General features: G+C 39.0%; 3 protein-coding genes and 1 pseudogene across 8 annotated transcripts; all 4 read right to left on the reverse strand.

Annotated features, from left to right (window-relative positions):
• Positions 1-587: 587 nt before the first annotated feature.
• On the reverse strand, positions 588-56,447 carry TOPBP1 (DNA topoisomerase II binding protein 1). 4 transcript variants are annotated; one of them, XM_074195839.1, is made up of 28 exons: positions 56,429-56,447; positions 55,529-55,618; positions 53,352-53,486; positions 52,875-53,018; positions 52,020-52,201; positions 51,300-51,496; positions 49,290-49,469; positions 48,343-48,512; positions 43,426-43,589; positions 43,021-43,268; positions 36,375-36,691; positions 35,623-35,798; positions 32,001-32,203; positions 30,313-30,593; positions 16,576-16,749; positions 16,351-16,460; positions 14,429-14,552; positions 12,670-12,819; positions 12,459-12,558; positions 10,619-10,811; positions 9,464-9,684; positions 7,847-8,013; positions 7,594-7,705; positions 2,407-2,570; positions 1,893-2,030; positions 1,398-1,487; positions 1,108-1,269; positions 588-787 (listed from the first exon to the last, which is right to left on the reverse strand). In XM_074195839.1, exons 2-28 carry the CDS (start codon positions 55,610-55,612, stop codon positions 644-646), a joined length of 4,530 nt encoding a protein of 1,509 aa, XP_074051940.1. In that variant the 5' UTR covers positions 55,613-55,618; positions 56,429-56,447; the 3' UTR covers positions 588-643. The 4 variants fall into 4 exon arrangements, with proteins under 4 accessions (XP_074051940.1, XP_074051938.1, XP_074051936.1 ...); XM_074195837.1 differs by lacking the exon at positions 56,429-56,447 and adding an exon at positions 55,851-56,026 and having other exon boundaries at positions 48,343-48,497; XM_074195835.1 differs by lacking the exon at positions 56,429-56,447 and adding an exon at positions 55,851-56,025.
• Positions 56,448-63,420: 6,973 nt separating this feature from the next.
• On the reverse strand, positions 63,421-95,796 carry LOC141494532 (DNA topoisomerase 2-binding protein 1-like). The gene is made up of 14 exons (XM_074195840.1): positions 95,139-95,796; positions 92,594-92,681; positions 91,865-91,999; positions 91,403-91,546; positions 89,669-89,850; positions 88,624-88,820; positions 85,547-85,726; positions 84,835-84,959; positions 78,263-78,432; positions 77,862-78,082; positions 73,180-73,490; positions 71,336-71,511; positions 67,518-67,726; positions 63,421-64,371 (listed from the first exon to the last, which is right to left on the reverse strand). Exons 1-14 carry the CDS (start codon positions 95,672-95,674, stop codon positions 64,367-64,369), a joined length of 2,679 nt encoding a protein of 892 aa, XP_074051941.1. The 5' UTR covers positions 95,675-95,796; the 3' UTR covers positions 63,421-64,366.
• On the reverse strand, positions 78,774-82,074 carry LOC141494533 (SRSF protein kinase 2 pseudogene; annotated as a pseudogene).
• A 2,787-nt stretch (positions 95,797-98,583) lies between the features above and the next one.
• Positions 98,584-110,288, reverse strand: LOC141494534 (chemokine C-C motif receptor-like 2). 3 transcript variants are annotated; one of them, XM_074195843.1, is made up of 5 exons: positions 110,016-110,113; positions 109,654-109,725; positions 106,768-106,999; positions 103,422-103,655; positions 98,584-101,999 (listed from the first exon to the last, which is right to left on the reverse strand). In XM_074195843.1, exon 5 carries the CDS (start codon positions 101,949-101,951, stop codon positions 100,953-100,955), a length of 999 nt encoding a protein of 332 aa, XP_074051944.1. In that variant the 5' UTR covers positions 101,952-101,999; positions 103,422-103,655; positions 106,768-106,999; positions 109,654-109,725; positions 110,016-110,113; the 3' UTR covers positions 98,584-100,952. The 3 variants fall into 3 exon arrangements, with proteins under 3 accessions (XP_074051944.1, XP_074051943.1, XP_074051942.1); XM_074195842.1 differs by lacking the exons at positions 106,768-106,999; positions 110,016-110,113 and adding an exon at positions 110,131-110,288; XM_074195841.1 differs by lacking the exon at positions 106,768-106,999.
• Between the last annotated feature and the right edge of the window lie 1,173 nt (positions 110,289-111,461).

A 111,461-nucleotide genomic window follows, 5' to 3' on the forward strand; every position in this document is an offset into this window, starting at 1 on the left:
AATATTAATAATAATAATAAACCCTAAATTAATTTACCTAAACTTGATGCCTTAAGAGAAAATCTTATTAATCAAATAATAATAACCATTGAATAAGTATTCCAGCTGTTAAATGATTGTTAAAACCAGATTATAGCAGATTTACATGACTTGTTCATTCAAATATCAGAACTGTACAAATTTCTAATTATACTAGAATGAACTGCATTTTTACTGAATCATATTTGTAGATTTTTTTGGAAGTCACAATACACCTATATGTATATATTAATTACAATTTAACATGCTTTGCTATAAAAACAAAACATGTCAAAATCTTAGAAGAATCTTCCTGACGCCATCCAGGTCAGGTGTGCACTATCCATTGTTGCTGCTTAAAAAAAAAAAAACCCCAGACACTTAATAATTACCTAGCTGTGGGGCCTCGGGCACGTTAAGCCCATTGCCTTGCAAAAAACCTAATTTAGAAAAAAACAAGCAAACCCCAAGCTGTATGTAATAGATTGATGATTTCATTTAAAAATGTAGGCCCTATGACTAATTATACTCCACAATATACCAGGCTTCTTAATAACCACACAGATTCATGAAATTAACAGTGCAAATTTTAATTTTCAAAATATTTCACAATAACTAAAAGAAGTTAGCATATTCTCGGTCGCTTTAATTTATTCAATTCTGTAGAAGATTTTCTCTTCTGTGATAATCCTGTCCCGGTTTCCTTATTATTTTGGATAAATGAACCTGTTTCAGGTAGAACATAATTCTCCAATGCAGGAGGAGAGTCCTGTAAAGCAAGAGATTAAGTGATTTCCTAAAACATCTGATTTGCAAGCATCAGAAATGGGAAATAATTACAAATTAATAAATTCCAGGTAAAAATAAGTTCTTAAATTTTTAATGGTGAACAGATCATCTGCTCTGTGATTCTAAGTGAGGGGTATTTGAAACTAAATTAAAAAAAAAATCATTAGACAGAGGCCCTCCAAAGCTGGAGGCAATCACTATGATAAGTAAGGTATATATTCTAGAACAAGCTCTAAAGGAGAATACCTTTTTTGCTTTACTGCCTGCTGCTCCAGCTAATTAAAACACAGTACCACCCACCTGCATCAGGTAATCAGCAATGTATTCGGGCTTCAAGCAGTTCACTTTATGGGCAGCAGCTTCTGCTATGTTCACTCTGGTGTCACCTGGTTTCAGCTTACTGAAGTCAGCAAACATGTGTGTGGCTTCTTTGAGCAGAGGCACAGAGTGACCAGGTAACACCTAGTAGGAAAACAAACAAGATCATAGTCAAACATCTCAGAAAACATGGTGAAAATGATTCATCTCATTAAAAAAATGAAAAAAATCTCAAGCAATATAATTTTTAAGTTCATTTTGGTTCAACAAACCTTTGCTCCTCCAGACTGAAGAAGACGTCGAAATCCTGCTTCTCTGCATTGATCAACACTTAAAATCACCTTCCACCCACTAAAAGCCCCCTACAACAAAAGAAAGGCAAGCATTTAATCAAGAATCCTCTCCCTATCCAAAACTAATACGGGTAATAAAACCCAGCTTGACTTATAGTTAGCATGTCCATATATGTCAACATGCAGTCTGCAGTCATTCCTTTTTTTCTCTGAAGTCACACCTTTGGCAGAGGTGATGAACTATCCTTTAAGTGTGAATTTTTTTTTTTTTTAGGCTTTTGCAAAGCAAATGGGGTTAAATGGCTTGCCCAATACCACACAGCTAGGTAATAAGTGTCTGAGGCTGGATTTGAATTCAGGTCCTCCTGACTCCAGGGCCAGTGCTCTATCCACTGTGCCACCTAGCCACCCTATCCAGTAAGTATGGATATAATCTTAGTCACATTTAACCTATCTGTAGTACACAGCACCTACCTCAACAATGCCCTCCTCTTGTTTTTTCTGAATCCTTTTCCTCCATCTCATTGCAGCAAGTGCAAGTTTCCTCTGTTGTACGTTGATTCCAGTCAAAGCGTCAAGTATGGAACTACTTCCCCATTCATATTCTTCTTCCTAGAAAATTTTAGCCTCAGTATAGACTCTTTGTGGCTTTTAATAAAACTAGCATGAAGACATTTCTGATTCAGGATCATCAAACAATAACTGCCATGCTAGATAAATAGCAGTTTTTGAGATTTAGGAACTCCACATTCAACTACAAAAAAATGAGGTAGACAAGAAATCCCTCTACTCTCTTCTAATGAACAAAGATATATTCAAATTTGAGTAAAATAAAAAATGAAATTGGGCTATCTGAATGCATTACTTTGCTTTGTTAAACTATTAATATTTTTAAACTTTTGGTCTTATGGAAAGTGTTGGGATTCAGTGTTCAGAATGGATTATGTTAAGGTACTTGAAGACCTTAATAAAAACGATTAATACATACCTGGATAAAATGTCCAGCTGCTCTGCAAGCTTCAAGGTAAGAGCGATGAAGTATCCACTTTCCAGCTGCCATTGAAGCCAAATACTTCTCATTCCGAAGAGGATGTCCCACGATAATGTGTGTACAGCTTGAATCAAAGCACTGTTTTTCTAACACGAGACCACCTTTTAAAAGAAAAAGTAATTTTTTAAAAAAGTTTTTGCAAGGCAAATGGGGTTAAGTGGCTTGCCCAAGGCCACACAGCTAGGTAATTATTAAGTGTCTCAGACCAGATTTGAACCCAGGTACTCCTGACTCTAGGGCCGGTGCTTTATCCACTACGCCACCTAGCTGCCCCCAAAAATAATTTTTTAAACGCGTAACTGCTTCTTTTCAAGGCAATTTTTCCTACTAAGAAAATTCTTAATTGACTAAGCACCCAATAAATAAAAACTTTTCAAAGCTCAAGAGATGTTCTAAGAAAGTAACCAAAGATGAAGGAAACCCTAATATATGAGCTTGACAGAAAAGAGCAATCATGAGAGAAGGCAGGAGGGAAAAAACCCCTAAGCTATCATTATAGAGAAATATATTACATTGCTTAACTCTAGTTTTCAAAGAGGATCAATGAGGTCGGGGGAAAAAAAACAGGAAGATGAATGATGACTTCGAAGTGAATTGGATTTAAATGAGGCAGTCAGGCAAAGTTATCAGCCTCAATCTGGTTCCAGATTCACTCAAGTCCAGTGAAAGTACAAAAGTCAAGATGGCTGGTGATGGTCTTGGTGTCTTGAATAGTCTGACCAAGTTCTAAGTGCTCCACAATTTCTATTTTGGTCACATAATTCATGATGTTTTCAAACATGGGAAAGCTTCAAAATTTATGGTTTTGAATAGTGGTATAAAAAAGGTCAAAATAGAAACTGATCCCTGGGAACCTATATTGTCTTAGAAAACCACAACTTAACAATATCTGTATTGTATTTTTATATTTTTTGTTAAACATTTTCTAATTACATTGTAATCTGGTTTGGACTACCCTGAGGAGTTTTCCATATTTAAAGTGTACTGACAATTCAGTGCATTTAGGGAGAGCAGCAATCCTGAAATGTTCTCTTTTAAACTCTAGGATCCATCCCCTCATAATATAACAGTATTCACCCTCTTGTAAATCATGGTTTTGGAAGTAGGAAACATATATTTTTGTATGTTATCCATTACTTTTCCTACTGCTTAAAAATATAGTGCATGAATATATTAAATTTCTGTACACTGTAGCAACATCCTTACAAAAAGATTAGGTAATTTTGAGACATAGTAGTCACAACTCAATAATATAGCATTTTTTGAGGAATATCCCAATAGATCTATGATTTCCTTAAATGTGGTTTTTTTCCTCCAAAGAAACAGTATTCTTGTCAGTCTCTCCTGTAACTACTGTTTATATGCTATCATATAAATCCACTATTGGGGGGGAGGGGTCAACCCAACATGCTGGAAACATTCCTTGAATTCTTTTAACATTGTGGGGATACCAAACTGGCCCACCCTTTTTTCTGAAGACATCTTTTAAACCACTTCTGAAAATCCCTTGTTTTGTCTGCTGTCTCTATGAAGCTTTTCACTGCCTTTTGGATGATTCTCAACTTCAGTTCTTCAGATTTTAGTATTCTAGGATTTGACTATTTGACATCAAAGAACAAACTTTTTTTAAAAAATGGGCCTTTGTTTCAAGGAGAGACTTCAAATCATGGAAATAAGTTTTGCCATTTCCCAAAGACCATCCAGCCTACTTGCTTCCTGTTCCATTCTGGATCACTGATTGTCCACCCATATTATGTGTCCAAGATATATGTATTGACAGACCAGCTCTCCAACTGTATATCAGCCATTCTTTATCCACTTAGTTGTTACTTGATCCTAACTCTTTTGAGTTGATCTAAGATTTGATACAATTAACTCATTTACTAATGTGAGCATCTGAACCTATAGAGAATACTTCTAATTTGGACAATGTATTTCCATATACTTCTATGACAGTGGGGAACATCTTTAGTGAGCATACATCTCCAAAAAAAAAAATAATTTGTATCTTCTGTAATCAGAAAATAAATGAATTAGTTCACTTCTCTTAATAAATCTTCTAAGGAATCCTGTATAATTCTGACAAATTCATGGGTGATCCTTTATTAGGTGGCAGCATTTTGTTCTACCAGATGAAATTGTTTTTTACAATTTTTTACAATTTACAATGGCACATAGGGATCTTTTATTCTCTATCTTTAAGTCAGTTCTGTGATGGTAATGATGTATTTTTTGTAGAGCACTGCTTGTTCTCTTCTAATACTGTCAGCAAGGAGGCTGCACTTGTAAAATTATCACAGCATTTCTGTAGAGATGAGAAAGTAGGTAGATGGATTGGTATATACATCCTCCTCTCAGTAGTAACAAGGTCTTTTTTTTTCCAAGTCGTTGCTATGGCCTAATTTCACATACCTTGAGAAATGACTCTGGTCTATGAAATTGCCTCAAACATGGGAGCTCTCTTCTGAATTCTTGGAGTAGCTCTCATTTTCCTTTCAGTCATTTCTACTTCTTTTAGTAGCACAAATGAGATAAAACTGCTCGTCTGGATACAGACAGCTGATTTTCAGGGCACAAATACATATTATGAACACTAAAATTTGAGATTAAATATCCCATGAAATGTTTCTTGTTGCCTTTGGATGCACACTAAAACCAATTCAATCCATTTACTGCAATTCCTTTTATCTTTGATTTCATTTATAGAGATAATAACAAGATTTAGTTCTTTATGTAGTATGTTCTGGATAAAGATCTCACATTTAGAATACCAAAAGCTTAAATTAATTCTTACAGGAATTCAAAATGGTGATTTTTTTTTAATGCCCTGTGTCACTATCAATATAGATACACCAATGAAAACTTTTTCAGACTGGTAAAACCCTTTTAGATGCCCAAACTACGTGTGTGTCTGTCTCTCCATCTCTCTAATAGCAGCCATCGTGGTGTGGTGGTGATGGAGAGTCACATAGTCACTATGATATATTTAAAAGGAATTAAAAATTTTAACTAAGCACTTTTGGAAGGAATCCTAAAAATGAACTAACTACACACTTGCCTACTTGCTTCAACATAGCATAGGGAGCATAATTAACTTTTTTAATACTTGAAACCCAACTGGGCCCTAATCAATTGAAGTCAATCTTTTTTACTCTTGTCCCTTAATTGATTTTCTATGCCAATCTCCAGAGGTTGTTTCAAACCTTTTCTTTTAAGTCTAGTATGCCATTTTCTCCCTCCACTAAAAACCCTTTGATAACATCCCTCATAGCCAAGCCTTCTATGTCTAGCCTTTCCTTCTCATGTTATCCAGTATGTTGCCCACATCCATATACTTCTATTTTAATCTCTTCCTTTTAACTAGTTCCTTTCCCATTGCCTACACACATACCCAAGTCTCCTTTTATCTCTTCAAGCTGTCATACTCTTATCTACTTTTCCTAGTCAATTCCTAGAAAAAAGTGATCTATACCTGTTGCCTCCGTTTTTCTTTTCAACTCTTTACAATCTGACTTCCAACCTCATCACTCAAGAGACTGCTCTTTTCAAAATTACTGATATGAATTTGCCTGATCTTATAGTTTTTTCCAAACTGCATACTCCACGAACTCCCTGTAGTATTTGACAGTATTGATCCCTCATGCCTAGATAATTTCTCCTGTATGAGTTTTTACGTCATTGTTCTCTCTTGGTTGTCCCATCTGCCCTAGGGCTCTGAAGTCTCTTTTGCTGGTTCTTTATTCATTGTTCTTTAACTGTGAGTGAACTCAATGTTTAGTCCTGGGCCTTTTTCTCTTTACTATCTAAATATTCTTGTGTTTTATTGCACCTTCACTATGCAAATGATTCCTAAATCTAGATATCTAGTTCTAGTTTCTCAAGTCACAAATCTCTGTGTTTTGATTATTTCAAAATAGCTTTCTGAATAGTCATCTCTATTTCAGTAGGTCAAAAAACCCCATAATCTTCCTTAAGCTATTCCACCTGTGAAATTATGTATTTCTGTTTGGGATAGCAGTAGCCTTCCAAATTGCCCCTAATTTACATACAGTCTTGGTGCAACTCCTCTCTATCCATCATCCCTTATATCCAATACTTTGTCAAATCGGACCATTTCTACCTTTGCAACATTTTTACTAACCATCCCCCCCTTTACCCCTTTCTCTGTATTCATATAGCCAGCACACCCTAGTTCAGGCCCTACTCACTTCTGGCCTATATTATTAAAGAAGCCTCCTAATTATTCTCCCCACCTGCTTTTTCTATTCCTAAAGTGCACATTTCTGGCTGTCACTCCTACTCAAAATATCTCTCCCTCATATAAAACTCTTCTAGATTTTAAATTTCTTTATAACCAGCCTGCAACTTGCCTTTTCTACTTTATTGACTCACTTATAGACTTCAATTTGCAGTTTGCCCCATTGTGTGCTGTTAAGTTTTTTCTTTCACTCTTTCTCTAATGAGATCCCCTCCACCTACCACCCATTCTACTTTGCAGTTTCTAAACTGATGTGGCCTGGAAGACCTAATGACTAAGCTTGCTTGAGAATTATGTTAAAAATAGTCAAAGTACAGAGCTTTAGTATTGGATTTAGAAGCTATTATTTCAAGTTCTCTAGAGAGCTAAGCTTGCTTAAGTGGTCATTATTGTAATGTTAAATTAATTAAGAGGTTATCATACTTCTAGAGCAAGTCTACTTTAATGTAATTTTTTTTTGTTGTTGTTTTTGCAAAGCAGTGGGGTTAAGTAACTTGCTCAAGGTCACACAGCTAGGTAATTATTAAGTATCTGAGGCCAGACTTGAACTCAGGTCCTCCTGACTCCAGGGCCAGCGCTCTATCCACTGTGCCACCTAACTGCCCCCAATGTAATTTTTATGTGATGCCAAACACATGAGGTCCAAAAATCTTAATGTAAACCTTGAGGAATTAAATTATCAGTACCTTTGATCCCATGTGACAATGATCTAATAAACAGATTCTGGTCTCTAATGCTGACTCAGTATACAGCAAGTTTACGATCACCTCCATCCCAGTTTCTTTGGCTAAAAAAAGTTAGCAACATTTAACTACCTAAACAAAGCTGCAATGTAGTTTTTATGGTTTAGTGAAAAGTACTGTTACCTAATTCCTCAATTAGATGACAATAATCAATTCGCTCCTGAGGATTAAGGGATGATAGTTGAAAACGGTATTGTTTTTCTAGTTCTTCATGCGTCTCTTCCGCCTGTACTGTCTAGAATGAAAAAGAATTCAAGATTTAGAAAATATTCACATTTTGAGTGTGTGTATTTTAATACATTTCTTTAAAATTGAGTGACAGATTACTGAATATTTAAACAAATCACATTAACATGGTTGTATTTCTTAACATTACCTTTTCTTTGGGGTGAGGAGCTACAGGTGGGTTGGCTAGGGGGAAGGCAATGCTGGGGGCTTGTGGTGTAGGGATGAGGTGGCTGTCTTTTATTGTAGTTTCTGGATCTTCACAAACTGGCTCTTTTGGGGTCTCCATTACACACACATTTTCAGGGTCAAAGACAGCTGAAGGGACAATAAAATTCAGCAGAAGCATATCTGAATACAACTAAAAATAAACCTTAAGAAATATATTAAACTGTGGAAACAATGTAAAGACTAACAGACTTTCTTCTGTGGGGATGGGGGGAAGGGAAGCAAGGAAATTGCTTTAGGAAGGAAATTGTAAAATTCAAAATAAAATCTTTCTTTTATAAACAAGCAAAAAAAAATATTCAGTTTAACACTAACAGGGAGCCAAAAGTACATACAAAAGATGTTGTCACCTTGCCTCAGGGGTTTAAAAAAAGAATTGTCAGTTTTAAAGGAATGAAATTTTTTATTTTCTCTCAATTTCTGTCTTTCATTGTAGAAAAATTCTATACATGATGTGAAAAAAGCATTACAGGAAGAAAATAAAAACCAAAGCTCTTTAATGAAACTGAAATCCAGATGATAAAAAGGAAGAGGGGCGGCTAGGTGGCGCAGTGGATAAAGCACCAGCCCTGGAGTCAGGAGTACCTGAGTTCAAATCCGGCCTCAGACACTTAATAATTACCTAGCTGTATGGCTTTGGGCAAGCCACTTAACCCCAATGCCTAGCAAACACTAGAAAGACTAGCTATATCCATAATAAATCAGTTTTGGGAGGGAAGATAATTGTGTAATTGTGCTTGGAAATTTCTTCCAAATCCACCTTCATGATGGCTTTAGTAATGATTCAAAGCTGAATTTGCATTTGGATGTGGTAGTTTCAGGTAGCAACAGTATTTTAATCTTGACTACACTTATAAGGATTGTTCTCCAGTTCTAGTTTGCTTGAGATTTAGATAAAGCTTTCTGCTTAAGATTCCAGAAATTTATGAACATGCTATTTTTTTTTAAGTTTTTGCAAGGCAATGGGGTTAAGTGGCTTGCCCAAGGCCACACAATTAGGTAGTTATTAAGTGTCTGAGGCCGGATTTGAACTCAGGTACTCCTAAATCCAGGGCTGGTGCTTTATCCACTGCGCCACCTAGCCGCCCCAAACATGCTATTTCTTAAAGTTATTTGTCAAAAATATAGGCCCCTTATTGAAGCAGTTTAACTCAAGCACCATTTAACAACAAATGGCTATCTCTCCAAAAATGATATTTTAGAGCAATTTCAAAAGATAAAACCACATTTTAATTTGGGATCTTTATAACTAATTTTTAACTTTTATGTTGTAACAGATATGAAAAGAAGCTTAAATAAATTAGACAAAGATAATTATTCAGAGTAAAGGCAAGGACAACAAGCAACAGTAATATCTGATTTTGGATCAAATATGAAATATTTCAAAGTTATGAATTATTTTTGAGTTTAAAGCCGTGGTTATAAACATGAGTTGCTTTTCATTTCCTTTTAAATTCCATATTACTACCATAAGCTATCTTTAATAAGATGCTTTTAATAAAGAAAAACCATTCTTATTAATATATTTCTCTTTCACTACCATGTTCAGCAATTGCAGAATCAGGTAAAGATTCCTGAAAAGGTGAGTCTTCCAAATCCTTTACAGTAGTTTGAAGATCAGGATACTGTGTAGGACAGATGGGCCACTGCAAGCTGCTGGCCAGCCTCGCTCTCTCCTCCCGTGCTGTAGGGTCATCCCAAATGATCTGTTCCATTTGAGAGGGCTCTGTGTTGACATCAGCAATGGCTTGACGAGATTGCCTAAGGAACATATGTAGAAGATGATGCTGAAACTACCTTTTCAATGGCAAAACTCACCTTCTTATCAAAATTCCTAACTTACATGAAGATTTATTCCTGTTGGAATTTATTTTTTGAACTTTTCAAATAACAGTATTAAGTTTGTTCCAGTGTCTTAGGAAGAGCTAAAATATACCCCACAGGTAATTGAAATAAACAAAATCACAGCATTATACTGATATAGTTTTCTTTTTTGGGGGGGGGGAGGGAGAAGGAACACCTTTCCCCACTCTCTGCAGAATGAACCCTCTCTTGTGACCAAAAAAGTTAACAAGCAAAAAAAAAAATCTGATGTCTGTCTTAGAGGGCCAACATAGGCAATTTCTTAGTAAAGTGCAGCAGTTACTTTACCAATAAGGGTATGTATTCAGGTGCTTACCATAATGTAAACAAAATCTAAACCATTTTCTTCCCTCAGAGTTCTTCTAGTCAAAGAAAAATCATGTATGTGGATGAGTCAATGCTAAGTAACTTTATTTTGGGAGAAGGAAAGAGAACACTGCTAATGAGAAAAGGACTCTTTCAGGAAGTGGGGGGTGGTGGGGGTGGAGAGAAAATGGGTGCAAAATCCAGAGAGGGGTGGAGACTCCAACAGGGGCAGAGCTCCAACCAGGCCAGTGTGGGAGTGCCCAAAATGGTAAGGGAAGGAAACACTTACTTTGGGAAGGCTGAGAAGCACTTCATTTTGATTTATCACAGCAGAATTATTGAATGGAGGTACTATCATTTGTAAAATGGGGGAAGGTGAAAGAAACGACTTGCTCATTTCTAGTGTCTGAGATGGCATTCAAACTGAATATAACTTTCTAACTCTTATACCGTGCTGCCTTCTTAATTCGTAACTACATGGGAACAGATGAAAATCGTGAAGGGCCTCCCAATATCAGCTAGATACCTCAGGGCTTCAAGGACTCTGCTGCGGCTACTGCGTGCAGACCAGGTGCCATCAGGAGTTGAGGAAGAACTGTCACAACCATTTCTAGAATGGGAATTCCTTTGACCTTGGTGTTTTACTATTGATGTTGCAGACATTATCTCCTGTAGCTGCTTTTGGAAGCTTCTTCTCATTTCCAGGGTCTGTGTCAGAGCTTTAAATAACAACAAAAATTTATTTTTTAAAATTTTCTTTTTTTCAAATGGGGTCTGTAATATATATATTTACATTCAGACTCTAGCGAAACACAAATTCCTTTATGAAGCATTTCTTTAGCATCCATTTCATAGTATCAGAAATAAGCCTGGATGAAGCCAAATCCTTCCAGCCTTCAAATGACTGGTTCCACACCACACTGAATTCTCAAACAGGAATGCTCATTTCATTACAATATAGCATCAGGTACTGAGCTACAAAAGAAACAAGAAACTCTTGTCTTTTAGGGTCTTCACATCCTTTGAAAGCATATAGAAAACATGTGTAATAATCACAACATAGAATAAGGACCTGGGATCACCCTCTCTCTACCCTCTGAAATCTCATCTCATTTCACCCACTCAGTTAAGTAGGCATATTTTATCTCCCCAGTTCTGTGAGGACAAGAATGATGCTACTGCCAGCATACAGCAAGCAGCTGCTCCATCAAGAATTGTGGAATGATGGTGTGATGAGAGCATAGATACACGAATGACAGGCTAGTCCAAAGTTGATTGAGGTAACCCAATACAAAGTATATGTTACTCTATTAAAGGCAGGTCCATCAATAGGAAAGATTATTACGGATCTAGAGCTGGCAAGGGACCTGAGGTCATCTCATCCAACCCCCCCCCCCCCCCATATTCTAGCTGGTTAAGTTGAGGTTTCAAGAGATGATGCCACCCGGCCAAACAACTGGTTATGGTAAGGCCTGGAACCCAAGGATACTGACACTAGATTGAGCATTTTTTTCCACCCTCCCCATCAAATGGACATTTTAATTTTTCTATATCTCAACACAATTTTCTCTTATTCCTCTTCCCTTTTTCCCATTTCACTACTGCCCTTGGAGGACCAGGTCCACAGTGTTCTAATTCAAATCTGTAGGCCTAGTAAAATATTGAGGCACATTAAAATATTTCAAAGCACTTTGTCTTAAAGTCCTTTCCTCTAAACAATCCCATGAGGTAGGTAGTACAAGGAGTATTATGATCATTTTACAGATAAAGGAATAGGCACCGAATGGTTAAGTGATCTGACTAAGGACACAGAGCTAGCTCCTTAAAAAGGCATTTGAAGCTTTGTCTCCTTACTCCAACATTGCACTGCATCTAGTACCTGGTGCATATTATACCAAAGGTCTGCAGATCTGTTTAGCAATATGAAGGTAAGATGGCCATTACGCATTCAATGAATAAAGGCATTTTGTGGTGAACATTTATATCATCCTTTACTTCAATACTTAAAAGGCTTTTCTCTGAGTATTATTCTCTTCAACATCATAGATTGCAATCTTTAAAAGTTACTGTGGCCAAAAAAAAGTCATTATCTGGAAATCATCCTGCTAATTCTTTTTTTCCCAAGGCAAATGGGGTTAAGTGGCTTGCCCAAGGCCACACAGCTAGGTAATTATTAAGTGTCTGAGGCTGGATTTGAACTCAGGTCTTCCTGACTCCAAGGCCGGTGCTCTATCCACTGTGCCACCTAGTCACCTCCCTGTGCCATCTAGCCGCCCCATCTGGGTAATTCTTTACACAAGATATCTATCTGTGCAATCCCTTAACTTTTAAGTTATGACTTTAGTTGAATAACATGAAAATTTTACCTCCTTTGGGAATAATTGGTATTTCTCCATTTGTACTTGCCACTTCCTTCTGATCAATGGTCATATCTTCATCATTTCCTTCCAAAGATAAATCAAGAGGCTATTGGGGGGAAAAAATGCAAATTCTCTAAACAGACCATTATTTTATATATATTTATATTTATCCTGCATTATACATTCATCTTAGGTGTTAAAAGTATAGCTTAAATACCTCATCATCATCTTTTGTTATTTTACTGGTCGATAGAGATCGACTGGTACAAACTCTGTTGTCTTGCACTGCACTTATATCCAGGCTCATTTTAGGATTGTAAGTATGTGGATAGAGAGATTCAGGCAGACGTCTGTATTCTTGAGCACTCTGTAACACAAACATACTCCTAACAATGCTGAGAAATTGTAACAGACCCACAATGTTATAGAAAATAAGGTTAATTTAAATAACTCATGTCTAAAATTAGGACAATAAACTTCTACAAGCCTAATTTCAAGTTTAATGAAAATGTTGCTCCGTTAAAGTAAATTTAACAGTTCTTCCTTTTGAAAGAGAAAAGTATCCACTGAAGTACCTAATGCAATACCACTGCCATATTGCTCTCATTGCATGGGAGTGCTTCTCTGTATCAAACTGACACAACAACTATTAAGGAATAAACTCAATGTTTCTTTCATCTGTGCAGCTTTTAATTTGTGAGAACCACCTCAGGAAAAAGGAAGTCTACCACCGAAGAACTAATGATTTAAGAAATAAGGTTATAAGGTAGCTAGATGGCACAGTGGATAGAGCACTGGCCCTGGAGTCAGGAGAACCTGATTTCAAATTTAACCATTTAATAATTACCTAACTGTATGAACTTGGTCAAGTCACTTAAACCCCACTACCTTAAAGAAAAAAAATAAAGAAATAAGGTTATGACTCAATTCAATGAAAGAATAGATTCATTAACCATAATTTAAACACTTATTACTAAAGAGCTAAATGAGCTTCAAAGCTTAGATAAGAACATGGTTCCTGCTTTCACAAGTGTTATAGTATACATAAATACTATGCTATATATAGCTGTGATATATTCCAATATAAAAGTATCAGAAGACAGAGTTAAAAAAAAATAGGAAGAGAGAGAAGTTGTTTATTCTAAACGTGGAAGACAACAGAGAATATGTGATCAGGTGAGAAAACTCTTGAATGTGTCAGACAGTTGGGGACATTAAATGTAGGCACAGAAGCATGTACTTACTCTCAAAGATGCTCAGAGTTGGAGAACTCAAATTCTAATAATCCAGGTCTCCCACCCTGTCCAGTAATCTTGCTTTGCTTAAAGATCTCAAGGGGGCAGCAAGGTGGCACAGTGGATAGAGCACCAGCCTTGGAGTCAGGAGTACCTGAGTTCAAATCTGGCCTCAGACACTTAGTAATTACCTAGCTGTGTGACCTTGGGCAAGCCACTTAACCCCATTTGCCTTGCAAAAAAATAAAAACCCTAAAAGAAAAGATCTCAAGATGTGAAAACTCCCATTGGACTAAATTTCTTGGGAGTAAAAACTGTTTTTATGCCTAGCACACAGCAGGCACTAAAGGAAACCCCAATTTTTGTGCACATAAATATGAATTTATCAGTGGAAAAAAAAGATGGGATAAAGAATCAGCAAAGTTTGTGGGGTAGTGGCAATAAGAATAAAGGAAGAGAAAGGTGTGTGAGAGATGTGGTAGAGGAGGAATCCTGTTTAGGGAAGGGGAGAGTCCAGAGGAACATCAGTTACAGACAAGGAACATAGAGGATCAATGGTGGCAGGTTTAAGGGGAAAGATAAGCTTCTAGGGGAACCAGAGTTTTTATAATGACAAAGAATAACAATAATCATAAAAGTTGGTCATCAAACACATTTATATTTAATTGAAGCTTGCTGTTAGTTTGGAACATTTTGTTTCTATTTTTGTTCAATTTTAAAAAAGGAGAAAAAGTTACCTACTTCTAAAAGCCAGTGTTCTGAAACAATGTGTACCCCTCTTTCTTTAGCAGCCTTATACTCTCGATTGATGTCATTTGGTCGCCCTTGATAGATGAAATGAGTCACTGTTTCATCAAAACTCCATCTACAATGCAGGTAAATGAAATGTAACTAAAACAGGCTACATAAATTAATTTCATACCATTGCTGCTTGGACTATAAGAAGACTTTTATATTCTAGAAAGAAAGAAAACTTAAGAACTACATGAGAAGATCTCTACACATCTCTACACTGCCTTTTAACTCTGACCTGAGGAAAATTTTTGGAAAAGAGCAACATATTTTACAAAAAGCTCAAATATATCATAGGAGAACTCTGTACATTCTCAAAAACAACGTTTAAAGAATAAGAAAAAGGATTTAAGTTGATATTATTCAACTAGGAAAGAATGTGTGATAAATAGAAGCCAGAGTTTTTTGATCAAAAATATAAAAGTTGGGGTGATTTTTGGGAAATTTTGTAGTCTCTTGCAGGCTGGCTGCCTGTATGTGCACATTCAGTGATCCTTTCTATAGAATTCCTTAATAAAACTTCTCTTTTCTTCTCACTTTATCCTTCCTGTTAAATCTCTCTTTCCCCAAATTTTCCTATTTCCATTGAAAACACTACCAATTCAGGTTTTTGATTTATCACAGAGATGACCAAGACATAATCCTGAAAGAGAATAATAACTCAAAAATACCTAAAACTTCAGAGAAAAAACAGATTACTCACAAGAACAATAAAATTTCTGGAGAATTGAAAAAAGAATTTAATAAAAAATATATGGAGGAAAGACTTGGTAAAAAAACAACCTGGGCTGCTAGGTGGCGCAGTGGATAGAGCACTGGCCCTGGAGTCAGGAGTACCTAGGTTCAAATCCGGTCTCAAACACTTAATAATTACCTGTGGCCTTAGCCAAGCCATTTAACCCCATTTGCCTTGCAAAAAAAATCTAAAAAAAAAAAAAAAAGAATCATAGGAGTATCCAAATCTTATGACAAAAAAGAATTGAGAATGTCACATTTTAAAAAACCTTTAAAGAAAACTGTTCAGAACAATGTAAAAAAAAAAATGGAAAGAATCCAATAATCTCCTGAAAGAAAGCTTGAAATAAAGTTTCCAGATATGAAAATTCCCAGGAAGATCACTGACAAAAATCTTAAAAACCCAATGAGATAACTGGGGAAATTGAAACAAGAACCTGGTAGCTGACTGCATAGTAGGGTGAGAGAATAAGGAAATAATACTCATCATGCCAAACCAATAAAGTACAAAAAACTGGTGCCTTCAACAGAATAGGAAAATTTGGGAAAGGGGAGTTTTTTTTTGTTTTTTTGTTTAGGTTTTTGCTAGGCATTGGGGTTAAGTGGCTTGCCCAAGGCCACACAGCTAGGTAATTATTAAGTGTCTGAGACCGGATTTGAACTCAGGTACTCCTGATTCCAGGGACAGTGCTTTATCCACTGCACCACCTAGCCACCCCTGAAAGGGGAGTTTAAAGGGGAAAAATAAGCAGTACAGTTTTGACCTTGTAAGTTTAAGAAATCCCTTGGACAGCCAGTTTGACATTTTCAAAACACAACTGGCAATGTCAGACTGAAACTCAGGCAAAGAACTAGGAGTCATGTATAAAAATCCATGGAAGCTCATAAGTTATAGAGAAAAGATAGCAGAGTGAGACAGGAAGTCTAAAACAGGAAAAGGGGAATAGCTACAGTTAGGGAGGATGCTTGGGATGATACATTAGTTGAGGAGATTGAACGTGAACTCCAAGAAAGCAACATCATGGGACATCCAGTAAAAGACAGTGAGCAATATGATAAAGCGCAGCAAATTAAGAGGCCATGGGTCACTTTGAAAGACAGAAGGGCATGGGAAGAATTATTAAATAAATACGAACCTGTAATCTGCTCCAAGAGATGCTGCAACAGTATTTAGTTCACTCTGTTTTTTACTGAGTTTTTTACTAACACATATAACAACATTGTGTAGTGGTTTAGGGTCTTCCTCCTATATGTAGAAAAAAAAAATCAACCATCAACATAAAACATAAACCAAAACCATAAAAGACGGTTTCAAATTACATAATGTCCCTTCTACTGTTTAAGTAAACCAATTAATCTACCTTTTCTGTTTGGGCATCTTTCAGCATAGGGCTGGCAGTAAGAGCTACTGTATGGCGAGAACTATTTGCCAGAGCAAGTTTCAAGTTCTTGCCAATGACTTCAGAAAGTGGGGTACTCATTCTTCTGTTTTGTTGACTGGGACCTAATGGAGTTTCCAAGGCTGCTAGCGCATCCTAGTGATAAAGAAAATAGATTAATTTAGCTACATTTTTACATGATGATTTTACATTCCAAATTAACCCCAAAATAATAAATACATATTCCATATAAAGACAAAGGGGGAAAAATTCAGATTTAATGGTAGTCTTGTTTGAAGTACTCTTTCTTTTTTTGTTTTTTGTAAGGCAAGGGGGTTAAGTGACATGCCAAATTGAGTAACACAGCTAGGTAATTATTAAGTGTCTGAGGTTGCATTTGAACTCAGGTCCTCCTGACTCCAAGGCTGGTGCTCTATCCACTGTGCCACCTAGCTGTGCCTGTTTGAATTACTTTAAAACAGATTGTTTAAAAATCAAACCGGCAAAAAGTTCATGGGCTCTGCCATATTTATTTACCAGGGCCTCAGAATGAAGCTATTGAAATAAGAAATATGTAAACATTACTTCCTTATGGCATAAATGAACATAAATCCTATTAAAGAACTCTAAAAGAGACCATAGCCTGTGCATTTCACAATTTATCTTCATCATAACAACCTTGGCAGTAGACCAATATTATCCCCATTTTAGATGAAACAGGCTCAGAGAAATACAATGACTTTTCATGTGGCCTCATAGATAGTAAATATTTTAGCATTTTCAAATCTTGGTCTCAAGTAAGTGCTCTAATGTATCATGTTGCCTTTTTAATATATTAAGAAAGGATATATATTAAAAAATAGAAGGGAAGGATATACAAAGAAGGATGAATACAAAAGAATAATCACCTCATCATTAGACTTTTAAAATTTACAAAAGATACGGTAAGCATTATTATCCCCATTTAACTCATGAAGAAACCAAGGCCCAGAAGTGATAAGTGCCTTGTCTGTGGTTTCATAATAAGAAGTAGACCTGGAATTCAAACTCAGCACCCCTGAATCCAAGTCTAGCCTCTTTTCACTGTTATTTAACAGAAGGGTAGCTAAAATGAGTTAAAATGTTCTAAGGCTTGTGAAAAATGCTAGACTTTAAGAAGAGATTTTACTTTTAGGTTTAAAAGATAAACAAGGCAGGTAAACTGGAAAAGGTGGCAGTTTTTTTTAAAAAACAAATAAAAGGCAGGAAGACACCTGATTTGTTCCTGTTTTCATCAAGAGAATGGTTTTCCCACTGTGCAGAACAGATACTGTGAAGTGGGAACTGATGAGCAACTGAGCCAAAGATGTAAGAAAATATGGGTACCCCCCTTAAGGTCAGGTCAATCACATACAGAAGTCCCTCAAGGAGTCCCTGATCATTGGTTCCTGTAGAGCACAGCACCCAACATAGAGGAAGCTCTAATTGTTGTTTTACTGACTGACAGCCAGGATTTGAGGATGTGACTCATGCCGGTCATCTCGAAGAAATCTTGGAGAAAAGGAGAATAATTCCAAGACCCCCCAAAAAAAGAAAAGAAAAAGGGCATATTTAAAATCTGGATAAATATACTTAATGTCACTCAACAGAAAAGAGGTGGTCACAAACTCACTTAAAACGCATCATACCAACAGGAATTTCCTTTCAACAGTATCCCGAGACCTCAGACTGTGAGAAATCAGAAATGGGATTTCTTAATTTCAGTAAGGTACTTGACCATCTCCTATGATCTTCTTTAGGCTAATTGGGATACAGACCATCTCTAACTGGAAATAGTCCACAGGTGCTCACAAGAGATAAGATTATTTACTTTGATGGGAAAAAGCACTCCAATCTCCAATATAGTGGCTAGGTTTCTACATCAATCCTCCCAAAATCTGTTTACTGCATTACTATTTCTGAAGTATATTGGTGATAGAGAACCCAACATGGTGATGAGCAATAATTATTTTTTTCGGTAAATCTATTTTAACCAAATTTTCCAACTCCAATAACAAGGACTGGATCTTTTGTTTTCTCTCACTTCACTTCTTTTGAGGTTTCTCTATCTTTATTTGGGCACAGGGGTTAACTATATAGGCAGGTGAATTTCTAAAAGTATGAACATACATGCCAAGACAAGGCACTTATGTGCCCAGATTATCAGGTTTGAAAATTGTGGTCCTATGTATTGTCCTATGTTTATCAGACGTTTCCAGCACATATGAGTTACAATAATCTTGATGGGAAAGTAAATATACCCCCCCCCAAAATAAAGATAGAGAAACCTCAAAAGAGGTGAAGTTAGAGAAAAACAAAAGGTATACTTTAGTCTATGTTCAGATTCTGTCTCTTGTCTCTGGGATGAGTTGCCTTATCGAAAAGTCCAACAGAGAAGTTGCTTTGAAAATTTTTCCCACAGTTGCTATTACTAACTGTATTCCTGTCCCTGCTCAGAAGTGCATTGCATCTGATTCCACAATTTTCCCTCCCTTCTATCACCTACTCCCTGCACCCCCCTGCCCCGTTCCCCTTAATCCTATCCCTTTCCTCTCATTTTTCTCTAGGTTAAGATAGATTTCTATACCCTATAGTGTTATTTCTTCACTGAGCCATTTCTATTGAGAATGAAGGCTCACTATGAGTTGACTTCCAAACAAGTATTCCTTATTGTACTCTTCTTGTTGCTGTCCCCTAACAAGTGAACTATTTTGATATCTTTAGGACCAGTTCTTTCTTAAGATAACCAAAATTAATCAAAAGGAAGGACTTTACCCTTTGTCATTTTTAATATTGTTCTCAAGAACTTAAAGATATAAGCACGACAAATATATATATATATATACACACACCCATGATATTAAGTATAAAATTATTGTATTTAGTACAATGGATGACATACTCAAAAAAATCAAAATGATCTAAATATGAGACTCAATGAGCTAAAAACAGCTTACTCTAAAAGGAAAAAAAAAATACATTTTCCAACTTAGAAAGTCAACAGGAAAGGCCTATTGCACCAGGGTGAGAGAGGAACTCAATGAGGTTGAGTCAGTACAGGCTGGTCCCCAACAACCTAGGAAGGGCAGCAGGGTGACTGAATCAGTGGCAACAGTGGCGATTTCCAGACCTCTCAGGCTTCAAACACTAAAGACAACTTAGAAGGTTGGCAGGAAAAGTCATTGGAAACCACTGAATTAACAGCAGTATCAGCAGCTGCTTCCAGAGATCTCAGCCCAAGGTAACGAGGAAAAACAACTTGTCAGAAGGGTTTTGTTGGCATTTTGGCAGGGAGAGGAGGAGCAACAACCCTCCTCACAGTTCCCAGGCCAACAAGAGTGGTTGTGGTCAGTCACAGACCAGACCACATGCCAGGAGAGGACACACCACATTGGAAAAATTGGAACTTTGCAGGTCCCCAAAAGTATCTCTGAAAATACTTGCACAAAACCCCAGAAGCTTGGGACTAGTGCACCCTCCATCCTACTTTAACAAAGAATTAAATGAAATCATAGATTGAGAAAAAGAGCAAAGAACAGGAAAAAAAAATCTGACCACAGAAATTTACTATGTGTGACCAGGAAGATCAAAACATACACTCAGGAAATAAAAAAAGGTCAAAGATCTTATATCCAAAGTCTCCAAGTAAAATATGAATTGGTCTCAGGCCATGGAAGAGCTCAAAAAGGATTTTGAAAATCAAATAAAAGAAGTAGAGGAAAAACTGGGAAGAGAAATGAGAGTGATGTGAGAGAATCATGAAAATAAAGTCAACAGTTTGGTAAAGGAGACACAAAAACTACCAAAAAATATAACCTTAAAAACCAAACTAGGTCAAATGGTAAAAGAGGTATAAAAAGCCAACAAGTAGAATAATTTTTTTTAACTTCTACATTTATTTTACTTATTTTCACATTATTACAACAGTATTGTTGTAACCATAATAAGTAACCATAATCTCCCCCCACCCCAACAAAGATAGAGAAATCTTAAGAAAAATAAAGTGAGAGAAAAAGAAAAAAAGTGTATGTTAGTCTGTGTTCAGATACCATCAGTTTTGCCTTTGGGATGGATTTCATCCTTCATCATAAGTCCATCAATTGCTTCAATAATTTTTCCTCCCACAATTGCTACTGCTAACAGTATTTCCTCCATCCTATTTCACACCATTCCCATTCATTCTATTCTCTCTCCTTTGACCTTATCCCTTCTCAAAAGTGTTACACCTGACTACCCCTTCCCACCATCTTACCTCTTCTATCACCTATACCCCTCCTCCCTTCCCCATCCCTTTCTTTTCCTTTTTCCTCTAGGGTAAGATAGATTCCTCTACGTTACTAAGTGTGTATGCTATTTCCTCTCTGAGCCATTTCCAATGAGAATGAAAGCTCACTCGCCCCGCCCCCTGCCTTCCCTCATCCTACTCCATTGCTTAAGCTTTTTACCGACTCTTTTATGTGAAATATCTTAGCCTAGTCTACCTCTCCTTTTTCCTTTCTTCCAGAACATTCCTTTCCCACCCATTGACTCCATCTTTATATTATACCTTCATATTCAGCTCTCTTCTGTACCTGATCTTTATATGCTCCTTCTAACTGCTCTTATGAGGTTTATGTAAGTTATCAGTATCTTCTTCCCATGCAGAAATACAAATAGTTCAACATGATTAAATCCCTCATAATTTGTCCTTCCCATCCAGTTTCTCTATGCTTCACCTGAGTCCTGTACTTGGAGATCAAACTTTCTGTTTAGCTCTGGTTGTTTTAATAGGAAAGTTTTAAAGTCCCATTTCATTGAATATCCATCTTTTCCCCTGAAAGAGGTGGTTCAGTTTTGCTGGTGAGTTGATGCTTGGTTGTAATCCAAATTCTTTTGCCTTATGAAATATCATATTCAAAGCCCTACAAGCCCTTGATGTAGATGTTGCCAAATCCTGTGTAATCCTGACTGAAGCACCATGATGTTTGAATTTTTTCTTTCTGGCTACTTATAATATTTTCTCTTTGAGGAGTTCTAGAATTTGGCTATAATATTTCTGGGAGTTATTTATGGGGGGGGATCTCAAGAGGTGATTGGTGGATTCCCTCAATTTCTATTTTACCCTTTGCTTCTAGGATATCAGAGCAAATTTCCTGGAGAATTTCTTTAAAAATGAAATCTAGGCTCTTTTTCTGGTCATGACTTTCAGGTAGCCCGATAATTTTTAAATTATCTCTCCTGTATCTGTTAGTTGGTTTTCCATGAGGTACTTCACATTTTCTTCTAGTTTTTCATTCTTTTGGTTTTGTTTTGTTTTGTTTCCTAATTTCTCACAAAGTCATCAGCTTCTCTTAGCTCCATTCTATATTTAAAGGAGCTATTTTCTTCAGAGAGTTTTTATCTCCTTTTCCAATTCTGCTTTTAGAAGTATTCTTCTCCTCCATGGCCTTTTGGACAGCTTTTTCAATTTGACCTAAACTGGTTTTTAACATGTTATTTTCTTTGGTGTTTTTCTTTATCTCCTTCACTAAGCTGTAGACTTGGTTTTCATCATTTTCCTCCATCAACTATCATTCTTCTACTTCCCTTACTTGATTTTCAAAATCTTTTTTTGAGCTCTTCCATAGCCTGGACTTTATCATCTTCTGAGTGATCTTCTGTGGTATGAAAGTAATTGTCTATGTTCAGATTCTTTCTTTCTGTTTACTCATTTCCCCAACCTGTGCCCTGATTTTAATGCACTTCCCAAGCTTTTGATTGTTTTTGGGATATATCCCCAGGGATTATTCGTCTTATGAGAGGCTCTGACTGCTCTCCTGGTCTGTACTCTGTAGGCCCTCCCCCTGACCTGGTGCTGTGAGGGGTGGGGGGGGCCTAGATTTTGACCTGGCTCTGTATAAGAACAAAGCATCAGAGTTCTGCCCCAGGGGTAGCAGAGAACTCAACAGTCTCCCCCAACCCCCTTACCCATCTATGGGCTGAGTGCTCTGCACTCAACAGCTGCTGGGTAGTTCCACAGGCCTGCTTATGGTTCCTGGAGATGAGTCTGTGTTAAAGCCTGCACTGCACTGGGCTCCATGCTCACTCTGGTGCAGCAGTTTTCTCACTGGTCTTCCAAGCTGCCCTTGATGATCTCTGGGCTGAGAGATTTGGAAACCCAGGTACCTAGGGACCAAGCTCCCTGAAAACTGTTCCTGGAAGGCTGGAGCTGGTTTACTCTGGCATGGCATGGGGTTATCTGGGCTGTGCTATGTATGATCCTTTCCAACCTCAGAGGAACAGACGCTTTCTGCAGATTTTCCAAGTTATCTTGGGCTGGAAAATTGTTCCACTCAGCCTTTCTGAAGGTTCTATCACTCCAGAATTTGGTTAGAGTTGCAATTTTAAGGTATGTGGAGTGTTCTAGAGAGCAGCTTCAGGAAATTCCTGCCATCATCTTGGCTCAACCTCCTGAGAAGAATTCTTTAAAAAGCAATTTTTGCCAAATCAAAGAGGCTCAAAAATTCACTGAAGGAAAAAACACCTTAAAAAGCAGAATTGGGGGGGGGGGAGAGGCAGGCAAAGCTAGGCGGAGCAGTGGATAGAGCAACCTCCTTGGAGTCAGAAGGACCTAAGTTCAAATCCAGCCTGCAACATTTAATAATTATCTAACTGTGACCTTGGGCAAGTCACTTAACCCCCTTGCCTTGGAAAACCCCCCAACAAACAAAAAAGTAGAATTGGTCAAATTGAAAAGGAGGTACAAAAGCTCACCAAAGAAAATAATTCCTTAAAAATTAGAATTGAGCAATTGAATGTTAATGACTTTATGAGTAATAAAGAAATAATAAAACAAAATTAAAAGAATGAGAAAGTAGGAGACAATGAAAACACCAGAGATGAACAGAAGATTTGATCTTCAAGTTCAAAACCCAAGAGAAATTAAAAAAGCTACACAGGAAAGGGAAGTCACAAAGGACTTAATGATGTTGAACTGTTTATATTCCCACATGGGAAGATGATACTAGTAACTCAAGAACAAGAAATGATAAATGATTATTAAGGCAGTTGGAAGGAATATATATAAGGCAGGGTGGTGAATTGGATAGAGCACTGACCTTGGAGTCAGGAGAACCCGAGTTCAAATTTGGCCTCAGACACTTAAAAATTGCCTAGCTGTGTGACCTTGGGCAAGTCACTTAACCCTATTGTCTTAAATAAATAAAAAAGATAAAGAGAGTATATATGGTAGAGAGTACAAATCTGAGTTCAATATAGTAGCTCAAAAATATTAAGGGGTGAGAAGAATGTACTGGAAGAAGATAGTTTACTCCATTCAACCTCCCCCTTTTCCCTATCTCACACTAAAGAGGAAGATTTTACAGTGGAGTGGAAAAAGTGGGACATGGGGACACAGAGCCAAGATGTCTGTGTGAAGGCAGAATTTCCCAGAGGTTTGCTTCCAACAAACTGCAAAAGCCTTAAAATTATGACTAATTAAATGACCCCCAGCCCAAGGTAACTTGGAAGATCCATGAGAAGGCTCTGTTCCACTGGGATTGAAGGGGGGGTGGGTGGAAGCTCAGTCACGATCACACTGTAAGGAGCAAACAAGCTCTAGCCTTCCAGGAACAGCCCACGGGTAACTTCTCGTGGCAGCAAAAGTGGTATCCAGACCTCCCAACCCAGAGATCAACAAGTACAACTTGGAAGATCAGCAGGAAAGCTCTGCCAGAGTGTGTGAGGAACTCAGATCAGCATGGCCCTCAGCACAGTCTCAGCCCCAGGAAAGGAAAGCAAAGCCTGAGGAGCCACCCAGCAGATGCTTCCAGAGCACTCAACACACAGACAGTTGGGGGTAAGGGGGAGACTGTTGAGACCTCTCCACTACCCTGGGGTAGGACTCTTGTGCTTTGTCCACATTCAGACCCTGGTCTCAGTCTGGGTACCCTATTGCCATAGAGTAGGGCTCCTCCTCACAGCTCCAGGGCAGAGGGGTATGCTTGTATAGTCATCCACAGACCAAAGCACTAACCAGGAGAGCAGTCAGACTTTCTCATAAGACCTTGAAGGAACAGAAGTCCTTGTGGAGGTATCCCAATAACAACGTAAAAGCTTGGGAAACACCTCAAAACCAAGGCACAGGTTGGGGAAATGAGAAAACAAAACAAAACAAAAAAAAGAACCTGACCATAGACAATTACTTTGGTCCCATGGAGGATCAAAACACACTCAGAAGATGAGAAAGTCCAAGCTTCTGTATTTAAAACCTCCACAAAAAAATAGAAATTAGGCTCAGGCTATGACAGAGCTCAAAAAAGATTTTGAAAATCAAGTAAGGGAAGTAGAGGGAAAATTAGGAAGAGAATTGAGAGATGAAGGAAATTTATGAAAATCAAGTCAGCAGCTTAGTGAAAAAGATACAAAAAAAATCAAAGTAAATAACATGCTAAAAATCAGTTTAAGGCAAATGGATAAAGCAGTCCAAAAGTTAATGAGACGAATGCCTTAAAAAGTCAAATTGGCCACATGGAAAAGGAGATGAGAAATTTTTCTGAAGAAAACAACTCCTTCAAATGAAGAATGGAGCTAAGGGAAGCCTGTGACTTTGTAAGGAATCAAGAAATAATAAAACAATATCAAAAGAATGAAAAACTAGAAGAAAACATGAAATATCTCACTGGAAAAAAAAAATTGACCTGGAAAACAGATCCAGGAGAGATTTAAAAATTATTGGGCTCCTTGAAAGTCATAACCAGGAAAAAGAGCCTTGACTTCATTTTAAAAGATTTTCTCCAGGAAAACTGACCTGATATCTAAGAAGCAGAGGGCAAAATAGAAAAAGGGGAGGATCCACCAATTACCTCCTGAAAGAGAATCCCAAAAATAACTCCCAGAAATATTATAGCAAAATTCTGGAACTCTCAAGTCAAAGAGAAAAATATCACAAACAGAAAGAAACAATTCAAATACTGTGGAGCTACAGCCAGGATTACACAGGATTTAGCAGCGTTTACAATAAGGGTTCACAGGGCTTGAAATGTGATATTCCAGAAAGCAAGAGCTTGGATTACAACCAAGAATCAATTACCCAGCAAATCTGAATCTTCCAAGGGAAAAGATGAACATTCAGTGAAATAGGGGAATTTCAGATTTTCCTGTTGACTGAGCAGAAAGTCTGACCTACAAGTATAGGACTCAGGCAAATCATAGAGAGGATGGGTGGAAAGGGCAAATTATGAGGTATTTTATGATGCTGAACTCCTTGTATTCCTGCATGGGAAGAAGATATTGATAATATTCATTATGAATCATCTCAATTAATAAAGAAGTTAAAAGAAGCATATCTAGAAAAGGCTCAGGATGGAGCTGAATATGATTGTCTAATATAAAATGGAGTAAATGGATGAAAAAAGTTACGTTCTGGGAGAAAGGGAAAGGAGAGGTAGACTAGGCTCAGATATTTCATGTAATAGTCAAGAAAAAAAGCTTTTGCACCAGAGTGGAAGGGGATAGGAGAAAGGAGACAGGGTAAAGGGTGGGGTGGGTGGGGAGGTATAGGTGATAAAGGAGAGGGAAGATCCTGGGGGAGGGTAGACAAGGTGGTGGGATTGGGGCCTGCTCTGGACCATGTGGCTGGGTGGTTGTTGGGTATCTTGGGGGCAGGAATTGGGCTTGGGTCCTCCTGGCCTGTGTCACTTGGCTGCCCTGTAACACACTTCTGAGGAGGGACAAAGTGAAAGGAGAGAGAACAGAATAAATGGCAGTGGGGAGGGAAATACAATTAGCAATAGCAACTGTGGGGAAAAAATATGGAAGCAACTTCTCTAACTGACCTATGATAAAGAATGCAATCCATCCTAGAGACAGAGCTGATAGAATATGAACACAGATTGAAGTACAATTTTCTTTTTCTCTCACTTTATTAATCATGAAGTTTTTCTATTTTTTGGGGGGTAGGGCTTTTAGTAATGTGTAAATAAATAAATAAGTGACTTAAAGGGGATAATATACACGCTCAATTGGTTACAGAATAGGAAAAGGATAAAAGAAAAGGGAGAAGATGAAAAGGAAGGCAGATTGGGAAAGGGAATAGTCAAAAGCAACACATTTTTGAGGATGAACAGAGTGAAAAGGAGAAAGGCAACAGAATAAACAGGAGTGGGGGAATAAGATAGAGGGAAATGCAGTTAGCAATACTAACTTGATCATATAGACTCTTAATTAATCATATAGAGAACTGAAGTCAAATTCATAAAAAATGAGAGCCATTCCCCAAATGATATAAGATCAAAAGAGATGAACAATTTTCAGATGAGGTTATCAATGCTATCTATAGCCATATAAAAAAATACTGCCACACTACTGATTGGAGAAATGCAAATTAAAATGATTCTGAAATACTACCTTATACCTCAGATTGGCTAATAGGACAGAAAAGGAAAATGACAAATGTTGAAGAGATGTAGGAAAAATAAGACATTAATGTACTACTGATGGAGTTGTGAACTGATGCAACCATTTTATAGAGCAATTTGGAACTATACCCAAAGGGCTATAAAGTGACTATGTAAATCCTTTGATCTAACAATGCCATTATTAGGTTCGTATCCCAAATGAGATGAACAAAAAGGAAAAGAAACTATATGTACAAGGATATTTATAGCAGCTTTTCTGGTGGCAAGGATTTGGAAATTTGGGAATGGCTGAACAAACTGTAGAATGTCATTGTGATAGAATGACAAGCAGGATGCTCTCAGAAAAACCTGCATAGACTTACATGAGCTGATGCTATGTGAAATATACTGTGTACAAAGTAACAATATTGTAGGATCATCAGCTGTGAATTGACTTAGTTTTTCTCAGCAACAGTGACCTAATACAACTCTGAAGGACTTATGATGAAGAATGCTTTCTTTTACTTTCATTTTCCTTGAGATTTCTTTTTTTTAGGGGTGTAGGGTCTATGTTTTCTATCATAATATGACTATTATGACAATGTTGTGTGTGACTACACATTTATACCCTATATTAAAATTGCTTCCTTTCTCAGTAAGTGGGGTATGGATGGGAGGAAGGAAAAGAATTTGGTTGTTGTTACTGGGGAAAAATAAAATACTGAATTTTTAAGAAATCAACTCTTTTAAAGTATTGAATGGATGCAAAAACCTGTCTTAATATCACAGAGTAAAGTTAATGAGAAAAAGGTCTAGGGAGTTTGCATTAATACGGTGTCAAACACCTGTAAAAAAGAAAATTAATGGATTGCGACAGTAGCACATCCAAATTAGGAAAGTTAAATAGTTCTACTGAATTCTGGATTGTTTGACCACTTGGAGGATTGTGGCTCTTATCTGACAAACATTAGATTGTCATAAAGACCTATTACCTTTACATAAAGAACTTTTTTTTTGGTTGTCCAAAAATTGAATGGACTATCTTGTGAAGCACGAAGTACCTTGGGAGTATTCTCCCAGGGGTGTTACAGGGCTACCAATCATGAAAGGCTATAACCTTGGAAAAATGAGAACTGCAGGTAATCTAGAAGGAAATGGCAAGACAGGTTGCAGCGTGTTTATGGATAGGTAATTATCTAAGAATGAGAGATGTTAACAGTAAGCCTGAGAGACTTCCATGAGATGAGTGGCCTCTAATGTATAGCGGAGATCTTCTCCATGGACAAAAGCTGCACAGAATGAGAAGGCTGGAAAGACTATGATCTGAGAGTAGAGCAACACAGATACCCTGGAATTCATAAATTCAAACATCAGATTAAACTAGAGGGATGCCAGAAGAGAACAACAGAATCTGTAATTAAAACCATGTTTATGGGGCAGCTAGGTGGCGTAGTGGATAAAGCACCCACCTTGGAGTCAGGAGTACCTGGGTTCAAATCCGGTCTCAGACACTTAATAATTACCTAGCTGTGCGGCCTTGGGCAAGCCACTTAACCCCATCTGCCTTGCAAAAACCCAAAAAACAAACAAACAAAAAAACCAGGTTTATAAAGATAAAAAGAAGGGGGATCTAAGTCTAGGAAAGTAAAACTTTAGGAGAAACATAGAATTGTCTTCAAACACTCAATGATAACTGTAAATTAAAGCATTTTCGAGATATATAAAGAGTTGTCCTCACAAAACTCTTCTCCTATCAGAAAGATTTTAATGTCTCCATTACAAATGATGAAACTAAAGATCTAAAAGAAAATCCTTGGTCTTATTTGTATAACAAATAGTAAGTAAGAGTCTGAGGCAGGATTTAAAACCAAGCACCTTGACTATTAAGTCCAAGGCCCTCTCTCGAAGGCAGTACTGTGAAAAATGGGTGGAACGTGTTACAGCAAGTAGATAATGGCTCAGAATAAAGAAAAACTTTCTGTTTGTCCAACAATAGAATGAGTTCTCTTGGGAAGGGGCAAACTCCTCATTACTTGAAGTTTACACTACAAAGTACAAAAAATAGTTGGAGGCTGATAAGTTGGGGATATGCTAGAAGGGATTCCTTCATTAGGTGGCAGGTTGGACTAGCTGATGTCTAAGGTCCCTACCAACTCCAAAGCTGCATGATTTCAAATTACATATAGTGTAAGTACATCATCATTTCAATTTTAAAATTCTTATTTCCCCATAGTACTTTCTTATTTTATCCATTTTTTTTAAAAGGAAACAAAGTTACTGGGTCCATGGCTGGATAAGACTTTCTTCTAACAGCAGCCACTAACCAACAACAAAAAAACAGAGACATAAGTAAAAAGTAATTCTGATTTAGTTGATTTTTACTTTTCTATAGAGAAATGTTAAATGTTTCACTCACTATAAAAATATAAGTAGTGAAAAAGTCTATTCAAATTATATAACAAATAATTTTTAAAATAGAGTATGATTTCAGTCATCCAGAGACTGGCTACTCATTCTGAACCACTGGACTGCCAGAATTGCTCTCACCTTAGAAAGTAGATGAACAAAGAAACAAGATCCAATGTTTTTACTTTATATCCAGACTTGCTGGTTTACTGAACAGAATATAGTACATATTCAAAAGCTCAGCTTTTTTATTCTGAAAGATATGGGGGAAAAACAAACAAAGACATGGGAAGAAAAGAGGTAAAAGCTGCAAGGATCTGCAGTGATGAGTATAAAATACTTAATTCAACAAGAAATAATTCTGCAATAGCAAAATATAGGAGTAAAAATGTATCAGTATCCTTGAAGGTCTTACCTTAAAGATGAGACACTACTACTCTGTGTCATTGTGTGCCCAGAAATACCAACTTGTACCTCAATAAAATGGCCATGAATATTAATGATAGGCCACCTTTATGTAAAATTTTAAAATTTGTGAAACATTTATATTTATGATAATTTATTCGATAAGACACCTCAGCTGTGTAAATGTATGGATAGCAATGTGATTCACAGACTACACAAAAGCGTTGGGAGTAGAACCCAAGTCTCCTGACTGAAGTGCTTTTTAGTAATCTCTTACAACACTACTCCTTACTGTTATTCTTCTGAAAGTCTATTACTTTTAAAACTCTAATGGAGTAGGGCCTATCTAAAACCTATGATGTTATAGCAATCAAATCCAAACAATTTTTTATCTTTCCTTGTCTTGTTTAGATAGTATCAGTAATAGAAATTTGCTTATTAACACCTTTGACACCACGTAATAAAGGGTGATGGGAACATTTTATATAAATCATTCAAATTACAAAGTTGATAATATTAACCAATGAGTTCTTACCTTTACATCAAAAGAGGGTTTGAAGAGTTTGTCTTTGGACAGAAACTTAGATGGTGTGTCAAGGTGCAGTGAAAGTTCTTTCTTTGGCTGTACTTCAATAGGAGGGTTTGAGGAGTTTCTAGTTTGTTGTGAGATCACAGTATGAAAAGTTTTACTCCGGAACCTGTTTACATCTAAAGGTGTAACAGGCGCTCTTCTTTGGGGTTCCAGGACCAAGTTAGGATTCTCTGGAGTAACTGAATAAGACTTATCTACTATCATCTGAGTTTCAAAACTTTCTTCTGCAGGATAAAAAGAAACAATGCCAATATGAACCAATAATGCCCTCAACCTCCAATCCTCAGTCTAAACCTAAATTTTAAAACCTAAAATCCTATCAAAAACATCAACCCCAACATTTGAGTATGGTTCATGTTTTCTTTTTCCCTTTTTTACATACATTATTTCAAATAGTCTCACCTGCCCCTTACAACAGTTAAGCCAAGCTCAGTGACAAGATCTGACAATAAAAGCAATGTTCTACACCCACAAGAACTGACTCCTTTCCATGGAAAGGAGAGTCCATTGTACTTATATAATTAATGTAATTGATAGATCTTTCTCTGAGAAAACTAAAATTCACAGTATAACATGCTCTCTTTTATTCCACTTCTTTTCATTTGATTTATGCTTAAATGATCCTCACCAGATGCTTCATACCTGCAGATAAGGTAGGAGTTAAATGCCTGCATGCCATTGGCAGAAGCAAATATAACATTAAAGTTATTTCATGTTCATGATGACTAAAAATAAAAGGCTAGGTTGCTTAAGATTTTGGAGAAACAATGAAAGTTTAATAATGTGGTCATATATGTTGAATTTCCCAAATGTCTTGGGTAAAGAGCAGTGGTTCAAAAAAGCTGTTCCTAGCACTTCTCTCAAAAATCTTTCCAGCAATTTGACCCCAAAGAACAATGAATAGATGAGACAGAAAAAGGGTTTTTTAACCTGGGGTTTGTGAATGTAAAAAACAAATTTTACTCTATTTTAATGTAATTGTTTTCCCAAGTAATCCCATATTTTTAATTTTGAGCATTTAAAAACATTATTCTGAGAAAGGATCCATAAGTCTTAGGCATCAGAAGATAGCCAAAGGGATTCATGATACTAAATGAGTTTCCATTTTATTTTAACTATATGGAGGAAATACTAAATAGAAGCCAGACTTTCCAATTTTACTTATTCTATGTTCTAATTCATCCATTTAAATATTTTTTTGAGACTATGGAAATATCCTTAGGTTGATGTTTATCTTGTGGGTTACAGATGATAAAAATTATCTGCTATGCACCCAACTCCAAAGATAATTTAAAAGTGTAACTTATAAGGTCTTAATTGGACTTTAAAATACAAGTACCCAAACTATGAAAGCAAAAATCATAGTTCTTTCCTAGGAAAGACTCCCAGCATTAAGTCAGTATCTCTTTGATCAAGTAGTTTTGTTCCAAAAATAGAATGTAAGATATTTAGGAAAAGGGGGTTGTTTTCAATTTGTTTTTGAGTACCATGCATATAGTAATTTGATTCATTGATGATGCTTTGAATAGATTTCATTTGTAAAATATGAGGGTTTGAGCTACTTTATCTATGATCCCAAGAATAAACTAATGAAAGAAATATTCAATACAAAACAAAGTCAAATTGATAACCTTCTTTTCCAACCAGAAACTTGCATTCGTCTGCTCTCCTTCCCAATTTAGCAGTCTCCAATATCCAAGCCATAGATACTGCAGGGAATCCCCACTTCTGTGCAGCCTGATATTTAGAACCATCTGGTTGCTTCACTATAAGATGGGTACTGGCAAGTATGTCTTTCTTTTCATTGTCCTTGCGTACAAAGAATTCTTGAATTCTGAAATTGTTAAGAATATATGCAGATATTTTAAAAAACTGACTTTGCTAATACAATGATTTATCAGGGTGCTGGACAAAATACAGTTAATTTCCTCTGCCTAAACAAAAAACAGAATTTCTGCTACAAAAATCATTACCAGACTAGAGATGATTACTGTTATTCTAAAAATATATTTTTATCCTATGCAATTTACCACCTACTTACCCTCATTCTTCTAGTAAAAAAGGCACATGAAAAACAACCAGAACAGAGCAATAATTTATTATTAGTAACAGAGTAACAACAATATTTCCTATCCATAAAGGCATTTTCAACTTTCCCAATAGCTTTCACACATAAATCTCATTGGAACTTCACAAAAAGCAGTGATTTGGGAAAGAATTTATCACCATTTTACAGGTGAGAAAACTTGAGGCAGAGAGAGAAGTTAGGGATTTACTGAGTAACACACTAACAGCTGGGAAGAAGGAAAATAGGATAGTAGGGGGATGTATCAAAATTGTTCTGTTCCACTTGGCAATTAATGGAATGGAATGGGATGGGACACCAAAACCAAAAACAGCAACGTGTCTTCTGTACCAAGGAGGACAACCAAATTTATAGAAAGCTTGGAAGCTTGTAGACAAGAGAACATACAATCATGCCCAAACTGCTTTGAGTCTATCTGAAAAGGGAAACTGAATACCGGGTGGGAACATTCTAATTGTCTGCCTAAAAAGCTCCCATTTTTTCCTTAAATTCCCATTTGGGGCTGGGAAAATATATATCCTGAAGCCAACTTTCCAAGTCAGACTGTTAGCCATAGGGCAGCTTACCGAGAGGCAAAGTGGTCTAGAGAAAGAAAGAAATGTAGGGGGCAGTGGTACCAGAGATAGAGCACTGGTCTTGGAGTCAGGAGGACCCGAGTTCAAATGTGAACTCAGACATTTACTACCTAGCTGTGTGACTTTGGGCAAGTCACTTAACCCCATTGCCTTCCAAAAAAAAAAAAAAAAAGAAAGAAATGTAAAAGCTTAGGCATGAGCCTAAGTGCTACCACTTGCTAGCTGTACAACCATGGTCAAATCATCCCTGTGCTTGATTGTCTTTATCAATATCATCTCCCCCTTTTTTAAAAAAGGTTTTTTCTAGGCAATGGGGTTAAGTGGCTTGCCCAAGGCCACACAGCTAGGTAATTATTAAGTGTCTTGAGGCCAGATTTGAACTCAGGTACTCCTGATTCCAGGGCCAGTGCTCTATCCACTATGCCACCTAGCCACCCCAATACCATCTGCTTTTGAAAAATTTTTCTTTTTTGTATTTGTTTTTGTGGGGCAATGGAGTTAAGTGACTTGCCCAAAGGTCACACTTAGGTGCAGAAAGGGGAATGTTAGGAACCAAGGCTACAAAGAGCAAGTTTGGAAGCTGAAAGAAGAGGCCGTAAACACTAGGCTAAGGATCTTTTGTTTTATATTACAGAGGCAAATGGGAGTCAGTGTAGGCTCTCTAATGATGAGCAAATGGGAGTCAGTGTGGGCTCTCTAATGATGAAAGCCATAATAGTAATAATGATGTGGATGACAATAACAATAATGATAATGATGATGATAAGGAATCCCTATCATTGAAAGGCACGAATAATATAAAACAAGATTAATGTAAGCCAAAAACAAGCACAATGACCAGGAAACAATTTGATTGAGACTTGATAAGTATACGTTCAGTTGCATGGCTAGAACTCTAGCCATTTTCTGGGAACCAAGCCTGTACCAAGTAAGCAGAGTAAACTTCCAAAATCAATCCAAATTAACACATCTATAATTCCTCCTCCCTTTGTTTGATTTCTACAATTACCACAGGGATTTGGGGAATGAAAGGTCAAAAGGTAAACTCTCAGTAAAAGGAAGAGGGCACTACTATAAATGGAAGTGAATGCAAAGCTGTTTACTGAAGGAAGGTACAGCAGGCTGGGTCCAAGCAGACTCCAGCAGTGGATAGTAGGGAAGAGCAAGTCTTTTTATAGGGCATTGGATATAGGAGGCAGGGAGATGAGGTTTCCAAAGGAACTGGGAGGCACTGGGGTCGCCAGAGGATGTGTTTTGTTTGGGGGTTCACCAAAGTGAGATTGTGCATTGTTTGGAATTTCTATGGAGGTTAGGGTTCATGTCCTTAGGAAAGGATATCAACAGGACTTTACTCTTACCACAGGGGGAATTTTGGGCAAAACAGTGAGTGAGTGAGTGACATGGTCAGACCTGTGCTTCAGAGAGATGATTCTTGTAGCTGAATGAAGGATGAATTGGAAAGGGAAGAGGCTGAAGGTAGGGAGGCTGTTGCACAAGATGCAGAAATATGGTTTGTGATTGCTATCATTCACCAACCAGGATAGAACCATGGATAGGATTTCAAAGGTGTGGAGAGAGTGTGGAAGAGTAAGATATATGACAACATTTTTGAGGGGACAGATACAAAAGCTGTTATAAAGGAAGACTTAGTAAATTAAGTGAATGACCAGATATAGGGCGTTGAGGGAGAAACTGCCTATGGATTTTCAAATGTTGGTGCCTGGGAAAATCATGGAATCAATAACAGAAAGAAGAGAGTTTTAAAAGTGAGTCAGGGTTCTGTTCAGTTTTGGACATGTCAAATTTCAGGTACCCACAAAACATTCATTTAGGTAGAGATAATATAAGGCATGGGAGAGGTGGTCTGAGAGGATGGAGTCAAGATGGCAGCGCGAAGGCAACATTTCCTGAGAACTCCTTCCCCAGGGAACTCCAAAAGCCATCAAATTATGACTCTAGCCAAAATTTAGAGGGGGCAGAACCCACAAAAAGCCTGAGTAATACATTTTTCCCAGTTCAAGAAGAAGCTCAGCAGGAAAGGTGTGTTTCACCAGGATCTGGAGTTGGAAAATACTCCAGTCCCAGAACAGCTCCGAAACAGCCTGAAGGGGTGGGGAGAGAATTCAGCTAAACCAGAATGAGCATGGAGTGAGGAACACTGGTCTGGCCACTAGCTATGGGAGAAACCAACCTGCACCTCCAGAGTACAGCCCACAGATGGTAAGGGGGCCAGGAGAGAAGTACTGTGGTCATCTACATATCAAAGCACAGGCAAAAGAGCATAAGACCTTGGAGGAATAAAGGTCCCAGTGGGGTGTCCCCCACCCCCAAATCCCAAAGCTTTGGAAGTGCTATAAATTAGTCTTGGGCAGAGGAAATGAGTAAACAGAAAAAGAAGAATCTTTTTGAAGGACCATAGAGAATTACTTTAGTCCCATGGAGAGGTGGCCTGAGTAGAGCAGAGGCACAGCTCCATTCCATTTCCCTTCACAGAACCTGTGGCTTCTTCAAAATGACACTCCTTTTGCATCATTACTTCACACACAGGCTAAGACAAATTCTATGTTGCAACATGCAAATGAGAAGGCATACCTTGCTCCAAGCAGGTTTGCTAAGTATACCAAGGAATCTTTTTCTGCTCCAACGAATTGGCTGAATGAAAGAACACAGTTTTTTAAAGGAGTACCACTTCCTTCCAATACTGGTACTGGTGTGAAGAGTGGATTTGATGCTGGATCAAAAAGATGCTGCTGTTCAACACAAGTAATCTTACAAGAGAGAAAACAAAAACAGGAATAAGATAACAGGTTTTAAAAACTCTTATCTAGATGGGAAACCTAAATCATATCTTAGTGTAAAATGTTATATTTCACCTTTTCTCAGTATAATTTCAAACTATATACATATATGTATTCACACATACCCACACCCATAACACTCCTTTACTAAGTCTAAGTTAGGAAACAAAAAAAAAATTCCCTCCATCACACAGAATAAAGAAGATTTATTAAAGCTAGTTCATTAGATAAGAATATTAATATTAATTTCAATCAATAGTGGTCTTCATTTAGGTCCCTGAACCATGTTTTACATTTGCATCTATTACTTGCACTTCCCTCTTCCCCATAGAATGGTCACTTAGATTACTTCTTAAATTCCAATATTCGCTTTGTTTCTGAATTTTAACAACTTGGATTCCCAATATAAAATCTATCAATTTACTACACCAGCACTATAACAATAACCAATGTGTTCCCAGCCACCCTTCAAACACAAATTCTGATCATTGTCTATCACTAACAATGTTACTTGCTGAAGTTTCAACTGCTACAGTTTCCTCTTACCAGCCATGTATTTGTAACAACTTCTCCTACAGTTGACTCCACTTCACACCCCAGTAAAGGAACCACAGCATAGTCAGCAATAGTTCTGCTTTGGAGGGGCAGAATTTTTCCAGCATTTCCTTTAATAATGTCGACAATGCAAGATTCATCTTCTTCACTAAAACCCACAACAAGGAACTTCTTCAGGTTAAACAAACCTTCAATAACTGTTGAAGTCTCAGGCAGTGAATTGTGGCTGAGGAAAGACCGGTTATCCCCTTGTATAGTAGCACTAATGGAATCATTAAAGATTCCAGTTTCTGACTTTTCACCTTCATCTGAAATGAGAAAGGAAAATATTTTTTCAATGAGAACAGAGTCAGATTCCAACTATAATTTGCAGTTGAAGTTAGTAGCATGAGTCACATAACTGTTTTATTCAGGCACTCTCATGTGGACTCTGAAGGCCAATACTATTCAATTTAGGAATGATAGCACCAAAGAGAAAAATAAAAATTTAAATGGCATATTTGTCAATAAACAATAACCATAGTACCCTGCTACATTTGGACAATTCAATCTTCAATGAACCCCACCTTCTCCCTTAGGAGAAATGGCCAGAGATGAAGAAAGCTAGATAAGATCAAACACACATCAAGAAATCCAAGAAATGGAAGTGATAATGATTTTTTTTTCAACTAATACTCTTCCAATGATGCCTATATGGATGCAAAAGTGTAATGGATAAATGCAGACCAATATTATCAAAGAAGCCTAGTATAGAGGATGAGGTATTAAAAAAAATTGAGAAATAAGTTATTGGAAATGGAGGGAGACATTGATTACATAATGGTACCTGTGGAATTTTATTTTTAAGTTAGTCATATTTTTGTTTTTGTAACATGTCCATTTCCCACATTATTCCTTCAAACCCTTTTCAGAGGGTAATGCTTTATGATTAATAAAAAATGATACAAAAAGTCTCTAGAACCAATAAACAGGCCTCGAAAGTCTGATATTCAAAGTCATATTATTCCATACATATACATCTAAAAAGAAAGAGATATCTTTTCTTATCTCTCCTTTACAGTCAAACTTGCTTGACCATGAGAATGTTGCAGGATTCAAATTCAATTGTTTTGATGTAGTTCTTCCCATTTACCTCATTGTAATATTGAAGCAGCTGGTAAAAACAGTGAATTCTACAATGAACCTAGAATCAAAGACCTGAAATTTGGACTCTTAGACACTTAAATAATTATATGGCTCTGGGCAAGACCCTTAACTTGCCTGCCTCAATTTCTTTCTTTGTATAATAATCATAGTGCCTACTTCCAGGATGGTAACAAGGATCCAATGACTTCATATTCGCACAGTACCTGACACATATTAAGTGTGCTATGAATACCAACTACTCTTGGTGTGTGGATTTTACCACCCCAGACATACCTCCTCTCTATATTCCACGTTCACTAGTTCTTTTCATCACAGTACCCATTCCATTCCATTCACGCTCCAGGTGGAGTCAATCCCCAGGGTCAGGAACTCACTTTGCTTCCTGGGCCTTGGCAAGCACCACAGGTCTCTCTCACTAAATGGCAAGGCCTTGAACTCCAAACTCCATTTAAGGATAGAGTCCAGGCCGATCATCTCCTCACTTCTAATCAGCTGCATGAATGTGAGACACCTCTGTCTTCTCCAGAAGCCCTGTTGGGTTCCTTCTCCAGTCACCAATCATATCCCCTCCCTATCCTTTGCTTTTCAGTTCTTTCTGTGTTCTCTCACCTTGTTAGATTGCAATCTCCCTTGAGAGCAACAGCAGTCTTTCTTTTTTCTATTTGTATCCCCAAAGTTTAGTTTAGGGCCTAGGGCTTAATAAATATTTATTGATAGGCTAGTGGCCATTATAAATATTCTTCTATCTGTGGAATCTTTCTTTTAGTCACTAAACTTCTTGGGATACAAACAAGAAGTAGAGGGTACCCTGAGCCAAAGTGTCTGTGGACATTTTTGTCACATTCTTTGCATCACTGAAAATTGATTTCCAAAAGGTTTACAGCTCTATCTATGATGTCTTAGTGTGTCCATCTTTCCACAACATTTCCAACACGGACAATTCCCATAGCTAGTAATTTTTGTCTATTTACTATATTAGCATGGAATGTTAAAAAATCTAGAGTAAAGTCTCCAAAAGATTGGATGAATTTCCTATAGAAGATTTATGCGGTCATGGATAATAATCACAGAATGAGAAGATATGGGATAGGATACATTAGATAAGAGTACTACCTAAATTATGATGTATTTGTAATACATCAGAGTATTGCCATATACATATACACGTGTGTATGTATGCCTGTGAAAAAAGTCAACACAGTGATGGCTACATAAATTTAAGGGGCTAAAAAAAACAACTCCTGAAATTACCCATTCCTTCAACATGACATGTTGGAAAGAGAACCAGTCCTGGAGTAGAGAAGAACAGGGTTCGAGTCACACCTCTGAATCTTACTGGATGGGTGAACCCATAAGTGACTTAACTTTACAACAGTTGGTAGAGGGAATTTTCAAATAGGAGTTCTCTATACCAATGAAACCAGTCTGAATCACCAATAAAACAAACTGCAATAGTGTTGAAATTTCTACTTGAAATCTGAACATCTCTCAAATGAAATCCCTCAACAAAGACCCAAGTAACAGAGTCAAGGATTCCTAAAAGGGTCACTCTTAAACAAGTGAGGTTGACCTGGAAAACAGCTACTTAGCCAATGATAAATGTTCATAAACTAGATGTATTAGAAAATAAGGATATACTACTGGGCCTATACCCTGAAGAGATGATGGAAAAGGGTAAAAACATCACTTGTACAAAAATATTCACAGCTGCCCTGTTTGTGGTGGCAAAGAATTGGAAATCAAGGAAATGTCCTTCAATTGGGGAATGGCTTAGCAAACTGTGGTATATGTATGTTATGGAACACTACTTTCTATCAGAAACCAGGAGGGATGGGAATTCAGGGAAGCCTGGAGGGATTTGCATGAACTGATGCTGAGCGAGATGAGCAGAACCAGAAAAACACTGTACAGCCTAACAGCAACATGGGGGCGATGATCAACCTTGATGGACTTGCTCATTTCATCAGTGCAACAAATCAGGGACAATTTGGGGCTGTCTGTGGAGAATACCATCTGTATCCAGAGAAAGAATTGTGGGGTTTGAACAAAGACCAAGGACTATTAACTTTAATTTAGGAAAAAAAACCTGATATCTTATTGTCTGATCTTGCTATCTCTTAATACTTCATGTTTTTTCCTTAAGGATATGATTTCTCTCTCATCACAATTTGGATCAATGTGTATCATGGAAACAATGTAAAGCCTGGCAAATTGCCTTCTGTGGGAGGTGGGAAGTAAGATTAAGGGGAAAATTGCAAAACAAACCAAAAAAATAAAATAAGGATAAGATTTCCAAATTGCACTTATCAACAATGGAGAACAAAAGCATTCACTTAATTAAATCACAATACCCAAGAAAGTAAAAGCTACAAAAATTACAGGGAGAAAAACATTTTAAGAGCCTGCAAGCTCCTCACAGGGCACCATTCTTCTTTCATATACTTAACAGAATTTAGCACATTTTATGCCAGAGAAAGCACTTAAATATTTACCAACTATAATGAATCTTTTTTAAAGTTTATTTAAGGCAATGGGGTTAAGTGACTTGCCCAAGGTCACACAGCGAGGCAATTATTACGTGACTGTGCCTGAATTTGAACTCAGGTACTCCTGACTCCAGGGTCAGTGCTTTATCCACTGTGTCACCTAGCAGCCCCCTATAATGAATCGTTAAAATATATTTTTCAGGGGAGTGTTTATGACCAAAGAAGAAGTAAAAAACATTGTAAAAGATAAAATAGTTAATTTTGATTACATTAAATTGAAAGTTTTTGCACAAATAAAACCAACATAATATAATGAGGAATCCAATAAGCTAATATAGCTGATAAAGGACTCATTTCTAAAAATGAGTCAAATTTATAAGAATGCAAGTCATTTCCCAATTGATAAATGATCAAAGGATATGAAAAGGCAATTTTCAGAAGGAGAAATTAAAGCTATCTAGTCATATGAAAAAATTCTCTAAATCATTTTTAGAGAAATGCAAATTAAAACAACTCTGAGGTACTACCTCACACTTATAAATTGGCCAAATGACTGACTAAAAGGGAAAATGATCAATGTTGGAGGGGATGTGGAAAAAATGGGATACAATGAATGCATTGTTGGTGAACTGATCCAATTTTTCTGCAGAGCAATTTGAGCAATAAAATTGAGCATACCCTTTTCATTCAGGTATCCAAGTACTAGGTATCCAAAAAGAGAACAGAAAAAAAAGGGATTTTTGTGCCCACATGTATAAAAACTATTTACAGCAGCTCTTTTTGTAGTGGCAAGGAACTGGAAATTGAGGGGATGTCCATCAATTGGGGAATGATTGAACAAATTGTGGTATATAAATGTGATGACTAGAACCAGAAGAACATTGTACACACTAACAGCAACACTATGTGATGATCAGCTAATAAAACTTAACTCTTCTCAGCATACAGTGATCAAAGACAATGCCAAAAGACTTGTGATAGAAACTAACATCCATATCCAGAGAAGGAACTGTGGAGTTTAAATGTAGACCAAAGCCTATGATCTTCAATTTTAAAAAGTTGTCTTATGTTATTTTTTTTTCTGTTTTCCCCTTTTTGATTTGATTCTCCTTTCACATTTCTGTTTAACATTAGTTGTACACATATAACCTGAATTAGACTGCTTTTTGTCAGGGGAGGGGGAAGGGAGAGGGAGGAGGAAGATAAATGTGAAACACAAAATCCTTACTAAAAATGATTTTGTTGAAAACTAACTTTGCCTGTAATTGGAAAAACAATTTTTTTTTTTTTTATAAAATGCAGTTCAAACTTCCCTAATGGTTTGTGATTATAATTTTCCTCTCCAAGCAGATGACTCCCAGGTCCCTATATACAGACTCAGTTTCTAGCTTGGACCTTCCTCACCCCAAGTCCCACATGAATTAATATGCCCAATGGCCATCTTAAAGTGGAAGTCCTTGAGGCATCTCCAACTCAATGTATCCAACACAGAACTCATCATTTCCCCAAACCTACCCCTCCTACCCATTTCTGTTGAGGACATCAATCTGGATTCTCCCTCAATTCCACATATCCAAGTTTTGTTATTTCCAGTTCCACCACATCTCTCACATCCAATCCCCTTCTCTCTACTCACAGCCATCACCTGAACGAATGCAAAGCCACATATTACATGCTTATTTTAAATACTGTCCTAAATGATGGGGATGCAAATACAAAAGTGAGACAGGACCAGGAAAAAAAGATTTTTCACCCTCAAGTCTCTCCCTACTCAAATACATGCTCTTTATGAAAAGTCCTTTTCCTATAACACAGATCAAACAATGTCATCCTCCTCCTCAATAAACTTCAATGACTCCCTATCCTAGGATTAGCTATAAAATTCCCATTTGGAAGCTCTTTCTCCCTCCTCCAGTCTTATGAACCATTCCTTCCCCCCATGTGCTCTATGATCAGTCAAAACAGTCTTTTGTTTCTCACACATGATGCTCCTCCTCTACCTCCATGGCTGTCCAGTTTCCTAAAAGACTTAACCTAAAGTGACACCTTCTGCATGAGACCCTATCTGTTTCCTCACATGGTTATTTTTGAATAGGCTTTATGTATATCTGTAAAAGTGCATGTTATCTTCCTATTCCTTTAGACTCAGACCTTCAGAACAGTGGGTGTCCTGTTTAGTTTTTGCCCTTTTATCCCCAGCACTTGACACATAGCAGATGCTTTAAAAATTCTTGTTGCATGCAGGACTTTGTCTTGTATGACTATACTTGCGATAAGGTTTTGTTTAATTAGCAGGAAGTTGGAGAAAAGTAATTTTTAAAAATATGTTGAACATTCAATTTTGATTAATGCATAGCATGGAAATAATGTAAACATCATCAGTTTGCCTTGTGTCTGTGTGGGGTAGGAGGAAGACCTTACCAAAAAAAATGATAGGTAGAAACTACTAATTGTATATAATTGGAAAACAATTAAAATATGATAAAAAAAAAACTTGCTGATTGGGGATTCAGAGAGATAGTGAGATCACTCATAGGGCTGTTTATTGCTAGGACTTTCAAGAAACAATTGTAGTCAGAATGAATATCCTGTGCATAATGACCATTCACTACAGTGACCAGTCTTCAAAGGTTGTTAAAAAAAAAAAAAAGAAAAGAGAAACCAATATAAGAGCATTTTTCACTTTAGAAATCAAAACCTCAACCCACAATCTAAGGTTTTAATTTTATACTAAAATATACTAAGATGCAAATAGAATTTACTGGATCGAGTATTGATGGAATTGGGAATGAGAGTTGAGTTTTAGTTGCAACTTAAAAAAATTTCTTAAGTGTCTTGAGTTTCACAATTTACAAAGGTGAGAATAAAAACATCTCTCTATTTCATGGGGATGTTATATGTTCAAATAAACCAAATGAAAATTAAACTGATATTTTTATGTAACAAAGCAAATAATTTTAAGAAGTCCTAATTCTATAAATCAACGTGACTTAAGAAACTCTTACCTACTATTACTTGATCATTCATATACTGGAATAGTAAGTCTTCATCAGTTTTCTGATGTTTCTCAATGTCCACATATTCGTTCTTGGAAAAACTGTTATTTTTTGGGGGAAATGTTGATTTCATTCCTGGCTGATCAGAAACAGTTATCTCCACTGGCTGGTAATTTAAGTGGATGTATGGCTTCTCAGAAAGCAGATAACCTTTACTAAAACACTCCAGCAGCCATTTTGGTCCCACTACATGAGGCCTATGAAAATAGTAAATACAATTATGATCTATTACTTGAAGCATGAAGACCATTCTTTGCTCAGTGGTCTTTTATACAGAATTTCTATAGCCATGTTTATAATTTACAATAAAACCATTATCACTATAGAAACTGCTTTAAAATAAATAGTCAGAACCTGTGTGTTGATTTGGTCCAGAACTGTTTTAACTCATCATCATAATCTCCAACAATAACATGGGTCACATCTTCATTGAGCTGATTAAAGCGAACTCCACCACCACAATTAATAAGTCTTCTCAATTTATCTAACTTTCTACCACTAAAACCACAAAGATATATCTGCAAAGAAAGAATACAAAAATACTTGCTTTAGACTAAAGTATATGGTACATTTATAATTTAAATCTCACATAGCCCCAAATATATATCTCATATTATGACCACATACCTGTGTTGATGGATTGGCAAAACCTATCTGTAGTATGACCCATAGTATAACATATTGGCTTGCGTTTACATAGAACTTTTAAGTTTTAATTCTATGGGGAGAATTTTCACAAGAACTGATATAATTAGCCCCCATTTTACAGCTGAGGAAACAGGAGGTTAAGTATCTTGTGTAGGATGACAGTTAAGTGTCAGATCCATTTCTTACTCAGACTTTCTGCTGCTACCCTTTTCACCATGCTGTCTTAAAACCAAAGTTATTTATTGAACTCTCTGGTTCTCTTTGAGGACCTGATGTTCTTAAAGTTGTACTAGGGCTTTTAAGTTCTATCTTTTGTAGCCCCAGCCTATGCCATGCCCATTCCTTCCTTACTGTTGATCACATCCTTTGCCTACAATGCCTATCCCAATTCTCTCCTAATTAAGCTTATCCTATCTTGAACCCCTTCCCAGGAATACCAGTTTATGGTGATTTCTTCTCTTTCTAATACCTTTCGCCTGTCCCACATTATTAAAACCTTGTCATATTCTCAACATATTCACAATGGAATTCATTCTCTGCTCCTGACTTCTATCTCTCTTACTCCCTTTAACTATTGAGGTTCCCAGCAACCTTCCACACATCTAGATTTGAACCCTTGGAGTCATCTCTTTCTTCTCCCCCATCTCCATATGCACCAGTTACCAGATCAGGTCAATTCTGTCATCACAACATTTCATTTATTTGTTCTATCTTTACTGATATGGCCACAATCCTAGCCCAGGTCTTTATCACAGATGGCTTTGACTACTCTCACCATCTAATTGGTTTCCTTTCCTCTGGGCCTGTTCCTCTGCAAACCAATTATCCTCACAGGTGCCAAATTGATATTCTTATAGCATAGGTCTTTTTTCACTCTACTCCTTAAAAAGCACTAAAGGTTCCCTAATCCCTCTAGAACAAAACAAACTCTAATTTGGCATTTTAAGTTCATTATAAGTGAAATTAAATCATGTAATATTTATTAAATTCCAACTTTTTGTCAGGCTCTTTATTATACACTTGAGGGGAGTTGTTGCTCTCAAGAAGCTCACATTCTTTTTTTGTTTTTTTTTTTGGCAAGGCAACTGGGGTTAAGTGGCTTGCCCAAGGCCACATAACTGGGTAATTATTAAGTGTCTGAGGCTGGATTTGAATCCAGATACTGCAGACTCCAGGGTCGGTGCTCTATTCACTGTGTCACCTAGTCGCCCCTAAGAAGCTCACATTCTAATGCGGAAGTCTCCATACAACAACTATGTACAAACAAAAAGGAAGAGCCAAGTGGTTGGTATCACTGGATCACAAAGTAGAAAGGCAATAATGTTTGTCTGTCATTTTCAAAGAAAATCAGGGGAAGTGATGCCATGACAAGCATATGAATTAGATTTGAATGCAGGGGGTGGGGGGAGGAGGCTGCACTAAGTCACCAGCCTCACTTTCTCCTCCAGAGTCATCTGGATCCAGTGGCCAGATATGGATCAGGATAAGTGGAGAGAAAGGAGAAGACCAGAAAGATAGGAAGGGTTCAGGTTATGAAGGGCTTCATAAGCATCAGAAACTAGATGCAAGAGAGCCCACTGAAATTTACTAAATCAGTGAGTGGGTGGAGGTGGGGGTAAGGGGACACATGGTTTGACCTGGACTCTAACAAGATCATTTGATAGCAGAAAAGAGGACAGACGAAAGAAGGCAGAGAGACAAGATGGGAAGCTCAGCCAGTAGTTGAGTTAGGAGGTGACATCAACTTGACTTGGATAAGGGTAATACTCAGGGTCAAAGTATACAAGAGATATTACAAACAAGATTGGACACGGGGGAACGACAGAGTGAGGACTCTAGGACGACACTGAGGTTGCAAAGCCTGGAACAATGATGCTACTCCTGATAGTAGTTAAAAGGAAGTTAGAAGAAGCAGGGCAATTGGGGAAAAGTTTCATTTTGAACATGCTCAGTGTGAGCTGTCTAAAGACCACCAAGATGTTTAATAAACAGCCAGTCAACATTATGCTAAGCACTAGAGCATTAGAGAGAGGCAAAAGACAGGCCTGACCCTTGAAGGGATTTCAGTCTTATAGGGCAGGCCACAAGACGAAAGATACATCAGAACAAGTTCTCTAGAGGATAAATAGGAAATGTTGAGAGAAAGGTCCTCAAATTAAGAGAAGCTGGGAAAAGTTTCCTCTATAATGGAGCTTCAAAGAAGTCAAGAAGTCAGTGGGTAGAAGAGGGGAGGAGAGGAGCCCTGTGAGGGGACAAGGAAAGGAAGGGTTTTGAGCTCAGAGAGGGAAAAAAGGCTGCAAGGTGAGAAATAGGCTGTCAACACCAGCTGGAGGGTTTATGGAGAAGGGGAAAACGTGACTGGAACTGCACTTTAGTAGCTGAATGTGGGATGGTCCAGAAGGGGCAGAGACTGAGCTACTAAGGTGGCATTGCCAAGGGAAGGGAAGGAAGGATGATCTCATAGTTTTTATTGAAAGAAAGAGCCTCAGTATGATAGGGGAGAAGGGTGCCAGATGTGGTATAAGTAGGATGAAAAGGTCTAAGATCGTTGCTGTGGTCCTTGAGATAGTCAAGGTCAAAATCAGGAACCTTTTCTCAATACTGTTCTCCTTGACTTCTCTGGAGTCTTTGACACTGTTGATAGAAGTAAAGGGGTGGGTGTGGGTGTCTTGCACCCCATTAATCTGAGGGACCAATACTCTACAGTAACAGGGAAGGCAGAAGGTAGACACAAGGGGATACAGCGGCAAAGAGACCAAATTCAATTTTGGACATGCTGAGCACAATAATTCTTGCACATTCACTTTTAGATATCTGAAAACCTGTTGCCAGGAGGTGGTCAGCAGAGAAGTTAGGGCATAATAGGCTGATTTCAGGATTGTCAGCATAAAGATGGTAACAACTGTTGAGATCCCCAAGTGTAGGATAGAGGGAGAAGAGAAGAGACCCCAGGACAGAATCTTGAGACACACCTTCAGTTAGAGGGACTGATCTGGAAGAAGATCTAGCAAAGAAGACACATAGGAAAGCCAGGAGAGTGATGTTCTAAAAGCGGGGGGGGGGGGGGGGGGGGGGGGGGGGGGGGGGGGGGGAAGAGAACCAGTATCAAGGGGAAGGTAATCAACAGTGAGGTCAAGGAGAACAGTATTGAGAAAAGGTTCCTGATTTTGACCTTCACTACTTCAAGGACCACAGCAGCCATCCTAACCTTTTCATCCTTCTCACATTACACTTAAGCACTCTCCTCCCCTATCATACTCTCAGCTGAGGATCTTTCTTTCAATGAAAACTATGACATCATTCACCTAAAAAGTTCCCCTCTTTTACTTCCTCACCTCATTTCCCCCACCTCCTTCTATTCTTCTGTGAATCTGGATTGTGAACATCATTCAAGAGAAACTACTCTCTAAAAAGGTAACAATGACCTTTTGCTTAGATCAAATAGTCTTAATCCTTATCCTCTCTGTATCCTTTGTCACTGCTGACTACCCTTTTCTCCTGGATATTTTCTCTTCTGCAGATTTTCATTATTCTGCTCTCTCTCCTAATCTTCCTCCCACCTGTCTGTTTTTTCCACCTCTTTCATTGCCTCTCCATCTATGTTATGCCCAAACCATTCTTCTCTAAGTTTCCTGTGCCCAGCCTTTTAGCTCTTATAGGTCACAATGTTGAACAAAAATTTGTCAAGGTCATAAATAGAATTTAATGTTTATGTCAAGGGCTGCATATAGGATTTAATATTTATGATTACAGCCATACATATTAAAACACACACACACACACACGTGTGTGTGTGTGTGTGTGTGTGTGTGTGTATATGTATGTGTGTATATATATCCCTGATAAATTTTTGTTGGGCCATGCAGCCTGGATGAACTAAAAGATTGGACAGCCCCTGCTCTAGACTTTTTCATGTGGTGATGTCAATTAGTTCTCTCAATTATAATCTTTTTCAGATCAATTTATCAGCCCTAACTTCTCTCCTGAACTCCAGGCTAGAATCACCAACTGCTGATTAGGCATCTTGATTTAAATGCTTCATAGAAAACTTAAAACTCTATGTGTCTAAACTTAAACTCAACATGTCTAGAACATAACCGTCATTTAAACTTGCCTAGGAATTACTCCAGGATCAAATATCAAATCCTCTGACTTTTAAACTCTTTTACAACAATCTATCCTGTTCTCATTTGTTTAGTTTTCTTATATTTCATTCTCCACTTTGAATTCTAGGATAGATCAAGCATCACCGAATTTTTTTGCTGTTTTTTCACATAGGATACTGCCATCTCCCAGTTTCAACATTTATTTCAAATCCCAAGCTCTCCAAGAGACCTTTTTCCTGTCCCAATCTTAACCTCAGCTAATACTCTGCCCCTGAAATCACCTTCCATTTACATACACATACATCTTTTATCTTGTATGTAGTCTCCCCATAAGACTGTGAGCTCCTTAGGCACATGGCCTGTTCTTTGGTCTTCTTTTGTATTCCTGTCACTTATGGCAGTGGGGGCACATTAAGCAATTAATCAATACTTACTAGTTGGTTGACACAATGACCGCAAATAAAAGAATTTTAAAATGCATTAAATATCACAAGAGCTAACTTATTTGCAGACATACCCGACAGCCATCTAGTAAATCTTCAGGTGCTTGAAATGCGCTGATATCCAGATTTTGTAGATTTTCAAGTAGAGACCCCAATTTGTTGTTCATAACTGAGTTATGTGTAGACTCATTAATGCAACTTGAATTGATGTTAGATATGTGACTGACATCTGAAAGAGTACGACCTACACATCAAAATGTAATGAAGACAAGCATTCATAAATGAAGATAAATAAATCAGGTCCTCACTGATTATGTTTTCCCCCACTGAACTTGATTTTGCAATCGAAAAGGATTTTTACTTTTCAATAAGATTCAGCATTTTAGCTAGAAGACAAAATATGAAAAGAAATAAACTAAATGTGTTATACTACAGAAAGCTAATTTCATTTAAAGACATTATTTAGAATTCTCTCAAGCCCTTAATAGAATTATCTTCTCCCCCCCCCCCACCCCATCCCACAAGTAAATTTTCAAGTGCTATGTTTAAGGGCTTAGAAATTTTGAAATTTAAAAAATTTCAACTTTTGACATATGGTACTCTATCAAAGATAACTTTTAAATATTAACACCAACAAAAATGAAAATAACAGAAACTATAATATCAAATAATACAGAAAATTAAAATAACGTAATTTCATGAGTTTTTAAAGAATTCATTCAGTTGCTCAAGCTGCTAATTCAATGATTGGACTGTCTTGGCTGCTCAAGCTGATTTCCTTAGCCTTTCTATGGATCAATAGCTGTATAACAAACATAGCTGTCATACACCATAAAGAACTAAACCCTGAGTAATTCTGATAAGCCATTTTTCTATTATCCAATTAAAAATGAAAGAAAGGAGAAGATATCTAATTTTACAATAAGAAACATCAATAAATATTAATAAAACAAATTCTTCCATTCAAGTAAACTAATACAAGGAGAAGAATTACTTCATGAAGTTATGGTTAGGAACTTACCACTAGGTTCACAGTTCTGGCCAGTAGGAGTAGAAGTACCTGGTACACTTTTCGCTTCTGATTTGGGTTCTGATTTGTACTTGGTTTCATCTTGACAGAAGCCTTTTTCAATACTGTGAAAAAACCACTCGACTGTCACACAGTGCACATTCCATCTCTTCGCACATTCATATTTCTGACCTGCCACATGCAGTAAAAAAAAAAATAACTGCGATTACTTTTATAAAATTCCCTTTAAGTTCTCAAGCACAGGGATAAAAACCTGAATTAAAACTATAATAATAATAATAATAATGATAGAAAATACCACGACATAGAGATAATCACTTGTTACACTGATAAGTAACTGTAACATTATGTATTACAAATATATGTTACATATAAATATTAAATATCAAAGGTAATATATTTATATACATGAGGAAAGTATATGTACATCAAAGTGAAAAAGTAACAAAATCCAGTATTAAAACTATCCTAATATCAAGCTGATTCCAATTAGTATCAATTCTACACAGATCTGTTCTTTTCTCCAGGTATTTTAATCTGCTACACTTGATACCATGGATGCAGAGAAAATGGAATTAAATGGAAGAACAAAGTGATCAAATTAGAATTCCATGTCTGATATTATGGAAAACCAGGTCTTCAATGTCCAATATCATTAGCAAACTGAATAATCATTTAATTACAATCTTTATAGACTTAGTTTTACATTCGTCCTGAATGAATACACCTCTTTCACCAAGGCAGATTAGTAAATGCAAACAAAGTTAATAAAAAGCACAGTCCATCTGTACAGTAGATACTGAAGCTCACAAAGACATTTACTGGAAATCTACATGCAGGTCTTTAACTTAGGCAGAAGCGGTGCAGGGAAAGAAAGATTATTGTTGGATTAGGAGTCGGTAAAACATGAGGTGGTATGGATTCATGATCTATGACCCTCTAGGTGCTACTCCCAGGCAAATCTTTTAACTTTTCTGAATCTCAGTTTCCTCCTCTCTAAAACAAGACTAAGAATATTTACACTTATCTACCTGGTAGGAGTGCCATGGTGGGGAAAACGTTTTATCAACTGTTATGAGTCTAAGAACCTATTTCTCTTTTAGCAAAAATACTAGAGAGCAAAAGCTATCTCACCACATTTTTTTCAGATTCTCTGTTATCAATAGCATATCCTCCACTTGCTCTTGTACCTGGATCATCATTCTTGGGAAGTACCCATGTATACAAGTAGCCCATCCAATAATATCAGCTAATTCAGTGAGTGGACTGACTTTTAAAGCAGAAGAAGGATTAATTGTCCAATTTAGTAAAGTAACCAATGTCCTAGAATAACAGAAAACTTGCCAATTTAGTTTTTTAAAAAACCAGACAACTTTCTCTAGGTAACACAGAGAACCAGATGATTTGTTAAAGGACTGAAAATGTTACCTGACTGTTTTTAATACAACTGGTGACATGGTCATGTATTAAAAAAGAAAACTTCCAAGCAAACCATTTTCCCCATATGGCATTTTAAGAAGGAAACAAACAAAAAAGCAACCATTAAGGGACATCATTTGTTGTCCAGTCCTTTTTTCAGTTGTGCCTGGTTCTTTGTAACTGCTTTTAGGGTTTTCTTGGCAAAGATATTGGAATGGTTTATCATTTCCTTCTCCAACTCATTTTACAGATAAGGAAACTGAAGCAAACAGGGTGAGGGTCTGAGGCTGCTTCTGAACTCGGTTCTTCCTGACTTTAGTTAGGCCCAGCATTTTGTCCAGCTCACTATCTAGCTACCCTCAACAGAAATCAACAGCAAGGGGTGGCTAGGTGGCACAGTGGATAAAGCACTGGCCCTGGAGTCAGGAGTACCTGGGTTCAAATCCGGTCTCAGATGCTTAATAATTGCCTAGCTGTGTGGCCTTGGGCAAGCCATTTAACCCCATTTGCCTTGCAAAAACCTAAAGAAAAAAAAATCAACAGCAACAATCATGGGGTTTACTTTTCAGGAAATATCTTTACCTTTTGGTTCATGAACAATGAGGTGTGTGCATTCGTTCATTTTCAGTTGTCCCATATATCGACCTCCATTCTCAAGAGTGAGTCGCTGAACTGCTCTTCTATCCAAGCTACATAAACCAGTCACACAGATAGTACAGCCAAAAAATAAAGGGCATTTGAAATCTTCCATTTTTACATCTGTTAGTTGTGTCATACATCTGTGAAAAAAAAAGCAGAAGGAAAGCATTTGCTGTGTAATAAAAATTAGACAAAACTCCTCAAAATATAAATTATGAAAAATTCTACTTGTAGAAACAGCTTATATTTTATCCAATATAATTTTCGTTTCTAATATTTTTGGTTTAATGCAACATATTCCAAATTATAAGAGTAGACTGAAAAACACTCAAAAAATCTAAATACGAATTTTCTTAGGAAAAAGAAAAAAATCATTTTGCCTTACAATCTGTCTCTTGAATACAACTATCCAAAAATTTCAAATCTTGCCCCCAAAGTTTTTATCCAGAGTTTTAAGTCATAGGTTTCACTCTAAAAGCTTGAAATTGCCTCCAAGAGCTTGAAATCGCCTCCAAGCATTTTATATTGGATGACTGTTTTGCAACTGTTTAGGTCACTGAGGACTAAGGAAAGCAGATACTCACAAAACTTTCTTCAGGGGACCTTGAGGATTAGATTTAAATGACCTCATGAATCATTTCTTAAAGCCAATAAAAAACTTACTTCTCTTGTGACTTCTTCCACAGTTCTTTTACCCAAGAAGGAAGCATAATAGGTTTCCCTAGATTTGCAGCCACTAAATATTTTTTGCTGCCAACTTCTCCAGCAATGAGGTGAGTTACTGAAATACTCAAGTCTCTGCAAACTCGTCCACCCATCATTTGTACATATTTATGAACTTCTTTCTGCAGTGCCAAAGAGATAGTTAATATATTAATCAATAATCATTGTCATCAATGTTCTAAAGCACTCACTATATCACCAACAAATTCATATTCAATCATCAAGGCTATGTTAAGATGAACAATTTACAAAGAAAAATGTAATTCTTCAAATGGTTAATGGATTTATTGAAATGACAGACATTAAAAGCATAATTCATGAAAAAAGCTTTTTCATTTAAAACCCTAACTCTAACCAATTTCATAGAGAGTACTTAGAACAATATAATGAAGAAACCCTGCTTTGGAATGAGGGCTCATAGTCACTTTACCACTGCGGTTGAGTTAAGAAGTATCTGTGATCTGAAGGGAGATGAAGTGGGTAAAAGGGGCAGAAGTTATAGAATATGAAACTACAATCCTGTGATTGGACCAAATGAAGTTATAAATTGTTTACGTGACATTTAACCTGCAGAGGTTTAGTAATATTGCATCAGCAATATTATTATAAAACATCACTGTTAGGATAACTTGTGCTGGTTACAACTCAATTTGAAGATCCCCTTTTTGCCTCTTATTTTGCTAGCTCACTGCCTTTTACTCTGTGGCATGTGAAATAAAATTAAAAACATTTCAGAGTAACAAAAATATTCATATAAAAAGTACATACTGATGTTATTATATTAAAGATCTTTACCCTTGTTTCTTTGTCAAGGCTTGTGCAAGAAATGGTTACATCTGCCATAACCATATTATAAACTGGATACTCTGCTCTTGGTACACATCGTTGGTTCTGCATACAAAATACAACTACTTGTGGGCCAACAATTCTACAGCTGAGCTACAGAGAAGAAAACACAAGGTTTTTGTTATTTAAATAGAAAAAAAGATAATTTCCCTTCCCTTACTGTAAACTACATTATTTACCAGTATCAATACCTATTCTTCAAACAGTTTTTTCCAGTCCTGTGGGTACTCCATCCACTAAGACCTATCATAGCACTGTTTTACTTAGTATAAATGATGTGAGTTACTGCAGCTAGCAAATTCATCATCCCGTTGTCCTCCTCTATTTTACCCTTTGCATCATAGCTAACTTTAATTAACTTAAGAAATAATAGATATTGGAACTAAAAACAGAAAGTCCTCAGGGAAATTCAGAAGGGCAACAAACCTTTTTGAGATGATCAAAAACAACGCCACTAAATGGGTCGCAGATATAAAGTGATCTGTCACTTTTTTTAATATTCAAAGCCTCTTCTTCTGTAATAGTTTGAAGATAGTCTTCTGACTGGAATTCTTTCATAGACTGTAGGAAAAGTGAAATAAAAGTAAATTTTGATTAGACTTCCTTAAGCTAAATAATTAGATACCAAAGAGAAAAATAAGCAAAAGTTGCATTGTACTTAATGAAACGTTTTACCAATGACCCAGAAACTCTGCTCCAGAGACGAGAGTACAAGACATTATTAGGTTAGATCATATTTCATTAGAAAAGGGGAATAGGGGTGGAGCCAAGTTAGTGGCGTGAAGACAAGATTTCCCTGAAACTAGTTCCCTCCAAAACTCCAGAAGTCAGTCAAATTATGACTCTAGACAAAATTTAGAGGGGCAAAACCCATAGAAAGACTGAGTGATACAATTTCCCAGTCCAAGACAACTTAGAAGTTTTGTGGCAAAGGTGTGTTTCACTGGACCAGGGGTTGGAAAAAAAGCCACAGCTGCAGCAAACAGCCCAAGGATCACCAGGAACAGCTTGAAGGAGCAGTGAGAGACCTCTGCTGCACCGGAGTACAGGAGCCCCAGCCTCAGAACAGCCCTGCAGGGAATCAGGGAAGCCAGCCTGGAGCCCACAGATGGTAAGGGGGTAGCAGGAGATTGCAGAAATCTCTCTGCTCTCCCTGGGACAGGACTCTGCTGTTTGCCCACACTCAGATCCAGGTTGCAGTTTGGGCTTCCATACTAAGATAGCTCAGCAGGAACCCTCCTCACAGCTCCAGGGCACAGGGGAGCACCTGTGGTCATCCACATATCAAAGCACAGGAGAGAGAGCATAAGACCTTGAAGGAATAAAGGTCCCAGTGGAGTGACCCCTCCAAAGCCTTGGAAGTGAAAAATTAGTCTGAGGAAATGAGCAAACAAAAGAAAATGAAGAACCTAACCAGAGAAAATTACTTTGATCCCATGGAAGATTCAGAAGACAACAAACTTGAAGCTTCTATATCCAAAGCCTCCAAGAAAAAAAATAGAAAGTGGGCTCAGGCTATGCATGAACTCAAAAAACACTTTGAAAAGCAATTAAGGGAGATGGAGGTAAAATTGGGAGGAGAAATGAGAGCAATGTAGATAAATCATGAAAACCAAATCAGCAGCTTGGTATAAGAAATACAAAAAAATACTGAAGAAAATCATGTGTTAAGAACTAGTTTAGGCCAAACGGCAAAAGCAAAACAACAGGTAAATGAGAAGAATGCCTTAAAAAGCAGAGTTGGCCAGCTGGAAAAGGAGATGAAAGGAGCCTAGACTTCATTTTTCAAGAAATAATGCATCAATATTTCCCTGAGATCCTAGAAGCTGAGGGAATTCACCAGTCACCTTCTGAAAGACATTCCAAAAGAAAAACTTCAGGAATATTATCACCAAATTCCCCAACTCCCAAGTCAAAGAGAAAATTCTAAAAGCTGCCAGAAACAGACAATTCAACTACTGTGGCTCTGTAGTCAGGATGACACAGGATCTGGCAGCATCTTCATTGAGGGCTTGGGATATTATGGAAGGCAGGAAAAGCTTGGTTTACAGCCGAGAATCAGTACCCAGTAAAACTGCACATCCTCTTTCTGGGGAAAAGATGGGCTTTCAATGAGACGGGACTTTCAAGCTTTCCTATCGAGACGACCAGAGATGAACATAGAGTTTGGTCTCCAAGTACAGGACTCGGGTGAACCATGTAGAGGGGGTGGATGGGAAGGCCTAACTAGGAGGAACTTAATGATACTGAACTGTTTGTATTCCTGCAGGGGAAGAAGATATTGATACCTCTATGGACTTCCCCACTTATCACAGCTGTTAGGAGCAGCGTATGTAGGGGGGCACAGGAAGGAGCTGAGCATGATATAATATAGTAAAAAGAGGGAATCCATGGCGGGCGAGGTACATTTTTTTCTCTCACTACTCTTGAGGTTTCTCATCTCCTGGGGGGGGGGGTGTTACGTTCATTTTCAAAAGATTATTGTAATAACATAAAAAAGACAAGGGGCGTGCGCTCTTTCCCAGGCTCCCCCAGCCGGGGCCCCTGCGACCTTTAACCCTGCTGCGCGGCCAGGCCGACCCCACTTCCCCGCAGGAACTCACCCCCAAAGCTGTAAAAAAGAATTCCGAGTTTCCCTGCGCCTTCACAAACTTCACGTAATACGGCTCTCGGTCGTTCTCGGACATTTTGACCTAAAAACAAAGCGGGGTCACCACGGCGTCCGCCTCCCGCTGCCAGGGGGAGGGGGCTCCTCCGGGGCCCGGGCCCCGCCCGGGAGGGGGCCCCGCGGGGCCTCGGCCCCGGCTCCTGCCTGCGGCCCCCACCCCGGCCTCCGCGCTAACGGCAGCGGCCGCCCCTCCCCCCGCGGCCCGGGCCGGGGCCGCACAACGGCCGCTGCCGGCGCCGGCCCGAGGCCTCACTCACCGCCCCGGCGCCCCGCCGTGCTGAGGCGGCGGCGGCGGCGGCCCCGGAGGAAGGTCGGAAGGGAGGCGACCGAGGCGGCGGGAGGAGGCCCCGAGCGCGAGCCGGCCGTGGGGGGAGGGGCGCCGCAGCGGCCTCCCAGCCCCAGCGCCCAGTTTGGCGCCAAGGCGAGGGCTTCCCCTTCCGCCACCTGGCGGAAGTGACGCAGCGGAGGGGCCGCGGCGGCTCCCCGCCTCTGGCCATTTCCCCGCGGCCGGAAGTGGCGCGGGCGCTTCCGGGCTGCCGGGGCCCGGGGAGAGCCCCGGCGGCCCTCGGAGGGGGACGCCGCCCCCGTGTGCCGGGCCGCGAGCGGCCTCTGGCCGGAGGCTCCGCCCCGGGCCTGGCCCCGGCTCACCCGCCGCAGACGCGGGCGTGCAGCGTGGGCCCGGGGCACGCGCAGTCAGCCGAGGAAAGCCAAGCCGCGGTGCCGGCCTCGAGGCGCGACCCCTGGGAACGCCGGGCCGGGCTGCCGGCGGCGCACGGGGCACCTGGGAAGAGGGCGAGACCGGCCCGGACGGGAAGCACGAAGATCGGGGCTGAACCTGCCATCCACGGCCCACTGCGGGCCGAGTTCCCGGCCTTCACATCCCGCCAGAGTGCCTTCCTGCTTGTCAGCCTTTATCCTCCTCCCCCTGCCTAGTTACCTTCAGCCTCCGCCTCCTGGAATCCACACCCCCGCCCCTTAGCCTCTTCCTTACCCTCCTCTTGTTTAATCTCTCCTCCCTGCAGAGCCTTCCTTTACGTCCCTCCTTTCTGAGGATCCCTGGCTGTCCAGGGGCAGCTAAGGGCTGCCGTGCGTACAAGCGCCCACCCTGGGGCCAGGGGGACCCGACTTCACACCTGGGCTCAGCTGCTTCGTGATGACCCAGCCGTGTGAGCTCGGCAAGTCCCTGCACCTCATGCAGGGAAGAGCCCACAGCTGGGGGCACGGGTCCCAGTCCCCCTGCACCTGTACGGCTTCCCCGCAGGCCCACAGTGGCCGAGGGAACAATTCTACCGAAAATCCCAGCCAAACTAGCCAATAAGAACTCAATCCTTGGGAGTTTGCAAAGTTTAGATAACGAATGCACTGAAAAGATCAACCTCTGGATCAAGGGGGCATTGGGAATTTGCAGATTTCCTCCAGATGGAGCTGTCACAGAAGGATGTAAGAGGACAGAAACTCAGGCCAGACCTCCTCCCCACAAGTGTGCAGAGCTCAGCACTAATATAAAGTCTAGAGAAGTAGGCTGGAAGAATAAATAAAAAAAATTCCAAACATCAGAAACCATTATGTTGATAGGCACACGATAAAAAAAAAGCACAAGGGAGAATGACTCTGGAACATTTAAAGCAAAGCTTTAAAACGAAAATGCAGCTTGACAAGTCCAAGAAAGAATTCCAAAAGAATTAAAGGACTTTCCTAAAAAAAAAGGGGGGGGGAGGCTGGGTGACACAGTGGATAGAGCACCAGCCCTGGACTCAGGAGTGCCTGCCTGGGTTCAGATCCAGTCTCAGACACTTGATTCCCTAGCTCTGTGGCCTTGGGCAAGCCACTTAACCCCATTTGCCTTGCAAAAACCTAAAAAAAAAACAATAAAAGGAGTTCGATTAATTTTAAAAACCGGGGGGCGGGGGCAGTTAGGTGGCATCAGGGCAGCTAGGTGGCACAGTGGATACAGCACCAGCCTTGGATGAGTTCAAATCTGGCCTCAAACACTTAATAATTACCTAGCTGTGTGACCTTGGGTAAGCCACTTAACCCCTTTGCCTTGCAAAAACCTTTAAAAAAGAGGAGGGGGATTCTGGGAAAATGATGGATAAGGCAGGAAATTAAATGCCTCTCCTAAATTTCCCACAATATAAAATGCCTCAGAGCAAACTTTTGAGTGGCAGAAATTTAAAGTTGGGTAAAACAGTTGTTCACCTAAGACAACTTTCAGAGGGTGTTAGGAAAGGCCCATCTTTAGAAAACAGCATAAAAACCCTGAAGCCTGAGATATCTCCCACATCATGAGACTAGAGCCCAACTTTAACAAATAAATTGCTAAAAAATATAAAATAAGCAAGAGAAAGAAATCAACCACAAATAACTACTTACTATGGTGATAGGGAATATCCAGGTTCAAACTCAGAAGCTAGTGAAGTTAAAACAGCTTTTAGGGGTGGCTAGGTGGCACAGTGGATAGAGCACTGGCCTTGGAATCAGGAGTACCTGAGTTCAAATCCAGCCTCAGACACTTAATAATTACCTAGCCGTGTGGCCTTGGGCAAGCCACTTAACCCCATTGCCTTGAAAAATCTAAAACAAAACAAAACAAAAAACAGCTTTTAACTCAAGAAAGCAAAATGGTCACAAGTCCAAAAATGGTATTTTGAAGAGCTTAAAAAGGCCCTTACAAATCAAGTAAGAGAAGTTGGGGGGGGGGGGGAATAGGAGTAATACAAGAAAATCATGAAAAATTCAACCAATTGGGGAAAAAAAAAGAGATCCAAAACCTTAGCAAAATAACAGTTGTTTGCTTCTACTTTAAAAAACTTAAGGTCATGGAGCAATCTTTTTTTGAAGAGCAAACCAAACTTGGCTTACAACCAATAATAACTTACCCAGCAAAGCTGTGTGTTAATCCTGAATGGGGAAAAAAAAAAAGGATATTTAATGAACAAAAAGGATCAAAACTAAATGGAAAGTCTGACCTATTAGATTCAGGAGAAACAAAAGAATGTAAATATTAAATACCAATTATAAAGGAGTTAATAAAGTCAAAATTTACTTCTTTGAGAAAATATTAGTTTTTTAATATTTAATGTTTATTCTCATTTTGTACAAATAATGTTTTGTTATACATTAATAAAATATTCTTGTTTAAGAGTAAACAGAATACCCCCTTCCCCCAAAATATAGACTTGCTTGAGCAATAAAGGGGAGAGAAAAAACATAAAAAAATAATAGTAATAATTGTAGGTATGGCCAAGTGGTGCAATGGACAGAGCACCAGCTCTGGAGCCAGGAGCACCTGAGCCCATATCTGGCCCCGTACACCCAACAATCACCTAGCCGTGTGACATGGAAACCACTCCAACCCCACTGTCCTGCAAAAACCAAAAAAAGAAAAAAAAAGACCCAAAATAAAATAAAATAGTAATAATAGTAGGGGTGGCTGGATGGTGGACAGAGCATTGGCCCTTGAGCCAGGAGCACCTGGGTCCAAATCCGGCCCCACACACCCAATGATCACCCTGCTATGTGGCCCCAGGCAGGCCACCCAGCCCCATTTGCCCTGCACCCTCCCCCAAATAATAATAACAAAAAATGTGCTTCAGTCTTTGTTCCAACACCAACAACTCTGTCACAGGTGGATCTCATTCTTTATGATAAGTCCATCACAAAAGTTACTTTCATATTTTTCCACCATTGCCATTGCTGATTGCAACTCCCTCCTTTCTTATTTCTCCACTACCATGTACTCTATTTTCTCTCTCCTTTCACTCTGACTCTGCTGTAGGGTCATTGACTGGTGCAGCAGACAGATCCCTGGTCCTGGGGCCAAGAAGCCCTGAGCCCCCATACCACCCCTTAGGCCCAGAATCCACCTGGCCCTGTGGTCCTGGACAGGCCTTCCAATCCCAGCCCCTTGCAAGAAGTAAAAAAGAAAATGTTATATCTGACCACTCTTCCCCCATGGTCCATCCTCTCCTCCTTCATTCACATCCCCCCTTCCTCCTGTTCCCCCCACTCTTTCTTACTCCAGATGTCTATACCCCATTGACTATATATGCTGTTTCCTCTCCTAGCCACTTCTGATGAGAGTGAAGATTCCCTCATTCCCCCTTGCCTCTCCCCTTCCATATCATTGCAATAGCTCATTGTAATAAAAAAAAATCTTATTATATGAGATATCTTGGTATATTCCCCCCTCACCTTTTTCTTTCTCCCATTACATTTCCCTTTTTTTCTATTGACTCCAGTTTTACACCATATTTTATCTTCAAATTCAGTTTTCTCCTGTGCTTCAACTATAAAAGCTCCCTCTACCTGCTCTATTAGCTGAGAAGGTTCATATGAGTATTATCAGTGTCATTTTTCTATGCAGGAATACATGCAGTTCATCCTCATTAAGTCCCTCATATTTCCCCCCTCTCCTCCACTCTCTACGCTTCACCTGAGTCCTGTATCTGAAGATCAAACCTTCTGTTCAGCTCTGGCCATTCCAAAAGGAACATTTGAAATTCCCCTGGTTCATTGAAAGTCCATCTATTTCCCTGGAAGAGGACATTCAGTTTTGCTGGGTAGTTGATTCTCGCCTGCATTCTAAGCTCTTTTGCCTTCCAATATGTTATATTCCAAGCCCTACAAGCTTTTAATGTAGTTGCTGCTAAGTCCTGTGTGATCCTGACTGCAGTTCCACGATATTTGAACTGTGTCCTTCTGGCTGCTTGTAATATTTTATCTTTGACTTTGGAGTTCTGGAACTTGGCTATAATATTCCTAGGGGTTGGTTTTTTGGGATCTCTTTCTCCGGGGGATCGGTGGATTCTCTCCATTTCTATTTTGACCTCTGCTTCTAGGATATCAGGGCAATTTTCCTGTAATAATTCTTTGAAAATGATGTCAAGGATTTTTTCCTGATCATGACTTTCAGGTATTCCAATGATTTTTAAATTATCTTTCCTAAATCTGTTTTCCATATCAGTTGTTTTTTCAATGAGATGTTTCACATTTTCTACTAATTTTTCATTTTTTTTGGTTTTGAAGTAATGAGTCCTGATTTCTTGTAAATTCATCAATCTCCCTGAGTTCTGTTCTTTGTCTGAAGAATTTGTTCTCCTCAGAGAGTTTTCTTCTCTCTTTTTCCATCTGGCCAATTCTGCTTTTTAAGGCACTCTTCTCCTCAATAACTTTTTGAACTGTTTTATCCATTTGACCTAAGCTGCTTTTTAGCATGCTATTTTCTTCAGCATTTTTTTTTTTTGGAGTTCCTTGACTAGGCTGCTGACTTCATTTTCATGTTTTTCCCTGCATCTCTCTCCTTTCTTTTCCCAGTTTTTCTTCTAACTCCCTCATTTGATTTTCCAAGTCTTTTTTGAACTCTGTCATAGCCTGAGCCCAATTTATGTTTTTTTTCTTGGAGTCTTTAGATGCAGGAGCTTGTGCTTCCTCATCTTCAGACTGAGTATATTGATCCTTCTTGGGCTCACAGGCAAAATATTTCTCAATGGTGTTCCTTGTTTCTTTGCTTGCTCATTTTCCCAGCCTAAGCCTGTTTTTGGGGTGCTTCCTGAGCTTTTGGGACACTCCCACAAAGATCTCAGCATGTGAGGTTCTGTCCTCCTTCCTGGTCTGTGAATGACCATATGCGCCCCGCTCTGCCACGGGGCTGAGGTGGAGGGGAACCCTGCTGTTCTATGGGGGGGCCTAGACTGTGATCAGGATCTGAATGTGTTCAGAACCCCAGGACTCTGCCCCAGGGGCAGAGCTCTGCAGTCTCTCTCTCTCTTCACTCCCCTCCCTAGGTTCAATGGACTCATGCCCTGGGGGCTCCTGCTTACTGGCTCTGCCTGCTTCTGTTCCTGGATGGTGACCATGCTACTGCTCACTGGGCCTGAGGGCTGGGCTTCACGTGCTCGCTCTGGTAGACATACCCCGGCTGGTTCCCCAATTTGTGCCCGGTGCTCCTGGGGTGGAGCTCAGGAAAGTCCCCCTCTGCTGTGAGCCGGCTCCCAGCACCCTGGAGGCTGAAGTTCTTTCCCTCTGGTGGGCCGCCCTCCGACCCCTGGGAGCAGAGCCTTTCTGCTCTTTTTCAGTTTACCTTGAGGAGAACTGCCTCACTGGGTCCCTCTGTGGGTTCTGTCTCTCAAAAATTTAGTTTATGTCCTTAGTTTCAAAGATTTATGAGAGAGCGCCTAAGACAGGATCTGCTCTTGTCTCCATCTTGGCTCTGCCCCCCCCCATGCTGAAAATATTCTTATGAAAATTATTTGAGAAGAAGGATTTCAGAAAACCCTGGAGAAGTCTTAGAAAATGAATTGAGCAGAACCAGAAGAACATTGAACACAGTAATAGCAGCATTGTAGGATGGTCAACTGTGAACTCTCAGCAATAGTGATCCAGGGCAGTTCTAAAGAACTCAAGATGAAAAATGTCATTCATCTCCAGAGAAAGAACCAGACTCTGATTTTCACTTTCTGTATTTTTTTTTTTGTGAATTGTTTTCCTTTGGATCTGTCTTTTTCACACCATGACTAACATTGGTAATAACATTTACACTACTGAATAACTTATAAGTTTCTTTTTACTTCAAGAAGGGGGGAAGAAAATTTGAAATAATTTTTTAAATGTTAAAATTATCTTTACATGTAACTGGGGAAAAATAAAAATTTAAAAATAAGATAGAAACCTCATTTTGATAAAAGTGTCAAGGAAAAGTTTAATGAATTATAGATGAAAATAGATAACAAAACTATTATAGAAGGGGACTTCAATCTTCCCCTCTCAGAACAGATAAATCTAATCAAAAAAAAAAATAGTAGTCAAGAGATTTATCTTTAATAAGCTAGATCTGGGCTATCCAAGATGCAAACTGCAGTGCAACTTTTTGTGGCCCCCTGCGGGTTTACTAAATGTTCAATAAATGAAACTGAGCTACCATAGAGCTATCATTAAAATGGTAATTCAAATATATTGTCTATTTCAATAAAAACTTTTGTAAGGTTGGACAGCCCTGAGCTAGATGATCGATATCTGGAAAGAAGCAAATGGAAATAGAAAGGAATATACTTTTTTATTCCTCAGTGGTACATACCATATCTTTAAAAAAGACTGACCATTAGGGTATAAAACTTTTATAGCTGCATGCAGAAAGACAGAAATATTGAATACATCCTTTTCAGATCATAATAGAATAAAAACCTATTTAATAAGGGACAATAGAAACACAGGTTAAAAAATAACCTAAATCTTAAATAAGTGAATTAAAGAACAATCATAGAAAACCTATGGAGATGCAGCAAAAGGAGTAATCAGAGGAAAATTTGTCTAAATATTTACAACAACAACAAAATAGAGCAAACCAGCGTACTGACTATGCAATTAAAAAAAAACCTAAAGAACGATATGTTCACAATCCAATGAAGGAGTCAACAATTATACATAAATAAACTATAAACAGGGAAAATAGGAATTCTAAAAAAAAAATTGAAATGGAAGGGTTGGGAAAGGCTTCCTGAAGATGAAATTTTAGGTAGGATTTGAAGGAAGCCAGGATGTATAACATTCTAGACATGGAGGAACCACTAGAGAAAATGGCTAGAACCAAGAGGTGGAATTTTCAGGAAAAGCAAGGAAGCCAGTGTCATTTAATCTGAGCATGTGGAAAGGACTATGGTATAAGAAGACTAGAAAAGTAGTTTGAATAAAAGGGTTTTGAGTGTTGCACATTGGAGGAATGATATGGTTGGATTTTTGTTTTAGGGAAATGACTTTGTAGCTGAATGGAGGATTTACACACAATAATTATCCAAAGCAATGAAATAAATGAAATCAAATGCAACTTTATTTAATCCACATGAAAACGGTTTTAAATCCAAATCTTCTTGTATGCAAATTTTTGTTAACAGTTACTCATTGAAATGAATTTCACAAGGGAAAATATTCATGAAAGAAAGGAAGGAAAGGAAGAGAAGAAATAAAGGAAAAGGAAGGAAAGGCAAGGAGAAAAAAAAGCACAAGGTTTTGAGATATAAAAACATATCACAACAAAGATAAACTTAAAAACTTCCCATTTTCCATTTTTGCTTACTTGTATATTAATGTTTCCTTATTCTCTCAAAGCAAAAGATAACAGTAAACAGAAGGACATGAAGTTTCAAGATCTTTGAAGTCAACAAATGCTTCAACAAATTTTCATCACCTAAATAACTAGCTCTAGCTTAGATGTACACTCTGTCTTCCTCATGGGTCAGGAAGGCATTTAGGAAAAAAACACTAGTGTGACTCTTCAACATGGACTTCTAACAGTTCTATAGGTGTTATATGGACAACTGAGAGAAGTACTCATATGCAGACAATTGTCAAGTAACTATCATCAAAAATCAGATTTAAAAAATGTGTTTGCAAAGTAGCAGACTGAATAGAACCTAAAACAATTATACAAACTGAATCTCCAAAATCTCAGCCTGAATTCAGAAGAAACAACAACAAAAAAAAAAAAAAAAAGAAAGGACTGAGTTTTGGGAAACAGGTGTTCACAATAAGAGAATTCTTTATAAATTTGACCAGGATCACAAGAAAGGTAGTGCACATAAAGCTGTGTTTAAACCTTGAACAATAAAGCGGTAGCATAAATTATGCCATGCAGGTTTTATCATTACTTTCCTGGAACTATTCTGTTATGTCAGCAAAAAGCATAACCTTTTATTAAAACAACATAGGTCGGGGAAGTATAATTGCTCATCTTGGGCAGTTCCTGTGAAGGTTCTTTTACTTTCTGTATAAAGTAGTATCACTCTGGAAAAAAAGAGAACTAGTTTAGTAACAAAATTTTTAAGTCTCTTTTGGAGAACATCAGTCATCCAATAACACCAAATGACTATTGACATTTATGTAGCAAGGGCTTTGAACTTGTATTCTTTCTCATCTGCAAAAATTAAGATGATCATACTTCTACTCCCTACTTCAAGCATTTATGAGAAAAATCACCTGTGAGGGTGCTAAATTAATGTGAATTCATGGGATTTAGAAAAGTAAGTTCATCTTGTCCAAATGTCTCATTTTATAATTGGAAAAAATGAGGGTAGAGAAATAGACTGATTTGCTCAAAGAAGCTTTCTCAAGCTGCAGAATAAGGGATTTGAACCCAGGTTTTTCTTTCTCCTCATTACTTAAGGTTCATCAAAATGATGATTTCAATGTTATGGAATCAAAGTTTCTTCCAATATGTCTATACTTTAACAAAACAATGAATTTTTAGTTCAGCAAAGAAAGTTTACTGAGTAACTGCATGTTACTCAATACAAAAGTACCACAGGAGAATTTTTTAAAAAATCTATCAGAGACACCAAAGAGCTCACAATATTTTCTTTTTGGTGTACAGAAGCAGAACTGGCAGAGAGAGGGGTAGAATAAGACAGGTACTCATGAAATAATTAGCAAATAGTGGAAATCATTCCACTTTAAAATGCTAAAGACCAAGAATTATAACTTACCTAACAAAATTCAATTCATTTATTTTTTAATAACAGAGAAGTAAATATTAATAATGCTTTTTAAAGAAATTGTTCAAAAAATGAAAAAAATATTTCTTATTCAAAAGACTTAAATTACCTTAGCTTTTAAAAGGAAAAATATGTAAGAATTTGCAAAAAATCCCCAAATATTATGCATTTATTATTAAGCAATAACCTAAAAGGAAGCAACTTACCAGATACACCTTCCTATGGAATATTCAGTTGTTCTAACTATCATGAATTATGTAAATGAATGTAAATCTACACAGTTAATGATCTTGACATTTTCATATTTAACTCAATTTCTAAATGCCCCAAATCAAGACTTCTTTTTTAATTTTTAACCAGGATCAACATGTATTTGCAACTTCCTGAAATTAGGAAACAGGCCATGATATCTGGAGGCTGTACTTCAGGAGCCTCTGTGAAAAAAAAAAATTGGAAAAACTTTTCCCCACCTCTAGCAAAGCAATTTCTGATTTCCCTTTAACCAATTCTCTTGGCTACCCAAGATAAACATATTAGGAAGTTACTCTGCTGGACATTTTTCTTTTAAAGAAATGCTCCTATTTTAGAATGTAAGTGACTCACAGGCTATAAAAGTTGAACAACTCTAGTTCTAAGTGGTGACAATCTAGACCTGAGAGCAGTTAGATCGGAGAAGTTGATCTGCTGTGGAAAAAATTGAATACAACTTTTCTTTTTCACAATGCCCAGATTAATTAGGATACAGATAGAACTCAGAACTTTTACTCAAATGAAAGAAATAAAAATTGCTAGTAAAGGCATAGATGAAAGGAAAACACGAGTAGGAGAAAAAGAACTGAGATTATATCAGAGGATGACTATATACCATAAAGTTGTCTCTTCTTCCTGCTTTACCAACAAGTATGGAGAGCTGCAAAGGTACCAAAGGAAACACAATGACTGACAAACACAGGATTCAAAGCCAGGAGGCATTTTTTCATTTGGACCACACTGCCTCTGTTTGGGCAAAGCAATGGAGAGAAGTTGTAGAGAGGAAGATAAGAGGCTTGATATAAACAAAATATCCTAGCAACAAAAGCTAGCCCGAAGAGCAATGAGAGACTTAGGCAGGAAGCAGGTTTCCCATCATTTGGGGTCTTCAAGAAAAACAAACAAATGGACTATACATCACTTGTTAGGGATTTTTGAAGAGGAAAAGTTTGATATGAGTTATGTTCTGTGTCCTTTGGTGTCCATTCGGAGTCATTGTGTGCTAAGAGAACTATTTTGAAAGAACTTATCAATTCTTAAAAGAGGAAGGGTGTTCCTTTTTCAGTCTTTATAGTCAAACATCTGAATTACTACACAGATGACAGGAAGAGGTGGTAGCCCCTTGACAAGAAAGACAACAGAGCCACATTAGGCATGACAGGAAGACCCTGAAGTAATGCAACAAAGGGTCTGGTGAGGAGTGCTGCTCCAAAAAAGGGAGCAAAATTGTGTGGTGTGATGCCTCTGACCTTTTAGTTTGGCATGCCACTGACCAGAAGCAGGACTATGGAGGGCAGTCTTTAGGAAGGTGTGGAGGTTCCAGTCAAGGAGAGACCTCTAGAGGTCTGTGAGAATATAGCTAGACCTGGAAAACCACTAGTTACTTCTGTCTTCCAGGCAATGACTGATCAATCAATTAAATTAAGAAACATTAAGAATTTATTATGTATGAGGCATTCTGCTAAACATCTGGGGAATACAAAGAAAAAAGCAGAAACAGACCGTTGCCTCAAGAAACTTACATTCGAATGGTCATTATCATTTTGGAATATTCAGCTTTAATTTCTTACAAGACTGTCTTGGTCCAACACACTTATTGAAAACTGCTATAAGAAATTCTAGTTTAGTTTTAGTTACATATGCTATGAGTATATTAGTATGAGTCAACAAAAAATTCCAACAATAAATACAACCTAGAACTTCAAATTTTATTTCCTGATTTTTCTTGTTAAGAGGTGTTTAAAATTTTTTTTTTGACATTATGAAAAAATCCTGAAGTAGTTCATCTCTGGGGTATTGCTTGAATGTACCTTACTGATGATGAAAATTAAATGTTATCTATCTGTTCAAGCACCACACATTCATTTTTCTTTCTCCAAAGATAATTTAATAAGGTTAAAATATGATTGCTCAACTGCAAAAGTGAAAAATGAAAGTTCTTTGCTTGGGAGGATACTCATTATAATTGGCATCCTTCACATTATATTTTCTTCCAAGAGAATATAATGTCCTGGGGAAGTAGGACATTTTCATTAAAAAAAAAAATCCTTGTTCAGTTGAATCAATTACCTCATTTGTAAAATGAGATAGTTGAACTGGAAGGTTCAACCTTGTCAGGTCTCTACCTATAATCCCATGCATCAACTCGTAATATAAACATTCAATACAAAACAAAGTCAAATTGATAACCTTGTTTGGGCAGATTTCCAACTAGAAACTTGTATTCGTCTGCTTTCTTTCCCAACTTGGCAGTCTCCAATATCCAAGCCATAGACACTACAAGGAATCCCCACTTCTTTGAAGATTGATATTTAAGACCATCTGGTTGTTTCACTATAAGATGGGTAGTGGGAGGCATGTCATTCTTCTCATTGTCCTGGAACACAATTTCTTGAACTCTGAAATTGTTAAAACAGACATTTAATAAACTGACTTGACTAGTAAAATAATTTATCTGAACTTGCAAGCAAATAACTTAGGAGTCTAAACAAGATATAGTTCTGTTCTTCTGACTAAACAAAAACAGAATGTTACAAAAAACATTACCAGACTGGAGTAAAAATGATTACTGATATTAAAAAAATACAAATTAAAATAATTTCTACAAGTAATAACAACAAAAACTTTTAATGTATGCACTTATGTACCTGCTTACCTTCACTCTTTCAAACAAAGTCACATGAAAAGCAACCAGAACAGAGCAATAATCATTATTATTACAGAGCAACAACATTTCATATACATAAAGCTATTCTCAACTTTCCCCAAAACTTTAACAAATCTCATTGGAGCCTCACAAAAAGCAGTGATGTTGGGAAAGAAATTTATCCTCATTTTACAGGTGAAAAACTTGAGACAGAAAGATTTCAGGGACTTTTCTACTAATACGTGGACAGCTGTATAGAAGGAAAATAGAGTAGTTGGGATGTACCAACTTGTTCTGTTCTACCTGGAAATTAATGGAATGGGGTAGGACCAAAAATAAAAACAGCAAGATGTCTTTCTGCTAGGTACTAGGGAGGATAATCAAATTTATAGAAAGTTTGGAAGCTTGTAGACAAGAGAACATGCTTTGGGTCTATCTGAAAAGGGAAACTGAACACTGGGTAGGAGCATTCAGATTATCTGCCTAAAAAGCTACCATTTTCTCTTTAAATTACCATTGGGGGGGCTGGGAAAAATACATTCTGAAGCAATTTTCCAAGTTAGCCTGATAGCCATGGGGCAGCTTACTAAGAGGCAAAGAGGTCTAAAGAAAGACATGTAAAAACCTCTGTGTAAGCCCCAGTGCTACCACTTGATAGCTATACAACCATGGTCAAACCATCCCTGTGACTCACTGTCTTTATAAAATATCAGTACTATCTGCTTCTGAAAAAAATGTTTGGTTTTTTTTGTGGGGCAATGGGGTTAAGTGACTTGCTCAAGGTCACACTGTTGCTGTGGGTTGTGGGTTCAGTATTCCTGACCCAGGAAGATAGGTGTAAAAACAAAATAGAGAAATTAAGAAAAGATTAAAGAAAAGCCATGTGGATTGTTAATTAATCTCGACAGGTCAGCTGCCAGGTTAAGCAGAAGTCTGGGAAAAAAAGCCTAAGCCTTGCTGAAATCTCCTTAAATTCCCCCTTAGGGTCCATGGGAAGAGGTGGTAACTTGGGAGTTGTCCAAGTCCCACATGGGAGAGTTTGTCTTTGGGAGAGGGATTAAGGATTCCAGTCTGAGTGGTCTCTCAGATGTTGTTTCAGCTGTTTCAGTGCCTGCACCTAGCTTGCCTTACCAATGAGAACTTTGCCAAGATCAAACTGGAGTTCAAGAGAAAGTGTTTAAACAGAGTGATAAAAGAAGAATAATGATTTCTAACAACATAAACAAAAGATTTACAAAATTTGTTTCCAATTGATTTCAATATTCCCCATGCCCATGGTTCTCTGCATCAACACAACTCAGGTCCTCCCAATTCCAGGGCCAGTGTTCTATCCACTGCACCACTAAAGCTGCCCAGAAAAATTTTTCTTTTAAAAAAAATTAATTCATCATTTTATTTTTATATTACTTTCAAATTCCTCTTCCCTTCTCTTTCCAGCTAGTAATCCCTTGTAAGGAAGAAAAAAAAAGATGGGGGGGAAAAAGCAATGCAGCAAAACTTTCGTGTCACCAGAATCCAGTAGTTTATGTAATATTCTGAAGTTCCCCATCTTTGCAAAGAAGGAAGGGAGCATCATGTTTGCATCTCTTCCCAGGAGTAGAGCTAAAGTCATTCTGACTGCAAAGCTTTCATTTTCTTTATTTCTTTTTAAGGCTACAGTCATTGTGGGGACACTGTTTTCCTGGTTTTGGTTTCTTCACCTCTACATCACTTTCCATTTTACTGGGGAAAGGACAGAGAAGGGCAGACAGGACAAGGACATGGGTAAGTAAAAAAACTCATTAGGGATGAACAAGAAAGGCAAGGGAAGGATCTAGCCAAAGAATAATAGGATGAAGAATGGACAGGAGAAATGGGAAAGGCACTTAGAGGAAGGTCGGGGAGCTGAATACTGAAGAAGAATCCTCAGAGGTGAGGAAAGCACTGCAAGCAAGGCACAGAGATTCCCTGGGCTGGCAGAATGGCAAATTCAGCCTGAGAGAAGAGAAGAGTATGTAAAGGGGAATGTTAGGAACTAAGGCTACAAGAGCAAGTTTGGAAGCTGAAAGAGGAGGCACCTTAAGCTAGGCTAAGGATCTTGTGCTTTATGCCTCAGAGGGAAATGGGAATCACTGAAGGCTTCTGAGCCAGTGAGTGAGTGGCATAGTTAGAGACCTATGCTTCAAAGAGAAGATTCTTACAGTTGAGCAGAGGACGTTTTAGAGAAGGAAGAGCCTGAAGGTAGGGAGGCTAAATGGGGGTTACTACAATAATCCAGGAGAGTAGGTAAGCAGAGCCTAAAATGGGGTAGTAGCGATAAAACTAGAGAAGAATGAGGAGCAAAAAGCACTATGCTAGGTGCTAAGGCTATAAATACAAATGTGAGATAGTTCCTCAAGGAACTCCCATTATAATGGGGGAGACAAGAATTTTGTTCCAGGGAATCACAAGAATGCCGAACGGAGACCATTAAAGGGACTTTGATGGTCTTTCCAGAATTTTTAATTTAAGAAAAGATAAGACACGGGTGGCAAGCCTGCCGACTCAGGACAGACCTTACCCTGGATAGGGTTCCAAAACTGCAGGATCTGTGGACGGCTGCTCTATGTTAAGAAACAGAGTAGAGCAGCAAGGCAAATGGTAAGATTTCTGGGTTTAGACACAAAATTCACTTTGATGGAAAACTTGGCAGTTTGACAATAACAGATTATGGCAGGAGAGAGGAGAGTCAAGATGTCTGCAATTTCAAATCTTTGTCTTTGTGAAAGTGTTGGTACATCACCAGAAAGAAGGGAGTTTTAGAGATGTAACTGTGGGGAAAGATGCTAAATTCAGTTTTGGATGTCAATTTTGTTAAGTCAGAAGATATTCAGGTGGAGATATCTATAAAACTCTTTTTTTTTTTTAGGTTTTTGCAAGGCAAACGGGGTTAAGCAGCAACCCAAGGGCACACAGCTAGGTAATTACTAAGTATCTGAGACCAGATTTGAACCCAGGTACTCCTGACTCCAGGGCGGTGCTTTATCCACTACGCCACCTAGCTGCCCCCAGATATCCATAAAATTCTGCTTTCCAAGGTGTTTTATACTGAAGTTGAACAAAGTCTCAAGTTTATTTTACATTGTATATGAGTGATGGATGAAACAAATGCTTGTGGACCTAAAGTTTCCATAATCTCTAGTATAAGGATAAGGGAAATGTTTCATTGAATCATGCCACATGCTCATTAACAGCATGGGTGGCTTGCTCAAGTAATAGACCCTTTAAAGACATTACACAGATAAACAGTACAACTATACAAAGCTGAATTCTCTTTTGTGTGTTTTTACAATGAGGTAAACAAAAAAACATACCACGTCTATATACAAATGTGAATACAGACCTTGCTCCAAGCAGGCTTGCTAAGTATACCAAGGAATCTTTCTCTGCTCCAATAAATTGGCTGAATGAAAGAACACAGTTTTCTAAAGGAGTACCACTTCCTTCCAATACTGGTACTGGTGTGAAGAGCGGATTTGATGCTGGGTCAAAAAGATTTTGTTGCTCAATACAAGTAATCTTATAAGAAAGAAAATAAAAACAGGAATAAGGTATTGGAATTAATGCCAGTTCAGTTACAAAAACTTTATTTAAATGAGAAGCATTAGGTGTACCTTAGTAAAAATCAGATTTTTAGATTTATTCTCAATGTTTTTCCTCTCTGTACTCCTTCTTCTCCCCCATAACAGAAACAGAAAAATGAATATATATTTCACTTAGCAGCAAAATGGAGCAATAGATGAAATTAATAAGACCTCAATTCAAGTCTTGCTCCTGACATATATTGTTTGGGGGGGAACCCTGACTTCTCAGTGTCTCAAGCAGCAGGAGTTTCCTAATTAGATTCCCTACACCACTGAAATCATAGGTCTGACCATAAATTCCCTCCAGTCTTATAGAATAAAGTGATTGAAGTTAAATTCATTAAAATCCATCAGAATTCATGGTTTTGATCAATGAGCTTTTCTTTAAAATTAAATTTCCTGTCCATCAATTGGGGAATGGCTTAGCAAACTGTGGTATATGTATGTCATGGAACACTATTGTTCTATTAGAACCTAGGAGGGATGGGAATTCAGGGAAGCCTGGAAGGATTTGCATGAACTGATGCTGAGCAAGATGAGCAGAACCAGAAGAACATTGTACACCATAACAGCAACATTGGGTTGATGATCAATCTTAATGCACTTGCTCATTCCATCAATGCAATAATCAGGGACAATTTTAGAGTACCTGCAATGGAGAATACCACCTGTATTCAGAGAACGAATTGTGGAGTTTAAAAAAAGACCAAGGACTATTACCCTTAATTAAAAAAAAGTTATTATATAATTCTGCTATATCTCATACTATATGTTTCTTCCTTAAGGATATGATCTCTCTCTCTCTCTCATCACATTCAACTTAGATCAATGCATACTATGGGAATGATGTAAAGACTAATAAACTGCCTTCTGTGGGGGGTGGGGGAGGGAAGTGAGATTGGGAGAAAGATTGAAAAACTCAAAGTAAATAAAAATAAATAAAAAATTAAATTAAATTTCCCTGAAGAGATCATGAAAAAAGGTAAAGACATCACTTGTACAAAAATATTCATAGCAGTGCTGTTTGTGCGGGCAAAGAATTGAAAATTGAGTGAATGTTCATCAATTGGGAATGGCTGAACAAACATTCAATTTAGATCAATGTATATCATGGAAATAATGTAAAGACTAATAGACTGCCTTTTGTGGGGGATGGGGGAAGGGAAGGGAGATTGGTGAAAAACTGTAAAATTCAAAAATAAATAAATTTTTAAAAAATCAAATTAAACTCCCCCTGGGTGGTGGTGGTGATGATGGTGTGCTAAACTGGTGTTTTTGAAAGGCTTGAAATACCAGGGAAAGTTTTAGGGAAAGACCCATGAGTAAGCAACTTCACAGGCAAACACAAGACTGATGTTGTCACTTCCTTATTGTTGTGCCAGGAATCATATGGGTCCTTAGATTTCAACATTTACTTCCTAATTTCAGTATTTTTTTTGTTTCGGAATTTTAAGATCTTAATTGTGCTCAGGTCAAACTTCATCTAAAGCAGAACTTTATGTTCAATAATAAGTCATCTCCAATGTAGTCATAGCTAGCTTTCAAGCACAATTCTCACTCTTGTCTATTTATATTATTTGAAGATACACCAGTTTCCTCTTACCAGCCATGTATTTGTAACAACTTTTCCTTCAGCTGACTCCACTTCACACCCCAGCAAAGGAACTATCACATAATCAGCAATAGCTTTGCTTTGGAGGGGGAGTATTTTTCCAGCATTTTCTTTAATAGCATTGATAATGAAATATTCATCTTCACCAAAACCTATGACAAGGAAATTCTTTTGGCTAAATAAGCCTTCACTAATTGCAGATGTGTGAGGCAGTAAGTTGTAACCAAAGAAATACTGTTTCTCCACCTGTACAGTAGTATGAAGGGGATCATTAAAGACCCCAGCTCCAGATGTCTCATCATCTGAAAAGGAAAAATAGTTGTCAATGAAAGAAAATTCACATTCCAACTTCATTAAATTTCTGAACAGAGATAATTTGTTGCTGAAACTACAAAACAAAGTACAATCCTCACATATGTATGGTGTAGAAAGGAACTTGAGTCCTATAATTATTCTTTTCACTCATATCCAAGTACATGATGAATGCCAGTAATATTCACTTAAGAAGTGATAGTGTCCAAAAGATTTACAATAGTCCCTAAACATAGTTGAAAATTATGAAATTTCAAATCTAGACCACTAGATTTCCTTGTCATTTGAAAAGTGATTTTAGATCAGGTACACTACATTTTACTATGCACACTTGAAGAAGAAAAGGAAATAATTTTAAATGATATATTTGCTAGTTATCAGTGTCAAGGAAATCACAATGCATTTGGACTCAAAAAATCCCAGGATCCCTTCCCTTTGCAAATGAATTCATATGCACACACAAAAGCACACATTTAAGTATATGAGGAAGAAGACAGGAAGAGCTGATTAATTTTAAGCACACAGAAAGTGACAGAAGTGACATGACTTTGAAGGAACAGAGAGGAGAGTGATTTTTAAGATATCCTTAAGAAGGGAAGATGCTGAAGAATGGGAAAAAAATCAGACTGAAGTATTATTCCCTAAAAACAACAATAGAGAAGACCGAATGGAGTCCAAACAAAATAGAAACTATTTTTTTTAGGTTTTTTTTTTTTTGCAAGGCAAATGGGGTTAAAAGGCTTGCCCAAGGACACACAGCTAGGTAATTATTAGGGGACTGAGGTTGGATTTGAACTCAGGTACTCCTGACTCCAGGGCTGGTACTCTATCCACTGTACCAACTAGCCACCACAAAATAGAAACCCTTTATAAATGGTAAGGTCATCTAGATGTTCATGTCTGCTGATAGTGTGCTGAACAAATGATATATCTGAATATATAGAATGATATTTCAAGTTGGATAGTCCTTAGAAAACCTCCAGACCAATCACCATTATAAAGGAGAAAACTGAGACTCAGAGATTATATGACTTGCCTAAAAATCATACTAATAGAAAGCAACAGGGTTATAACTTGAACCTGAGTTCAAGGCCCTTTGACTCCAAATACAGTTTTGTCAACGAGATCCATGAACGTTCAAAAGAGAACAACCATCTACACAGGAAAAAAAATGGATGAAGAATGTCTATTGTTCAGACTATGGTATTCAGTTGGATATGATCTATCAGTATGCATTTTTTGGACAGATGCTGAAAATGGACAGTGAGCTGGCTGTAGAATCAACCAGGAGGAAGAGGTAAGACTAGAGTATAGTTTCAATAATACTAATACTTTCAATAACTCCAAGATATCTCCCAACCTAGAAGGCAATCTCATACTAATATTCACCTAGTAATTTCCATATAGTTATTAATAATACAATCTCATAACCTCATTAAGATTCAAAATAATAAGTGATTCAAAGGGTAATAAAGGTAGACTATTATCAATGATAACTTTTATGTAAGATGTAGCATAAAATTTATAATCTGAGAAATGTATAAAATGGAAAGGGAGTGACAACAGATGGTCAGCCTAAGTCATAAAGTGGTACCTATGGAATTTTTTAAAAATACAAATGTTTATTAACCATTTTTGTTTTTCTATAGTACTTATATTCCCCTTACACTGTATCCCTTCCAATCTCTTCCCAGAGGCCATCCCTAATAATACAGTAGAAAAAGGTCTGGAAAAATAATTAACATACCAGAAAAGTCTGATGTCAAATACTGCATTCCATTGGTTTCTCAAACTGTTGAGAAGCAATGGAAAGTAATTTTTCACTCTTCTCTAGGACCAAACTTCTTTTATCATTATAATTTTACAGCATTGGGTGGATTTATTATAGAATATTTATAGAACACAGAATGCAATTCACAAGGATGGACTATACTTTCCATTGTTAGGAGGAGTGCCTACCTAAGGAGATTACAAGTATATCACTATTGCAGTGTGTGTGTGTGTGTGTGTGTGTGTGTGTGTGTGTGTGTGTGTGTGTGTGTATGTATGTGTGTGTGTGTAGAACTTAACAGGGTGGTGGCTACATAAGATTGCAGAAACATATAAAAAAAAACAATTCCTGAAATTTTTCATTCATTTAATAGGGCATGGTGGAGAGAGCAGCCTTGGAGTAAAGAAGAGTTGGGTTCAAGTCTTACCTTTGAATCTTACTAGATGGGTGACCCCACAAATGCCTTAACCTTAGTTGGTGGAGGGAGTTTCCACATTAGGAGTTCTCTATACCAATAGAAATTACAGGTCTGAATCACAAACAAAATAAACTGCAATACTACTGAAATATCTAATTGAGGCTGAAATCTCTCAATATAATACCTGTCCCAAATAACAGTGTCAAAGATTTCCAAAAGGGTCACTCTTTAGAGTAAGGTTGAATTGGAAAATGACTACTTCAACCAATGGTAAATGATCATAGAAAATAAATGATCATCTTAGAAAATAAGGATATAATCTCCAAATTGCACTTATCAACAATGGAAAACAAAAACACCAAATTCCTAATTAAATCACAGCATCCAAGAAAATAACAAGTTATAAAAGTTGTTAAGAAGAAAAACATTTTGAGATTCTGGTCAGCCTCCTCAAAAGACACCATTATTTCATCTCTTTCATATTCATTTATTTCATATCCTTAACAGGATTTAGCACACTTCTGTGTTAGAGAAAGCACTTAAATATTTATCAATTTATAATGCATCTTTAAAATATGCCTTTCAAACTTCCCTGAGTTATGATAATTATACTTTTCCTCTGTGTAGATGGCTCCCAAGTCTCTCTACCCAGACCCAATCTCTAGCTTAGACCTTCTTCATCCCAAGTCCCATGTGAACTAATTTGCCCAATGGCCATCTCAAAAAGGAGGTCCTTGAAGCATCAATGTGTCCAACACAGAACTCATTTCCCCAAACCTACTCCTCCTTCCCAACTTTCCCATTTCTGTTGAGAATGTCACCCTGGAATCATCCTCAACCAGATTCTCCTTCAATTCCACATATCCAAGTTTTGTTATTTGCAGTTCCACATCTCTCACATCCAGTCCCCTTCTCTCTACTCACAGCTATCACCTGAACGAATGCAAAGTCACATATTACATGCTTATTTTAAATACTGTCCTAAATGATGGGGATGCAAATACAAAAGTGAGACAGACCCTGCTCTCAATATAGAGGGACAAGGCCCAGGAAAAGAAGTTTTTTCTCCCTCAGGTCTCCCCCTACTCAAATATATGCTCTATATGAAAAATCCTTTTCCTACAGCACAGATCAGATGGTGTCATCCTCCTACTCAATAAACTTCAATGACTCCCTATCACTTCTAGGATTAGCTATAAAACTCCCATTCGGCATTTAAATTTCTTTCTCCCTCCTCCAGTCTTATGGTCCATTCCTTCCCCCATGTACTCCTATGACACTCCTCCTCCACTTCTAAGGCTATCTACCAGTTGTCCAGTTTCCTAAAAGACTTAGCTTAAGTGACAGCTTAAGTGACACCTTCTGCATGAGACCATATCTATGGTTATTTTTGAATCAGCTTTGTGTATACCTATATAGATGCATATTATCTTCCTATTCCTTCAGTCTCTAAGCTTCAGGGAAGTGGGTCCTATTTAGCTTTTGCCTTTTTATCCCCAGCAGATGCTTTAAAAATTTCTTTCTGAACTCAGGAATTTGTCTTGTTTGATTTTACACACACACACACACACACACACACACACACACACATTTCTGTGACAAGGTTTTTGTTTAAGGGGGGGAGGTAGGAAAACAAGTACTTTGTTGATTGGTTGGGGATTCAGAGAAAGCTTGAGATCACTCATAAGGCTGTTTATTGATAGGACTTTCAAGAAGTAATTGTAGTCAGAATGGGAAAAACCCATGCATAGTAGTTGTTTACTACAGTGGCCAGAGTTCTTAAATCTTCAAAAGTTGTTTAAAAAAAAGAAACTAATATAAAAGTATTTTCAATTTAGAAATCAACCCCTACTTAAGGTTTTAATTTTATGCTAAAATGTACTGAGATGCTAGTAAAATATCCTGGATCAAGTACTGATGGAGCTGGGAATGAGACTTGGGTTTTAGTTGCAGCTTAGCTATCAAGGAAGTAAATTTTAAAAAGAGAACTCTTAGTGTCCACATCTCACAATTCAAAAAAAGGAAGATAAATGTTTCTGCCTCTCACAGAGGTATTCTAAGGGCAAAGAAGCTAAATGAAAATAAAAACTTAATCAAAACATAATTTTGAAAACCGTTTTAAGAAAAAGTCAATTCTTTTCAAAAAATAAACTTGATTTAAGTATTTCTTACCTACTATCATATCATCATGGTCATTTTGAGAGAGCAAGTCTTCCTCAGCTTGCTGAGGCTTTTCACCATCTGCAAATTCTGAACTTTGCCTTTTTATTTTTGGTTGTTCTGATAGGGATATTTCGACGGGCTGGTAATTCACCTGGTTGTACTGCTGCTCAGAAAGCAGATAGCCTTTACTAAAACAGTCCAGCAACCATTTTGCTCCCACTACATGAGGCCTATGAAAATAGTAATACAGTTATGACATATTAGTTGAAGGTAAGAAGACCATTCTTGGCTTTCCTTGCCTCTTTTACACAGTTTCTACATAGTAAGGCTCTGCCTCATAGTCACTTTTATAATTTACAAGGCTAGAAAACTCACTGGGGAAACTACTCTAAAGTAAAAATGGTCATAACCTGTGTCTTGATTTAGTCTCAAATTGTTTTAGCTCATCATCATAATCTTCAACAACAACATGGGTCACATCTTCATTAAGCTGATTAAAGCAAACTCCACCACTACACTTAATAAGTCTTCTTAGTTTTTCTTCATCTAACTTTCTGTCACGAAACCCACAAAAGTATATCTGCAAAAAAGAATAGAAAAATACTTGTTCTAGACTAAAATAGATTCTAAATTCATTATACAACTTGCCAACAATCTCCCAAACCCACATTATTTTTTTTGAAAACAAAACAAAACAAAACACTTTAATTAATTAGACAATGCAAGCACCTCAAACAATAGGTTATCGTTACAACACTTGGGTTTCTTTTCACAATCTAGTTATTGCAAAGGCATGTGAATAAATTTAAATGGACAAAGTCAAAAAAAATGGCACCATAATTAATGTGTAAAACTGGGGAAAAAAGTACATTCATCCCACTGACTTCTAAAAGAGGCAAATTACCTCTATATATTAACATTATAAAATCTGTATTGCCTACTATAGTTGTGTCCTGGATTCTACACGCATAAATCAAACTGCAACTTGCAAAAGGGAAATCATTTTCTTTGTACTTGAGTTCATGGAAAGACAAAAAAAGATAGTGCAATTTGTTGTTAGAAACATATAAAGCTACATGAAGAATGAACAGTGATCTCTGACCTCGGAGACTGGGGTTTTCCCTTGTCCATTCATTGCAAATTGTACACTATGCCCCTTGCTTTTAAGACATAGAATATTCTTTCTTAAACATAATTTTCATTGAATATATAGAAATGTTTCCTTTGTTCAATTTAACCTGTATATAGTTCAACTTAGAGCTTGTAGGCAGAAATAAATACCACATTGTAGCATGTTATGACATTATAAGGGAAATTGCTCTTTTTTCTTTAAAAGCACTTTAAAAAAGAAAGATGCAAAATATTCAATTGGAGTACAAGTGTGTAATCCATGTTTTGGAATGAGAAACAAGTCTTGCCTTCTGTTAAAGTGCTATATGAGGAAAGAAATCTAGTAAATGAGAGCTGCTTTGTTTTAAAATCCAACATAAAAAGAATTGCTATGGAATTATAAGTTCATATGACTTCAAAGCAGCTGATGTCTGCTACATGCAATTTAAGAAGCTACAAATCACTCAAAACTTGGTAGCTTTACTCTGAAATTGGAGTCCCATCCCAAATTTAATGGAAAGAAACATTTACAGGTTACATTTACATATACTATAATACAAGAATGATATCCCTTTGCCAGCAGATAAAATTACATTTCCTTGCCATGTCTTTCTTGATTCCAACTTGATAATTTCTTAAGCGTGTAAATTATAGAATACTCAGCTAAAAGAGTTCTTCATAAATAGTTACAAAACCTGCTGAAACACAAAGAGGGGGAAAGTATTTTTCGTTCAAAAAAATGACATTTGAATGCCACATAACACAAGAAACAATGTTTAGAGACAAGGTATTAAGTGTTTCCAGAAGAGAGTGGGTCAGTAAACTACTTAGCTGAAGACAAAAGACTACCCTTCCCCAGGACCACAGTGCACAAAAAGCAAAATGTCCAACAACAGTACCTCAAAGCAAAATAAAGGTCTGAGGATGAAGCCAGCTCACTTGTAATCCTGTTAAAGAATTTGAGAGTCACCATTTAGGTCTGATGCTAGCTCAAAATGTTATATTTGGAGATTCTGCTAAGAATTCAACCAAGGATGCCTAAGGCATTCTCCAGCTGAAGCTCTTTTTTCTGGAACCATTTCTAACATCGGGATCAGGAAATCTGTAAACTGTGCAGCATCTTCACGAGGCCAACCATATTTTCCCACAAGCACATCAAAGAGGCTCCAGGGCTTCAGCTTCGTAATATGCCATAGTTCTCCTCTGTGATTGAAGAATTCCCGAGAATATTTTCCAGATAGAGTAAAGTGCCTCGGGATACTGCCTAGAAGCTCTATGATGTGTGCTATATGGTCTTCATCTCTGGAGCAGTCTTCACCCGAATGTGGTTCAAACAAATAATCTCCAGTTGCAAGCTCAAAGGCCATGCATGGCGTACTCCAAATATCAGCAGGTGTACTGTAACCAGCTCCTATTAAAACTTCTATGGATCTATACTGACGAGTCTGAATATCTTCTGTGAAGTGCCTGTGCACCCAGTAAGCATTTCCCAGATCAGCAATTTTAACTCTAATTTTATCTGCATTCCATGGGTCTAGGGGATTCACCAACAAGTCAGCAGCCTGGGTTTTTGTTTTTGGCAAATTCCCAGTACTGGATGCTGAAACTGTCCTGCTCCTGTCATGAGATGGATTGTTTTCTTCTTGCTCAGTTAGAGGTGCTCCATCTGAAACTGTAGAGCTACAGGCCACAGACTCTAATGCCCCAGAGAACATTGAAGCTGTAAACTCTGAAAACTGTGACTCAGGAATTTTATGTCATCCATTTGGCAAATCACCATTAAATTGTTCATAGGAGCTACTATATATATAATTGCTTTCTGCATCTGGCTCATCAAGATTATATTCCTCTGGATTTGGACACTCTTCCTCATCATCTTCTTCATCTTCTATTTGTTGTTCCAATAGGAAAGGGCCATTTTCAATATGGCCATTTGTTTTGGGAGATTCTATCCATGTAGGGTCTGTGTTGGCAAGTTCCTGTTCAACATCATCATCATCTTTTTCTGTGTTTTCTTTTTCAGTGTCTTCTTTCTCCTCTTGATCTTCAGTTTCACCACCATCATTTGCAGATTCTTCATCAGCTGCCTCCTTTAATCCTGCTGTTTTCAGTTTGACTTCTGGGTGGTATTCATCTTCCTGATCATTTGTGGGTATAGTTGAAGTGATATTTTCTTCTATTTTTTTCCTTTCAGCTTCTCGCTCTAATTCTTCTATTTCCCGAAGGCATTTTTCCAACAACTCTGCCTGCCTTTTCTGGTTTTTTTCCAGTTTTTTCTTTTTGTTTTTAGATATTTTTCCTATAGGCTTTTGTTGTGGGAGCAGTACTCACTGCTGAGCCAGAAGGAGGAAGAGCACCTGCTTTCTGCCATTCTGTGGCCTCTGCCACCATCCTACGTACATATGCATCATCTACACACACATCAAAATGTTTTCTGGCTTGATATCAGTATGGATAATCTTGCACTTTCTGTGTAGATAATCTAAACCCTGCAGAACCTGTCGAATTATACTTTTTACGCAATGGATGGGAAGACCTTGATAGTTTGATTTGATTATCCATTTCAGGAGGTGATGGCCAAGTACTTCAAAGACCATACAAACATGTATACCATTCATGCCTGAAATTTTGAAGTCATCAATTAACTGTACAACCATGTCTTTATTTGGGTCACTTGGGTCACTTTCACGAACACATTTGAGCAATTTTATTTCATCCAAGGCTGTCTCTGTATAATGCTGGGCACTTTTACAACCTTCATTGCCACAAATCTTTTTCCCTGCATATCCCAGCATAGCCAGACTGTAGAGAAGTGTCCCAATCCTAATTTTCTAATAACATAGTAGCGGCCATTGAAAAGGTCTCCGATTTTCACAGGATGGTAGCCACCTTTGCAGTAATCTGCAGGGTCTTCTTGCTCTTCATAATCAGATCCCAGAATTTCCTCTTCTGGTTCTGGTGGTGCTGATTCTGGTAGAGGTGGTGGTGGAGGGGGTACAGAGGGAGCTTTTTGTTGCGGCTCTGGCTTTTTCAGATGTTTCTCTCTCTTCAGCCTCTGCTTTTGGGCCTGAATGGCCAGCACTTTCCGGGAGCTCATCCCACTCGGGGAAGGGGCGGTGACGGGGAGCTGGAGCTGGAGCGGGGGGCTGCAGCCTCCTCCACTTGCTCCGCCAGTCCAAGAGGAGGCCCCAAACCCACATTATGACCACATTCTTATTTTTGAACTGGAAAAATCAGTGTAATTGCAAGGTAAAAGACTGACTCTCAGTTTGACCCACAGTATGACATGAAATTAGCTCAATTTACATAGAACTTTAAAGTATACAAAACAATTTCTTCAAGTAATTATGTGTAAGATTTGCCCAGTTTTATAGCTGAGGAAACAGGAAGTAGGATGACACAGTTAAAATGTCAGATTCATTATTCACTCAGGTTTTCTACTACCCTTTCCACCATGCTTAGCTGCCTCTTAAGTCAAAGCTATTTGTTGAATTCTCTGGTTCTTCAGAATTTGATGTTCTTGCTAATTTAAAGCTGTACTAAGTCTTTTAAGTTTTATCTTTTGTAGCAAAAAAGAAATGTTCCCAAGTCCATTCCTTCCTCCCCACTGTTGGTCACATCCTTTACCTATAATGCCCATCCCAATTCTCTCCTTATTAAGCTTATCCTGTTTGAGCCCTTTCCCAAGAATAGTGGGTGATTTCTTCTCTTTCTCATACCTTATGTTTGTCCCACATTATTAAAACCTTGTTATATATTCAACATACTCACAATTAAATTCATTCTGTCCCTGAATTCCATCTCTCTTACTAACACCCTTTTCAAATTGAGGTTCCCAGCACCCTTCTATGTACCTAGGTTTGAACCTTTGGAATCATCTCTGACTCTATTCTTCCTCATCTCCATATTTATTGGTTACCACACCAGGCCAATTATGCCACCACAACATTTCATTAAATTTGTTGCTCTGTCTCTAAGGATATGACTACAATCCTAGCCCAGGTCTTTCTTTTTTTTTTTTTTTAATCACAGACTGCCTTAACTACTCCCACCATCTAATTGGTTTCCTTTCCTCTACACTTGTCCTCTCCAAATCAAAATTCCCATAAGCTGCTAAATTGATAATTCTACAGCACAAATCTTTTTTGCTCTGCTCCTTTAAAAGCATCAGTAGTTCCCTAATTCCTCTAAAACAAAACAGAAACTATAATTTGGCATTTAAACATGGTCCCAAACTATTTTTTTTCAGGCTGATTAGAATTCCCACCTCTACCACCACTCTCTATGTGCCTATTATACCGGATACTCATCAAACATCCCATTTCCTCTCTTATTTGCTTATCCTCCCCTTCTTAAACACTACCTCTTAATATCCTTCCCTTCCTTCCCTCCAGCTTCAGTTCATGTTCTTTCATGAAGCTCTCCTGACATGCCTTCTTGCTCCACCAAAAAATTGCTTTCTATTTTTTAAAATTAAATTTGTACACATTATTTGCCTCCATAATATAAGCTTACTAATATCAGAGTTTGTTTGGTATCCCCAGGACCTACCCCAGTACCTTGTATGTAGCAAATATTTAATAAATAATTGTTGAATGAATCTTGTCCTGTTTTGTTACTGTTTAATCTGTACAATTTTATATTTTTGTTTTTGTTTTTAGGTTTTTTTGTAAGGCAAATGGGGTAGTGGCTTGCCCAAGGCCACACAGCTAGGTAATTATTAAGTGTTTGAGAATGGATTTGAACCCAGGTACTCCTGACTCCAGGGCCACTGCTTTATCCACTACGCCACCTAGCCACCCCAAATCTGTACAATTTTAGTACATCAGTAAATAATATTATAATCAGACAATCTGGCATAGAATAGGTCCTTCACAAAACCCTATTAAGTGACTGGTTAAAAAATTTTTTTTTTAGATTTTTCAAGGCAATGGAGTTAAGTGGTTTGCCAAAGGCCACACAGCTAGGTAATTTTAAGTGTCTGAGGTTGGATTTGAACCCAGGTACTCCTGACTCCAAGGCCAGTGCTCTATCCACTGAGCCACCTAGCCACCCCTAAACAAGAATTTTTATCACCTCTATGTTCCTTAGTAAATCACCTTCATTGCTAGTAAGTGTAAATTTTCTTTTAACAAGGAATGCTGTATTTAAGGCCCAAGAATAAGTAAATGCTACATTCTCTATCAATATAGTGAGTCCTGAATATGGACTTGAATAAGTTTAAATACCTTATAATTTCAATCTTGTGCTCATTGTAAAATGGGAATAATTACATATGCTCTTTTTTCTTTCATTGAAGGATATTGTAAAAATATGAATCAATGAATATTTATGGCTCTCCTCTTATGTACAAAACTACACATGATAGCAATGCTAAGCCCTCAAAGAGATAAAATATAGCATGACACTCTTTTGTTTAAAAGCTCAGAGTATATTTGGAGAAACATAGCTAAAATAAAATTGGAAATAAGCTAAGTTTAAACAATGTTATAAGAAAGATCACAAAAGGCAAATGAGTGGTAGAGAAAGTTTCAAGAAAGGGTAATCAAAATGAACTAAAGAGAGATAGGAAAAACTTCATGAAGGAGTTCAGAATTCATCTAGGCCTTATGAATCATGCAGATTTTGGTTAGGAAAGAAGAGCTGGAGAAAAGTGGGTAAAGAATGAGAAAATATGTGGAGATAGGAAGATGCACAAAGTATAAATGGAGTAATAGTAAGTAGACAATTGACTAAAGGCAAGTTTAATGTAAGGGATTAGTGGAAGATGATGTCTGAAAATAGATAAGATACTAACTACGGTCAAAATGTCATAATGACAAGGCAAAAAGAGTCCTAAAAGTCATTAGAGTTCATTAATTTATAGACATACCCGACAGCCATCTAATAAATTCACAGGTGCTTGAACTGCACCTATATCCAGATTTTGTAGATTCTCAAGTAGTGAACCCAGGTTGTTGTTCATAAGTGAATTTTGTGTAGATTTGTCACTGTAACCTGAATGGATGTAAGAAATGTGACAGATATCTGAAAGAGTTTAATCTACATATCAAAATGCAATGAAGACAAGAATTAAAAAGAATGATAACAAATAAACAAGATACTCAATGATTGTTTTCCCTTGATGAACTTTATTTTTTTAGGTTTTTGCAAGGCAATGGGGTTAAGTGGCTTGCCCAAGGCCACACAGCTAGGTAATTATTAAGTGTCTGAGGCCGGATTTGAACTCAACTATTCCTGACTCCAGGGCCACTGCTCTATGCACTGCACCACCTAGCTGCCCTGAATTTTATTTTTCAATTGAAAATAAATTTTATATTTCAAAGATAAGATTCAGCATTCTTGCCAAAAGACAAGATATCAGATAACTAGATCTAAATCTGTTTATATACAAAGCTACTATATATTTTATAAAATGAACTAAAATCTGGTTCTCATAACATTTTTCTATTGTACAATTTATAAGTGAAAGCCTAATAATAATAAGAAGAAACATCTAATGACCCTATTAATAAAACAATTCTCATTGCAGTAAATTAATCAAGGGCAAAAAAAAAAAATAACAATTATGATGAGGGACTTACCACTAGCTTCATTGTTCTGGCCCAGAGCAATTGAAGAACATATCTCACTCTTTCTTTCTAATACAGGCTCTGTCTTGAACATGGCTTCATCTTGACAGAAACCCTTTTCAATACTGTGATAAAACCACTCAACTGTCACACAGTGTATATTCCATCTTTTGGCATATTCATATTTCTGACCTACCAAGTACAATAAAAAAAATTACAATTTTACTGAATCCTCTAATAAAATTATTTAAATTCTCAAATTCAAGGGGAAAAAAATCTAAAACCACAATTTTGGAAAATACTTTGTTACAATGAAAATAAGTTAGAGTGCTTTGTGGTAAAATTGTATATTTTTCTGGTCCTCCGATCAACCTCTCCACCCTGCTTATAATCAATATAGTAAGTTTATAAATAGCCATAAGAGTAGATATGTTAATGAATTAATCTCAATAAGTTAGTCTATTAAGTTAGTCATATAAGCTATTCTATTTCTCCTAAAATTGTATAAAAACAAGACCTCAAGCTCCTGCCCCACCCCCCCGCCCCGGAGCATTCTTTCATCTCTTATCAGTTCTATGCTGTTGTGTGATCCCTATTCTAATCCATGATTATTTGAGATATAATTCCTTTCTCTCCCCCTCCCCCATCCTCTTCTCTATGCCTGCCTTCCTCACAATTCTGTCCCCTGCTCCCATGCTATTTGCCTCTTTATTCCTTCAACCACCTGTTTCTGAACTTTTAGGACTTAAAAGTGTGACTGCCACCCACTTTCCCCAATGCCAATGCCTTTCCTAGTGAGTACCTAAAGAACCAGGCATACCCTTCCCCCATTTCATAATTTCATAAATTAATTAACAATTTGTCAAGAATATTGTCTTTTTCAAAAAGGATGTAAATTATTGTTCTTCAGTCATATCTGACTTGTGACCCTATTTCTGTTTTTCTTGTCAGAGAAACCTGGAGTGGTTTTCAACTGAGAAAACTGAGGCAAACAGGGTGGAGTGACTTGTAAAAGGTCACCCAGCTAGTAAGTACATGAGGCCAGATTTGAATTGAAGGAGATGAGCTTTCCAGACTCAGGTCTAGCATTCTCTCCACTGTACCATCTAGCATGTACCAAAATAAGCATATACAGACTTATTTTAATGTTAAAACCTTATAATGTATTCACATATGCATTTAAACGTATGAGAAAATGTTATGTATGTATGTCAAAGAACAAATGTAATAAAATCCAGTATTTTAAAAAGTGAAACTATTCTAACATCAAGTTGATTCAAATTGGGATTAATTCTATGCTGCATTTGCCTTGAATGCAGAGAAAATAGATTAAGTGGAAGAAATGACCAAATTAGAATTCTGTATCTGATATTCTTAAATGTCCTATAGCATTAGTAAAATAAATAATTATTTAATCTATCTTTATAGTGTACTCATTTTAGACTTACTTAGGACAATCATTCTGAGTACATTTCCTCTCTGAGGCAGTTCAGAAAATTAAGATAATAAAAAGGAAAGACGGTAGAAAGTCCCTCTCTCAAGTGCATCCATACAGATACTGAAGAGCTCAGAAAGACATTTACTAGAAATTCTATATACAAGTCTTTAACTTTACCAGAATCAGCACAGGAAAGAACATTCACTAGGAGTCATAAGACATGGGGTGGTGAGAATGCAGATTTGTGACCTCACTCTTGGTGCTGACCTACCTAAGTCATTTAACTTTTCTGAACTTCAGTTTTCTCATCTCTAAAAATACTTACATTATATTATCTACTTGGTAGGATGTGTGGTGAGGAAAAAGCTTTTTCATGAATGTGAGTAGCTATTACTCTTTTAGAAAAATATTAGAGGGTTTAAATTCTCTCACCACATTTTTTTTTTGATTCTTTGTTATCAATAGCATATCCTCCACTTCTCTGGTCCCTGGCTCATCATTCTTGGGAAGCAATTATGCTAACAAAACAAGCTGCCCCAATCATTCAGTGACTGAAGTGACTCTTAAACCAGAACAAGAATTAACAACTGAAAACCATAAAATTATTCAATTTAGTCAAAATGATATTATTATCATCATCTTCATTTTTTCTATCAGCAAAACTTTTGCCCCTCTCAACTCCTCTTTCCCCCAAATTGAGAACTAAAGAAAAACAAAACTCACTATAAAAACGTATAGCCAAATAAGAGCAATGTTGTCTGCCCTGGTCATGTCTAAAAGACTTTTGGGCAAATCAGTTAGAAAAAAGGTTTGCCTCAATTTCCTCATATGTAAAACAAGGGTGATAGCAGCACTAAAAGGTTGTTGTGAATGGGAATATTTGTAAAGCTCTTAGCATAGTGTCTGACACATAGGTGCTATCCAGGTACCTACAAAGTCTTTGGTGCTTCTAAAGTGGTTCAATCTAGGACAAAGTGTGATCACTGCCTCCTTGGTCTGAGCTCTAGAAGACCTGGGTCTGAGTTTAAGCAAGAGTAAAGTGCTGCTGGGTTCAGGCTCTATCAGTTAGATAGAAAGCCCAGCTGGTTCAGAGCAACAACTGTAAACTTCCCTTTGGCCTGGTATTTTTGCTCTTGTTATTTCTCAACAGGAATCACACTGGGTTAGAAGCTAGAACTAAGATGCCGATCTGCTTCTGGGGGGGATGTTCTGAGCTGTCTCAACTGTCACCCCTAGGTGTAGATACCCTCTGTACTGTATCTGTGCCCAGGAACTGAGAGTAGTGAGAGAAAGAGCTCCAGCTGGCACCTGTTCCTAAGCTCTGCATGAGGCAACAGTGTTCTGAAATAGTTCTGGGTGCTCCCCTTGCCCCTGGTCACAATCCCTAAAGGATGCACGGTCTCTGTCCTCAATGTTCATATACTATTCTGCCTGTATCCCTTTGATAACCTGGGCTTTAAAAATGACTGACTAGTGCCTTTTCTTCTATTTTCTCATCAGGATTTGATCTAGAACATTTTATAGGTCTGTTTTATTTTTGGGGGGGATAGGTAGGAAGCAGGAAGCTATCTGTATTTCTTCTTGCTACATGCAATCATGGCCCACAACAGCTATTTGAGGTTGTGGTTTATTTTTTGGGACTCATTTTTACCTTTTGGTTCTTGAACAATGAGATGTGTGCATTCATTCATCTGCAGATGTCCCATATATTGACCTCCATGCTCAACTGTGAGATGCTGAATTGCCCTTCTTTCCAGGGTACATAAACCACTCACACAGACCGTACAGCCAAAAAATAAAGGGCACTTGAAATCTGCCATATTTATATCTTCACATTGTGTCATAGAGCTGGAAAAAAGTAAAAAAAAAAACAGTGTAAGGAAAACAGTTACTGAACAAAATATTTACTCCAAAGTTAGGTTAGTAAATTTTTTACTTATGCTAGAACCAATCTGCTTTTTCTATCATTTTCTTTCCTAGCCTTTAGTTTTATAATCATAACATCTCAAGAACAGAAAGACAAAGTCACCTTCCTTTTGAACCTGTTATACATCTGGGCAATTCTCAAGATAGACTAATTCAAAGCAAACTAAATGGAAAGAGAGCATGGACCCCATAAGTCATCTAATATTACCTCAATTTTATAGATGAGAAAATTGAGTCCCAGAGAGTTGAAATGACTAGCCCAACATTCAGACACATTTCAGTTAACAAGGTGCTCTGATATCAAACCTAATACTCTTTCCACATCATAATACCAAGCATGGTCATTTAAAATCATTCTGTCCGTAAAAACTTTTCACTCTTCTGGGTATAGAAAAAAGAATGGTACTGAACCTGTTTAGGTCACCAAGGACTAAGAAGAAAACATATAAAACTTTCTTCAAGGGACCATGAGGATTAGTCTTTTGTTTATAGTTTGGGGTTTTTTTTAGGTTTCTGCAAGGCAAATGGGGTTAAGTGGCTTGCCCAAGGCCACACAGCTAGGTAATTATTAAGTGTCTGAGACCGGATTTGAACCCAGGTACTCCTGACTCCAAGGCCGGTGCTTTATTCACTACGACACCTAGCCGCCCCCTTTTTTTATTTGTTTGTATTTTTTTTTTTTAGGTTTTTGCAAGGCAAATGGGGTTAAGTGGGAGGATTAGTCTTAAATGACCTCATACATCATTTCTTAAGACCAATAAATGACATACTTTTCTTGTGACTTCTTCCACAGCTCTTTTATCCAAGAAGGAAGCATAATAGGTTTCCCTAGATGTGCAGCCACTAAATATTTTTTGCTGCCGACTTCTCCAGCAATAAGGTGAGTTACTGACATATTCAAATCTCTGCAAAACCGTCCACCCATCATTTGTACATATTTATGAATTTCTTTCTGGAGTGCCAAAAGAAGAGATAGGAAATATGTTAATCAATAGTTAATGTCCTTTTCTCTAGTATCCATTATTCCAAGCCCACAACAAAATAACATGTAACTAAACATCGAAGTTATATTAAAATGAATCTTTAAGAGAGATTAGAAAGAAAAATGAATGTCTTCTAATAGTCAATGGTTCTATTCAAAGGCACTTGAAAACATCTTTCAATAAGTCATTGTTTTGATTTAAAACCCTATCTCTACATTTTGATTTATAGGCATAGCTATTGAAAGCAAGCACTTAAGTATTATCAGGACAAAAATATAAAAAAGGAGAAACGCTGTTTCTGAGGCATGGTTGATAGTCACTTTATCTTAATAATATTTCATTTTTTTCCAATAGTATGCAGAGCCATTTTTCACATTCACTTTTCCTTTCTTCCCTCCCCAAGACAGCAAGCAATCTGATGTAGGTTATAAATGCATAATCATGCTAAACCTATTTCCATATTAGTCTTGTTGTAAAAGAAGAATCAAAAGGGAAAAAACCATAAGAAAGAAACAAACAAAAAAACAAATTAAAAAAGTTACAACAGTATGCTTTGATCTGCATTCAGACTCAATAGTTTTTTTCTGAATGTGGATGGCATTTTCCATCATAAGTCTTTAGAATTGTCTTTGATCACTATATTGTTGAGAAGATCTAATCTATCATAATTGTCACATAATGTTGCATTTACTATGTACAGTGTTCTCCTGGTTCTGCTCATTTCACCCAGAATCAGTTCATTTAAGTTTTGCCAGGTTTTCCTGAAATCTGCTTGCTCATCATTTCTTACAGAACAATAGCTTTTCATTGCATATACTCCAACTTGTTCAACTGACTGGTGAGTACTCCTTTAATTTCCAATTCTCTGCCAACACAAAAAGAGGTGCTATAAAAATTTTTTGTACATTTTCCCCTCTTTAATGATCTTTGGAATATAGGCCATTGTATTGCTGGTTCAAAGGTTATAACAGTTTTATAGCTCTTTGGGCATATTTTGAGATTGATCTCCAGAATGATTGGATCAACTTACAAATCCACAATGATGTATTAAGTGTCCCAGTTTTCCCACTCACTCTCCAACATTTATCATTTTTTTCCTTTCATATTAGCCAATCAGATAAGTATGAGGTGGGACTAGTAGTCACTTTGATTTAGGGGCTAGAGCAATTGTAGGTACCTATGATCTAAAGGGAAATGGTGAAATATATATCAGAGGCAGATGATAAGGAGTGTGAAACTACAGTTCTGTGATTGTAACTATAAGGTTACAATACCTATGAAGTTACAAGTAGGTTTCATGAAGTAAATTTGCATGAACATTATGAAATGCCAATGGTTAGGACAAGTTGTGAGAGGCACAACTCAATTTGGAGAGCAACATTTTGCTTATCATACTGCTAAGATGAAGCTCTTCATTTATTGTATGTAAAATAAAATTTAAAACATTTTGGGGTGTAGCTTAACTAAAAAAATTTCATATAAGTACAATGTTTATGTTAAAATTCTACTAAACCATCTTACCTTTGTAGCTTTGTCAAGGCTTGTACAAGAAACAATTATATCTGCCATAATCATATTGTAAACTGGATACTCTGATTTTGGAACACATCGTTGGTGCTGTATGCAAAATATAATTACTTGTGGGCCAACAATTCTGCAGCCAAGCTATAGAAAAGAAAAAAATTAACATCATTTAAGTAGGGGAAAAAAAGATGACTTTTTCCTCCCTACAGCTTAACTTCAAGCTGGAATATTTATCAGTATTCATACCTGTTCTTCAAAAATATGTAGTTTCACCAGTGTGAGTACTGTTTCAATAATCACTATGTTATAACTTAGTTATTGTTAGTTTGAGAAGTTATCACATTGTGGCCTACCTCTATTTATAATTTGCATTTTCACTAAACCTGATCAGCCGAGAAATATTAGGCATTTGAAATAGAATCAAAAAGCCCTGAGTAAAATACTACATAGTTGACAAACCTTTTGGAGATGATCAAAGGCAATGCTACCAAATGGTTCACAGATAAAAAGTGACTTGTCATTCTCTTTTATATTCAATGCCTCTTCTTCTGTGGGAATTTGAAGATGTTCTTCTGATAGGTATTCTTTCATAATCTGTAGCAAAATTGAAAGTATATTTTTGATTATACACATTTCTGCAAGCTAAATAATTAGATAAGGAAAAGAATAGGAACTGCTGCACTCAATGAATCTGGTTTTAAAGAAAGAATCAAAAGCTCAATTCAAGGATAATTTTTTTTTAACTACAAAATGCTATTCTAGTGGACTATGCCAAACTTCAAAAAAGTTCTAGTAGTGAGTACCTTGTTCTGTCAAGAATGTGTACATCTATGGGGTGGCTAGGTGGTGCAGTGGATAGAGCACTGGCCTTGGAGTCAGGAGTACCTGAGTTCAATTCCAGACTCAGACACTTAATAATCACCTAGCTGTGTGGCCTTGGGCAAGCTACTTAACCCCATTGCCTTGCAAAAAACTTTTTTAAAAAAGTGTACAACTCTAATAGAATGAAAATACAAGTGAAACTCCAATATGCTACATGAATAAACAGTACTATTTAGAAACACATTTTAATTAAAAATCCAAATTTTATTAGACAGTAAATATCTTGCTAAATCAAAGTCACCAAAACTTAGAAGGAAAATGAATTCACAGATGCAGGTACTACAAGCTAATGTCAATTGCACTTACCCCAAAAGCAGCCAAAAAAAGTTCAGAGTTTCTCTGAGCCTTCACAAACTTCACACACGGATCTCTCTCTTTCCCAGACATTTCTGACCTAAAACAAAATAAGATATGATCATAAGCAATGATTTTAAAATATACTGGTCACGATGGCTTTGTCATTGCCGTGGCAGAAGGAGCTGTCAGATGAAGCACTATGTTATATGACCCTTTCTCAGCCTTAAGGAGTTGTTTAGAGCCCTGAGAGGTTAAATGACTTGTGCAGGATCATCACATCGGTAGAGAGAGTCAGGCAGAAGCAGGAACTGAACTCTGGTCTTCCTATTTCTAATGACTATGACTCTACTATCTACTCTCATTCCTCAAGATAATTTAATACCACAGCAAGTACTGCAGCAACACAAAGGTCAGATTGGAAAATCAGATGCAAGGAAAGATCACTTATTGAGAGAGGTGCAGGGGAGGGTCCTTGGCGGGCACTTGCTGAGCCTCCTGGGCAGGGCCTTGCTCCTCCTGGGCGGGGCCCTGCTCCTCCTGGGCGGGGCCTTGCTCCTACTGGGCGGGGCCCTGCTCCTCCTGGGGGGGCCCTTTGCCTCCTGGGCGGGACCCTTTGCCTCCTGGGCGGGGCCTTGCTCCTCCTGGGCGGGGCACTTTGCCTCCTGGGCGGGGCCCTGCTCCTCCTGGGCGGGGCTCTGCTCCTCCTGGGTGGGGCCCTTTGCCTCCTGGGGTGGCCCTGCTCCTCCTGGGCGGGGCCCTTTGCCTCCTGGGCGGGGCCCTTTGCCTCCTGGGCGGGGCCCTGCTCCTCCTGGGTGGGGCCCTTTGCCTCCTGGGCGGGGCTCTGCTCCTCCTGGGCGGGGCCCTTTGCCTCCTGGGCGGGGCCCTGCTCCTCCTGGGTGGGGCCCTTTGCCTCCTGGGGGGGCCCTGCGCCTCCTGGGCGGGGCCCTGCGCCTCCTGGGCGGGGCCCTTTGCCTCCTGGGCGGGGCCCTGCGCCTCCTGGGCGGGCCCTTTGCCTCCTGGGCGGGGCCCTTTGCCTCCCGGGGGGGGCCCTGCTCCTCCCGGGCGGGGCCCTTTGCCTCCCGGGCGGGGCCCTGCGCCTCCCGGGCGGGGCCCTTTGCCTCCCGGGCGGGGCCCTTTGCCTCCCGGGGGGGGCCCTGCTCCTCCTGGGCGGGGCCCTTTGCCTCCTGGGCGGGGCCTTGCTCCTCCTGGGCGGGGCCCTGCGCCTCCTGGGCGGGGCCCTGCGCCTCCTGGGCGGGGCCCTTTGCCTCCTGGGCGGGGCCCTGCTCCTCCTGGGCGGGGCCTTGCTCCTCCTGGGCGGGGCCCTTTGCCTCCTGGGCGGGGCCCTTTGCCTCCTGGGCGGGGCCTTGCTCCTCCTGGGCGGGGCTCTGCTCCTCCTGGGTGGGGCCCTTTGCCTCCTGGGGTGGCCCTGCTCCTCCTGGGCGGGGCCCTTTGCCTCCTGGGCGGGGCCCTTTGCCTCCTGGGCGGGGCCCTGCTCCTCCTGGGTGGGGCCCTTTGCCTCCTGGGCGGGGCTCTGCTCCTCCTGGGCGGGGCCCTTTGCCTCCTGGGCGGGGCCCTGCTCCTCCTGGGTGGGGCCCTTTGCCTCCTGGGGGGGCCCTGCTCCTCCTGGGCGGGGCCCTGCGCCTCCTGGGCGGGGCCCTTTGCCTCCTGGGCGGGGCCCTGCGCCTCCTGGGCGGGCCCTTTGCCTCCTGGGCGGGGCCCTTTGCCTCCCGGGGGGGCCCTGCTCCTCCCGGGCGGGGCCCTTTGCCTCCTGGGGGGGCCCTGCGCCTCCCGGGCGGGGCCCTTTGCCTCCCGGGCGGGGCCCTTTGCCTCCCGGGGGGGGCCCTGCTCCTCCTGGGCGGGGCCCTTTGCCTCCTGGGCGGGGCCTTGCTCCTCCTGGGCGGGGCCCTGCGCCTCCTGGGCGGGGCCCTGCGCCTCCTGGGCGGGGCCCTTTGCCTCCTGGGCGGGGCCCTGCGCCTCCTGGGCGGGGCCTTGCTCCTCCTGGGCGGGGCCCTTTGCCTCCTGGGCGGGGCCCTGCGCCTCCTGGGCGGGGCCTTGCTCCTCCTGGGCGGGGCTCTGCTCCTCCTGGGCGGGGCCCTTTGCCTCCTGGGGGGGCCCTGCTCCTCCTGGGCGGGGCCCTTTGCCTCCTGGGCGGGGCCCTGCTCCTCCCGGGCGGGGCCCTGCGCCTCCCCGGCTTTACCCCCCAGGGGGCGGGGCTTGCCGCTCCCAGGCCCCGCCCCCGCAGGCCCGCCATGACGCGCCCTCGGGGATTTGAGGCGGGGAGGGCGCAAGCATGAAAGGCTGTCCCAGAGTCGGGGCGCACCCCCAGGCCTACAACCGGGGGCACCGCATGGCCTGGGGGGCCGGTTCGGTCCAGACAGCCCCACAACAGCACACTACCTCCCCCTCCCCCGAGCTTAGGCCCCTCGACAATAAAGGGGGGCCTGGGGCGCTTGGCCGCGGGGTTGTTTGGGGCTCGCGCTCGGGGGCAGCTCCTGGGGCCCGCCAGGCCCGGGGCGGCCCCACAACGGCCGGCCTCAGCCCCAGCACCACTCACCGCCTCCGACGTCCTGAGGAGACTGGCGCGACGCCCGGGACTCGGGGAGACTGCGGCTGCGCGGGAGTCAGACCGAGGCTCGGAAGCCACGCCCCCAGGTGACCCCTGCGTGGCCCTGCGAGGAGGGGGGGCGGACCCGGGGGAGGCCTCAGAAACGAATTTCCCGCCAACTGGGGCGGAAGTGACGCCGCTTGCGCCCCGTCGGAAAAAGGAGCGAAGATTCTTTTCCTCTGAAAAGTTAATATTTTATCAGGACGCCTTGGAGTTTCAGCCAAAGCGACGCAGCATTCGGGAATCAGTTTCAATCTCTGTGTATTTTTCAGCCCCACGCCTCGTCCCGCGCCATGCCTTCGCGCTCGTCTCTTCCTGGCTTCCTCCTTGTGCTCGGCGCCATTCAGATCCTCCCCTTCCCTCCCCCGGGCCCCCAAGGAAGAGAAGGGCCAGGGCCTAGCCCAAGGGGGTGCCTGGGGCCAGGGCGCCCCCGTCTCAGTGCCCTTTGGAGGCCGCATGGCGGGGACCACCAACACGGCGGCCATGGCCTGGGCCCGCAGCCTCCCCGCCGCGGAGGCGCGGGCCGGGCCTGGATGTGAGGGTCCCCGGATGTGCGGGCCACGTGGAGCCTCGCCCCTCGGGCCCTGCTGCCCAAGCCGGTGTGCCCCATGGCAGGGGCGGACAGTGACCCGAGGCTGGGGCACAGAGGCCCTTGCGTAGTGCGCCGTCTTGGGCAGTCTTTTAGGCTATCAAAGCTAAAAAGGCCTCATTCCAAGCTTCCTTCAGTGTCACCAAAGTTGGAAAAACTTGAACCAATATTCTCATTCACCTAAAAACCTGTTTGAACCTCGCAGAGTTATCCCTATAAACAGCAGATCAGTGAAGCCGTCATTTTCCTGAAAGTTCAGGGAATGGAGTCTTTCCACACCACCTTTTATTTCTGGTTTGCCTGAAGCCGGCCTGTGCTAAGGGCCGAGCTGACGACAGGCCCAGAAGGCCTGGAAGGGCCTGGCTTGGGAGATGAAGCCTTCTGCCTGAATAGGAGCAGACAGGAATTTGAAGTGGGGGAAAAAGAAGCAAACTGGATTTTACATTTTCCTCATAATTGTTCTAATCCTTAGTCCAATTTTGAGAGTTTAATATTAAAACATAATTAAACCCTGTATATCCCAGGCGAAAAAAGAAATAAGAAGAAATAATCCTTTTTTTACAAAAAAAAATTCATCTGAGTATATTCAATTGAACCTAAAGGCTATCGAATACTTTGTTTTGCTTTTCCAGCCTTGTTCTTAATTACCTTCTGGATCAAAATTTATTTATTTTTATTTTTTTGTTTTTGAGGTTTTTGCAAGGCAAATGGGGTTAAGTGGCTTGCCCAAGGCCACACAGCTAGGTCATTATTAAGTGTCTGAGACCAGATTTGAACCCAGGTACTCCTGACTCCAAGGCCGGTGCTTTATCCACTACGCCACCTAGCCACCCCTAGGATCAAAATTAAAAAAAAAATCATCTAGGAATATCATGTTTACTTGTCCTTTTGTCATTGTTCTTAGTAGAAATATATGGAAGCCTATCTATATACATTATGCACATCTGCAGCTATCTTTGTTCTTGGAGAAAAGTCTTAATTTGTTACTTTTCTCAAAGTTAAATTTACTGTTCCATTAAAATATAAAGATTTCATATAAAATTTGAAACTTAAAACACCTACATTTTTTCATATCACATCTTTGCCCCATCACAAACACTCTCATAAATATATATAAATATATATGTATATATATATATGTATATATATAATATATATATATCTTTCTATGTATCCTGAAAGGGGGATAGGACAAAAATGTGATGTCATAAGAATATGTCTTAAGCTTTTTAAAATTCAAAGTTCTAGATGATGTGGTGGGGTAGCAAGGTGGCCCAGTGGATAGGGTCCTGGGCCTATACTCAGGAATACCCATTGTCCTGAACTCAAATTTGGCCAAATCACTATGTGCCCCTTTGTCCTGCTTGCCTCAGTTTCCCCATCTGTTAAATGGGCTGGAGAAGTAAAGGGCAAAACTACTCCAGTCAACAAAACCATAAAAATAGGAAGTTTATCTTCCTGTCATATAATCACTAGTTTTTCATTCCTTCAATTAGAATGTCCTTGATTTTCTGGGGGCAAGGGCAAGATTGATAGTTCTTCTCTCAAAACTTCTTAAGAGTCCAGGCTCTTCAAAAGTGGTGTAGGACACTTTGGCAGGGGAGGGAGGGTGCTTAGCACAGCTGGCCAAAAGTTCCAGCTGAGGAATGTCAGACCCAGATTCAAGTCTTGGCTCTTGACCCTTCCTGCTTGTATAAAGGACCAGGGCAGCCAGGAGTTGGATGGCAGTGGAGGGCAACATGTAGGCCTTGGTTCCATGGCTGGAAAATAGAGCAGTGGAAGTAATGGGACAGAAGTCTAGAAAGAGGGGCTGGAGCTGAGTGTGAGGGGTTTTAGAGGTCAGCCAGGGGCTCCTTAGAGGCTCTGTGAGCTGAGGAATGCCACAGATCTGTGATGGAGGGATGCGGCTTAGCAGCTGTGGGGGCAGAGAAGTGGAGGAAGCTGCTGCCCAGGTAGAAGGTGGGAGGAGATGGCAGTGGTGCCAGTGATACTGAGGAGTCTAGTCCACCCATGCAGCAAGGTGTGTGGTCAAGTGAGGTCAGGGATGACTCTGAAGGCACCACATCTGGAGTGATGTATGTATGGATGGTGGTGCCCTCTAGGGAAAGGGGAAATGATGCATTCTGTCTCTTTTGAGTTGGAGAACCTCTTGGGACACCAGGTAGAAATGTGAAGCAGGTAGTAGGTGAAGAGGACTAGAGCTCAGGAAAGAGATGTGGGCTGAAAAAAATAAAATGGATTTAAACAAACACACATACACAAGTATGTATGAGTAGACATGTATGTTCATATACTGGTGAGTCCAGCATAGATACACACATATGAGCGTATGTATATGTGGAGGTATCTGCAGAGTCTAGTTTCCTTATTTGCCAATCGAGATAATATTTGTATTCCTTATCTTGCCTGAGGGATAAATGGCATAATGAATGGAAAGTGTTCTACAAGTCTAAATGATTTATAAACTATTATTATTTACTATAACTTGATGACTTAGCTATTGAAAAAAACAAACATTTGAAAACAAAGTAAGGAATAAGACATGAATGAGGCCAAAAGCTTATAGAGTAATCAGAAGCCTCACAGATGGATGTCATGTTCATTTTTTTCAAGAAAGGAATCCACAGGTTCCGAAGATCAAGAGACATCATAAATATGGAATTTTAATAGGAAATAACTTGTCATGGATAGCAGAGACATGTTTAAATAAGCAATCTGTATGTATATAGTCAAATCATTAGTTTATTAGAGCAAAGATAAAAATTAATATCAAAATAGATAAAATAAGAGAGGAAGTTATGATTAACAATTCAGTCTACTTAAAAAGGCATTTCCAACAAACCATTGATGTAGAAAAATGAATAATTTATAAAAGTTTAATTTTTGTAAATCAACTGTCACAAAAAGACTAGAAAAAAGATCCTAGACAGGACAATCACTTTGTTTAATTGTCAAAAAGAATGAGACAATAACCAAGAAAACTTTTTTTTTGTAGGATCTTACATTTGAGCAGCATCAACTCATAAAGCAGCAAGGAGCAGTGGAGAGAAAAACAAGGGAAAAAACAAATCCACAAGACTGGTGGAAGACCAAACCAACCAAAGTCATCCTGAAGGATTTTTAAGATGAAACTTGGAGGACAAAAAGTAGATGAACATGGAAAACATTCCATAAAAATTTTCATCCAATGTCTTTTCACTATAAATTCCAGTAGAGCTGCCTTCTTTGGACTCCCAACACTTCAGTCCCAAGTATGCTACAAAAGGAATTATTGTAGAAATAGCATTGAGAAACGAAGTTGAGAAAAGAAGCTGGGCTACACTAAACATAAATGAATGAGGAAGTACATCACAGAGGCCCAGTTTTTGAATACACTGAGAGATTAAATCTCAAGTTACACAAACTAGGTTTAGACCAAAAAAAAAATTACCTGCCTTATTGTTGAATAAATTCTAGAGAATGCTAAAACCTACCAACCCACACACATACCCCTTTCCCATCTCTATTAAAATTTTAATCAATCATTTGGTGAGGAATTGAACTGGATGAGAATTGGAATGTGAACATTTCAAACATAGCTCACTCCTCCATAACCGTCCAGTTCCAAGGACCACACCACCTGCTCTCTCGACCATCAGGCAGGACCAGAGACAGAGATGGAGGATCAGATTCCCATTAACAGTGCAGGCCAATCTGCTGCCCGATGGGATCATTCAGTATCCTTGGCCTATATCTTATTTGATTTTTAGTATATTTGTGTTCTCTTCCCACCTACCCACCCACCCACCTGCAATAGAATTTAAATTCTTGACAACAGGAAATGTTTACTTTTTGTCTGTGTATATGGAGTGCAATCTTGGCACATGGCAGTCACTTAATAAATGCTTGTTGAATTAAATTGAATTGACAGACATTACTAATGGATAGTGAGCTGACCCAGAATTAGAGGGGAGATGAGCAAACCAGATAATATTAAGGAAATTGCACAGTGCTTTTTAATGACTCCAAATGCCAAATTAAAACAGAGGCCTATCCTTTTTTATTTATTTTTATTTTTTGCAAGGCAATGGGGTTAAGTGGCTTGCTCAAGGCAACACAGCTAGGTAATTAAGTGTCTGAGGTTGGATTTGAACTCAGGTACTCTTGACTCCAGGGCTGGTGCTCTATCCACTGTACCATCTAGCTGCCCCCCAGAGGCCTATCCTTTTAACAAGAATATTCTTCTGGTGAAGCTATGTACAAAAATAACTGGCATTTATATAGCAATTTAAGGTTCATACATTGTTATCTCCATTTTTTGTTTGACAGAACTAAAAGAGGTAAATTGATTTGCTGGGGATGACACAGCCAACAATTGTCAGAGGAAGGATTTGAATTCAACTCTTCCGCTCTCGAAGTCTACCCCTCTTTCCATCATGCCACGCTTGGTCCTTGAAGAATTATTCTTTGTCACTCATAAGGCAATGAAGCCGCTCAGAGAGGGCATGGATTGGCAGCACTGCATTTACTGTCTAGTTGTTTTTCAGTCACATCTTAACTTTTTGGGACCCTTTTGGGGTTTTCTTGGTAAAGTTTTTGGAGTGGTTTTCCATGTCCTTCTCCAGCCCATTTTTACAGATGAGGAAACTGAGACAAACGGGTCAGGCCAGGATCACCCAGTAAAAAGTGTCTGAGTCAGATTTGAATTTAAGAAGGGGTTCTTTCTGACTCCAGGCCTGGCACTGGATCCACCGTGCCTTCCAGCTACCCCAGCACCATATATCCACTAAAAAAAGGATAATATCAAAGAAATATATTACTGGAAGAGAGGTAAGAACAAGAGATAGCCAGTGGGCATCCCATTTGCTCCATTGGTATTCATGCAGGAATAGGAATAGAGAAAGGCCCCAGCATGTTGAGTGGAGCCCTCTGAAAGGATGTCCACCCATGTCTTCAAGAAACTTAGATTTTAATTGGTTAGATATGACAAGGTACTACACATCGATGCCTCATATATGTTATGGATACACAAGCATACCTATATACATAGATGTGTGAGAATATAACAGAGATTGGCACAAAATTTCCCAAAGCTGAGGAATGAATTAAATCAAGAGAAACTTTATTTAGTCTACAATACTTATAGTTTAAAATGTAGTGGAATGGTTCAGCTGTCCCTTTGTTGTCAGCAGTTGCTATATCGGCCTCTCCCTCAGATGACCTTCAGCATTATTTTGGGGATGGAAAGGGCAATAGAGACATTTGTAAAATGTAAAATGCAAAAGTTCATAGACCACAGGATTAATGCAGCAGTAAGTGTTTGCAATAATTTTGGTTATTTGGGCTGCTCTGTCCAGTTGATAGCTGTTCTCACAATCATTCAAGTTCAATTGCTCTCGAAAAGTCCTAAGGAAAAGCACTAGGTTGTAAGGTGTCCACAATCCCATAAAAACAAGTGACTTGACAAAAATAAATCTTAAAATTTCATATTTTTTCTCCTTATATCTTGATGTTTTTTTAATTCTCCAAAAGCAAAAGATAGCAATAGATACTGGGATGAGAAACCCTAAAATGTTCATCTTTAAAGCCAGAAAATGGCTCCAGGACTTCTCTTCCCCTGGTAGATAATGAGGTTGAACAAAGTGGCAAATGTAATTGCTGCCTTCCATTTGAACTTGGAAAAGTATAAATTCTGGTAAAGAGGCCAGCAGGGCCAGTCCCCACATACCTGCAATGATGCTATAGGCAGTCTTCCTGGTGGCTATGTGAAATCTTCCCACATGGACAACTGCCATATAGCGATGTATTATTGAAAGAACCAAGAAGCAGGTGTACCCATAGAAGCCCACTGAGTAGACCCCAGAAATCAGTCTACAGATTGGATCTCCGAGGTCCCAGCTATGTTTTGCAGTGTAAATCCAGAAGGGGAAGGTGAACAAGAAAAGGAAATTGGCAATGGTCATGTTCAGGAAAAAGACGTCCACCAGCTCTCTGAGTTGCTTATATTTGATTAGGATCAGTGCAAGGAAGCCATTGGCACCCAGACCAAGGAGAAATATCACAGTGTAAAACACAGGCAGAACTTGTGCTTCGAAGGCTTTGTCATCGTGCTTGTGGCACTGTGGCCTCAGGTCCTCGGTAAAGTCATCTTCTATTAAAACATCATAGTAGGTTGTCGAAGTGTCATTGTCCATCTTGAGCTGGCTTAGGAAAGATCTCTCTCTCTCTCTCTCTCTCTCTCTCTGAACAAAAGAAAAAAAATTAGAAATAATAATATAACCATGCTTTGAATTTACAGAGTCATTGCTTCACAGCAGAAAACATTGGTCTTAACATCAGAAGACCCAGGCTGGCCTCCCTGTCCCGTTGGGACCCTCTGCAGTCACTTAAAAAAAACCAAGTCTCTTTTTGAGAATAGTGTTCTTTCATTTACTGTTTATAATAACCACTAGCATTTAGGTAGGTCTCAAAGCTTGAATGACCTCATCTGCAAAAATGAAGGTGCTAATTTTTCTACCACCTGTAGCCTGAGCTCTTGTGTGACCAAGTCATTTTCTCTTTTTGGGTTTTTGCAATGGGGTTAAGTGACTTGCCCAAGGACACACAGCTAGGTTAGTATTATGTCTGAGGTTGGACTTGAAGCCTGACTCCAGGGTCGGTGCTCTATCCACTGTACCCTTGACCACTCATTTCCATTGATGAGAAATAAAATTTTCTCAGAATGCATCCATACTTTACCAAAGCAATGAATTCATTAAACAAGCATTTGTGTTTCTCTCTGTTCAAGGTGCTACAGGAGAATTAAAAAGTATTTCATATACCCTCTGGAAAACTCACGATTCTTTGTGAGTGAAGGTGGGAAGAGAGAGGGGAACCATAGCATAAAACATGTACTCATGAAATAATAACAAATAACAGGAGGCATTCTAGGAGAAAAACATCATAACTTACTTAACACAATTCAACTCAACATGCACTTTTTTGGTTTTTTGAATGTTCTTTTCTTTTTTCAATTATAGGTAAAGATAGTTTTTAACATTCATCTTTTTGTAAGCTTTTGATTTCCACATTTTCTTACCTCTCTTTCTTCCCTCCCCCTCCCCATAACAACTAATCTGATACAAATTATCCATGTATAATTGTGTTTAACATATTTCCATATTAGTTATGTTATAAAAGAAGAATAAGAACTAAGGGGGGGGGACTATGAAAAAGGAAAAAAACACCATAAAAACGGTTTTAAAAACTGAAAATACTATGTTTTGCTCTGCATCCAGACTCCATAGATTTTTCTCTGGTGAAGGTGGAGGGCATTTTCCACCACAAGTCTTTTAGAAGTGTCCTTGATCAACTAACTGCTGAGAAGAGCTTGAGTCCATCATAACGGTCATCATACAATGTTCTAGCATGAAAATACCATGTAGTATGTATACATTAACTGCCCCTATGATATGACTACATTCTACTCCCCTTTAGATATGTTACTTTATAGATAAATTGGGTCTACTTTCCATTACCATAAAGTGACTGTTAAAAAAGTGTCTGTTATTCACAGCTGAAAGTTTCTCATATAAGGCTTATCTTAGTTCTAGAAAACTTAGGTTACAGAGTTTGTAGAAGCAAACAGAAATCATACAACAGCTGGCTAAAAGAGTTCAACTTACCAGAAGGATCTTCCTGTGTAAAGTTCGACTGTTTTCTGAGCAGTCGCCCAAAGGGCGAACAACACATTGGCTAAAGAAGGAGACTTCTGTCCTCCCCAGCTCCAGATCTAAGCCCCAAGAACAGGAAGAAGTTCATTGCTCTCTTCGTTTTTTACCATGGGTCATCCTTTGTAACTTCCTGAAATAAGTCAACTGAAGCCTCCTCCAAGTGAGTCCTCAGGACTTCTGAAGCTTCTGTGGAAGTAGAGGAAGCTGTTGTTTTTCTTTCTAGTCTTCCCCTCCCCCAAACCTACCTCGGGCTCTCCGTTTGCCAGGTCTCCTGGCTGCTTGAGATAAGCCGGCTCCTCTGCAGGATGGGCTGTCCCTTCTATTTTAGAAGGAGTCTTACATCATGCTGTCCCTTATCCTGGAATAACCCCCCCCACCTCCACTCTTGAATCTTGCCCATCCTCTAAGTGCTTTCCCAAAAGCTTCCTCTAGCTTGAGTCCTTCTCAGATGTCTCCCTGCCTTCATCTGCCTTCGAGCCAGCAAGGCTCTCTCCATCCACTAAACTGTCCCCCAGAGTCAGCCTCCTGGTCACCTTTCCAGACATTTCACAGGACAGTGCTGGAAATCAGGTTCTGAAGTCAGCAATTGTGTATAATCAAAGTTACCCACAAAAAGCTCATAAATCCTGTGGAAAATACAATATTACTCTTTCAATGCTTGTATGTGCTTGGAAAGGGCATGAGAGATTCTAAAAGACAGCCTAAATCAGAAAGCAGATGCATCTGAAATGTTGGTCTGCTATGGAATAATCAAATATAAATTTTATTTTTTATAATACGCAGGGAAGTGATTGATTAGGAAATAGGAAAGAATCAAGTTGGAAAACTCATGATTAGGGAGAAAATACTCTTTGAAGGAACTTTGCCATGAAGAGGGTGACCACTCTACCAACTGTTTCTTCTTCCTGCTTTACCATCAGGTAAGAGGAGATAAATAGTGCAGAGGATGGAGTGTTAGGCCTGGAGTTAGGACTCCTCTCTGTGAGTTTGAATCTGGCCTCAGACATATACTCGCTGTGACCCTGGGCAAGTCATTTAACCCCATTTCACTCAGCTCTTCATTTGTAAAATGAGCTGGAGAGGCAATGGCAGACTACTCCAGTATCTTTGCCAAGAAAACTCCAAAAGGGGTCACGAAAAGTTAGATATGACCGAACAACAAGAGACACAACAGTACCAAAGGAAAGGGGGCATCTTCCTAGTTACTCCAAGGAAGGTGAATTTAGGGTCTCCTTTTCATTCATTTATTAGCTCTGTCAACCTATACAGAATGAAGAGATGTGAATATAATGAAGAGAACTGTGGCTTAGGAGAAGGAACATGCAGGGCTCCCATCTCATCCTCTGGGACAATCATAAATTGAGTGGAAGAGCAGCCCATGTCACCTGTACTATTTAATTTCTTTTCTCTTGCTGAACACACATGATTGAATTCATATACATTAACTATCCTTATGATATGACTGCATTCTACTCCCCTTTAGACATATTACTTTATAGATAAATTGGTTCTACTTGCCACTACCATAACTCATCATTGCATCCTCTACCACTTTGCCTCTCTAAAAACCACCCCCTCTACCTCTTTGCCTCTTTAAAAACCACCCCATATGCTTCCCTTAAGGTTTGACGTCAAGGGTATATTTTCTTTAAGGTCAACTCAGGTGGTGCTACTTCTGAAAAGAAGTCTTTCTTGTTCCCTTCATGTTAGAACTTTCCTTGGGATTAACTTTCATCACATACCTGTCTACAACTGGTATTCTTACCTCCCTGAGATTTTTCAATTAGTCTTTGTCACCTAGTGCCAGGGATCAGTCTTACACATAGTAAGATTTAGTTAATATTTGTTGAACTTAATTTAATAATGTACTTATTACCTTGTGAGTTGATAAGTTCTTTCAGTATAGTTCTCTTAGCACACAGTGACTCAGAATGGACCCTAAAGGACACAGAGTCTAACCCATATCAAACTTTTCCTCTTCAAAAATCCCCACAAGTGATGGGTGGTCCATTTGTTTGTTTTTTGAAGACCCCTGGTGATGGGGAAACAGCTTCTTGACAAGGTCTCTCATTTCCCTTTGGGCTAACTGTTGCTAGGATATTTTGCTTACCTCAAGCCTCTTAATCTTCCTCTCTACAACTTCTCTCAATTGCTTTGACCAAACAGAGACAGTGTGGTCCAAATGAAAAATGCCTCCTGACTTTGAACCCTGTGTTTGTTGATCATTGTCTGAGTAAACTTGATTATTTACATAACTTCCCTGCACTTTCCCTATTTGGAAAACAAAGTCCTTAGACTGGAAGATATCTGAGGTCCTATCAACACAGGCTGCCTGATTCTTAGTCCACATCACACCCTTTCACATTTGCTGTTGATTTGCTTCAGCTGTGCCTGTCTGTCTCTCCATGGCCCCATTTGGGGTTTTCTTGGCAAAGACTTTGGAGTGGTTTGCCATTTCCTCCTCCAGTTCATTTTACAGATGAGGAACTGAGGCAACCAGGATCCCACAGGCAGTAAAGTCTGAGACCAGATTTAAACTGGGGAAGATGTGTCTTCCTGTCTCCAGACCCACTGAGCCATCCACCTGCCCCAAACCCTACAAGTTCTTGAGATCAACTCTCATCTTTCTCTCTAATTCTTCTCTTCATATTAAACATCCCCAGTTGCTTAAAAGCATCCTCATGTGACATGGGCTTAAGGCCCCTCACCATCCTGTGTGTCCTTCCTAGAATGTGGCATCCAGACCTGAGTTCAGGACCCCAGAGAAGTTCTAAACTGGGCTAAATATGGTGGGACTACCCTCCTCCCCATTCTGCACGATATGCCTCTCCTAACGTAGTCAAAGATCATTACTTAGCTTTTTAGATTGTCAGATCCTACTGCTGATTCATTGAGATTGTGGTCTACTAAATCTCCAAGAGCTTTTTCCTAATAACTGGCCCAGTTTCTCTTTTCTTATGCAAAACTGAGTTTTTGAACCCAAGGAAAATCTCCTCCTAACTGTAGATGACTATCACTTGGTAAAGTCTATTTTCATAGACTATTGCAGAGCACTCTTCAATCCCAGTTTGGCAGTAACTGCATCTTTCTTGACCTGGAGGTTCCCCCAAATGACCAAGAAGCACCTCCTAATCTTGCTAAAAGCTCCTCAGAAAGAATTTTCCTTTATCATCAGAGGACTTTTCCTTTTGACAGGAGTCCCTGATAATTTTTCTATCACAAAAACTTCTCAAGTCATACAAATTCAAGGTTGAGTTTTAAATGTCACAAATGTTATTTCACATTAACTGAGACTGACCTTTAAAGAGGTGGTTGGTGGTGCTATAATTGGTTTAGGTAGAGATGCTGTGGCTTGTGAACTGGAGAGTCAATCACCAGTCCAAGAATAGTCTTTTTAGGTTTAGGCTGTGACCCCAACTCAAGCTTTCACAGCTGACAAGTCATGCAGCTTTATCTGGAGGTTGTGAATCCAAATGCATTCAACTCACCAAGCACATGTTGAACTCATGTGCCAAGCACTGTTCCTGGTCCTAGGAATTCAGAGACAGAAACAAAACAGTGCCTGTCCTTGAGGAACTTACATTCAATTAGAAGTTGGGGGCATGGACACAAGTAAGAAAATACAAAATATATAGTAGATGAATAATGTTGGAGGAAAATACACTAACAACTGAGAATCTAGTTAGGCTTCCTATAGGAAGTGGTACTTAGGCTGAACTTTGAAGGAAGCTAGGGATTCTAAGAGGTGGAGGTAGGAGAAAGGGCATCCTAGGCATGGGGACTTTGTACAAAGGTACAGAGATAGGAGATAGGACATTATGTACAGGCCTTGCACCAGGGTCTACATAATGACAGGGAAAGGAGCTGAGAGGTTGCTCTGATTCTGGTGGAGGTGCCATCCTAGAGACTATAATATAGCTCAGGAGGGATAAAGCAGGGTCTCAGGTCAACTGCCTTCATATATAGGCAGCCAAGGAATAACTGATATAGACTGAAATAAGTCAAATGGTCTATTTAAGAGCTATTTATCCATCCCTTACCTCTCCATGAAGCCTCAGTGTCACATCCCCTTTTAGACATCTAACTAGTTAGACATCTTATTTTGATTTTGGGGTTTGTCTGTTTGTTTTTTTTTTTTTTGGATTTTTTCAAGGCAATGGGGTTAAGTTACTTGCCCAAGAGCAGTGACAAAGAAAGTGACAGCTAGGTAGTTATTAGGTATCTGAGGCTAAATTTGAACTCAAGTCCTCCTGACTCCAAGGCCAGTGCTCTATCCACTGTGTCACCCAGCTGTCCCTCCTGTAGACATCTTAAACCCAACAGGTCCAGAATTGAATTCACTGTCTTTCCCTCTCACACCTCCTTTATCCCTAACTTCCCTGCTATTGTTGCTGCATCCTGTCCATCACCCAGGCTTGACACTTAGGGTGTTGTCCTTCCTTTCTCTCTTATCTTCCCCTTCCCCTTCCCCCTCCCCATTTCCAATCTCCCATCTTCCCCATTCTCTCCTTTGATACTTCAAGCCCTTGTCACTTCCCGACTGTATCAGGTCTTTTTCCACTTTACACTGTCTTCCGTTTTATCTATCAAAATGATCCTCCTAAAAAGTACATCTGACCATATCACCTCCAGTGGCTCCCTTTTGGCTCTTGGATCAAATATAAAATCTTCAGTTTGAAAACCAATGCACCTAAAATTATCAGAGCTCCAGGTATTTGGGGAGAAAGACTTTTTAGCAAATTTCTATGATAAAGTTCTCATTTCTAAAGTATAAGGGAAAACTAATGAAAACTCTATTTAAACCACTCCTAAATGATAGTCAAAGGATCTGAACAAGTACTTTTCAGAGGAAGAAATCCAAGCCATCAACAGATTTATGGGAAAGTGCCTCAAATCATTAACAATGAAAGAAATGGCCCCATTTCATCCCTATCATTTTGTCAAAATGGACAAAAAAGAGAGAAAGACACCTGCTTTAGGGCTGTGGGAAAACAGGTACATAAATGCATGTTGACAGGGCAATTTGAATATCTGCTCCAAAAACCCAGTGATACTACTGGATGGGGTGAAGGGTCCACACTCCAAAGAGATCCAAGAAAGAGGAAAAATACCCATATATCTAAAAATATAACAGTGGTTGGCAAAGAACTGAAATCTGAAGGGTTACCCACCAACTGGAGAATGGCTGAACAGATAATGGTTTGTGAATGTGATGGACTACGATTGTGTTATAAGAGATGAGAAATGGGGATGGTTTCAGAGAAACCTGGAAAGACCTGTACAAGTGGTACAAAATGAAGTGAGCAGAACCCAGAGAACAACGTATAATAACAATAACATAGAGAGAACAAACACTCTCCTTTGTCTCCTCACCTCTACCTTTTAGGCATCCTCACTTTCTTCAGGTCTCAGCTACAGTTCCCCCCCCCCCTTTTTTAGGTTTTTGTAAGGCAAATGGGGTTAAGTGGCTTGCCCAAGCCACACAGCTAGGTAATTATTAAATGTCTGAGACCGGATTTGAACCCAGGTACTCCTGACTCCAGGGCAGGTGCTTTATCCACTGCCACCCCTACAGTTCCCCCTTCTGCAAGAACTTTTTTCTGATCTGCCTTAATGCTATGCCTCCCCTCTGAGATGAGCTCCATTTATCCTATATAGATCTTGTCCCTGTTTGTGTGCAGGTTGCCCCTCATCACTATTAGATTGTCATCTGCTTGAGGGCAGATGTTATTTAGACCTCTCTTTATAATCCCAGTGCTCATACAGTGTCTGGTGCACATAGTAGGAGCTTAATAAATAATTGTTGACAGGATGAATAGAGAGAATAAAGAGTGCAATGTAAAAAAAAACAAAAAAAAATGAACAAAGAAGGTAACTTAAAGCTGTATAATTATTACCACCAAGCTTGGCCCAGAAAGAAAGAAGAGAAAATGCATCCCCCTCTCTTTTTAGAGATGGGGGCTAGGAGTGTGGAACAATGCCTGTGCCAAGAGTTTTCCTGAACTGCTTCCCCACCCTCTCTTTGTTTTTTATCCTTTGTCACAACAGATAACTTTCTGAGTAAAGGAAGCAGGAAGGATATATTCAGAAACATCAGAGATTTAGAATGGAGGGAACCTCAGTGGGCAGCAAGTACAACCCCCTCATTTTACAGATGGGGAAACAGGGAAATTATGTGACTCACCCCAAGTTACACAGGTAGCCAAATTAGGATCCAAACTCAGGTCCTTTGACTCTGGAGACAGTACCTTTCCCACTAAAAAATAATGTAACAAAGAATAGCAATAACTATTTAAATAGCAAGGCAGATTTGTAGCCAAAGGGGAACCTAAATTTATATGACTTTTCCTTCTGGTAAATTAACACACTACTCTGGTGTATTTATTAAGCCCAATCTCATTTCCCAAGATATTCTGAGTGGTGGGGTTGGAAAGTCCACAATGCCACCCCCCCCACATCAGTCACCTTCCCAATGTACCAGAAAAACCACCAGCACCTTGGAGAAAGAGTTCAACTCCCTGGTGACCCCACATGGCCCCTCCCCACCTGCTGGAGGCTGAGGCAGGTCCATCTGCTACTTTCTTCACAACTAAACCATTCCTTCCCAGGGGCGACCGGATCCTAGCTCATCTGAATTCAACCAGCAAAAGTGACTGCTTACCTCCCCAAGACCCTTTCTTTTTATACCGTCTCCAAAGGAAATTCCATTTCTGCTCATGGGAATGATGATGAAATCCAGTCCCAGGCTCAGTGGCTCCAGCTCTGTTGGTCCCCTGGTCATCTGCCCAGCCCTCACATGCTATTCTTGGCAGGACGTAGCATGGGATTGTTTTCTTCATGGGGAAATGGAAACTCAGAGTGAAACTGAAATCAGTGTAAAACAGGCTGCTAAAAAAGAAGGCAGCCACAGTCACGATTCTCGAGACTGATGTCACTGAAACGATTATGGGAAGTCTGGAAGAATGGATGAAATCATCTTACTGCGTTCCACATGCAACAGAGTTTTGCTTTCTGGAACATTTCATCTAATTTAGAATACTGTATTTAAAAAATAAATGTTTATTAAATGTCTTTTGATATCACCTAAATTTCTCCCAGTATACCATCTCTTAATTCTCAGTATTATAGTTTAAGAGAACATTGGAATTCCCCCACCCCCACCCCAAATGAGGTGTGGGGGCTTGGGAGGGCATGGACAATCAAAGGATCTGTGGTCTTTGGTTTAGAAGAGATTGAAGGTGGGAGTCATAACTGACTTCAAACACCTGAAGAGCTGGAATAGGAAGGAGAGTGGATTTCTCTGCTATAGCAGAAAGGGCTGGGAGGAAGTGGGTAGAAGACAGAAGGAGGCAGACCACAGTTCAACAGAAGAAATAACTTACCAATAATGAGAGCTGTTAAAATGAAATGGGTTGGTATACCCTAACAGCAACATGGAGGCAATGATCAACCTCAATGGACTTGCTCATTCCATCAGTGCAGCGATCAGGCACAATTTGGGGCTGTCTGCAATGGAGAATACCATCTGTAAGAGAACTGTGGAGTTTGAACAAAGACCAAGGACTATTACCTTTAATTTTAAAAAAAGTTACATTATGTAATTTTGTTATCTCTTATACTTTATGTTTCTTCCTTAAGGATATGATTTCTCTCTCATCACATTCAATTTAAATCAAAGTATACCATGGAAACAATGTAAAGACTAACAGACTACCTTCTGTGGGGGGTGGGGGGAGGAAAGCAAGAATAGGGGGAAAATCATAAAACTCAAAATAAATAACATTTTTTCTTTTATTTAAAAAACATGAAATGGGTTGCCTTGTGTAGGAGAGCTAAGGACCAAGTGGGCTGCTTTGTAAAGTAATGAGTTCCCTGTCACTGGCAGTATTTAAGTAGTGACTAGAGGAGCAGACAAGTTGAACTAGATGACCTTTAAAAGTTTCAGCCAATGTTAAGAATCTATGATTCTATGAAGTCAAAGATAGTGAGTGA

The sequence above is a fragment of the Macrotis lagotis genome, chromosome 7 (genome assembly GCF_037893015.1).
Source record: "Macrotis lagotis isolate mMagLag1 chromosome 7, bilby.v1.9.chrom.fasta, whole genome shotgun sequence".
NCBI classification, from domain to species: domain Eukaryota; kingdom Metazoa; phylum Chordata; class Mammalia; order Peramelemorphia; family Peramelidae; genus Macrotis; species Macrotis lagotis.

Bases quoted from the DNA above. Each gene is read 5' to 3' on its own strand.
- TOPBP1 (XM_074195839.1), bottom strand. From the start codon at position 55,612: ATGTCCGAGAACGACCGAGAGCCGTATTACGTGAAGTTTGTGAAGGCG. The intron at 43,269-43,425 runs GTTCTGACTATT...CTATTTTCATAG, and splicing joins TGGACCAAATCAACACACAG to GCCTCATGTAGTGGGACCAA. The intron at 2,571-7,593 runs GTAACAGTACTT...TTCTTTTAAAAG, and splicing joins TCATCTAATTGAGGAATTAG to GTGGTCTCGTGTTAGAAAAA.
- LOC141494532 (XM_074195840.1), bottom strand. From the start codon at position 95,674: ATGGCCGCCGTGTTGGTGGTCCCCGCCATGCGGCCTCCAAAGGGCACT. The intron at 92,682-95,138 runs GTGAGTGGTGCT...ATTTTGTTTTAG, and splicing joins TCCTCAGGACGTCGGAGGCG to GTCAGAAATGTCTGGGAAAG. The intron at 89,851-91,402 runs GTAAGATGGTTT...TTGGCACTCCAG, and splicing joins GCCTTGACAAAGCTACAAAG to AAAGAAATTCATAAATATGT.
- LOC141494534 (XM_074195842.1), bottom strand. From the start codon at position 101,951: ATGGACAATGACACTTCGACAACCTACTATGATGTTTTAATAGAAGAT.